The sequence below is a fragment of the Saccopteryx bilineata genome, chromosome 4, assembly GCF_036850765.1.
Source record: "Saccopteryx bilineata isolate mSacBil1 chromosome 4, mSacBil1_pri_phased_curated, whole genome shotgun sequence".
Classification (NCBI taxonomy): Eukaryota; Metazoa; Chordata; class Mammalia; order Chiroptera; family Emballonuridae; genus Saccopteryx; species Saccopteryx bilineata.
The window spans coordinates 149,347,785-149,491,963 of record NC_089493.1 but is presented as its reverse complement, the minus strand read 5'-3'; positions in this window follow the sequence as shown (position 1 = coordinate 149,491,963).

Here is a 144,179-nt window from a genome sequence, read left to right as displayed (position 1 = left end):
ATTGCTTAGCTATCCAGAACTTTTATTTTAAGACCCCACTACTATAAAATAATTTGCTTCTTGAAAAGCACCTAAAAAATAAAAATAAAAAGTTTATGTGATTGTGAGCATCAGCTCTCAAATTGAATAAATCATTACAACAAATATCCTTGAGCATATTTTTTTTTACCTTTCCGAGCCTCAGTTTTCTCATCTATAAAGTGGGCATAACTTCTACTTCAAAAGATTGTTTTGAGGATTGTATAAGGTAACATTGGTAAAACATTTACTGTAGTACTTTGATCACAGTAAACATCAACTAAATAACAACTGTTCTTATTTGTCTTGTCTAATTATAAGGATTTTACTTGGTTTAACCAACATATTTCAAATTCTGTAGTTCAATGCAAGATTTAAAAAATAGTAATTGATTGATGAGAAAAAATAAAAATGCTTTTGCTACAAGAAAACTTAAAGAACATCTAATGATTCCAACATCCTTAATTCAGATAAGAATATTGAGATGCCAGAGATCTGCCCAAGGTCATACCGCTAAATGGTGAAATACCCTGAACTAGAACCTAGGTTTCTACCTGTTAGTCCAAAGTTGTTTTTAACATTTTTGTATTTAATACAAGAAGATATCATTAATTTCTAGTACAAATTAAATAGAGAATGATTCATCAAGAAAAATTTCAGCCTTTTCATTAGAACCATTCTAATGTAATTTAGGGTTTTATATAAAAATTATCTCAAATCTTGAAATGCTGCATTATGAAAACTGCATAATGTGAAATACGCAAGGACTATATAAAATAGAGACTAGGACTTCCACTGCTAGGAAGATTATTGTACTTTCCCTATTCCCCCTGCTACTTACAACTAAAAACCATGAATATGACATATTAAATGAGTTTAAGAAGACTGATAAATGGAAAGAAGAAAGCAGACAGGCTAAGGATCTCAGAACCCAAAGAACAACCTGTCAGAGAGTTTCCTGGGTTTTCTTTTTACTTTTTTCTCTTTTTTGCACACTTCACAGACTGGGTGGTAGTGAAGCCAGCAACCCAGAAATACCAATAAATGTAGGCATAAAATTCCCTTCAAATTCTTGTCCTCTTTTACTATAAAAGCAGAAAATGAGCAGGCTAACAAGACAAAACTTCTAAGAAAATAATCTACTTCAGCAAAATACCACAGAAAACTAAGGCTTCTACCCTTCTCACCAGGCTGTAACAAGCACCATACCATCTCTTCTGGGGTGGTGTCAAAGAAGGCTAAATAGCGAATCACAATTCTCATCCCCACTGGGAAGTTAAGAGTCCGCCCCCTCCCTTAATGTCAGTGAAGACCATATGGGAGCAGTAACAAGACACTTCTACCTCTCCCAGCCAGGAAGCTATCATTGGAGGTCTAGTGGAGAGCACCACCACCCAGCAGTTATGACTCGGGTGTCAGTAGAGACAGAGCTAGGATACTGGACTTCTACCTGGCAATGCTGGGGAAGCACCTCTCCTTTTTTCTATTAGAACAGCAACAGAGAAAAAATTCAGCTAAACAAGTTTATCCACAGTCTCACAACACAATACTGCTCAAATTTCAATTGAAAATCACTTATCATAACAAGAACCCAGAAGATCTAAAGCTGAATGAAAAAAGACAATCAATAGACTGAGATGAGCAAAGGGTTAAATTATATAATAAAAATATCAAAAAAAAAACCACCAGGAAGACATGTTAGCAATTGTGAGCACTCAAAATGAATGAAAAAATAGAAAAAAAAAATTTCAGCAAAGAAACAAGAAAGAAAGAGGAACCAAAAAAAATTAGAATTGAAAAAATACAATAATCAAAATAAAAACTTAGTGAAAAGGCTTAACAGCAGAATGGAGAAGAAAGACAAAAAAATCAATGAACTTGAAGATAGAACAAGAAAATATTATACAATTTGAACATCCAGGACAAAATAAACTAAAAACAAAAAACAGAGCCTCAGGAACCTGTGGGACTATAAGATATAATACTTGTCTCATCAGAGGCCTGGAAGGAGAGAATAAAGAAAGTGCAGCTGAAAATGTGCTTGAAATAATGGCTAAAAATGTTTCAAATTTGGCAAAAGATATAAGCATACAGATTTAAGAGGCTGAAATAACCTAAAGAAGATAAGTCACAGAGAGCTATATCAAGCCACATCATCACCAAACTTCTGAAAACTAAAGAAAAAATATTTTAGAAGCAATGAGATAAAAATAACCACCTATAAGAGAAAAGTGACTGGAATTACAGTAAATTCCTCATCCGAAAACATGAAGGCCAAAAGGAAATGCCTCAACATTTTTCAAAAACTGAAAGAAAAAAAATTCTCAACCCAAATTCCTATATCCAGTAAAAAACATCCTTAAAGAATGAAGAGGGAAGATGACGTCAGAGTAATGGCGGGGTAGGAAGCAATACTGATAAATCTCCCCCAAAACTCAACAAGATCTTCAACCAGAAACAGAAAAACCTATACTTGGAGCCTCCAGATGCTTCGCAATACACCCGAAGGTATAATTGAGTGAAAAATTGGCTAAATATATAACCAAACCCCAAAGGAAATAGGGAGTAAGAAATGCTCCGCCTTCCTCACTAACCTAAACAGGGCGGCTTTCTCTGATAACTGTGAATATAGAAACTGAGGCGGGCAAAGGGAGTGAATAGATCCAGGCCACGGCACAAACGGCCGAACCAGGCTGTGGCACGGAGAACCAAGCCGAGGAAAAACTGATCCTGTGGCAACCCGGGCAATACAAGCTAACACTCGTGCCAAACCCAAACAAAGAAAGACAAGCGGGGCAGCCATTTTACCCGATCTCCTGGTCGGTGCGCAGTTAGTGGGCGAGAGATTTCTTCCTAAGCCCCGGGAGTGGGTGCCCTGGTTACCCCGCAGAGAGGCAGAGTCAGAGGCCTTTCTGTGAGCCGAAAGTAGAATCTCTGGGCAGCCCAAGTGCCCTGGGAAAGCTGCGCACGGGAGGGAGCGAGAACTAATTCCAACAGTGGAAATTTTCCATGCTGGTGGGGGTTTCACTCAGAGGGAAATGCGGCCGGCCTCATATCCTGGTCTGCGCGTGCAGATAGTGAGTGAGAGATTCCTCTGAGTGCCTTGGCAGTGCGTACCCGTGTTATGGCACAGAGGGGCAGAGTCAGGGGCCTTTGTGTTGGCCAAAGCGGAATCTTGGGCCGCCAAAGCACCTTGCAAAAGCCGCGCACGGGGACGGAGCAAGAGCCAATTCCAATGCTGCAACTTTTCCATGTGGTTGGGGGTTTCACTCAGAGCGTGAGACTGTTGGCCGGATATCCTGGTCTGCGCACGCAGATAGTGAGTGAGAGTTTCCTCCAAGCGCCCCGGAAGTGGGCGCCCGCCTGTGTTATCGGACAGAGTGGCAGAGCCAGAGGTCTTTGAGTGGGCAGAAAGCCCGCCTGATTATGCTAGCAGCTCTGACTGACTGAACCTTACCCAGAGCCCTGTGCTGAGTGGAAATAGAGTGGGGAGTTGCCAGCTCTTTGAGCCTCTTACTATCAAGGCAGAGGCAGCAGCAACTCCATAGCTGCATTATCAGGCTACTAATTGAGGAAGGAAAGACTAGGAGAAAGGCTCCAGGAACACGGGCTCTCTCACTGACGGAGCCTATAAATGCTAATGAGCCTCGACTGCCAACGAGACTAAAGCACAATACATGACATTGCCATAGAGACTTATCAACTGCAATCCTCTACCTGAGCGTGCCAAAGGGGCAGAACCCGGGGTACAGAGTCACCGAGCAGGAAGAGGGAGAGAAAAGAAAAAGCAAGAAGATAACCTCTCAAAATCAAGAATAATCTGCAGACTTTATAATCTATCCCATTTTATTATATTTGTTCATTTGTTTCTCTTATCTTCATTCTTGATACTTTTTTTCCTCCTCCAATTTGGCCGATTAACTCTCTGCCGGTCTTACTCTCTCCTCTCCTTGAACTACACTACCCATAAGTATTACATCTCCCATTATCTTTTCTTTCCTCTTCCTTTCTTTCTATGAGGGTTGCACTCCAAAACCTTTAACTCTCTCTCTCTATCTCTCTCTCTCTCTCTCCTTTCTTTTTTCTTCTTTTAGTGGTTCCCTCTTTTTTTCTCTCTCTTTCTTTCTTTTCTCCCTCTATATTAGTTTCTTCCTTTCTCCTTTACATCTCCTCTCATTCAAACCTCAATAACAAACAAATTATCTTATCTGGGACTCAAACTTATGTTTGCGGCATTTTGGGGGGTTTTTACTTCACCTTTTTAACTCACTAGCAGTGCTCCCATCCCTGGATCTCCATTTTATCTAGTTCTTGTTCCACTAAATACAAAAGTAATTTTTTAATTTGTCCCCCCATTTTTCTGTTTTCCTCTTATTCCTCTCATCATAACTCTTAGAAAACCAACACCTAAAAGCAAATCATTTTATTCTTGACCCAAATTTTTTCCTTATTTGCTTTTTGTGGGTCCATACCCCCTTTTTTTTTCTTTTTTCTTTTTTTTTGCCCCTTTATTACTTTTCCCCAATTCAGGCCCTCCATCACAGGCATTGTTTATTATAATTCACAGTTCACCACAAGATTTTCTCAAGAAAGAGGGAAGAGGAGAGAAGAGGAAAAAAGGAGGGGGGGAATAATTTCCTTTTTAAAAAAATTTTTATTTTATTTTATTTTTCTTTATTTCATTATTAATTTTTTAAAAAAAACTCTTTTCGATTTTTTATTTTTTTATTTTTTTAACTTTTTATTCTTTATTAAATCTCATTAATACTATCAACAAAACCACCCTCAGATGCCATTAAGGAAGAAAAAATCGAATATCATGGATACAAAAGAAAGAGAGGTAACACAGCTAGATGAGGAAAAATCTATGGAGAAAACAATTTAATATATTGGAAACCTTGGAGCTAAATGACAGAGAAGTCAAGATAGAAATCCTAAAAATCCTCCGAGATATACAAGAAAACACAGAAAGGCAATTTAGGGAGCTCAGAAAACAACTCAATGAACACAAAGAATATATGTCCAAGGAAATTGAAACTATAAAAACAAATCAAACAGAGATGAAAAACTCAATTCACGAGCTGAAAAATGAAGTAACAAGCTTAGCTAATAGAACAGGTCAGATAGAAGAGAGGATTAGTGAAATAGAAGACAAGCAACTTGAGGCACAACAGAGAGAAGAAGAAAGAGACTCAAAAATTTAAAAAAATGAGATAGCCCTACAAGAATTATCTGACTCCATCAAAAAGAATAACATAAGAATAATAGGTATATCAGAGGGAGAAGAGAGAGAAAACGGAATGGAGAACATACTCAAACAAATAATAGATGAGAACTTCCCAAGCCTGTGGAAAGAACTAAAGCCTCAAGTTCAAGAAGCAAACAGAACTCCCAGTTTTCTTAACCCCAACAAACCTACTCCAAGGCATATCATAATAAAATTGACACAAACCAACAGCAAAAAAAAAATTCTCAAGGCAGCCAGGGAAAAGAAGAATACAACATATAAAGGAAGGCCCATTAGATTATCATCAGATTTCTCAGCAGAAACTCTACAAGCTAGAAGAGAGTGGACCCCAATATTTAAAGTCCTGAAAGAGAGGAACTTTCAGCCACGAATACTATACCCATCAAAGCTATCCTTCAAATATGAAGGAGAAATAAAAACATTCACAGATACAAAAAAGATGAGGGAATTTATCATCAGAAAACACACACTCCAGGAATTACTAAAGGGGGTTCTCCAATCAGATACAAAGAACAAAAAAAAAAACCAGAGCCACAAGTAAAAGCTCCAAGAAGAACACAATAAAACCAAATTTAAACTGTGACAACAACAAAAAGAAAGAGGGGGAGAAGATGGAGATTAACAGTAGCAAAGGACAATGGAGTGCAAAAGTACTCACAAAATAGTTCGCTACAATGAACAGGGTAGGAACCCTTTTCATTACTCAAAGGTAACCACCACTGAAAAAACGACCACAGAAGCACATGAAATAAAAAAGATAGCAACAGAGGAAAGATGTATGGAATACAACCAAATAAAAACAAAAGATAGAAAAACGAAAGAGAAGGATCAAACAAGACACAAAACTAACCAAAAGCAAGATATAAAATGGCAATAGGGAACTCACAAGTATCAATAATTACACTAAATGTAAACGGATTAAACTCACCAATAAAAAGGCACAGAGTAGCAGAATGGATTAAAAAAGAAAATCCAACTGTATGCTGCCTACAGGAAACTCATCTAAATAACAAGGATAAAAACAAATTCAAAGTGAAAGGCTGGAAAACAATACTCCAAGCAAATAACATCCAAAAAAAAGCAGGTGTAGCAATACTCATATCGGATAATGCTGACTACAAGACAACAAAAGTACTCAGAGACAAAAATGGCCATTTTATAATGGCTAAGGGGACACTGAATCAAGAAGACATAACAATTCTTAATATATATGCACCAAACCAAGGAGCACCAAAATATATAAGACAGCTACTTATTGATCTTAAAACAAAAACTGACAAAAATACAATCATACTTGGAGACCTCAATACACCGCTAACGTCTCTAGATCAGTCTTCCAAACAGAGAATCAACAAAGACATAGTGGCCTTAAACAAAACACTAGAGCACCTGGATATGATAGACATCTACAGGACATTTCATCCCAAAGTGACTGAGTATACATTTTTCTCCAGTGTACATGGATCATTCTCAAGAATTGACCATATGTTGGGCCACAAAAACAACATCAGCATATTCAGAAAAATCAAAGTTGTACCAAGCATATTTTCTGATCATAAAGCCTTGAAACTAGAATTCAACTGCAAAAAAGAGGGAAAAAATTCCACAAAAATGTGGAAACTAAACAACATACTTCTAAAAAATGAATGGGTCAAAGAAGAAATAAGTGCAGAGATCAAAAGATATATACAGACTAATGAAAATGACAATACGACATATCAGAATCTATGGGATGCAGCAAAAGCAGTGACAAGAGGGAAGTTCATATCACTTCAGGCATATATGAACAAACAAGAGAGCCCAAGTGAACCACTTAACTTCACACCTTAAGGAACTAGAAAAATAAGAACAAAGACAACCCAAAACCAGCCAAAGAAAGGAGATAATAAAAATCAGAGCAGAAATAAATGAATTAGAGAACAGAAAAACTATAAAAAAAATTAATAGAACAAGGAGCTGGTTCTTTGAAAAGATCAACAAAATTGACAAACCCTTGGCAAGACTTACCAAGGAAAAAAGAGAAAGAACTCATATAAACAAAATCCAAAACAAAAGAGGAGAAATCACCATGGACACCATAGATATACAAAGAATTATTGTAGAATACTATGAAAAACTTTATGCCACTAAATTCAACAACCTAGAAGAAACGAATAAATTCCTAGAACAATACAACCTTCCTAGACTGAGTCATGAAGAAGCAGAAAGCCTAAACAGACCTATCAGTAGAAAAGAAATAGAAAAAACCATTAAAAACCTCCCCCAAAATAAAAGTCCAGGTCCTGACGGCTATACCAGTGAATTTTATCAAACATTCAAAGAAGACTTGGTTCCTATTCTACTCAAAGTCTTCCAAAAAATTGAAGAAGAAGCAATACTTCCAAACACATTTTATGAGGCCAACATAACCCTCATACCAAAACCAGGCAAGAATGGCACAAAAAAAGAAAACTACAGACCAATATCTTTAATGAATACAGATGCTAAAATACTAAACAAAATACTAGCAAATCGAATACAACAACATATTAAAAAAATAATACATCATGATCAAGTGGGATTCATCCCAGAATCTCAAGGATGGTTCAACATACATAAAACGGTTAACGTAATACACCATATCAACAAAACAAAGAACAAAAACCACATGATCTTATTAACAGACGCAGAAAAGGCTTTTGATAAAATACAACACAATTTTATGTTTAAGACTCTCAACAAAATGAGTATAGAAGGAAAATATCTCAACATGATAAAGGCCATATATGATAAACCATCAGCTAACATCATATTAAATGGCACAAAACTGAAGGCTTTCCCCCTTAAATCAGGAACAAGACAGGGTTGTCCACTCTCTCCACTCTTATTTAATGTGGTACTAGAGGTTCTAGCCAGAGCAATCAGACAAGACAAAGAAATAAAAGGCATCCATATCAGAAAAGAAGAAGTAAAGGTACCACTTTTTGCAAATGATATGATCCTATACATGGAAAACCCCAAAGAATCCACAAAAAGACTACTAGAAACAATAAGCCAATACAGTAAGGTCGCAGGATACAAAATTAACATACAGAAGTCAATAGCCTTTCTATATGCCAACAATGAAACAATTGAGAATGAACTCAAAAGAATAATCCCCTTCACGATTGCAACAAAAAAAAAATAAAATACTTAGGAATAAACATAACAAAGAATGTAAAGGACTTATATAATGAAAACTATAAACCATTGTTAAGGGAAATCGAAAAAGATATAATGAGATGGAAGAATATTCCTTGTTCTTGGCTATGTAGAATAAATAAAATCAAGATGGCTATATTACCCAAAGCAATATACAAATTTAATGCAATTCCCATCAAATTTCCAATGATGTTTTTTAAAGAAATAGAGCAAAAAATCATCAGATTTATATGGAACTATAAAAAACCACTAATAGCCAAAGCAATCCTAAAGAAAAAGAATGAAGCTGGGGGCATTACAATATCTGACTTCAAACTATATTATAGAGCCACGAAAACCAAAACAACATGGTATTGGCAGAAAAATAGACACTCAGACCAATGGAACAGAATAGAAAGTCCAGAAATAAAACCACATATACATAGTCAAATAATTTTTGATAAAGGGGCCAACAACACACAATGGAGAAAAGAAAGTCTCTTCAATAAATGGTGCTGGGAAAACCGGAAAGCCACATGCAAAAGAATGAAACTGGACTACAGTTTGTCCCCCTATACAAAAATTAACTCAAAATGGAGCAAAGATCTAAACATAAGACCTGAAACAATTAAGTACATAGAAGAAGACATAGGTACTCAACTCATGGACCTGGGTTTTAAAGAGCATTTTATGATTTTGACTCCACAGGCAAGAGAAGTGAAGGCAAAAATTAATGAATGGGACTACATGAGACTAAGAAGTTTTTGCTCAGCAAGGGAAACTGATAACAAAATAAACAGACAGCCAACTAAATGGGAAATGATATTTTCAAACAACAGCTCAGATAAGGGCCTAATATCCAAAATATACAAAGAACTCATAAAACTCAACAACAAACAAACAAACAATCCAATAAAAAAATGGGAAGAGGACATGAACAGACACTTCTCCCAGGAAGAAATACAAATGGCCAACAGATATATGAAAAGATGCTCATCTTCTTTAGCTATTAGAGAAATGCAAATCAAAACGGCAATGAGATACCACCTCACACCTGTTCGATTAGCTATTATTAGGAAGACAGGTAATAGCAAATGTTGGAGAGGCTTTGGAGAAAAAGGAACCCTCATACACTGTTGGTGGGAATGTAAAGTAGTACAACCATTATGGAGGAAAGTATGGTGGTTCCTCAAAAAACTGAAAATAGAACTACCTTATGACCCAGCAATCCCTCTACTGGGTATATACCTCAAAAACTCAGAAACACTGATAAGTAAAGATACATGCAGCCCCATGTTTATTGCAGCATTGTTCACAGTGGCCAGTGCATGGAAACAACCAAAAATCCCGTCAATAGATGACTGGATAAAGAAGATGTGGCACATATACACTATGGAATATTACTCAGCCATAAGAAATGATGACATCGGAACATTTACAGCAAAATGGTGGGATCTTGATAACATGATACGAAGCGAAATAAGTAAATCAGAAAAAACCAGGAACTGCATTATTCCATACGTAGGTGGGACATAAAAGTGAAACTAAGAGACATTGATAAGAGTGTGGTAGTCATGGGCGGGAGGGGGAAATGGGAGAAGGAAAGGGGTAGGGGGAGGGGCACAAAGAAAACTAGATAGAAGGTGACAGAGGACAATCTGACTTTGGGTGATGGGTATGCAACATAATTGAACGACAAGATAACCTGGACTTGTTATCTTTGAATATATGTATCCTGATTTATTGATGTCACCCCATGAAAAAAAAATAAAATTAGCCCTGGCCAGTTGGCTCAGTGGTAGAGCGTCGGCCTAGCGTGCGGAGGACCCGGGTTCAATTCTTGGCCAGGGCACACAGGAGAAGCGCCCATTTGCTTCTCCACCCTTCCGCCGTGCTTTCCTCTCTGTCTCTCTCTTCCCCTCCCACAGCCAAGGCTCCATTGGAGCAAGGATGGCCCGGGCGCTGGGGATGGCTCTGTGGCCTCTGCCTCAGGCGCTAGAGTGGCTCTGGTCGCAACATGGTGATGCCCAGGATGGGCAGAGCATCGCCCCCTGGTGGGCAGAGCATCACCCCATGTTGGGCGTTCCGGGTGGATCCCGGTCGGGCGCATGCGGGAGTCTGTCTGACTGTCTCTCCCTGTTTCCAGCTTCAGAAAAAAAAAATAAATAAATAAAATAAAATAAAATTATTATTAAAAAAAAGAATGAAGAGGAAATCAAGACATTCTCACATAAAAGAAAACTAAGAGCATTTGTTGCTGGCAGAACTACCCTAAAACAATGGCTAAAGGAAGTTCTCTAAACAAAGAAAAAACAAAGAAGAAATCTGGGAACATCAGGAAGGAAGAACACAGTAAGCAAAACTATGGATAATACGTTAGACTTTTCTTTTCCTATTGAGTTTTCTAAGTTATAGTTGATGGCTGTTATGGATTGAATGTTTACGGCTCCCCAAATTCATATGTTGAAACCCTAACTCCTAATGTAATTGTTTGGAAATAGGGACTGTGAGCAGGTGATAAAGATTAAATAAAGGTCATAAGAGTGATATCCTAATCTAATAGGGTTATAAAAAAAAGGAAAAGACATCAGAGTTCTTTCTCCTTTCACATGAGAACGGAGAGAGAAGGCAACTATCTGCAAGCCAGGCAGAGAATTTCTACCAGGACCTAAATCAGCTGGCACATTGATTTTATACTTCTCAGCTCTCAGAACGATGAGAAAATAAATTCCTGTTGTTGAAGCTATTTTGTCTATGGAGTTTTGTTATGGCAGCCAAGCAGACTAAATACAATGGTTGAAATAAAAATTATAACACTGTTTAATGTGGTTCTAAAGATATGTAAAAGAAATATTTAGAACACATATCTTAGAGGTTTCTGTACCTCACTAGAACTGGTAAAATCTGGGATAAGTTATGTATATATAGTAAAAACACTTAGAACAACCACTAAAAACCCTATAGAATGAGAATACTCAAAAACATTACAGATAAATCAAAACAGAATTCTAAAATATTATTTAAGTAACATATCAGAAGGCAGGAAAAAGTAAAGAAATAAAAAATAGGGAACAGAAAAAACAAAATCAAATGAAAGACTAAATCTACAACACAACATTGCATATTCGTACTTATTGATGAATGATTGATCAGATTAGGTATTGCTCAAATAGGAATGGACCAAGAAATTGACCAAACTTAAAGTTAGCCAGAACTGGATTAACCAAAATTCTTTGTTCCTCAAGTCTATTTAAAAGATTTTCCTTTCCTGGCCTGTGGTGGTGCAGTGGATAAAGTGTCAAGCTTGAATGCTAAGGTCACCAGTTCAAATCCTGGGTTTGCTTGGTCAAAGCACATATGAAAGTTGATGCTTCCTGCTTCTCTCCATCTTCTCTCTCTCTCTTTCTCTCTCTCTCTCTCTCCCCATCCCTAAAATGAATAAAGTCTAAATATATATATATAATATTTTCCTTATGTTTAATCAAAATCTACCTCCATTGTCCATTTCTTTTACCCATTGTCTGTCTTAGAGCTTCATAATATTTATCTTAAAAATTAAGTTTTAGATTGTCAAAATTCCAAAGGAATCAACTTCATACTGTTAATTCAAATTTAAAGCCAAATAAAAACCTTAAGTTGTTTCCCACATGAAATTCTCTAAAATTGTGTATGCCTTGCACTGTACTGTAGTTGGAAGATTTTACATTTATCCTTATTAAATTTCATTTTTTTAGTTTCAGTCCAACATTCCTACCTATTGTGATAGTTTGAATCTGGATTTTGTCGAGAATAATTTTTATTAATCATTTCAGTAAATTAAGCAAGCATCCTTCCACCTTAAAACAAGTCATCAACAGCACAACCAATTAACACAGACTCAATGACAAAGACTTGTGTCACTCTACTGGAGGCTTGTACATGCAGATACACGCCCACTTTTTGAGTATGGTTGGTTCATTAGCCTGAAGCCTGCCTTATATTATTATCATCAAGCTGACACATTCTTATCGAGGATGATATTATAAAAACTTTGTCACATCAAAATATACTCTCTGTAGGCCTTTCCCTAACCTACTGAACCTAATATCGCTATCAAATGTGAAAAGAAACCATCACATAATTTTTTATGAGTTTACATTGTTTGATCTCCATGGTAGACCCCACTTATTCCATCCTTTCCTTAATAATTTTAGAGCTCAGCTGCTATTCTATATAAAAATAATTAACCAGTTTGAGGCTATTAGTATGAGATTAGAAGAATATTAAAATATATGCCTAGTCTGAAGCAAAATTTCCTGCCAAACTTCACCATAATATATTCCTAGAATGTCTATTTATTCACTCATTTAAAATAATTTATTGAGAATCTACTATATACAAAGCTGAGTAAGGGGAATAAACAGTGAGTAGAACCATTATCAAGAACCTGCCACATACCTTTAATAGTAAGCTTCTTATTTCTACTGAAACAAATTACCACAAACTTGGTGGCTTAAAGTAACACAAATGTAATATCTTACAGTTTTGAAGGACTGCAGTTTGACATTGGACTTAGTGGGCTAAAATCAAGTTGTCAGGAGGACTATGTTTCTTTCTGAAGGGTCTATGGGTGAATCCATTTCTTTGCCTTTTACAACTTCTAAAACCACTCACTTTCCTTATCTTATGAACTCATTTTCCATCTTCAAAGGCAGAATGTTAAGTCTCTCCATCCATTCTTCAGTAGCCACATCTTTTAAATCTTCTTCCTTCTTGAACTTTAAAAGACCCTTGTGATTACACTGGACCCATCCAGACAACCCAGGTTAATCTTCCTATTTTAAAGTCAGCTGATTATCACCCTTAATTCTTCTTTTCCATGCTCCTTAACATCCTTGCATGTTCCAGGAATAACTGAATATCTCTGGGGTCCATTTTCCTGCCAACAGAATTATAGGTTTAACCAGTAATAATACAGGTTTAACATATACTGAATATTCGCATTCAGTGCCAGACCTTATTCTAACCAATATACATGGATCACTTCATTTAATCTTCACACAGTTTCATGAGGTAAATACTAGTCTATGATGAGCAGATTGGGACTATTCTTTCTCATTTGTGTTTCTTTGCTCATTTTCCCCATCTTCCTCTTTCAAAATTTTATCCATCCTTTGAGGCTCCTTACCAAAGCCATTTGATGCTCTCTGTGCTTTCTTCATTCTATAAAGATTATATTATTTTTCTTTTATCTGCTTAGTAACATGCTTCCCCACACCATCCATACTCTACCTTATGCTTACCCCCAGGAGAGCCACTGTTACTGAAAGAATGTACTACTATCTCTCAGTTGTATTGGGACTAAAGGAAGGTTATGAATTATCTAAATGATAAACTTTGCAGCAAAACATTAAAAGGGAGAAACATGAAAAGATGTGTCTTACTCATCTTTCAATTCATTATTTATTTGTAGGGTATATAGCAATAGTGTCCTAATATATTTCTCTGCATATAGTAATTTATACTTTAAAAAATAATTTATCTGATTTGATTCTCTAAAAACTATGTAAGGAAAACAAGAGAAAAATGTTATTATACTCACTTTATGGATGAGGAAACTGATGTGCAGTAAGGTTAACTTGTGCATTCAAGGTTAAAATGATAAAGCTTGATCCTGAACCAGAGTTTCTTTTTTTTTAAGGATAGTTTATTTTTATCTTTTATTTTAGATTTTATTTACTCATTTTTTAAAGAGAGGAGAAAGAGAGAGAGAGACAGAGACAGAGAGAGAGAAGGGGGGAGGAGTAGAAAGCATCAACTCCCATATGTACCTTCACCACACAAGCCCAGGGTTTTGAACCAGCAACCTCAGCGTTCCAGGTTTATGCTCTTACCCACTGCACCACCGCAGGTCAGGCCTAAACCCGAGATTATTTTTGGTACTGCTTCTTCTTGCTCACAGAAAAAAACATTCAACAATTATTTTGAAATGTCTTTTAGTGTTAAAGATTATGGAATCTTCCTAGGCTGTATTTATAACTTCATCCTTTCCATTCTCATTTTGTTCTAATTTTAGCCATGAGTAATATGAACAAACTAGATAGTCCATTAGGATACTATCAGACTCTAAAGTTCTTTGAACAAAAGGGATAGAAAATAAATTAACTTCTAAATGATGAAAAGACATAGAGAGTAAAACATTATGGACCAGTGGTTCTCAACCAGTTGGTAAACTAAGCCCACAAAGCTGATATAGTGCCCCAGGATCTGCGGCCAGCTCTTGTTCAGGTTGGAAGGTGACAGCCAAGCAAGTGCAGAATGCCCCACAACACAGCCTCCCCCACAGCAATGGCTTTTTTTTCAGGCCATGGTTGCCACATCCCAGCCAAGGCACACAATTGGTAGAATATTTGAGAATTCAAAGGGAATAAAATTTGGTGTTATTAGAAAAAAGGAAAGAGAAGTTAACTTAGATCCCAGTTTGTGTTCCTTTGTGAGAGCTACCAAACAACCTTAGAATATAAGCTCAAGTCTATGTTGCTTTGGGCATTGAGTGTTTGTCAGTCAGTGGTGAATTCCTCCTACCAAAAAGAGAAAAACCAACCACCCCTCTCTTGGCCTATTTCTTCCAAACCCTACCGCACACAAGAACTTGTCCCTACTTAGCCAAACTCACCTCCTCTAGTAGAAGAGCTACTTGTCAGTCAAGCACAAAGAGGGAGGTACATAGGTAAATTCACTAAGGGGCCTTTGTAATATCACCATTAAAGTCAGCATTTTATCTAGTTCAACCCAGCAAGGGTAGGTTGAAGGATGTGACACATTAACTTTCCTCTCTGGTTTATACGCTTCTAGAGTATGGAACCATGAAACTTCTGTAGCCCTCTTGCAACTATCAGGCAAAATGTAGGGGATGAAATTTAATCTGAGGATGACGAGGAAGGCTAGAAAGAATCTAGATCCTCAACGACATTGTTGAAGCATCAATTAAGACTTAAGATTGCTATTAATGGAATCTAGTTAAGAAATTAGAAAATGTCCTTACAACAGATTACTATTACTTGAAACTGAACACACCCTAACTGATATAGACCCCCAGGTAATTATGATTTGCAATCCATCCCTCCAAGGATGACCTTTACCCCATCTGCTCCCACTGACTTACTAATTTTTGAAATTTTTGCCAAAACTCATACATTTTATTTTATTTATTTTATTAATTTTAGTGGGGTGACATTAATCAATCAAGGTACATAGGTTCAGAGAAAACATCTCCAGGTTATTTTGACATTTGATTATGTTGCATACCCATCACCCAAAGTCATATAGTCTTCCATCACCTTCTATCTGGTTTTCTTTGTGCCCCTCCTCTCCCCCTACTCTCTCCTTTCCCCTCCCCACCCCCGGTAACCACCACACTCTTGTCTATGTCCCTGAGTCTCACTTTTATGTCCCACCTATGTATGGAATGATATAGTCCTTAGTTTTTTTTTATTTACTTATTTCACTCAGTATAATGTTATCAAGGTCCATCCATGTTGTTGTAAATGATCCGATGTCATCATTTCTTATGGCTGAGTAGTATTCCATAGTGTATATGTGCCACATCTTCTTTATCCAATCATCTATTGAAGGGCTTTTTGGTTGTTTCCATGTCTTGGCCACCGTGAACAATGCTGCAATGAACATGGGGCTACCTCTGTCTTTATGTACCAGTGTTTTTGAGTTATGAGGGTATATTCCCATTAGAGGGATTACTGGGTCATATGGTAGTTCTATTTTTAATTTTGTGAGGAACCACCATACTTTCTTCCATAGTGGTTGTACTACTTTACATTCCTGCCAACAGTGGATGAGGGTTCCTTTTTCTCCACAGCCTCTTCAACACTTCTTATTACCTGTCTTGTTGATAATAGCTAATCTAACAGGTGTGAGATGGTATCTCATTGTAGTTTTGATTAGCATTTCTCTAATAGCTAATGAAGATGAGCATCTTTTCATATATCTGTTGGCCATTTGTATTTCTTCCTGGGAGAAGTGTCTGTTCATGTCCTCTTCCCATTTTTTATTGGATTGTTTGCTTGTTTGTTGTTGAGTTTTATGAGTTCTTTGTATATTTTGGATATTAGGCCCTTATCTGTGCTATTGTTTGAAAATATCATCTCCCATTTAGTTGGCTGTTCGTTTATTTTGTTGTCAGTTTCTCTTGCTGAGCAAAAACTTCTTAGTCTGATGTAATCTCTTTTGTTTATCTTTGCCTTCACTTCCCTTGCCTTTGGAGTCAAATTTATAAAGTGCTCTTTGTAATCAACGTCCATAAGTTTAGTACTTGTTTTCTTCTATGTAATTTATTGTTTCAGGTCTTATATTTAGGTATTTGATTCATTTTGAATTAATGTTAGTACAAGGGGACAAACTGTAGTTGAGTTTCATTTGTTTGCATGTGGCTTTCCAGTTTTCCCAGCACCATTTGTTGAAGAGACTTTCTTTTCTCCATTGTGTGTTGTTGGCCCCTTTGTCAAAAATTACTTGACCATATACATGTGGTTTTATTTGTGGATTTTCTATTCTGTTCCATTGGTCTGAGTGTCTATTTTTCTGCCAATACCATGCTATTTTTATTATCATGGCTCTATAATATAATTTGAAGTCAGGTATTGTAATGACCTCAGCTTTGTTCTTTTTCCTTGGGATTGCTCTGGCCATTTGAGGGTTTTTTTATAGTTCCATATAAACCTGGTGATTTTTGTTCCATTTCCTTAAAAAATGACATTGGCAAGATGACGTCAGAGTAATGGCGGAGTAGGAAGCAATACCGATAAATCTCCCCCAAAACTCAACAAGATCTTCAACCAGAAACAGAAAAACCTATACTTGGAGCTTCCAGATTCTTCACAATACACCCAAAGGTATGATTGAGTGAAAAATTGGCTAAATATATAACCAAACCCCGAAGGAAATAGGGAGTAAGAAATGCTCCGCCTTCCTCACTAACCTAAACAGGGCGGCTTTCTCTGGTAACTGTGAATATAGAAACTGAGGCGGGCAAAGGGGGTGAATAGATCCAGGCCCCCGCAGCAAAAACGGCCGAACCAGGCTGTGGCTCAGAGATCCAAGCCGAGGAAAATCTGATCCTGTGGCAACCCGGGCAATACAAGCTAACACTCGCGCCAAACCCAAACAAAGAAAGACAAGCGGAGCGGCCATTTTACCCGGTCTCCTGGTCGGTGCGCAGTTAGTGGAAGAGAGATTTCTTCCTAAGCCGCGGAAGTGGGTGCCCGTGTTGCCCCACGGAGAGGCAGGGTCAGAGGCCTTTCTGTGGGCTGAGGGCAGAGTCTCTGGGCAGCCCCAGCGCCCTGGGAAAGCCACGCACGGGAGGGAGTGAGAACTAATCCCAACGGTGGAGATTTTCCGTGCTGGAGGCTGTTTCACTCAGAGGGAACCACGGCCGGCCTCATATCCTGGTTTGCGCGCGCAGATAAGGAGTGAGCGATTCCTCCGAGTGCCTCGGCAGTGCGCGCCCGTGTTATCGCACAGAGGGGCAGAGTCAGGGGCCTTTGTGTGGGCCAAAGCAGAATCCCGGGCTGCCCCAGCGCCTTGCAAAAGCCGCACACGGGGACGGAGCGAGACTCAATTCCAACGCTGCAACTTTTCCCTGCGGTTGGGGGTTTCACTCAGAGCGTGAGACTGCTGGCCGGATATCCTGGTTGCAGACAGTGAGTGAGAGTTTCCTCCAAGCGCCCCGGAAGTGGGCGCCCGCTTGTGTTACCGGATAGAGTGTCAGAGCCAGAGGTCTTCGAGTGGGCGGAAAGCCCGCCTGATTATGCTAGCAGCTCTGACTGACTGAGCCTTACCCAGAGCCCTGTGCTGAGTGGAAATAGAGTGGGGAGTTGCCAGCAATTTGAGCCTCTTACTATCCAGGCAGAGGCAGCAGCAACCCCATACCTGGACTATCAGGCTACTAATTGAGGAAGGAAAGACTAGGAGAAAGGCTCCAGGAACACGGACTCTCTCACTGTCGGAGCCTATAAATGCTAATGAGCCTCGACTCCCAACGAGAATAAAGCACAATACATGACATTGCCATAGAGACTTATCAACTGCAAACCTCTACCTGAGCGTGCCAAAGGGGCAGAACCCGGGGTACAGAGTCACCGACCAGGAAGAGGGAGAGAAAAGAAAAAGCAAGAAGATAACCTCTCAAAATCAAGAATAATCTGCAGACTTTATAACCTATCCCATTTTATTATATTTGTTCGTTTGTTTCTCTTATCTTCATTCTTGAGACTTTTTTTTCCTCCTCCAATTTGGCCGATTAACTCTCTGCCGGTCTTACTCTCTCCTCTCCTTGAACTACACTACCCATAAGTGTTACATCTCCCATTATCATTTCTCTTGTCTTCCTTTCTCTCTATGAGGGTTGCACTCCAAAACCCTTAACTCTCTCTCTCTCTCTCCTTTCTTTTTTCTTCTTTAAGTGGTTCCCTCTTTTTTTCTCTCTCTCTCTTTCTTTTCTCCCTCTATATTAGTTTCTTCCTTTCTCCTTTACATCTCCTCTCATTCAAACCTCAATAACAAACAAATTATCTTATCTGGGACTCAAACCTATGTTTGTGGCATTTTGGGGGGTTTTTACTTCACCTTTTTAACTCACTAGCAGTGCTCCCATCCCTGGCTCTCCATATTATCTAGTTCTTGTTCCACTAAATACAATAGTAAGTTTTTAATTTGTCCCCCCATTTTTCCATTTTCCTCTTATTCCTCTCATCATAACTCTTAGAAAACCAACACCTAAAAGCAAATCATTTTATTCTTGACCCAAATTTTTTCCTTACTTGCTTTTTGTGGGTCCATACGCTCTTTTTTTTTTCTCTTTTTTCTTTTATTTTTTTTCCTTTTTTTTTTTTTTCTTTCTCTCTTTTTTGCCCCTTTATTACTTTTCCCCAATTCAGGCCCTCCATCACAGACATTGTTTGTTATAACTCACAGTCCACCACAAGATTTTCTCAAGAAAGAGGGGAGAGGAGAGGAGAGGAAAAAAAGAGGGGGGGAATAATTGCCTTTTTTAAAAATTTTTATTTTATTTTATTTTTCTTTATTTCATTATTAATTTTTTTAAAAAACAACAACTCTTTTCGATTTGTTATTTTTTTATTTTTTTTAACTTTTTATTCTTTACTAAATCTCATTAATACTATCAACAATACCACCCTCAGATGCCATTAAGGAAGAGAAAATCGAATATCATGGATACAAAAGAAAGAGAGGTAACACAGCTAGATGAGGAAAAATCTATGGAGAAAAAATTTAATATATTGGAAACCTTGGAGCTAAATGACAGAGAATTCAAGATAGAAATCCTAAAAATCCTCCGAGATATACAAGAAAACACAGAAAGGCAATATAGGGAAATCAGAAAACAACTCCATGAACACAAAGAATATATGTCCAAGGAAATTGAAACTATAAAAACAAATCAAACAGAGATGAAAAACTCAATTCACGAGCTGAAAAACGAAGTAACAAGCTTAGCTAATAGAACAGGTCAGATAGAAGAGAGGATTAGTGAAATAGAAGACAAGCAACTTGAGGCACAACAGAGAGAAGAAGAAAGAGACTCAAAAATTAAAAAAAATGAGATAGCCCTACAAGAATTATCTGACTCCATCAAAAAGAATAACATAAGAATAATAGGTATATCAGAGGGAGAAGAGAGAGAAAATGGAATGGAGAACATACTTAAACAAATAATTGATGAGAACTTCCCAAGCCTGTGGAAAGAACTAAAGCCTCAAGTTCAAGAAGCAAACAGAACTCCAAGTTTTCTTAACCTCAACAAACCTACTCCAAGGCATATCATAATGAAATTGACACAAACCAACAGCAAAGAAAAAATTCTCAAGGCAGCCAGGGAAAAGAAGAATACAACATATAAAGGAAGGCCCATTAGATTATCATCAGATTTCTCAGCAGAAACTCTACAAGCTAGAAGAGAGTGGACCCCAATATTTAAAGTCCTGAAAGAGAGGAACTTTCAGCCACGAATACTATACCCATCAAAGCTATCCTTCAAATACGAAGGAGAAATAAAAACATTCACAGATACAGAAAAGATGAGGGAATTTATCATCAGAAAACCCCCACTCCAGGAATTACTAAAGGGGGTTCTCCAATCAGATACAAAGAATAAAAAAAAACAGAGCCACAAGTAAAAGCTCCAAGAAGAACACAATAAAACCAAATTTAAACTGTGACAACAACAAAAAGAAAGAGGGGGAGAAGATGGAGATTAACAGTAGCAAAGGACGATGGAGTGCAAAAGTACTCACAAAATAGTTCGCTACAATGAACAGGGTAGGGACCCTTTTCATTACTCAAAGGTAACTGCCATTGAAAAAACCACCACAGAAGCACATGAGATAAAAAAGATAGCAACAGAGGAAAGATGTATGGAATACAACCAAATAAAAACAAAAGATAGAAAAACGAAAGCGAAGGATCAAACAAGACACAAAACTAACAGAAAGCAAGATATAAAATGGCAATAGGGAACTCACAAGTATCAATAATTACACTAAATGTAAATGGATTAAACTCACCAATAAAAAGGCACAGAGTAGCAGAATGGATTAAAAAAGAAAATCCAACTGTATGCTGCCTACAGGAAACTCATCTAAGTAACAAGGATAAAAACAAATTCAAAGTGAAAGGCTGGAAAACAATACTCCAAGCAAATAACATCCAAAAAAAAGCAGGAGTAGCAATACTCATATCGGATAATGCTGACTACAAGACAGGAAAAGTACTTAGAGACAAAAATGGCCATTTCATAATGGCTAAGGGGACACTGAATCAAGAAGACATAACAATTCTTAATATATATGCACCAAACCAAGGAGCATCAAAATATATAAGACAGCTACTTATTGATCTTAAAACAAAAACTGACAAAAATGCAATCATACTTGGAGACCTCAATACACCGCTGACGGCTCTAGATCGGTCATCCAAACAGAGAATCAACAAAGACATAGTGGCCTTAAACAAAACACTAGAGCACCTGGATATGATAGACATCTACAGGACATTTCATCCCAAAGTGACTGAGTATACATTTTTCTCTAGTGTACATGGATCATTCTCAAGAATTGACCATATGTTGGGCCACAAAAACAATATCAGCAAATTCAGAAAAATTGAAGTTGTACCAAGCATATTTTCTGATCATAAAGCCTTGAAACTAGAATTCAACTGCAAAAAAGAGGAAAAAAATCCCACAAAAATGTGGAAACTAAACAACATACTTTTAAAAAATGAATGGGTCAAAGAAGAAATAAGTGCAGAGATCAAAAGATATATACAGACTAATGAAAATGACAATACGACATATCAGAATCTATGGGATGCAGCAAAAGCAGTGATAAGAGGGAAGTTCATATTGCTTCAGGCATATATGAACAAACAAGAGAGAGCCCAAGTGAACCACTTAACTTCCCACCTTAAGGAACTAGAAAAAGAAGAACAAAGACAACCCAAAAGCAGCCGAAGAAAGGAGATAATAAAAATCAGAGCAGAAATAAATGAATTAGAGAACAGAAAAACTATAGAAAAAATTAATAGAACAAGGAGCTGGTTCTTTGAAAAGATCAACAAAATTGACAAACCCTTGGCAAGACTTACCAAGGAAAAAAGAGAAAGAACTCATATAAACAAAATCCAAAATGAAAGAGGAGAAATCACCACGGACACCGTAGATATACAAAGAATTATTGTAGAATACTATGAAAAACTTTATGCCACTAAATTCAACAACCTAGAAGAAATGGATAAATTCCTAGAACAATACAACCTTCCTAGACTGAGTCAAGAAGAAGCAGAAAGCCTAAACAGACCTATCAGTAGAGAAGAAATAGAAAAAACCATTAAAAACCTCCCCAAAAATAAAAGTCCAGGCCCTGACGGCTATACCAGCGAATTTTATCAAACATTCAAAGAAGACTTGGTTCCTATTCTACTCAAAGTCTTCCAAAAAATTGAAGAAGAAGCAATACTTCCAAACACATTTTATGAGGCCAACATAACCCTCATACCAAAACCAGGCAAGGATGGCACAAAAAAAGAAAACTACAGACCAATATCTCTAATGAATACAGATGCTAAAATACTAAACAAAATACTAGCAAATCGAATACAACAACATATTAAAAAAATAATACATCATGATCAAGTGGGATTCATCCCAGAATCTCAAGGATGGTTCAACATACGTAAAACGGTTAATGTAATACACCATATCAACAAAACAAAGAACAAAAACCACATGATCTTATCAATAGACGCAGAAAAGGCTTTCGATAAAATACAACACAATTTTATGTTTAAGACTCTCAACAAAATGGGTATAGAAGGAAAATATCTCAACATGATAAAGGCCATATATGATAAACCATCAGCTAACATCATATTAAATGGCACTAAACTGAAGGCTTTCCCCCTTAAATCAGGAACAAGACAGGGTTGTCCACTTTCTCCACTCTTATTTAATGTGGTACTAGAGGTTCTAGCCAGAGCAATCAGACAAGACAAAGAAATAAAAGGCATCCACATCGGAAAAGAAGAAGTAAAGGTATCACTTTTTGCAGATGATATGATCCTATACATCGAAAACCCCAAAGAATCCACAAAAAGACTACTAGTAACAATAAGCCAATACAGTAAGGTCGCAGGATACAAAATTAACATACAGAAGTCAATAGCCTTTCTATATGCCAACAATGAAACAACTGAGAAGGAACTCATAAGAATAATCCCCTTCACGATTGCAACAAAAAAAATAAAATACTTAGGAATAAACATAACAAAGAATGTAAAGGACTTATATAATGAAAACTATAAACCATTGTTAAGGGAAATCGAAAAAGATATAATGAGATGGAAGAATATACCTTGTTCTTGGCTAGGAAGAATAAATATAATCAATATGGCTATATTACCCAAAGCAATATACAAATTTAATGCAATTCCCATCAAAATTCCAATGACATTTTTTAAAGAAATAGAGCAAAAAATCATCAGATTTATATGGAACTATAAAAAACCCCGAATAGCCAAAGCAATCCTAAAGAAAAAGAATGAAGCTGGGGGCATAACAATACCTGACTTCAAACTCTATTATAGGGCCACGACAATCAAAACAGCATGGTATTGGCAGAAAAATAGACACTCAGACCAATGGAACAGAATAGAAAGTCCAGAAATAAAACCACATATATATAGTCAAATAATTTTTGATAAAGGGGCCAACAACACACAATGGAGAAAAGAAAGCCTCTTCAATAAATGGTGCTGGGAAAACTGGAAAGCCACATGCAAAAGAATGAAACTGGACTACAGTCTCTCCCCCTGTACAAAAATTAACTCAAAATGGATCAAAGATCTAAACATAAGACCTGAAACAATTAAGTACATAGAAGAAGACATAGGTACTCAACTCATGGACCTGGGTTTTAAAGAGCATTTTATGAATTTGACTCCAATGGCAAGAGAAGTGAAGGCAAAAATTAATGAATGGGACTACATCAGACTAAGAAGTTTTTGCTCAGCAAGGGAAACTGATAACAAAATAAACAGAAAGCCAACTAAATGGGAAATGATATTTTCAAACAACAGCTCAGATAAGGGCCTAATATCCAAAATATACAAAGAACTCATAAAACTCAACAACAAACAAACAAACAATCCAATAAAAAAATGGGAAGAGGATATGAATAGACACTTCTCACAGGAAGAAATACAAATGGCCAACAGATATATGAAAAGATGCTCATCTTCTTTAGCTATTAGAGAAATGCAAATCAAAACGGCAATGAGATACCACCTCACACCTGTTCGATTAGCTGTTATTAGCAAGTCAGGTAATAGCAAATGTTGGAGAGGCTGTGGAGAAAAAGGAACCCGCATACACTGTTGGTGGGAATGTAAAGTAGTACAACCATTATGGAAGAAAGTATGGTGGTTCCTCAAAAAACTGAAAATAGAACTACCTTATGACCCAGCAATCCCTCTACTGGGTATATATCCCCAAAACTCAGAAACATTGATACGTAAAGACACATGCAGCCCCATGTTTATTGCAGCATTGTTCACAGTGGCCAGGACATGGAAACAACCAAAAAGCCCATCAATAGATGACTGGATAAAGAAGATGTGGCACATATACACTATGGAATACTACTCAGCCATAAGAAATGATGACATCGGAACATTTACAGCAAAATGGTGGGATCTTGATAACATGATACGAAGCGAAATAAGTAAATCAGAAAAAAACAGGAACTGTATTATTCCATACGTAGGTGGGACATAATAGTGAAACTAAGAGACATTGATAAGAGTGTGGTGGTTACGGGGGGGAGGGGGGAATGGGAGAGGGATAGGGGGTGGGGAGGGGCACAAAGAAAACAAGATAGAAGGTGACAGAGGACAATCTGACTTTGGGTGGTGGGTATGCAACATAATTGAACGACAAGATAACCTGGACTTGTTATCTTTGAATATATGTATCCTGATTTATTGATGTCACCCCATTAAAAAAATAAAATTATAAAAAAAAAAAAAAAAAAGAATATATCTTTTATACTTGCCAGATGGCTGAGAAAGTTTCAAATATCCTATAGTTATGCAACAAAATTCTTCCCGGTGTTGTTCATGTCTACCAGTCATTCTGTATTTCTGTCTGAATTATTTTGTTACCTTAAAGATCTCTTCTTAGTATATTTTTGAAACACATTATCTGCTGATGATAAATTGTATATAGTTTATAAAAAATTTTCTGCTTTAAAAAAAAAAAATGACATTGGAATTTTGATGAGAATTGCATTAAATTTGTATATTGCTTTGGGTAATATGGTCATTTTGACTATATTTATTCTTCCTATCCAAGAACAAGGAATATTTTTCCATTTCATTATATCTTTTTTGATTTCCCTTAACAATGCCTTATAATTTACATTATATAGGTCTTTTACATTCTTTGTCATGTTTATTCCTAGGTATTTTTTTTGTTATTGTTGCAACCATAAAGGGGATTATTTTTTTTAAGCTTGTTTTCTGATGTTTCATTGTTGGCATATAGGAAGACAATGGGCTTTTGTATATTAATTTTGTATTCTGCAAACTTATTGTATTGGTTTATTGTTTCTGGTAGTCTTTTTGTGGAATCTTTGGGGTTTTCGATGTATAGGATCATATCATCTGCAAAAAGTGAAACCTTTACTTCTTCTTTCCCAATATGAATACCTTTTATTTCTTTCTCTTGTCTGATTGCTTTGGCTAGAACTTCCAGCACTTTGTTGAATAAGAGTGAAGAGAGCAGACAACCTTGTCTTGTTCCTGATTTTAGGAGAAAAGTCCTCAGTTTTATGCCATTTAATATGATGTTAGCTGATGGTTTATCATAGATGGCCTTTATTATGTTGAGATATTTTCCTACTATACCCATTTTGTTAAGTGTTTTAAACATAAAATTCATCCCAGAATCACAAAGATGGTTCAACATATGTAAAACGGTTTATGTAATACACCATATCAACAAAACAAAAAACAAAACCCATATTATCTTATCAATAGATGCAAAAAAGGCATTCGATAAAAAACTCATAAATTTTAAATATGTTGAAATTACCCTCTTGGAAAATTCGCCCACATTCAGGTAGTGTCATAATGATCACTGTCTCAAGAAATACATGATTAATTTAGAAAATATGTTGGTGAAGAAAAGACCAAAAAAAACACGAGGTTATAGCATTTTTTAAATATGTGAATTTCACATTCTTAACTCTTATTTTTTAAGATTTATGACTAAATTTACTGGAAATGTTTTTCCCAAATTGTTCCCCAAAACATTCCACTATCAACTCTCTCCCACTTTTTGTCTAGTAACTAGACTGTAGCTGAATGACTCTTCCTTTCTGTACAGAAAAACATCAAGGATCCCCTCTCCCAAATCATTTTCTGGCTTTTATTGTGTTGCCCCCACCAATGATTCTTATAACTAATCAGACAGTAAGATGTATTTTATATGGTATAAATTTTAATATAAAATGCATTTATTGTGAAAACAATATCACAGTAACATTAATTTAAAATTTTTAAATAAATATTCACTTCACAATATCAATATTCAGATATCTATTTTCATGTTTCTATAGTTCTGTGCAATTTTACATTGTAATTTTTACCCTTAACATATAAATATTTCTCCATATTTTACATGTTCTTAATACTTAATACTTCTCATTCTTTATATAATATAATATTTCTTTCATCGAGATACTTAAATATAATATCTGCAGAACATTTAGGAGATAAAGACATTGTTTTCAGGATTATAGACAAAATTTTAGACTTCTTAAAACATACCAAGTTACAACACTTGCAGCAATATAATAGTATATGTTTCACCCCAAACTTTCCAGCATTAGGTGTTTTATATATTTTGAGCATTTTGCTTGTCTTTAATTATTACTATTTCAATTTGTATTTATTCTATTACTAGTGAGAATAAACATTTTATTTTACATTTTTTATCTTTATTGTTATTTTAATTATCCCTTCATGAACTCTCACAATTAATTATTTATTGTAGTCTCTTGGTGGTAAACATTTAAAAGAAAATATATTGGTTTACTATGCTTTTGAAATATTAACTCTTTTGTTAAATATTATTGTACATATATCATAAAAGTTAATAAAATTTTCACTGAAATTTAGCAGTTAGATCTATAGAGGCGATATTTTCTTTATAGGTTAGTTATTATTGCACTTAATAAGGCATATATCTTGCTTTAAATTATGGGTTTCTGTTTAGGTCATGAAAAGGCAATTTTCTATGCTCTGGTTTTTACCATTTTCAACATTTTGACCTGTGATTTAGATAAGATAACCACTGTTGGGCTTATCAAACTTATGAATTCTATAGAGCAATAATAGATAGGTAATAGCATCTTTTGAACTACCTAAAAATGTAAACCAATTCTAAAATATTAATTTCTTAGAAATAAGTATAAAGTCTAAACTTAGGTCTAACAACTGAACTATAGAAGTATAAAAGAACTATATATCTTTGTAAATGTAAAATGATGTTGAAACTTACTTAAAATAAGATAAATGCAAGTTAAAACTCTACAGAGATATCATTTCTTACTTCTCAGGTTGACTATAGTTAGAAAGATTGGCTGTAGACTCTGTTGCAAGATTGGGAGAAAGTAAGCACCATCGTACAATGCACATGGGAATACAAAATGATCCAACTCCTGGTGAAGAAAACTAGGCAGTATCTAACAACAACAATTATGTATTTGCCCAGGAAAACCACTCTAGGAAACTACCTTGAAAGTAAAGTGCCACAAATATAAAAGAATGCATGTACAATGCTTTTCATTACAAGTTTACTTATAATAACAATATAATGGGGTAATCCAAATAGCCACTAATAAATCAAATTGCAGTACAGCTACATGCAGTCATAACAAAAAATAAATAAAATATTTAATTAACCAATATAGAGTGATTTCTTAGATATATTATTAAGTGAAAACTAATGTTCATATGGTACATTACCATGTAAAAAAGGGGAACATAAGAATATGTGTGTGTTTGTATATGTGTGTGTGTGTGTGTGTGTGTGTGTGTGTATATATATATATATGCTTATTCCTTTTGCTTATTTTTTGCAAAGAAAGAATGCAGGAAGGATGACACAGAGACTAAAGAAAATACCTACTTATGGAGAAGGTGGGAACAGAGTGGAGGAAAGGAATGAGAGTGGCACTTCCTTGAATTACCCTTTTATATTGTTCTGACTTTTGAGCAAAGTAAAAGTAACCCATTAAAAATGTAAAATACTTGCCTGACCAGGCGTTGGCACAGTGAATAGAGCATTGGACTGGAATGTCGAGGACCCAGGTTTGAGACCCTGAGGTCGCCAGCGTGAGCACAGGCTCATCTGGTTTGAGCAAAAGCTCACCAACTTAGACCCAAGGTCACTGGATGGAGCAAGGGGTTACTCAGTCTGCTGAAGGCCCATGGTCAAGGCACATATGAGAATTCAATCAATGAATAACTAAGGTGTCACAATGTGCAACAAAAAACTAATGATTGATGCTTCTAATTTCTCCATTCCTGTCTCTCTGTCCCTGTCTATTCCTCTCTCTGACTCTCTCTCTGACTCTGAAAAAAAAAATTAAAAGCAGATCCTAAAATTGATAGTAAAAAGAAGAAAATAAATCTCTGTAGCAAATTATTATCAAGATTTCTTTGCAATTCCTTTTGACCTTAGAATATGTCTTATAAAGATTGTTTTCAAAGTTACTGTTCTGCACTAGAAACAGTAGCCTGAGTGCTCATCCTGGGTGTCCTTAAAGTCTAAAGAAAAAAACACACTGCAAAAATCTAAACTCTAGTTCATAGATTTATGATAGTAATATTAGAATTGTAATTCTAAAGCTGTTTCGTTTGTTAGTTTTTTGTACATTGTTGAGTAAAGCTAAAAAGTAAATATGTTAATGTTATTAGTGTTGTATTGGAACAGCGAGATAAGATGTCTTGCCACACAATCAATCAATTAGCCAAATTAAGAAATTAGAAGTCTTTAATTAGCTGGTTATGTGGACTGCCTGGAAACCTAAGTTGTTCAAAACAATGCGGCCCCGACTGCATTTTGGAGTTAGGTTTTATAGGGAAAATTACATACTGATTGAGGAATGGGGAGGGGAGAAAGCATAGCAGTAAAACAAAGCAGTGAAACAAGCTTTCTTACAATGTTTATCTATATATAGGGTTAATTCAGGGAGAAACATTCTGAGAACACCTGCTACTTCATAAAGCTAGTCCAAGACCACAGTCTGGGAAACCAGCCTCAAGGACAAGAATAGGGAATCTATTCAGAAAGAGTAAGTTCTGCTAAAAGTCTCTTTGTTTTAGAGAAATAAGTTGGCCAAAAATTATTAATGTTAAGGGTCTTTCTTTTCTACACTTCATTCCCTACTGGTTTTAATTAAATTTTAATCAAATCATTGATTTATTTTTGTTTTTGTTGCTATTCTCTTATATTGCTGTGTATTAATTTCTGATTACTATAAATTTGATAGTTTATCCTCTCTTGAACAAATCTTGTATTAAAATTAATTAAACATGATTCTACTATTAGACAAGTTAAAATCAAAGTAAGAGGACCAATTGCTGTAGTAGACAAAAGCTATGGTGACTAATTAAATATTATTTGGAACTAATTCTCTGACTGTTCAAATTCTTTTCTTCTCTTTTCTATGTTTTTTCTAACCAAAGATAGGCTTTCTTTAATTACACTAGAATTATTAGCATAGAAACAACAAGTTTCCCTTAATGCTGCACATAAGCTACCTTGTTGAAGAAAAGTAAATCTAAACCTCTTCTATTTTGTAAAACTATTTTCTTTATACAAATACATTTGTGGCATAACATCTGCTAGAATATAATAGAGGCTTATTCTGTTTCCTAAACCTCTTTTTTTTTTCTCTTTGTACAAATTGCTTACAACCTGCACAAACCTTCTGCAACTTACATAAACTCTTAGCTTTCATGAACTTTCTTATCTATTCAGAAATAACTAGCTTTCATAACAACTTACTTTTTCTCTTTTCTTTTCTTAAAAGTACATTTATACCTTATACCTTCTATTATCAAAACTATACAATCCCATTTTAATCAGACCTCTTAATTTTAAAGATCTTAACTTTCAATGACAACTTAAGTTAGTAATAAGTAATTTTCTTTTAAAATATGCTTCTTTTTTGGTGGTGTCCTCCCTTTAAGTAGCTTGTCAGACACATGATTAATATTTATAGATTACTTTACAGGGGTACCTATGAGTGTGTGTGTATGTGTGTGTGTATATATATATATGTATGTGTGTATATATATATATATATATATATATATATATATATATATATATGGTAGCTTTTTTTTCTTAGCAAAGGGACCTACACCACCCTTCTCTGTGACTCACAGCAGCACATGCATCAGATCTTAAGATGACTCGCTCTGGCCTTTCCCCGACCTAAGCTCCTCCCTCTTCCCAAAGTTTAATTATAAAGAAGTCTCCAGTGAGGTTCCTCAAGTTTCTGTCATGCGTAGACCAGCCAGCTTCCAGTTTGTGACTGGAGCAGAGCATGTTGTCTTCTCAGGGTCAACTTACAGGGGTTGGTGGGATCCATTTGCACCATCTCCAAGGAGGTCCTCAAGGGAGCCTAGGAGAAAAGGGCATCACCCTGCATAATACAATTCTATATATATGGGGTAAATTTTTCCCAGTAGGGGGTGTATTTAGCTCCTAGAAAAACTAGGGGGAGTAAGTCAGTCCAGTTTTTACCAGTTTCTAAAATGAATTTAATTAGGACTTCAAAGCTCAGGACAAGTTAAAAGAATGAATCAAACTCTGAGGCTAGTAAGCACAATGTAATCTAATTAATGTTGAGTGCCTTTCCTACTAGCTGTGAAACCTTAGATACAAATGTAGGCCCATTATTAGATGTAATATTAATGGGAAAGCTAAATCTGGGAATAATTTCATATAGCAGTTTCTTAATAACTGTTATTGTGGTCTCATTTCTAGTAGGAAAAGCCTTTACCTATCCTGAAAAGGTGTCAATAAAAACTAATAGATACTTATATCCTGTGCTGGTGGCTTTATCTCCTAATGTTTTCCTGGGAAAGCTCCTCTATCCCTATTTCTCTTTATGACTTTTCTATTTTGTTTAGCATTTACTTGGGTACAAATTAGACCTGTGATGGCGAACCTATGACAAGCATGTCAGCACTGACATGCGGCCGCATGCAGCTGCATGCAGCCTCATACCAGAGAAGTATGGGGCTGCATGCTGAGAAGGATGTTTCATCCTTGGCTCCTGCATGGCCAGGTGCAGTAGCCAAGGATAAAACATTTGCTGTAGTGTAGACAATCTGTGCTGGATGTCTGTAGGCCAAAACAACAGAATTCTGGCACAGAGCATCTAGTTCTGGGACTTCCGGTTAGGCCATTAGGGGATCTTTGACTTCACTTCCGGCTGGTGGAGCAGGGAGCAGTGGAATGCCACAGGAGACATGTCTCTGGGGACCCTGTGATCGCCATTACCAGCAACCACATAACCACAGCAATAATCATTCAATCTACTGTTCTAGGGTGTTGTGGATTTCTAATTGACTATCATTACTGAAATAAGTGAGGGGGAGGCTGGAAGAGGCGAGGGCCTATGCTATGGGTGCCATTTTTCACCATTAGAGATAGCAGCAGCCATCTTAATTTACATAAAATGCAACTTGCAGAATTTCAAGACAGCATCTGGGCTCAGGTGTTTGTCGACTTGAGGTCAAAGCTTGAGAATCTGGAAAGGTGCCACTTGGAGAATCAAGAGGAGTGCCACTACAAACAGAAAATTTGGAATGCCTGGAACAATAACGAGACACTTTTAGCACCCTGAAAAATATAGCAATGGCTTTACTCACAATTTTTCCCTCTACATACTTTTGTGAGACCTTATTCTCAGCATTAAATAATATCAAAACCAACAAAAGGAACAGATTGACAGATGAAGTTAGTAGCACTTGCTTGGGCTTGAAGTGTACAAAATATCAACTTTCAATTGAAGATTTAGCCAATGAAATTCAGCAACAAAAAAGTCACTAATAGGCAGGTTAGTTAAAAAATTCCCCCTCTCCCTCACTTACCTTAGTTCACAGAACCCCACATAAGTTAAATAATATTAAGACCATCAAAAGAAACCAACTGACAGGTTAACAAAGAAATCACGAGAGAGAAGATGGCAGCGGAGTAGGCGGATGCACAGACACCCAGCTCTCAACACCAAACTGGAATACCAATCAATTTAGAAAAAATCAGCATGAAAAACCAACACTGAACTGCAAGAACAGCTCTCAAAAACCAAGGAGCAAAGAGGAAGCCACAATAATCCTGGTAAGGAGTGCCTGAATCTCCTCTGCTTACAGGAAGGGAAGGAGGGGGGTGAGGCTGAGAGCCCAGAGAGGATTTCACAGAGGAAAAAGAGCAGAAACTACTGCTCACAGCCACTTACCTGGCGACCAGGGAGCAAGGTGGGTTGAAAAGACCAGCTTATCTCCCAAGTGGAAAAGACAGGGAGAGGGACAGACTGTGAGGGGCTAAGGTATGCAAGAAAAAAAATAAAAAAGCTGACTCATTCGTGCTGGAGGCGGCCATAGCTGGGGGAGGGACTGAACCTTTCACAAAACAGAGCTGAAGTGCTTCCAGATCAGAGATCTCCGGACATCTATCCAGCTCCAATCAGCACAACAAGACACAGCTGAAAACAAGAAGTGGGGAGGAGGGGCAGTAACTCAAGTCTCCATGGAGATCTGAGATACACCTCCCCCTACTGAAGCTGAGAGAAAAAACCCTGCCCCCAGTGAGGTTAGTTGGAGGAAGAGACCTTCAGCGTCTCAGGTTACACCCACAGCATTCCTGGATACAGTTTCAAGGAAGCCCCCTGCTGAGATCAGTTAACAAGACTATCACCTGTTAAGAAAACAAACAAATCAAGACTTCAAAGCTGCCAAATCTGAAAGTGGATTACAAATAATAGCTGATACCAACCCACAAAGACCTAAAAATAACACAACTGAAAACTGGAGGCAGACAACACCAAGCCTAGACTCAATCAACTCTACAAATAAATAAAAAAAGAAGAAGAAGATGAGAAAACAAAGGAGTGCAATCCAAATGAAACCACAAGAGACACTTTCGAGAGATGAACTGAGTGATATGGAAATAATCAAACTTCCAGATGCGGAGTTCAAAATAATGATTGTAAGGATGCTTAGGGATCTTAGAACAACAATGGAGGGGGAGTTTGAAAACCTAAATAAAGAAATAGCAAGTATAAAAAAGAATCAGTTGGAGACGACAAATACAATATCAGAAATAAAGACCACAATGGAAGGAATTAAAAACAGGATAGATAGAGCAGAGGATCGAATCAGCGAGTTAGAAGACAACTGGAATGAAGGCATGAAAGCAGAGAAGAAAAGAGAAAAAAGACTCAAAAAGTCAGAGGAAACTCTTAGAGAGCTCTGTGACAACATGAAGAGAAATAACATCCGCATCATAGGGGTTCCTGAAGAAGAAGAAAAAGAACAAGGGATAGAGACTTTGTTCAATCATATCATAGCTGAAAACTTCCCTAAATTAATGCAAGAGAAACTCTCACAAATCCAAGAAGCACAGAGGACTCCATTAAAGAGAAACCTAAAGAAACCTACACCAAGACACATCATAATTAAAATACCAAAGCTAAGCGATAAAGAGAAAATATTAAAAGCTGCAAGAGAAAAAAAAGTTATCACCTACAAAGGAGCCCCCATAAGGATGACATCTGACTTCTCAACAGAAACACTTGAGGCCAGAAGGGAATGGCAAGAAATATTCAAAGTAATGCAGAACAAGAACCTACAACCAAGACTACTTTATCCAGCAAGGCTATCGTTTAAAATTGAAGGAGAAATAAAAAGCTTCCCAGACAAAAAACAACTCAAGGAATTCATTACAACCAAACCAATGCTGCAGGAAATATTAAGGGGCCTGGTGTAAACAGATAAAGTGGGAAAAGAATACAGAAAAAAAAAAGAAAGAAAAAGAAATACACCTTTAAAGAAGAAAATGGCAATAAACAACTACATATCAATAATAACCTTAAATGTAAATGGATTAAATGATCCAATCAAAAGACATAGGGTAGCTGCGTGGATAAGAAAACAAGACCCATACATATGTTGTCTACAAGAGACACACCTTAGAACAAAAGACACACACAGATTGAAGGTAAAAGGATGGAAAAAAATGTTTCATGCAAACGGAAATGAAAAAAAAGCTGGGGTAGCAATACTTATATCAGACAAATTGGACTTTAAAACAAAGGATATAGTAAGAGATAAAGAAGGCCACTACATAATGATAAAGGGAGTAATCCAACAGGAAGATATAACTATTATAAATATCTATGCACCTAATATAGGAGCACCCAAATATATAAAACAGACTTTGATGGATTTAAAGGGCGAGATCAACAGCAATACTATAATAGTAGGGGATTTCAATACCCCACTAACATCACTAGATAGATCCTCAAGAAAGAAAATTAACAAAGAAACAGCAGACTTATTGGAAACAATAGATCAACTCGATTTAATAGATATCTTCAGAACCTTTCACCCTAAAGCAGCAGAATATACATTCTTTTCAAGTGCTCATGGTACATTCTCTAGGATAGACCACATGTTAGGGCACAAAAGTGCTCTCAACACATTTAAGAAGACTGAAATCATATCAAGCACTTTCTCCGATCACAACGGCATGAAACTAGAAATGAATCACAGCAGAAAGCTCAAACACATGGAAACTAAATAGCAGGGTGTTAAATAATGAATGGATTAAGAATGAGATCAAAGAAGAAATAAAGAAATTCCTAGAAACGAATGACAATGAGCATACAACAACTCAAAATTTATGGGACACAGCGAAAGCAGTGCTGAGAGGGAAGTTCATAGCACTACAGGCACACTTTCAGAAGCTAGAAAAAGCTCAAATAAACAACTTAACCCTGCATCTAAAAGAATTAGAAAAAGAACAGCAAGTAAAGCCCAAATGTAGTAGAAGGAAGGAAATAATAAAGATCAGAGCAGAAATAAATGACATAGAGGCTAAAGAAACAATACAGAGGATCAATGAAACTAGGAGCTGGTTCTTTGAAAAGGTAAACAAGATTGAAGCACCTTTAAGTAGACTCACCAAGAAAAAGAGAGAGAGGACTCAAATAAATAAAATTAGAAATGAGAGAGGAGAAATAACAACTGACACAACAGAAATACAAAATATTGTAAGAAAATACTATGAAGAACTGTATGCCAAAAAACTAGACAACCTAGATAAAATGGACAAATTCCTTGAAACGTACAATCTTCCAAAAATCAATCTGGAAGAATCAGAAAACTTAAACAGACCAATTACACCAAAGGAGATCGAAACAGTTATCAAAAAACTCCCAACAAAGAAAAGTCCGGGGCCCGATGGCTTCACAACGGAATTCTACCAAATATTCAAAGAAGAACTAACTCCTATCCTTCTCAAACTATTTCAAAAAATTCAAGAGGAAGGAAGACTTCCAAACTCCTTTTATGAGGCGAGCATAATTCTGATTCCAAAACCAGGCAAAGACAACACAAAGAAAGAAAATTATAGGCCAATATCTCTGATGAATATAGATGCTAAAATCCTCAACAAAATATTAGCAAACCGGATCCAACAATATATGGAAAAAATCATACACCATGATCAAGTGGGATTTATTCTGGGGAGGCAAGGCTGGTACAATATTCGTAAATCAATCAATGTGATTCATCACATAAACAAAAAGAAGGAGAAAAACCATATGATAATTTCAATAGATGCAGAAAAAGCATTTGATAAAATCCAGCACCCATTCATGATCAAAACTCTCAGCAAAGTGGGAATACAGGGAACATACCTCAACATGATAAAAGCCATCTATGAGAAACCCACAGCCAACATCATACTCAATGGGAAAAAATTAAAAGCAATACCCTTAAGATCAGGAACAAGGCAGGGGTGCCCCCTTTCACCACTCTTATTTAACATAGTCCTGGAAGTCCTAGCCACAGCAATCAGACAAGAAGAAGAAATAAAAGGCATTCAAGTTGGAAAAGAAGAAGTAAAACTATCATTATTTGCAGATGATATGATATTGTATATAGAAAACCCTAAAGTCTCAGTCAAAAAACTACTGGACCTGATAAATAAATTCAGCAAAGCGGCAGGATATAACATCAATACTCAGAAATCAGAAGCATTTTTATACACCAACAATGAACAGTCAGAAAGAGAAATTAAGGAAACAATCCCCTCACTATTACAACCAAAAAAATAAAGTACCTAGGAGTAAACTTAACCAAGGAGACTAAAGACTTGTACTCGGAAAATTACAAAACATTGATAAAAGAAATCAAGGAAGATACTAACAAGTGGAAGCATATACCGTGCTCATGATTAGGAAGAATAAACATTATTAAAATGTCTATATTACCCAAAGCAATTTATAAATTCAATGCAATACCAATTAAAATACCAATGACATACTTCAAAGATATAGAACACATATTCCAAAAATTTATATGGAACCAAAAAAGGACACGAATAGCCTCAGCAATCTTAAAAAAGAAGAATAAAGTGGGAGGTATCACACTTCCTGATATCAAGCTATACTACAAGGCCATTGTACTCAAAACAGCCTGGTACTGGCATAAGAACAGGCATATAGATCAATGGAATAGAACAGAGAACCCAGAAATAAACCCACAGCTCTATGGACAACTGATATTTGAAAAAGGAGGTAAGGAAATACAATGGAGTAAAGACAGCCTCTTTAACAAATGGTGTTGGGAAAATTGGACAGCTACCTGCAAAAAAATGAAACTAGATCTCCAGCTTACACCACTCACAAAAATAAACTCAAAATGGATAAAAGACTTGAATGTAGGCCGTGAAACCATAAGCATCTTAGAAGAAAACATAGGCAGTAAGCTCTCCGACATCTCTCGGAGCAATATATTTGCTGATTTATCTCCACGGGGAAGTGAAATAAAAGACAGGATAAACAAATGGGACTATATCAAACTAAAAAGCTTTTGCACAGCTAAAGACAACAAGAACAGAATAAAAAGACAAACTACACAATGGGAGAACATATTTGACAATACGTCTGATAAGGGGTTAATAACCAAAATTTATAAAGAACTTGTAAAACTCAACACCAGGAAGACAAACAACCCAATCCAAAAATGGGCAAAAGAGATGAATAGACACTTCTCCAAAGAGGACATACAGATGGCCAATAGGCATATGAAAAAATGCTCAACATCACTAATCATTAGAGAAATGCAAATTAAAACCACAATGAGATATCACCTTACACCAGTCAGAATGGCGCTTATCAACAAAACAACACAGAATAAGTGGTGGCGAGGATGTGGAGAAAAGGGGACCCTCCTGCACTGCTGGTGGGAATGCAGACTGGTGCAGCCACTGTGGAAAACAGTATGGAGATTCCTCAAAAAACTGAAAATCGAACCGCCTTTTGACCCAGCTATCCCACTTTTAGGAATATACCCCAAGGACACCATAGAACGGCTCGAAAAGGAGAAATGCACCCGCATGTTTGTGGCAGCATTGTTCACAATAGCGAAGATCTGGAAACAGCCCAAGTGTCCGTCAGAGGACGAGTGGATTAAAAAACTTTGGTACATATATACTATGGAATACTACTCAGCCATAAGAAATGATGACATCGGATCATTTACAATAACATGGATGGACCTTGATAACATTATACGGAGTGAAATAAGTAAATCAGAAAAAAAACTGAGATGAATCCATACATAGAAGGGACATAAAAATGAGACTCAGAGACATGAACAAGAATGTGATGGCAACAGGGGCGGTGGGGTTGGGGGAAGGGGGAGGGGGTGAAGAAGGAGAGAGGGGTTAGGGGAGGGGAGGGGCACAAAGAAAACCAGATAGAAGGTGACAGAAGACAATTTAACTTTGCGGGAGGGGTATACAGCACAAATATCAAAATAATCTAGAGATATTTTCTCTCAACATATGTACCCTGATTTATCAATGTCACTGCATTAAATTTAATAAAAAAATATTAATATTAAAAAAAATGAAAACTTTAAAAAAAAAAAAAGAAATCACTAAGCAGGTAAGTTAAATAATTAGTTTTTGGTTTATTAAATACAGTTATATATTAAAATTTATATTTTTGTTATTTAAACTATAAATATTGTGAAATTATGGGTTTTTTCTCGAAGTGAAACACCATCCAAGTTATGCTCGGTTTTTTGACACACCAAGCTCAAAAGATTGCCCATCACTTAATTAGACACTTGGACTCTATGCTTTCTGCAATAGCTATTAAACCTGGCAAGTAGTAATTTTTCTTACATAATTCTATAAGCTTAGTTTGGGCTAAATGAGTAGCTTGATGTAGCTGACTGATAACCTCTCTGCCTAGGGCTTCAGGTAAGAATTGTCTCTTGTCTGGCAATTCTAGCTACCCCTTCTGTATTTTTAGGTACTCTTTTTCTTATAGCAAAATCCTTCTCTAGTTGATTATAAAAAGGTGTCTCTGGTAATAGGTATTCTGGTAAAGTCACTAAGATTTCTAAAGGCCCTATTGGTTTTAAAGCGACTTCTTTGGCTGCCTTATCTGCTGCCTGATTTCCTTTTGCCTCCATTGAGTCCCCTTTCTGGTGTCCTGGGCAATGAATAAGTGCTACAGTCTCTGGCAACAAAATAGCTTCTAGTGAAGCTATAATTTTTTTTTGTTTTGTTTTTGTTGTTGTTTGTTTTTTTGTTTGTTTTTTGTTTCTTTTTGCATTTTTCCGAAGCTGGAAACGGGGAGGCAGTCAGACAGACTCTCGCATGCACCCAACCGGGATCCACCCGGCATGCCCACCAGGAGGCGATGCTCTGCCCCTCTGGGGCATCACTCTATTGCATCCAGAGCCATTCTAGCACCTGAGGCAGAGGCCACAGAGCCATCCTCAGCACCCGGACCATCTTTGCTCCAATGAAGCCTCCACTGCAGGAAGGGAAAAGAGAGACAGAGAGGAAGGAGAGGGGGGGGGGTGGAGAAGCAGATGGGCGCTTCTCCTTTGTGCCCTGGCCGGGAATTAAACCTGGGACTCCTGCATGCCAGGCTGACGCTCTACCACTGAGCCAACCAGCCAGGGCTTCTTTTTTGTTTTTAATGTCCTTACCAGCAGATGTCAAGTAACCTCTCTCCTTATAGATTGTTGCATGAACATGGGCAGTAAGAAAAGTATACCTACTGTCAGTGTAAATGTTGACTTTCTTTCGTTTGGCCCACCTCAATGCCTGGGTGAGAGCAATAAGTTCTGTCCGCTGAGCTGAGGTCCCATGGGGCAAAGCTTGGGCCCATATAGTCTCATCAGCAGTTACTACAGCCACTCCAGCATATCAAACCCTATCTAGGACAAAACTGCTGCCATCAGTGAATAGCTTACTTCTGAATTAAATAGAGGTACATCAGTAAGGTCTGGTCTTCTAGTTTGAACATAGTCTAACACTTCAGAGCAGTAGTGCAAGGGAATACTTGGTTCTTTATTAGGCATCAGGCTTGCTGGGTTGATAGCCTGCAACTGTTCAAAATTAATGTGAAGCTGATCTATGAGCAGGGCTTGATACTATGTTATCCTAGCATTAAATATCTACATAAGCAAAGTCTCTACTGCATGTGGGACTCTCAGCAACAGTTCTTGCCCCATGGTTACTTTATCTGCCTCCTTCACTAGTATGGCAGTGGCTTCTATGGCTTGGAGACAGTTTGGCCACCTAGATGCAACAGTGTTCAGCTGCTTAGAGAGATAAGCAATAGGCCTGCTCTATGGCCATGGCCCAAAAGTTTGAGTCAAAACCCCTTTTGCTATTCCATTGCTTTCATGAACAAAGAGCTGGAAAGGCTTTGTAATGTTAGGCAAAGCCAGAGCAGCAGGGGCCTCAGTGGGGAACTTTTTGAGGGTTTCAAAAGGTTCTTGTTCCTTATCTGTCTAAATTAACTCTTGGGTTTCTGCTGTATAGAAGTATAAAGGTTTGGCTCTCTCTGCAAACCTAGGGATCCACAACCTGTAGTATCCAATTGCCCCAAGAAATTCTTGAACTTGTCTTTTGCTAGTGGGGATTGGAATTTGAAGGATTGCCTCTATATGACTGGAGGAGAGAGTATGCTTCCCCGCCTCAGTATGGTAGCCTAGATAGGTCACCTTAGAGGTGCAGAGTTGTGCCTTCTTAGCTGACACCTGGTACCCCAGCGTCTGCAGTGTTTGTAAAAGTCCTACAGTGACTGTGCAAGTTTACCTCCATTTCCGCAGCTAGTAGCAAATCATCTACGTACTGTAGCAGTGTGCATTCTGGATATTCCTGGTGGAAGGCGAGCATGTCTTGATGTAATGCCTCATTAAAGAAGGTTGGTGAATTCTTGAAGCCCTGTGGCAATCTGGTCCATGTTAGTTGTCCTGTAGTGCCTGCCTCTTGGTCATTCTACTCGAAGGCAAAAATGGGCTGACTTGTAGAAGCCAGGAGAATACTGAAGAAAGTATTTTTTAAATCTAAGACTGTAAAATTTCAAGTCCGGTGACAACAGGCTTAAAAGTGTGTAGGGGTTAAGCACAGTTAGGTGTATTGTCTTAACCCATTTATTTACCTCTCGTAAGTTCTGGACTGTATGATAGCCTTGGTGCCTGGCTTCTGGACAGGCAGTAAAGGAGCATTCTATTGGGATTGACAAGGAACAAGAATACTAGCTTCTAACAGTATTTTAATATGAGTACTTGCTTCCCTGAGAGCAGTCCAAGGAGGGCAGTGAGGACAGAGTGAGAAAGCTCTAGTACTAGTGAGGAAGTCTACCAGGTAGCCTCCTACCTGTAAAGACTAACAGGTATGGGGCCCTGGCCCCATAAGTCATCCTTTAGATTAAGGATTCTTGGGGTCTACTGTAACTTTCTGTTCAACTTTGTCTTTCTTCCGATGTCCTTCTTCTTTACAATAAGTGCACTGATTTCTGCTTAACTTAGACTTCCTTTTCTTCTTATTCCTTTGTTGTTGTTTTTAGTCTGTTTCTCCTTAAGGGTGTCTCTGTTATTATTTTTTTTTTGTATTTTTATGAAGTTGGAAACGGGGAGGCAGTCAGACAGACTCCCGCATGCACCCGACTGGGATCCACCTGGCACGCCCACCAGGGGGCCATGCTCTGCCTATCTGGGTCATTGCTCTGTTGCAACCAGAATCATTCTAGCACCTGAGTCAGAGGCCATAGAGTCATCCCCAGTGCCCAGGCCAACTTTGCTCCAATGGAGCCTTGGCTACAAGAGGGGAAGAGAGAGTCAAAGAGGAAGGGGGAGAGGTGGAGAAGCAGATGGGCATTTCTCCTGTGTGCCTTGGCCAGGAATCAAACCCGGGACTCCTGCATACCAGGCTGACACTCTACCACTGAGCCAACCGGCCAGGGCCACGGGTGTCTCTGTTATTATAAGCTTTCTGAGCTATTTCTAACAATTGGGAAATCATTATTCCCAGGATGCCCTCTAATTTTTGTAACTTCCTCCTGATATCTGGAGTGGACTGTGACACAAAAGCTAAGTTAACTGCCCTAGCATTCTCTAATGCTTAAGGATCTAGTGGTGTGTAGACCCTGTAAGTTTCTTGCAGTCTGTCTAAGAAAGCTGAGGGAGTTTCCTGAAGGCTCTGGGTAACTTCTGACACCTTAGACAAATTCATGGGTTTCTTAGCAGCTTCCCTGATCCTGGCTAACAGAAACTGGTGAAAAGTGTTCAAAGCTTCTCAGCCTGCAGTAGAGTTATGATCCCATTTAGGCTGGACAATGGGTAACACCTTATCAAGGTGGTCTCGATTGTCCTCCTCAGAGCTATTTCTCCCCAGCATGACAGCTTTTCTAGCCTCTGATTTTATTTTTTTTCTCTCTTCAGTAGTAAACAAAGCAACTAAAAGCTGCTGGCACTCATCCCAGGTGGGGTAATATGTGTACAGCACAGATTACAACAGTTCTATTATAGCCAGAGGCTTCTCTGAGGTGGATGGAGCCAATGAAAGAGGAAGACATGGAGGGGGCAATCCTGAACCTTCCTGAACAGCTTGTAAAACAGGGACCTTCTTGTCTGATTTTTGGGCTGTTGCTAGCAAAACATTATGATCATCTCTGACAGCAAAGCTTTTCAGCCAGAGAGGGGGATTCTCTAGTATAGCCCTCCACTGATCTATATATGAAAACTGGTCTGAGTGGCCCAGTGGCTTAGCTATTACATTTCATATAGCTCTGACATCTCTAGGATCTAATGAGCCCTGTTTTGGCCACTTTACCACAAAGGATGGCCATTCTAGTTCACAAAGAGTTTGAAGTCTTTCCTTGCTTAGTTTTACACTATAATCATTAGAAAATACAATTTTGAAATTCTTATGCATACACTCAAGAGGGGTTTGTCTCTTACTTTGCCCTCCCCCTATTGTTACAAACTATATGAGTACAAATGAACTTCCCAAGATTACAAAAGGTTTGTGCCAGTTTCTAAAATGTCCCCCATTGAATCATATCCTGGAAGGACAAAGAACTTTCAGACAAAGGGGACGGGGGTACCTAAGGAGAGCCACACTCTGGAAACTCAGGCTCAGATACCTGAGCTCCTTATTCACAATTCACTCAGGGGTTTTCAACACAAAGACAGAATAACAAAACAAAAGCAAAGAACAAGATCTCAGCAGGAGTAAAATCAGAAAGGGACCCTTGAAACTAAAGGTCCTCTATCCAGAGAAGAATGCAGAAAGGATATCCCAAAGAGGGACCAAACCAGGAGATGTCTCTTAGGATATCCTGTAAAAATAAATGAAAGCAGCAAAACAGACAGAGGGCAGACATATGGAAGCAACTCCAAATGTGTCCTGGTAAGCTTGAGGTGAGACCTAGTCCCAGCAACTGTCCTCCTAAGAGCACACAGATCTGTCTTCCAGATAACTCTCTGCTAACATCTTGGCACTGGAGAGCCTAGTGTGTGAGTTGGATCACATCTGACCCCCAATCATAACAGTACAGATGGCTAGCCACAGACAGACAGACCACAAATTGAGCAGATTGCAAATCTGCTCTGCTTACTTCTGGAAGCTTTTATGATGATTCCAAATGGGTGGAGGAGCATGCTGATTATCTATGGCTAACTGTTGGTCAGACAGAAAAGACCAGTGGGGTCTTGGAACATCTCAGGTGGTGCCTCCCTTGCTAGGTTTCTGCTCTCAGCAGTTAGACTGAGGAAGTCAGTGCCCCACTTGGGTTGCAAAGACAAAAAGACAAATGAATTGAAAGGCTTTTATCTTGCTGGGGCCTCCATATGTTGTATTGGAACAGCGAGATAAGCCATCTTGCCACACGAAATCAATCAATTAGTCAAATTAAGAAATTAGAAGTCTTTAATTAGCTGGCTATGCAACTGCATGGAAACCTAAGTTATTCATGTCAATGCAGCCCCAACTGCATTTTGGAGTTTCTTTTTTTGTTTGTTTGTTTGTTTATCTTATTTTTATTAATTTTAATGTAATGACATTGATAAATCAAGGTACATATGTTCCGAGAAAACATCTCCAGATTATTTTGACCTGTGATTATGCTGCATACCCCTCACTCAAAGTCAAATCGTCCTCCATCACCTTCTATCTGGTTTTCTTTGTGCCCTTACCCTCCCCCCACTCCTTCCCTCTCCTTCCTCACCCCCTCCCCACCCCTCTACCCCACTCCCTGTTACCATCACATTCTTGTCCATGTCTCTGAGTCCATTTTTATGTCCCATCTATGCATGGGTTCATATAGTTCTTAGTTTTTTTCTGATTTACTTACTTGACTCCGTATAAGGTTATCAAGGTCCATCCATGTTATAGTAAATGATCCAATGTCATCATTTCTTATGGCTGAGTAGTATTCCATAGTATATATGTACCAAAGCCTTTTCTTTTTTTATTTTAATAATTTTATTTTTTTAATGGGGTGACATCAATAAATCAGGATACATATATTCAAAGATAACATGTCCAGGTTATCTTATCATTCAATTATGTTGCATACCCATCACCCAAAGTCAGATTGTCCTCTGTCATCTTCTATCGAGTTTTCTTTGTGCCCCTCCCCCACCCTTTTGCTCTCTCTCTCCCCCCTTCCCCCGTAACCACACACTCTTATCAATGTCTCTTAGTCTCACTTTTATGTCCCACCTACGTATGGAATAATGCAGTTCCTGATTTTTTCTGATTTACTTATTTCACTTCGTATAATGTTATCAAGATCCCACCATTTTGCTGTAAATGATCCGGTCATCATTTCTTATGGCTGAGTAGTATTCCATAGTGTATGAGTGCCACATCTTCTTTATCCAGTCATCTATTGAGGGGCTTTTTGGTTGTTTCCATGTCCTGGCCACTGTGAACAATGCTGCAATGAACATGGGGCTGCATGTGTCCTTATGTATGAATGTTTCTTAGTTTTGGGAGTATATACCCAGTAGAGGGATTGCTGGGTAATAAGGTAGTTCTATTTTCAGTTTTTTGAGGAACCACCATAATTTTTTCCATAATGGTTGTACTACTTTACATTCCCACCAACAGTGTATGAGGGTTCCTTTTTCTCCACAGCCTCTCCAATATTTGCTATTACCTGTCTTGCTAATAATAGCTAATCTAACAGGTGTGAGGTGGTATCTCATTGCAGTTTAGATTTGCATTTCTCTAATAACTAAAGAAGATGAGTATCTTTTCATATATCTGTTGTCCATTTGTATTTCTTCCTGGGAGAAGTGTCTGTTCATGTCCTCTTCCCATTTTTTTATTGGATTCTTTGTTTGTTTGTTTGTTTGTTTGTTGAGTTTTATGAGTTCTTTGTATATTTTGGATATTAGGCCCTTATCTGAGCTGTTGTTTGAAAATATCATTTCCCATTTAGTTGGCTTTCTGTTTATTTTGTTATCAGTTTCTCTTGCTGAGCAAAAACTTCTTAGTCTGATGTAGTCCCATTCATTAATTTTTGCCTTCACTTCTCCTGCCTTTGGAGTCAAATTCATAAAATGCTCTTTAAAACCCAGGTCCATGAGTTGAGTACCTATGTCTTTTTCTATGTACTTAATTGTTTCAGGTCTTATGTTTAGATCTTTGATCTATTGTGAGTTAATTTTAGTACAGGGGACAAACTGTAGTCCAGTTTTATTCTTTTGCATGTGGGTACCAAAGCTTTTTAATCCACTCATCCTCTGACGAACACTTGGGCCACTTCCAGATCTTTTGGAAAAATGCTGCTATAAACATGGGGGTGCATTTCTCCTTCTGGAACCGTTCTATGGTGTCCTTGGGGTATATTCCTAAAAGTGGGATGGCTGGGTCAAAAGGCAGTTCGATTTTCAATTTTTTGAGGAATCTCCATAGTGTTTTCCACAGAGGCTGCACCAGTCTGCATTCCCACCAGCAATGCTGGAGGGTTCCCTTTTTTCCACATCCTCACCAGCACTTATTCTGTGTTGTTTTGTTGATGAGCACCATTCTAACCGGTGTGAGGTGATATCTCATTGTGGTTTTAATTTGCATTTCTCTAATGATTAATGATGCTGAGCATTTTTTCATATGCCTATTGGCCATCTGTATATCCTCTTTGGAGAAGGGTATATTCATTTTTTTTGCCAATTTTTTGATTGGATTGTTTGTCTTTCTGGTGTTGAGTTTCACAAGTTCGTTATAAATTTTGGTTATTAACCCCTTATCAGACATAATGTCAAATATGTTCTTCCATTGTGTAGTTTGTCTTTTTATTCTGTTCTTATTGTCTTTGGCTGTGCAAAAGCTTTTTAGTTTGATATAGTCCAATTTGTTTATCCTGTCTTTATTTTCCTTGCCCGTGGAGATAAATTACCAAATATATCACTGCGAGAGATGTCGGAGAGCTTACTGCCTATGTTTTTTTCTAAGATGCGTATGGTTTCACAACTTACATTTAAGTCTTATATCCATTTTGAGTTTATTTTTGTGAATGGTGTAAGTTGGTGGTCTAGTTTCATTTTTTTTGCAGGTTGCTGTCCAATTTTCCCAACACCATTTGTTGAAGAGGCTGTCTTTACTTCATTGTATTTCCTTACCTCCTTTGTCAAATATCAGTTGTCCATAGAGCTGTGGGTTTATTTCTGGGTTCTCCATTCTGTTCCATTAATCTATGTGCCTGTTCTTATGCCAGTACCAGGCTGTTTTGAGTACAGTAGCCTTGTAGTATAGCTTGATATCAGGAAGTGTGATACGTCCCCCTTTATTCTTCTTTTTTAAGATTGCTGAGGCTATTCGTGTTCTCTTTTGGCTCCATATAAATTTTTGGAATATGTGATCTATATCTTTAAAGTATGTCATTGGTATTTTAATTGGTATTGCATTGAATTTATAAATTACTTTGGGTAATATAGACATTTTAATGATGTTTATTCTTCCTAACCATGAGCACGGTATATGCTTCCACTTGTTTATATCTTCCTTGATTTCCTTTATCAATGTTTTATAATTTTCCGAGTACAAGTCTTTAGTCTCCTTGGTTAATTGTACTCCTAGGTACTTTATTTTTTTGGTTGTAATAGTGAAGGGGATTGTTTTCTTAATTTCTCTTTCTGACTGTTCTATGTTGGTGCATAAAAATGCCTCTGATTTCTGAGTATTAATTTTATATCCTGCCACTATGCTAAATTCATTTATCAGGTCCAGTAGTTTTTTGACTGAGACTTTAGGGTTTTCTATATACAATATCTTATCATCTGCAAATAATGATAGCTTTACTTCTTCTTTTCCAACTTGAATGCCTTTTATTTCTTCTTCTTGTCTGATTGCTGTGGCTAGGACTTCCAGGACTATGTTGAATAAGAGTGGTGAAAGGGGGCACCCCTGCCTTGTTCCTGATCTTAAGGGGATTGCTTTTAATTTTTGCCCATTGAGTATGATTTTGGCTGTAGGTTTGTCATTGATGGCTTTTATCATGTTGAGATATGTTCCCTGTATTCCCACTTTGCTGAGAGTTTTGATCATGAATGGGTGCTGGACTTTATCAAATGCTTTTTCTGCATCTATTTAAATTATCATGTGGTTTTTCTCCTTCCTTTCATTTATGTGATGAATAACATTGATAGATTTGCAAATATTGTACCAGCCTTGCCTCCCCAGAATAAATCCCACTTGATCATGGTGTATGATTTTTTCCATATATTGTTGGATCCAGTTTTTTACTATTTTGTTGAGGATTTTAACAGCTATATTTATCAGGGATATTGGCCTATAATTTTTTTTCTTTGTGTTGTCTTTGCCTGGTTTTGGAATCAGAATTATGCTCGCCTCATAAAAGGAGCTTGGAAGTCTTCCTTCCTCTTGAATTTTTTTAAATAGCTTGAGAAGGATAGGAGTTAGTTCTTCTTTGAATAGTTGGTAGAATTCACTTGTGAAGCCATCTGGCTCAGAACTTTTCTTGGTTGGGAGTTTTTTGATAACTTTTTTATCTCATTTGTTGTAATCGGTCTGTTTAGGTTTTCTGATTCTTCCAGACTGATTTTTGGAAGATTGTATGTTTCAAAGAATTTGTCCATTTCATCTAGGTTGTCTAGTTTTTTGGCATACAGTTTTTCATAGTATTTTCTTACAATTCCTTGTATTTCTGTTGTGGCCGTTGTTATTTCTCCGCTCTCATTTCTAATTTTAGTTATTTGAGTCCTCTCTCTGTTTTTCTTGGTGAGACTAGTTAAAGGTTCCTCAATCTAATTTACCTTTTCAAAAAACCAGCTACTAGTTTTATTGATCCTCTGTTTTGTTTCTTTAGTCTCTATGTCATTTATTTCTGCTCTGATCTTTATTATTTTCTTCTTTCTACTACATTTAGGCTTTACTTGCTGTTCTTTTTCTAGTTCTTTTAGATGCAAGGTTAAGTTGTTTATTTGAGCTTTTTCTAGCTTCTGAAAGTGTGCCTGTAGTGCTATGAACTTCCCTCTCAGTACTGCTTTTGCTGTGTCCCATAAATTTTGAGTTGTTGTATGCTCATTATCATTTGTTTCTAAGAATTTTTTTTATTTCTTCTTTGATCTCATTCTAGATCCATTCATTATTTAACAACCTGCTATTTAGTTTCCATGTGTTTGAGAATTTTTGAGCTTTTCTGTTGTGGTTGATTTCTAGTTTCATGCCATTGTGATCAGAGAAAGTGTTTGATATGATTTCAATCTTCTTAAATTTGTTGAGACCATTTTTGTCCCCTAACATGTGGTCTATCCTAGAGAATGTACCATGAGCATTCTTGAAAAGAATGTATATTCTGCTGCTTTAGGGTGAAAGGTTCTGAAGATATCTATTAAATCGAGTTGATCTGGTGTTTCCAATAAGTCTGCTGTTTCTTTGTTAATTTTCTTTCTTGAGAATCTATCTAGTAATTTTAGTGGGGTATTAAAATCCCCTACTGTTATAGTGTTGCTGTTGATCTCACTCTTTATATCAATTAAAGTCTGCTTTATATATTTAGGTACTCCTATATTAGGTGCATAGATATTTATAATAGTTATATCTTCCTGTTGGATTTCTCCATTTATCATTATGTAGTGGCCTTCTTTATCTCTCAATATATCCTTTGTTTTAAAGTTCAATTTGTCTAATATAAGTATTGCTACCCCAGCTTTTTTTCATTTACATTTGCATGAAATGTTTTTTTCCATCCTTTTACCTTCAGTCTATGTGCATCTTTTGTTTTAAGGTGTGTCTCTTGTAGACAGCATATGTATGGGTCCTGTTTTCTTATCCATGTAGCTACCCTATGTCTTTTGATTGGATCATTTAATCCATTTACATTTAAGGTTATTGTTGATATGTAGTTGTTTATTGCCATTTTATTCTTTAAATTTTATTCTTCTTTTGCTATATTCTTTTAACTCTTTGATCTGTTTACACCATGCCCCTTAACATTTCCTGCAGCATTGGTTTGGTTGTAATGAATTCCTTGAGTTTTTTTTTTTTTCTTGTCTGGGAAACTTTTTATTTGTCCTTCAATTTTAAATGTTAGCCATGCTGGATAAAGTAGTCTTGGTTGTAGGTTCTTGTTCTGCATTACTTTGAATATTTCTTGCCATTCTCTTCTGGCCTCAAGTGTTTCTATTGAGAAGTCTGATGTCATCCTTATGGGGGCTCCTTTGTAGGTGTTAGCCTTTTTTCCTCTTACAGCTTTTAATATTTTCTCTTTATCACTTAGCTTTGGTATTTTAATTATGATGTGTCTTGGTGTAAGTTTCTTTGGGTTTCTTTTTAGTGGAGTTCTCTGTGCTTCTTAAATTTGTGAGAGTTTCTCCTGCATTAATTTAGGGAAGTTTTTAGCTCTGATATGATTGAATCAAGCCTCTATCCCTTGTTCTTTCTCTTCTTCTTCAGGAACCCCTATGATGCAGATGTTATTTCTCTTTATGTTGTCACAGAGCTCTCTAAGAGTTTCCTCAGACTTTTTGAGTCTTTTTTCTTTTTCCTTCTCTGCTTTCATGCCTTCATTCCAGTTGTCCTCCAACTCACTGATTCGATTCTCAGCTCCATCCATCCTGTTTTTAATTCCTTCCATTGTGGTCTTCATTTCAGATATTGTTTTTGTCATCTCTGACTGATTCTTTTTTAATATTTCAATATCCTTTTTTATACTTGCTGTTTCTTTATTTAGGTGTTCATAATGACCATCCATTGTTGTTCTAAGATCCCTAAGCATCCTTACAATCATTATTTTAAACTCCGCATCCAGAAGTTTGATTATTTCCATATCACTCAGTTTATCTCCTGAAGATCTCTCTTGTGGTTTCATTTGGATTGCACTTCTTTGTCTTCTCATTGTGCCTGAGTGTCTGGGTGTTTTCTTTGTAGAGCTGGTTGAGTCTAGTCTTCGTGTTGTCTGCCTCTAATTTTTGCTTGTGTTGTTTCTAAGTCTTCTTGGGTTGGCATCAGCTATTATTTGTTATCCACTTTAGGATTCAGGCCGCTTTGAAGTCTTGATTTGTTTGTTTTCTTAACAGGTGATTATCTTGTTTGCTGATCTCAGCAGGGGGCTTATTTGAAATGGTATCCAGGAATGCGGTGGATTTGACCTGAAGCTCTGAAGTCGTCTTCTGTTAATTTATCTCTCTGGGGGCGGGTTGCTTTCTCAGCTTCAGTAGGGGGAGGTGTATCTCAGATCTCCATGGAGTCCTGAGTACTGCCCCTCCTCCCCACTTCTTGTTTTCAGCTCTGTCTTGTCATGCTGATTGGAGCTGGAGAGATGTCTGTATCTCTGTGACCTGGAAGTACTTTTGTATTTTGCTTTGTGGAAGGATCAGCCCCTCCCCCAGTTATGGCTGCCTCCAGCACTGAATGAGTCAGCTTTTTATGTCATCACCTATATTCCTCTCCCCCTCACCATCTGTCTCTCTCTTTCTCCTTTCTTTTTGGAAGACAACTGGGCCCTTTCAACACACCTCGCTCCCTGGTCACCAGACAAGTGGCTGAGAGCAATATTTACGGCTCTTTTTCTTGGAATAACAGCCCAGCCTCACCTCCCCCTCCCCCATTCCTGTAAGCAGGGGAGATTCAGGCATTCCCTACCAGGTTTTTTGTGGCTTCTTCTTTGCTCTTTGAATGTTGAAAGCTGTTTTTGTAGTCCAGATTTGGTTTTTCATGCTGATTGTCCATAAATTAGTTTGTAATCCATTTTGGTGGTTTGAGCTGGGAGTCTGTGCATCTGCCTACTCCACTTTCATCTTCAGGTCTCTCTGGAGTTTGGTTTTATAGGGAGAATTACATACTGATTGAGGAATGGGGAGGGGAAAAAGCATAGCAGTAAAACAAAGCAGTGAAACAAGCTTTTATCTATGGGGTTAATTCAGGGAGAAACATTCTGAGAACACCTGCTACTTCGTAAAGCTAGTCCAAGGACACAGTCTGGGAAACTAGCCTCAAGGCCAAGAGCAGGGAGTCTATTCAGAAAGAGTAAGTTTTGCTAAAAATCTCTGTTTTAGAGAAAGTAAGTTGGCCAAAAGTTTTTCATGTTAAAAGCCTTTTTTTCTACACTTTGTTAGGAACCAAGATTTTTGATGTGGTCATGTACAATGTTCTTGGTCTTAGAAGACGCCTACTGAAAGTTTTCCAGTAAAATTTCAAGATGTATGCAACTTCCTTTTAAATGACTTAGAAAAAAAAAGCATGTAAGAAACAAGAAAAGGGAGCCAAATATGAACAATTGATAAATCTAGTTGAAGGATGAACAGTGTTCATTATATAATTCTAGTTCTTTTTCAATTTTTCTAAGTTCAAATTTTTCAAAATAGTAAAATATCTTATTTGGGATTTTATAAAACATTTTTTTCTATTCAACTCTAATCAGAATACATAATTTATATCAGTAAAAGGAATGTAGATTTTGCTTCAGTAAGAAGCAGCATCAAAATATCAAAGGCTTAAAAAATCAAAGTTTATTTCTTTGATAGTTCAAGGTATCTACCCATTTTAGTAAACACAGAGAGTTCATGCAAAAAAGAGAAAGAGAGCTGTGAAGATTCTCTCACATAATGAAGTGCTTGACTAGAAATGACACACACAAGTTAATAATCACATAATCCAACTTACCCCTAAGGAAAGTCAGGGATTGGGAAATATCTGATGAGCAGTATTAACAACCACCATTTTGTTTGTGTCTTATGCCACAGTAAAAATTGACAGATGTGGAAAATTAATATAATGTAGTGGCTAAGAGCACAGACTCTGCAGCCAGGTTATGAGCTCAATCACTTATCAACTAATTTGGGGCAAATTATTTAATTTCTTTGTGCCTCAGTTTTATCTGGTATAAAATTGGATCTAATAATACTACTTGGGGGAAATTAGGTGTTTTAATATAGTTAAAGCATTTGAAACAGTGGCTGGCATATTACTGTCATCAATAGAATTATTTTCTGGCATGAAATTTATTATAGTGCATTAAAAAAAATTTTCAACCCCCTCCCCAAATCAAACAGTACAATGATTTACAGTGAAAAGTAAGTTTCTTTTTTACATCTGAGCCTCATCAACCAGATTTTTACCCCAGATACAATTATTAGCAGTTGTGACATTTACAAATTTATTGCCCGTCAGCCCCAAGTACAGCCTTCATTTCTCAGTTTATGATAATGCAACATTTCCTTTGGCAGCCAGCACGATGTTAAACCTTGCCAGCAGGGTACGCTGGAGGGACTCTGAAGAAAAATGGGGTTCTCTTCCTGATTCTGGTTGGCCTTCTGTTCTTGCTTCTGTGCTGTTGGTGTGGGAGAGCCAATGAAGGAGCTCAGCCCAGCAAGTTCCATGGTTACCCCAGCTGGTTTTCCCAGGGCCGTGTCAGTGACACGCCTGTAAGCAGCTTCCTGGTAGCCCTCCAATAAATCTAATCTGTGGACCAGTAAGTTTCCCATCAAGTTCAACAGCACTCTCCACTAGTAGTTTTCCAGTGAATTTCATCAGCAGCCCCAGCAGGTGATTTCTTTCCACTAGCCTCACACTGCCAGTTTCTATGTAGAGGAATTTCCATATTGTCAGCCCTGGTGTATGACCCCCAGCTTGTCAACAGTGGACCAGCTTTGACCTGAGGTAATCCAGCAAACTATTATATCACTCAAGGGGCTACCCCCTTACAAGGAGATCCGGGTCTGACCTTGAAGAGCTCTGCCTCCCAATTTTATGCCTTCCTTGGGTACTCTTTCTCAGCTTTAAGGTATTCATTAGAGTTCTCTAATTCCCACTTAGTAAATAATTAATTATTGTTTATATTAAGTCTACACTATGCAAATTACTGTGTAAGTTCTGTTTCCTGATAGACCCTGACAGAACAGCTTCTTGTCTTAATCTTCTGGAGTTTCTCTATACATATGCAACATGTGTGTGTACACTTCTTTTGTCACATAACTAGTTGTATTCTGTACAGTGTTTTTTGAACTCAGCCATCAACGCATATCAGCACACATAGATTTAGTTCACTGTAAATAGTTACATAGTATTCCATATTATATAGACATGTCATATTTAACCAGTTTCCTTTTAATGGAGAGTTAAATTAGTTTCAGTCTTTTCTCTCTACAAATACTATAGTGGTATTATTGTTTTAGCATTTTCTTATTGAGATGACACTGTTTAACAAAATTATACAGGCTTCAGGCACACAATTTTACAACATGTCATCTGTACACTGTGTTGTAGGTTTACCACCCCCAAGTCAAGCCTCCATCCCTCCATCACCATTTATACCTCATACACTCCCCCCCTTTCCTCCCCCTGAAATTAATACATTGTTGTCCATGTCCGAGTTTTATCTATTTTTTTTCCTTTTTGCTCAATTCCTCCACCTCCTTACCTAGTCCCCCCAAAAGAACTATATCTTAATAGTAGTGCAAGTTATAAAAGCAAGAGGATTCAGATGGCAGCAAGCTTAATATGAGTCCATGGTAGACATCTTCTGACCAAGAACTTACATGATCCTACAACTGTATTAATAACCACTCTGCACTCCTTAGACCATTCCTGGAGCATTATGCAAAGTTCTGGAACACTGACCTATGGCTGAACCATGGTATTGGTACACTGAAGCCTATTCCCCAGGCACAGGGGAATGGTCAGAAAGATGAAGTGACTCAACACTAGCTTACAGAAAGAATGGACAAATAGCTTGGAATATTTTTCCTGGAATAGAAATCTCATGTAAGATGCTTTAATGACTTGCAAATATTTTAATATTTATATTTACATGTTCTCTAAGGTTTTAAACAGAGAAGCAACTAGTCATGTTGCTTCTTTTTATAACTAAAAAAAATAAAAGTTCTTCCACTGGGCAGATAAGTTAGAGAAAATTCCATTCTCTGAGCAAATATAAGATATGAGACTCCTTTGCATTGTCTGTGTCTACTTTTCCACTTCAGTGGCAGAGTCAGGCATAGCCCTTAATGCCTAACATACTGGCTGTTTCTTTACATAAAAAATTTACCAGCTCCTGCTCAATAATGCTGTTTCATTTTCTTCTGTTCACAAATACCAGAATTTGAGAAAAAATTAAGAATTTAAAGGATGAGTGCTTATTTTTAAGAAACAGATAGTAGAAAAAATCTTTTTGAAACTTCTATTATTCTACTGTTTGACTGCCCTTCAGTCATCCATCACTGTTAGAGTATGTATGTGTAAAACACTTCTGCTTGTTAAATAACCAAAACTCACTTAGTTTCCAGTAAGCAAGAAGAGAGTATTGGAATGGTGACTCTGTGTCTCTGAGAATCCAGTGGAGGAGGTGCCCCTGGGACTCTGAAAAGGACCAGAAGTAGGACTGAACCCTGTAAGGAACCAAGAAGTCCTTGATCTCCATTTCCCATCTCTGTTCTCTTTATTTTATTTCATTTTTAGTAAATTTTTAATCAAAAGGTACACCTATGTAGTTTTAAAACTCATTGTTATATGAAACAAGCAAAGAAATAGCAGTACCTACTCTCCATCCCTCACTCCTCAATTTTCATGTACCAGAAGCAACCATTCTCAACTCTCTAGCATTTCTTCTGTCTACATTTCTAAATAACATGCAAATACTGTTATTTCTTGATTCTTCAGTTTTAAATATTATGTATTTTTATGTTTTTAAATTTTTTTAATGTTTATCTTATTGATTTTAGAGAGTGAGGAAGGTAGAGAGAGAGGGGGAGAGAGAAAGAAAGGAATATTAACCTGTTTCTGTATGTGCCTGAGTTTTGAACCAGCAACCTCTGCACTTCAGGACGATGCTCTATCCAACTGAGCCATCTGGCCAGGGCACTTGTTTATGTATTTCTTACTATGAAAGATTAGAATTCTCTCTTTTTTTTTAATAATTTTATTTTTTTAATGGGGTGACATCAATAAATCAGGATACATATATTCAAAGATAACAAGTCCAGGTTATCTTGTCCTTCAATTATGTTGCATACTCATCACCCAAAGTCAGATTGTCCTCTGTTACCTTCTATCTTGTTTTCTTTGTGCCCCTCCCCTCCCCCTTTCCCTATCCCATTCCCCCCTCCCCTCCCCCGTAACCACCACACTCTTATCAATGTCTCTTAGTTTCACTTTTATGTCCCACCTACGTATGGAATAATGCAGTTCCTGGTTTTTTCTGATTTACTTATTTCGCTTCGTATCATGTTATCAAGATCCCACCATTTTGCTGTAAATGTTCCGATGTCATCATTTCTTATGGCTGAGTAGTATAGAATTCTCTTTTGCTCTGCCTCCTAATATATTTATATTGATAGAACATGTTTTTGCTAAATTTGCTTCTGCAATTTACATTGCTATGGTTATGTAAATAAAGCAAAGTTTTAAGCAATTAAAGCCTCCCAAAAATATCTTGGAAGATTAACAAGTTTCTAAAAATCATAAATATCTGAAAGGCAGATATTTGCTATCTATTTATTTTTAGCAAGGGACCATGGCATGGAACAAACAGGAACGGAGAGAGATAAGAAGCATTAACTCATAGTTACATCACCTTGATTGTTCATTGATTGCTTCTCATTTGTGCCTTGACCAGGGGTAGGGTGTGTGGGGGGGGGCTTCAGCTAAGCCAGTGATCCCTTACTCAAGCCAACAACCTTTAAGATCAAGCCAGCGACCTTGGGATCATAGCAATAAACCCACACTGAAGCCAGCAACCCCGTGCTCAAGCCGATGAGCCTATGCTCAAGCTGGATGAGCTCATGCTCAAGTCAACAACTTTAGTGTCTTGAACCTGGGATTTCAGCACCCCAGGTTGATGCTTTATGCACTGCACCACCTCTGGTCAGGTTGTTGTTATTTTTGATGACAGAGAGTAGCAAATGAGAGGAGGAGCTTCACAGCCTTTCTAGGACTTCCAACTTCCAAAGAGCATTTAGAAGTCCTGAACGTGTGTGGGTTTACTTCACTTGTTTCAGTGTGATGATAGGGTGGCTCAGTAATAAGAATTAAGATGAGGACTAATTTAGATATCTATACAAATGCATGAATTTTTGTTATAACAGAGGCTACTAATGTTCAGACAGAACTTGGAGCAGAGCAGGAAATGAGATTCTGTGTAGAACTAAATAAAATTTTTTGTAACTAAAAGGCATTTTAGAGTCAAACTAGAGCCTTTATTTAATGTTTGAGAGTATCATCTTGACCTCCAGCACTAATACCTTTCTGATAGCAATTATTATTTCACTTTAATTTAAATAATAATGACTTTCATTCACTTGAAACTATATTTAGTCTATCAATTACTCTCAGTATAAAATGGGGACATAGACAGGTTACTATCTCTTATTCAGCAGCATGCCTGCCTAAGTAGAATGTTTTACCACATTAATTTAAGTAATATACCATGAAAACATAACAAAACAAAATAACTTATTAGGAAAATTCTCTTAACTTTAAACTATAAGATTGATCTTCAGTTCAAGGACATAGGCTTTACCAAGATTGTCTATAAGACCAATTGCTATTTTGAAATAGGATGTATGGCCAGAAGCCGCCACCATCGTGGCCATGCACATGCAAGTTCACATTGGATTCAGGCAGGTGGTAAAGAAACTGTGGAGTCAAAAAAAATGGTGGGCCATTCCTTTATTGAAGTCTCACACCAGCCTAAGAGCAAACACACAGGGAAAACAGTTCCTTCCAGTTCCACAGCCAGGAGAATCTTCTCCAATTTTTCCTAGAATCAAAGGTCTCACCTGTCTCAGCAGAGCTTACAAAGCCCTTCATCTCTGCTTCCCTACCTGCATACCTTCTCTTTTCCTGCCAACATGGCTTCTTTCTCTGCAAAACTGGCTTCTTCTTCAGCATTCTGCATTCTCTCTCTCTCACTCTGCAAACATGGCTTCTTTCTGCCTCTTCTCCTTCTCTCTCTCTTTTCAAAACTTTCTGTTGTAAAAACCTTTCCTCCAGAAAACATTAGCAAAACACTGGCCCTTCCCAAGCAGAAAGGTAATTTGCAATTTCACAGACCACATATCCCTGGTGCTGCCCAGACCCAAAGCAAACTATAAGTGAGCAAACATAAAAATAATTTTTTACAAACTTATTTGACCAACATTCCACCCCTTTTGCTTGCTTTGGAATCCACACCACAGACATTCCTATGCAAGGAATGTGGTACATTATACAAACAAATTACAATAACAGTACAAGTCATACAATTTCAACAATCACAAAGATACCCTTCAGAGTATCTCTCTGAGCACTTTTGCCAAAGCACAAAATGTCCTTGGAGCTTCTCTCCAACTGGATGAAAAGCTTCTCATTGCAGGAGGGCCTTCCATTAGGGTCTCTCATATTATCCAAAAGCCACATGTCCATTCAACAGGGAGCTGGTGCCCACTCTGGTCACAGTCCAAGAGTCAGTCCATGCACATGGAGCCTCAGGTTGCCCCCCTTATCCCTGCCATTTTGGCAACTCTGAAGACGCCACCTCAAGGAGAAGCACATGGCAATGGTGGCCAATATTTTTACTTTTTCTCCAGAGAGTATGCTGCCATCCACCCCTATGCCCCACAACTGCAGAAAACCTACCAGGGGTTTAGTAGGTACTCTTTGCTGCTGGGCTTTTACCTTCTGGAGTCTGCAATAGCAGTTTCAGCCCCAGTCTCCTCTTCCTTAGAAGAGGAGCTAGAAGTGCTTGCTCACCCCAACTTAGAGTCACTCTGCTGGCACGGCTCCATCTTAGGTTCCAATGGCTGCCAGCTTTTGTGAGGCTGAACCCACAATTATTCCTCCAACTGCTTCTGCCAATGTTCAACTTCCAGGAAAAACCAAAACTCACAAACCCATGTAGCCTCCTTCTCCAGTGCTTTCTCCAGTTCCAGGATCTGCATCTCTTTCTCCCATGGCTATTCCAAATCCTTCCCTTGCAGCTGCTTGGTTTGTAGGCTTCAGGCAGACTCTTGCATAGTGCTCTCAGTTTCTTCTTGCAGGGCTGTGAAAAACAGCCAGCCTACAGTCCCCGAAAGGACAGCCATGGGGAACCACAACAACAACCAGTCCTCTACTTCACCCTTCAAGAGGGATGGCGGCTCCGTACAAATCTGATCCAAATCCTGCTGCAAACTAAGGCCAGATGTAGGTCCAGTAGTTGCAGCTGTCCTGGCCATGCACATGCAGGTTCACATTAATTCAGGCAAGTGGTAAAGAAGTCGTGGAGCCAAAAAAATGGTGGGCCATTCCTTTATTGAAGTCTCACACCAGCCTAAGAACAAACACACAGGGAAAACAGTTCCCTCTGGTTCCACAGCCAGGAGAATCTTCTCCAGTTCCTCCTAGAATCAAAGGCGTCACCAGTCTCAGCAGAGCTTGCGAAGCCCCTCATCTCTGCTTCCCTACCTGCACACTTTCTCTTTCCCTGCCAACATGGCTTCTTTCTCTGCAAAACTGGCTTCTTCTTTAGCATTCTATATTCTCTCTCTCTCTCTCTCACTCTGCAAACATGGCTTCTTTCTGCCTCTTCTCCTTCTCTCTCTCTTTTCAAAACTTTCTGTTGTAAAAACCTTTCCTCCAGAAAACATTAGCAAAACACTGGCCCTTCCCAAGCAGAAAGGTAATTTGCAATTTCACAGACCACATATCCCTGGTGCTGCCCAGTCCCAGTGTAAACTATAAGTGAGCAAACATAAAAATCATATTTTACAAACCTATTTGACCAACATAGGACTATAGCCCTGGTCAAGGGTTTCAAATTCATAGAAATGCTTCATTTGAACTTGCACAGAATTTTAGTGCTCATAAAATTTTAAAAGAACTGCAGACCTCTGGCTGTTCTGAAAAATTGTTACTTTGGTCATCGCTCAGTCTTCATTCAACATGGTCACAGGACAAGAGCTAAGCAAGTTTTTCAATCTGTGTGTCCTTGCTAACATGTTTGAATTAGCAATTCTTGGGCTCTGTGAAATCTCAAGGTTATCACATCAAAGATTATTGCCTTAATACTGATTGTGCAATTTAGCCTTACACTACTATTTATCAAGTCCTGGGTAGCTTCAGGAAATTTAAGTCACATACCAGTGATTTGAAGAATAAGGTATATAGTCAAAAATAATAATAAAGATTACTTTTACACTCTTCAGTAAAGAGCTGTCATAATAATGTCTAGCAATTCAATTTTTTAATTCTGTTCTGTTGAAACGTCTTCTATTTTTATTTGCTTGTTCACAATATTTTGGACTATATTTACCAGGCAAAAGACCCTATGGAGCCCTGGCCGGTTGGCTCAGCGGTAGAGCGTCGGCCTAGCGTGCGGAGGACCCGGGTTCAATTCCCGGCCAGGGCACACAGGAGAAGCGCCCATTTGCTTCTCCACCCCTCCGCCGCGCTTTCCTCTCTGTCTCTCTTTTCCCCTCCCGCAGCCAGGCTCCATTGGAGCAAAAATGGCCCGGGCGCTGGGGATGGCTCTGTGGCCTCTGCCTCAGGCGCTAGAATGGCTCTGGTCGCAACATGGCGACACCCAGGATGGGCAGAGCATCGCCCCCTGGTGGGCAGAGTGTCGCCCCTGGTGGGCGTGCCGGGTGGATCCCGGTCGGGCGCATGCGGGAGTCTGTCTGACTGTCTCTCCCTGTTTCCAGCTTCAGAAAAATGGAAAAAGAAAAAGAAAAAAAAAAAGACCCTATGGGCTGTCAATTCCATTAAAAAGGTAAGACAGACTGAAAGAAGAAAATATTCTTTAGATAGGCTGTCAATGAGAAATATATTAAGTAAATTATTAATTAATGTTTAAAAAAAGTGTATTACCACAGTTCAGGATTAAAATGATAGAAACTTTAGGGAATTAGGAAAATGGTGTCCTACCATTTTTCCTTAATTTTTAATTTATTATGTTAACATGAATTCAAGTGTCCCACTCAATATGATACCCTTACCACCCACCACTGTGTCCCTATATACACCTCTTTTCCCCCCCTACCTCTATCTCCCTCCTCCCTTCACTCTGGGATTTGCTGTCCTATTATCTGTATCTATGTGCTATGTATATATAATTTCACTAATCCCTTCACCTTCTCTGATCCCATTCCCTCATCTTTCATCTCTCTGACAGCTATCCCTCTGGTCCCTGTGACCTCACCTCTGCCTCTATTCCATTCTTCAGTTCACTTTGTTCATTAAATTCCACATATAATGAGATCATATGATATTTGTCTTTCTCTGCCTGGCTTATTTCACTTAGCATAATAATCTCCAGGTCAATCCATGCCATCACAAAAAATAAGATTTGTTTTATTTTTGCCACAATGTAGTATTTCATTGTGTATATATACCACAGCTTTTTAATCCACTCGTCCACTGACCAACACTTGAGCTGTTTCCAAATCTTGGCTATTGTAAACAATGCTGCAATAAACATGAAAGTGCATATCTTTTTTTGAATCAGTGATTTGGTATTCTTAGGATATATTCCTAATAGTGGGATAACTGGGTCAAAAAGCAGTTTCATTTTTAATTTTTTGAGAAAATTTCATACTGTTTTTCACAGTAGATACACAAGTCTGCATTTCCACCAGCAATGCAAGAGGGTTCCCTTTTCTCCACACCCTTGCCAGCACTTGTGTGTTGATTTGTAAATGAGCGCCATTCTGACAGGTGTGAAGTGGTATTTCATTGTGATTTTAATTTGCATTTCTCTAATGATTAGTGATGCTGAACATTTTTTCATATGCCTATTGGTCATCTGTATGTCCTCTTTGGAGAAGTGTATATTCATTTCTTTTTCCTATTTTTTAATTGGGTACTTTGTCTTCCTGGGGTTGAGTTTCAGAAGTTCTTTATAAATTTTGATTATTAACCCCTTATTAGACATATTGGCAAATATATTCTCCCATTGTGTGGGTTGTCGTTTTATTTTGTTCATGGTGTCTTTTGCTGTGCAAAACCTTTCTAGGTTAATATGGTCTCATTTGTTTATTTTGTCTTTTATTTCATTTGCCTGTGAATATATATCAGCAAAAATATTGCTATGAGAGATATCAGATAGTTTACTGCCTGTTTTCTTTCAAGATATTTATGGTTTCGTGACATACATTTAAGTCTTATATCCATTTTGAGTTTATTTTGTGAATGGTGTAAGTTGGTGGTCAAGCTTTATTTATTTATTTATTTATTTATTATTTATTTATTTATTTATTTATGGCATGTACCTGTTTAATTTGCCCAACACTATTTATTAAAGAGACTGTCCTTATTTTACGGTATGCCCTTATTTCCTTTGTCAAATATCAATTGACCATAAAGGTGTAGGTATATTTCTGGGTTCTCTGTTCTGTTCCATTGATCTGTATGCCTGTTCTTATGCCGATACCATGCTGTTTTGATTACAATGGCCTTGTTGTATAACTTGACATCAGGAAATATATCTCTCACTTTATTCTTCATTTTCAAGATTGCTGAGGTTATTCATGTTCTTTTTGGTTCCATATAAATTTTTGAAATATTTGTTCTATATTTTTGAAGTATGCCATTGCTTTTTTGATACAAATTGCATTAAATTTGTAGATTGCTTTGGGTAATATAGGCATTTTAATGATGTTTATTCTTCCTATACATGAATACGGTGTATGCTTCCACTTGTTTGTATTTTTCTTGATTTCTTTTATTAATGTTTTATAATTTTTTGAGTACTAATCTTTTACCTCTTTGGTTAAATTTACCCCTAAGTACTTATGTACTTACTTACTGTATTTATTTATTTATTATACTTACTTACTTTTGCAATAGTGAAGGAGATTGTTTCTTTTATTTCTCTTTCTTTTTTTCTTTTTCTTTTTTTTTTTTTTTTTTTTGCATTTTTCTGAAGCTGGAAACAAGGAGAGACAGTCAGACAGACTCCTGCATGCGCCCGACCGGGATCCACCCGGCACGCCCACCTTGGGGCAACGCTCTGCCCACCAGGGGGCGATGCTCTGCCCCTCCGGGGTGTCACTCTGTCGCAACCAGAGCCACTCTAGCGCCTGGGGTAGAGGCCAAGGAGCCATCCCCAGAGCCCGGGCCATCTCTGCTCCAATGGAGCCTCGCTGCAGGAGGGGAAGAGAGACAGACAGAGAGGAAGGAAAGGGGGAGGGGCAGAGAAGCAGATGGGTGCTTCTCCTGTGTGCCCTGGATGGGAATCGAATCCAGGACCCCTGCACGCCAGACCAACGCTCTACCACTGAGCCAACCCGCCAGGGCCACCACTGATTTCTGAATATTGATTTTATATCCTGTCACTGCCATTTTTTTCAGCAAATAATGGTAGTATTCTTCTTTTCCAACTTGGATGCCATTTATTTTTTCTTTTTGTCTGATTGCTGTAGCTAGATCTTCCAAAACTATTTTGAATTAGAGTGGTGAAAGAGGGCGCCCCTATCTTGTTCCTGATCTTAAGGGGATTGCTTTCCATTTTTGCCTCTTGAGAATGATGTTGACTGTTGGTTTATCTTAAATGACCTTTATTATGTTGAGGTACATTCCCTGTATTCCCACGTTGCTGAGAGTTTTGATCATAAATGAGTGCTGGATTTTATCAAATGCTTTTTCTGCATCAATTGGTATATTTATGTGATTTTTATCTTTTCTTTTATTTATGTGATGAATCACATTGTTTGATTTCTGAGTATTGTACCAGCTTTGCCTCCCCAAAACAAATCCCAATTGATCATGACATATAATTTTTTTCATGTATTGGTGGGTCTAGTTTGTTAATATTTTGTTGAGAATTTCATCATCTATGTTCATCAGGGATATTGGCCTATAGTTTTCTTTCTTTGTAGTGTCTTTACCTGGTTTTGAAATAAAGATTATGCTTGCCTCATAAAAGGAGCTTGGAAATCTTCTCTCCTCTTGAATCTTTTGGAATAGCTTGAGAAGGATAAGTGTTAGTTCTTCTTTGAATGTTTGGTAAAAATTCACCTTTGAAGCTTGTTCAGGATGTTTGTTTGTTGGGAGTTTTTTGATAACTGTTTAAATTTTATTTGTTGTAATTGGTCTGTTTAGGTTTTCTGATTCTTTCATATTAAGTCTTGGAAGATTGTATGTTTCTAGGAATTTATCTATTTGACCTAGGTTATCCAATATTTTGGCATATAGATCTTCATAGTATTTTCTTTTTTTTTTAACTTTATTTATTTATTTATATTTTACAGAGACAGTGAGTCAGAGAGAGGGATAGACAGGAATAGACAGACAGGAACGGAGAGAGATGAGAAGCATCAATCATTCATTTTTTTTTGTTGCAACATCTTAGTTGTTCATTGATCACTCTCTCACATGTGCCTTGACCGCCGGCCTTCAGCAGACCGAGTAACCTCTTGCTGGAGCCAGTGACCTTGGGTTCAAGCTGATGGGCCCTTGCTCAAACCAGATGAGGCTGCACTCAAGCTGGCGACCTCGGGGTCTCAAACCTGGGTCCTCTCCATCCCGGTCCAATGCTCTATCCACTGCACCACCACCTGGTCAGGCAACTTTTTTTTAAATCCTTTGTATTTCTGCAATGTCAGTTGTTACTTTTCCACTTTCATTTCTAATTTTATTTATTTGAGTCATTTCTCTTTTTTTCTTGATGAATTTGATTAATGGTTCATCAATCTTCTTTACCTTTTCAAAGAACCAGCTCTTGGTTTCACTGGTCTTCTGTATTGGGTTTTTTTGTTTATTTGTTTTGGGGATGTTGTGTTTTTTTTTGCATCTATGTCATTTATTTCTGCTCTGATCTTTATTATTCCTTTACTTCTTCTTCTTCTGGGCTTTATTTGTTGTTCTTTTTCTAGTTCTTTTAGATGCAGGATTAAGTTGTTTATTTAAACTTTTTCTTGCTTCTTAAGGTATTCCTGTAATGCTATCAACTTTCCTCTCAGGACTGCTTTTCCTGTGTTCCATAAATTTTGAGTTGTATGTTCATTTTTATTAGTTTCAAGAAAATTTTTTATCTTTTATTTTGTTGTTAACCCATTTGTTATTTAATAAAATGCTATTTAGCCTCCAAGTGTTTGAATTTTTTTTAGTTTTTCTATTGTAGTTGATTTATAGTTTCATGACATTGTGATCAGAGAAGATGCTTGATATTTTAATCTTTTAAAATGAATTGAAACTAGTTTTGTGTCTTAACATGTGGTCTATCTTAGAGAATGTACAATGGGCACTTGAAAAGAATGTATATTCTGCTGTTTTAGGGTGAAATGTTCTGAGGAGGTCAACTAAATCCACTTGATTTAGTGTGTCATTTAAGGCTCCTGTTTCTTTGTAAATTTTTAGTCTGGAGGATCTATCCATTGATGTTAGTGGGGTATTAAAATCCCCTACTATTATAGTATTGCTGTTAATCTCACCCTTTATGTCCATCAAAATCTGCTTTATATATTTAGGTGCTCTTATATTAGAAACATAAATATTTACAATGGTTATATCCTCCTGTTGGATTGCTCCCTTTATCATTATGTAGTGACCTTCTTTATCCCTTTGTTTTAAAGTCTGTTTTGTTATATATAAGTATTGTTACCCCAGCTTTTTTTTTGTTTCCATTTGCGTGAAATACTTTTTTCCATTCCTTCATTTTCAGTCTATGTGTATCTTTTTTTGGAGGGTAGGTTTTTTGTAGATAGCATATGTATGAATCCTATTTTCTTATCCATGCTTCTACACTATGTTTTTTATTTGACTATATAATCTATTTACATTTAAGGCTATTATTGACATATACTTATTGCCATTTTGTTTTTTAAATCTACATACCTCTTTTTATTGATTTCTTTTTTTTCTCTTTGCTCTTTTACAGCAGGTTTCTTAAATTTTCTTTCAGTACTTGTTTGTTTCTGGTAAATTTCTTGAGATTTGTTTTGCCTGGAAATTTTTTTATTTTTCCTTTAATTTTAAATTATAGCTTTGCTGGATAAGGTAGTTTTTGTTGTAGGTTCTTGTTTTGAATCACTTTAAATATTTCTTGACAATCCCTTCTGGCCTCAAGTGTTTCTGTTGAGAAGTTGGATGTCATCTTTATGGGGACTTCTCTGTACATAATTAACTGCGTTTCTCTTGCAGCTTTTAGTATTTGTTTTTTGTCTCTTAACTTGGCACTTTAATTATGATGTGTCTTGCTATAGGCCTCCTTGGGTTCCTCTTTAATGAGACTCTCTGTGCTTCTTGAACTTGTGGGATATTTTCCTTCATCAATTTAAGAACATTTTCAGCTATGATTTCTTTAAACAAGTTCTTTATTCCTTGTTCATTCTCTTCTCCTTCTGGAACCCCGATGACATGGATATTGTTTCTCTTCATGCTGTCACTGAGGTATCTTAGAGTTTCCTCAGCCTTTCTGATTCTTTTTTGTTTTTGCTGCTCTACTTTGTGCTTATGTTTATCTTTATCTTGTCTCTTTAATTTCTGACTCAATCCTCTGCTTCATCCAGCTTGCTGTTGATTTTTTCTAGTGCAGTCTGCATTTCTGATATTGTATTTTTCATTTCTGAATGGTTCTTTTTTATAATTTCAAAGTCTTTTTTGATGCTTGCTATTTCTTTAGGTTCTCATTATATTCATTCATTGTTGCTCTAAGACCCTTGAGCATCCTAGAAATCGTTATTTTAATCTCTGAATCTGGTAGTTTGTTTACTTCTATTTCATTTAGTTCTTTTGGGGGGTATTTTTCTTGCTGATTCATTTGTGTCACATTTCTTTGTCTACCTATTTTGTCTGTGTATACACTCCTCTTTTAAGTGTGTTGCTTGTGTAGCTAACTCAGTCTAGGGTTGGTGTTATTTGCCACCCACTACCAGTTGTGTTAGCTCTAGTTCTTCGGTTGGCATCAGCTGTTTTTTGTAACCCACTGTGAGCTACTTGTCTGCAGATACTACTCTTTTAGCTATTTGTGTCTGTGTTTTCTATACTTGAAGAGCGTGGGAAGGGCCAACTTGTGTATAAGGATCAGCTTCCTCTTGGTGAGAGATATCAGCTGCTTCATAAAAGCCCCAAGCTCTGTATGACTTGCCTCACTTATCAGCTGCTCTACCACCTCTTGCAGGTGGCTGATTTTCCCAGAGTCTTCTGTAAAAAAACCAGAAGTGTGGGCCCAGACTGGCCTCACCCAGCCAATCCCTCTACAGTTTGGAAGGTTGTTGGGTTAGGGCAGTTGAGGTTTGGAATACAACATTAGTGGAACAATCTACTTCATGGGTCTCTTGGGCAGTAGCTCAGTTCAGGGATTGTGACCGCAACTCCAGAGCCTAATCCCTCAGCCACTGATGGATACTCAAATTTTATTTTTCTGCAATGAGGTTTGTAGCAGGTTCAGATTGAGTGGGGCTGACAGTCCCCTCTGCAGAAGTCCTTACAGCTGATGAGACCCTAGTCTCAGAAAGAAAGACTGAGAAATTTCTCTCCTGGGGCTGAATGTGCCCCCACAAAAAGTGGCTAAGCCCCTTGACCAGATTAAACAATAAGCTCACAGTGATCCACACTTCAAATGTTTAAGCTCCAAGCATCTCTTCCTTTCCCCTTTGTAGTCTAGCTCAGCAGGGCAGAATATCCAGCACCCAGGCCAGTTGACTGTGAAGCTCCACTCTATCCAATGCACATAAGCTACTGTGTTGGTGTTGATCACAGAGAGCAGAACTTGTCTCAGCTAGGCCAAATGTGAGGAGCCCTTCCTTAAGATACCACTCTAGCAAGGGTTGTTAAGTCCTGAACCAATGCTCTCCACAGCTGACTACTGGGTATGCCAACCCTGGGCCTTCCTGGCAGGAATCCAGCACTGACCAGTGGGTAACACTGCCCATGACTGGCCCTCAGCAACCTTCTTGGAACTACAAGCAATCTAGAGTTTTGGGCTGCCTCTGCTGGGTCCAGGTGCACATGGAAATATCAGCTGCTAACTTAGGTTGGCTTTTACCCACTCTGGGCCTGAGGGAAGGTCTGCTTAAAAAGTCAATTTTTCCTGAATCCTGCTTCCTACAGTATCTGTCTGCTGGCTGCTTGTTGGGCTTGCACTTCGAAAAAAACCTCTGCTAGAGTCTGGATCCTATGACCATTCAGGAATTAGGAAAGGTGGTAGGTTTGGCTCTGTCCTTGGCTCCAGATGTCAGTCTGTCCAGACTTTTTTCACAGACTTCAGTAGAATACAGCCCCAGGAATCCAGTGGGTGTGGCCTCTGAGACCCAGAGGTGCCATCTGCCCACCCTCTGGATAGTTTCAACTGAGTCGCCCGTTAGGTAGAAGCACAAGTCTTAGAGTATAAAGCATGTGGGGGAAATCTTCTGTCTCAACACCAGAAAACTGAGTCATTAATGCTCCTTCTGCTTCCTGGCCTCTCAGAAATGGTCCATTGCCATGAAGACACTCCAGAAAGCAGAGCAGTTGCTTTTCCTCAGGCTAATGCCCCTCAAAGGGCATTACTCCACCCAAGAAAGATGGTGACTGCAGTATTTGAGAATGACTCAGCACAGAAATTCCAGTGGCTGTCCCCCATAGTGTCTCTCCCTGGGCCTCCAATTTTATACTCTTTTCATGCAACTCTACTCCTCTCAGCTCTCTTTCCACCAGAGCCCTGGGTAAGTGGCTGTGAATAAGATATTTTGCACTGGCCCTTTAAGATAAAACCTGCATCTCTGAGAGCTCTATCTCTCTCAAAGACAGAAACCCAGCTCTTTTCACCACATAATACTGTTTGGGTGCTTCTTCTAAGATCTGGGGCTCTACACTGGGGCTCTGGATCTGGGGCTGAGCACCCACATATCTCAGGGTGACCCTCCCCTGAGTGAGACTTGCTTTGAACCTTCAGGTGCTTGCTTCTAGGAGCAAAGCAGCTCTTTTTGTGTCTCTGCCCTTCCTACCAGTCTCAGTGTGGCTTATTCTGTGATTCTTGGTTATAGACTCTTCTTTGTTTAGTTCAAAGTTGGTTTTTCAAGATGATTGTTCTTAAATTAAGTTTTAATCCAGTTTGGTTTTTGGAGGTGGCAACTGAAATGTCCTCCTTTTTTTTTTTTTTTTTTTGCCATCTTGGAATCCCTCACAGAGAGTTTTAAACAAGATAAACCCAAAGATAACCAGATCAAGACACATGATAATAAAAATGCCAAAATTTAGAGACAAACACAGAATTCTACAAGCAGCAAAATAAAAGTAGTTATTTAAAAGGGAGCTCCCATAAGACTGTCAATTGATTTATATTTCTCAACAGAAACTTCACAGGCCAGAAGGGATTGGCACAAGATATTCAAAGTAATGAATAGCAAAAATCTACAACCAAGATTACTTTACCCAGGAAAGTTGTCATTCCATATCAAAGGAGAGAGAAAGAACTTCTCAGACAAGAAAGAACTAAAGGTCCTGGCTGGTTGGCTCAGTAGTACAGTATTGGCCTGGTATGTGGATACCCTCTGTTTAATTCCCAGTCAGGGCACACAGGAGAAATGACCACCTGCTTCTCTACCTTTTCCCCTCCCCTTCTCTCTCTCTCTCTCTGTTCTCATTCCACAGCCATGGCTAGATTGGTTTAAGCATATTACCCCAGGCACTGAGAATGGCTCCATGGAGCCTCCACTTCATGCACTAAAAATAGCTTAGTTGCAAAAATGTCCTCAGATGGGTAGAGCATCGGCCCCATACAGAGATTTCCAGGTTGATCCTGGTTGGGGCACACATAGAGTCTGTCTCTCTATCTCCCTTCTTCTCACTTGAAAGAAAAAAAAAGAAAGAAAAGTTAAAGGAGTTCATCACCACCAAACTAGTATTACAAGAAATAGTTAAGAAAAAAGAGAAGAAAAGTTAAAGAATATGAATAATAAAATGGCAATAACTACATATCTATCAACAATTACTTTAAATGCAAATTAACTAAACACTCCAATTAAAAAAGCATACAGTGGCTGAATGGATAACAAACAAGACTCTCTACACATGCTGCCTATGGTGACCCTCTTCAGTTAAAAAGATGCATACAAATTGCCTGACCAGGCAGTGGCACAGTGGATAGAGTGTCGAACTGAGATGTGGAGTACCCAGGTTCGAGACCCCGAGGTCACCAGCTTGAGTGCGGGCTCATCTGGTTTGAGCAAAGCTCACCAGCTTTGACCCAAGGTCACTGAATCGAGCAAGGGGTTACTCAGTCCACTAAAGGCCCACGGTCAAGGCACATATGAGAAAGCAATCAATGAACAACTAAGGTGTCACAACAAGAAACTGATGATTGATGCTTCTCATCTTTCTCTGTTCCTGTCTGTTCATCCCTATCTATCCCTCTCTCTGACTCTCTCTCTCTGTCTCTGAAAAAAAAAAAAAAAACAAAGATGCATATGAACTAAAAGTAAATGGATGGAAAAAAATATTTCATGAAAATGGAAACAAAATAAACAAACAAACAAAAGCTGGGGTGGTAATACTTTTATCAGACAAAAATAGACTTTTTAGAAAAGATTATAATGAGAGACAAAAAACAATCCAAGTCCTCTGCCCATTTTTAATGGATTTTTTGTTTGTTTGGTATTGAGTTGCATGAGTTCTTTATATGTATATTTCAGATATTAACCTCTTATCTGAGGTGTTGTTTGCAAATATCTACTCTTATTCTGTTAGTTGCTTTTTGTTTTGTTGGGGGTTTTTTCTGTGCAGAACTTTTTAATTTGATATAGTCCCACTCATTTATTTTAACCTATACATCCCTTGCCTTTGGGGTCAAGTTAATAAAATTCTCTCTAATACCAAGATCTATAAGATTTTCTTCTGTGTAATTTATTGTTTCAGATCTTATATTTAGGTTTTTGACCCATTTTAAGTTAATTTTTGTAGATAGAAACAAACTGTAGTCTAGTTTCATTCTTTTGCATGGGACATTCCAATTTTCCCAGCACCACTTATTGAAGAGGCTTTATTTTTTTTCTCCATTTGTTTTTTAACTCCATTGTCAAAAATTATTCACCCATATAAATTCTGTGTTACCAATTATGTTCCATTGATCTGTATGTTTGTTTTTCTGCCAGTACCATACTGTTTTTATTATCATCTCTTTGTAGCATAATTTGAAGTCAGGAAGTGTGATTCTTACAGCTTTTTATTTCAGGATTGCTTTGGTTATTTGGGGTCTTTTGTAGTTCCATAAAAACCTGATGGTTTTTGTTCTATTTCTTTAAAAAATATATGTCATTGGCAGCATGGATAGTCTTGAGTAGGAAATCACCCATCTAATCTTGGACCCTCTATAGCTTGGATTAGGAAACTTTAGTTAAAAAGCCCTGAGTGTGAATAGTGATCTGAATGTAATCCCCTGCTGCAAACACAGGGAATAGGTTTCTTGAATGCAAACACCAAGAAACTGTGTGAGTGAGTGGCCTTTGTACAAACACAAAGAAATGTATATGAACAGGCTTTAGGAAATTAGCCTAGAGGTTTATAGATTGCTCCCCCCTTTGTGCTTGTTAATTAGCAAAAGAGAGAAACTAGCCCTTTTCCATATCAAGAAATACATTAGTCATTCTTTTCTCTTATTAGCAGATCTCCTTCCCCTGTAATTCTGTTACCTTTGTTCTTGTAAAAAAGTTTCTGCTTCTAGTCAATAAAGGCTTTGGGAGAAGTAATCTTGGAAGGTTAGTCTTTTTTGACTGCCTCTCCCTCTTCTTTTGACAACAGTTTGTGTCTTGAGCAGTTTTTCCAGCGACAGTGGTAGTTCCCAGTGGGCTGGAGGATTACAGTCCTGGAGATCATTATGCTAAGTGAAATAAGACTGTCAGAGAAAGACAAATACCATATGATCTCACTTATATGTAGACTATATGAACAAAATAAACTGATTAACAAAATAGAAGCAGAGTTATGAACACATGGAAAAAACTAGCAGCTATTAAAAGGAGGACAGTGAAGAGACTGGATGAAAGAAGGTGAAGGGATTAGTCAAAAAGCATACATAAATAACACATAGACACAGGTAATAGTGTGGTGCTAGCCACAGGGAAAGAGGGGTGGGAGCAAGGGAGACATGCACAAAGGTGAGAGGAATGGGGACAGAAAGAGACTTTTCTTGGAGTGGAGGGCACACGATATGGTATACAGATGGTGTTTTATTGAGTTGTACACTTGAAACCTGTATGGTTTTGCAAACAAGTGTCTTCACTATAAATTCAATAAATAAATAAAGTTTAAAAAATAAAAAGTGTTATTGGGATTTTAATGGGAATTGTAGCACTATCTTTCCGTTACATTGTTTTCCTTTTCAATTTATCTTAATAGTGTTTTGTAGTTTTCATTATATAGGTCCTTCACATCTTTTGTTAAGTTTATTCTTAGGTATTTTATTTTTTTGTTGCAATTGCAAAAGAAGTTGTTTTTCCATTTCATTTTTTGAAGTGTTATTGTTAGTATACAAAAATGTAATAGATTTTTGCACACTAATTTTGTATCCTGCAACTTTACTGTATTTATTGTTTATAATAGTTTTTGATAGAGTCTTTAGGATATTCTATAAACAGAATTATGTCATCTACAAATAGTGACACTGTTACTTCTTCCTTCCCAATTTGGATGCCTTTTCTTTATTTCTCTTGCCTGATTTCTCGAGGTAGGATTTCTAGAACTATGTTGAATAAGTGTGGTGAGAATAGCCATTCTTCTCTTGGCCCTGATTTTAGAGGAAATGCTTTCAGTTTTACATCATTGAGTATGATATTGGCTGAAGGTTTGTCATACATGACCTATATTATGTTGAGTTACTTTCCTGCTATACCCATTATATTGAATGTTTAATCATAAATGGATACTGTATTTTATCAAATTCTTCTGCATCTATTGATAAGATCATACTATTTTATTCTTTGTTTTGTTAGTATGGTATATTACACTAATCAATTTGCATATGTTGAATCATTCTTGTGTCCCTGGAATAAACCCCACTTAATCATAATGTATTTTTAATGTGTTGTTGCATTTGATTTGTTAGCATTTTGTTTAGAGTTTTTGCATATGTATTCCTCAAAGATATTAGTCTGTAGTTTCCTTTTCTTGTGTTATTATTGCCAGGTTTGGTATAAGGGTTTATGCTGGTCTCATAAAGTGTGTTAGCAAGTATTGCCTCTTATTCAAACTTTTGGAAAAATTTGAGAAGGATAGGTATCAAATCTTCTTTCAATGTTTGGTAATATTTACTAGTGAAATCATCTGGTCCTAGACTTTTACTTTTGGGGAAGTTTTTGATGATTGTTTAAATTTCCTCACTGTTGATCTCTGTTTAAATTTTCCAGTTCTTTGTGATATTTTCAGGAATTTATTCATTTCTTCTAGGTTATTGAATTTGATGACATATGGTCTTTCATAGTATTCTTTCATGATCCTTTGTATTTTTGTGATGTCTGTGGTAACTACTCCTCTTTCACTTCTGATTTTTTTTAGTGTTTTTTCTTTTTTTCTTAGTGAGTCTAGCCAAGGTTTTGTTGACTTTATTAATCTTTTCAAAGAATCAGATATTTGTTGCATTAGTTTTTGGTATAGTCTTTTTGTTGTCTGGTCCATTCAATTCTGCTCTAATCTTTATTATTTTCTTCCTTCTGCTGACTTTTGGTTGTTCTTGGTCTCCATTTTCTAGTTCTTTAAGTTGTAATGTTTGGTTGTTTATTTGAGATTTTTCTTGTTTGTTGAGGCAGACCTGTAATGATATAAACATCCCTCTTATTACTGCTTGCAGTACATCCTCAAAATTTTAATATGTTTTATGTTCATTTTCATTGGACACTATATATCTTTTGATCTCACCTTTTATTTCTCTGACCCAGTCATTTTTCAGTAACATGTTCTTTAATCTCTACCATATTTTTGGGGTTTTTTACTTCCTTTTTTGCAGTTGATTTCTAATTTCAAAGCATTGTGGCCAGAGAATATGCTTGGTATCATTCCAATCTTAAATTTCTTAAGGCTATATATTTGTGTCCCAACATATGATCTACCCTTAAAAATGTTCCATGTACATTGAGAGAAGAATATATAATCTGGTGTTCTGAGATAAAAGGCTTTGTAAATGTCAATTATGTTCATTTTGCCTAATGTGTCATTTAAGGCCTATATTTCTTTATTAATTTTCTGTTTGGATGAGCAATCTATTAATGTCAATAGGATATTTAGATAACCTGGTATAATTATGTTTTTATCAGTTTCTTTCTTCAGTTCTGTTAGTAGTTGTTTTATGTATCTCAGTGCTCCCTGATTGAGAGCATATATATTAAGAATATGTTTTAACTAGTTTTAAAACTATTAGCACTATTTCTCATGTAATCTTTTATCCATATCTGAATTTTAACACTTATCACATTATTTTATAGCTGTTTACATATATCTCTTTTCTAAAAGTTTTGAAGACATGAATAGTCTAATTTCCTTTGACTCTCAGCTCTTAACAGAGAGCTTGGTGTTTAGGTGTTCAGTAAATATTTGTTAAATCAATGCACATATCAGTTCATTAATTATACAATAGGCAGCTTTGGGGGTAATTACTACTCAAATGTTCAAATTTTAAAACTTTTCTCTTAAAACCTTCTAAATAATTGGTCTCTTCCTTAATTTCAAGTGTGTGTATGGGTATGTGTACTTGTTTTTCCTACCATCTTCTTTTTATTGGAATTTCTCTAAAGATTTTTATATAGCTGGCATCATCCCACTAAAGATTTGGTCTTGGGCTTGACAAAATGCTCAGGTTGGTCCATGAAGCTTTCAGAAGTTACAGTTTTCTGCAGAATGCATGAAAGAACTATTCTTCACCAAGAACATCAGGAATTCAGTATAGTTTCTTGTTGTGGACCATAAATGGCAAAAAGCCATTTTAGATTTGAGGCTTAGCAAAAGGCTAAGTTCCCCCTCCCATATCTCCATATCAGCTATGATGCTGAGTATTTGCACCCACTTCACTTGCTTCCTTGGGTTGCTGGAAGCAATATACATGCCGTTCCTCTGACTCTTTGTTTGTTTTCAGATGTTGGTAGATTTCACTAATGCATCCTATTTTATGCCTTGGGAGAGTTCCTGTCTTAGCCTTGGATGTGCAACTTTGTATCAGGGTCCTTGGTTTGCATATGGCTATATAATAATGCAAACTGGGGCTATGCGGCACTTGGATACTGCCAGGCATTTTGAAGAGTCCTCCCGGTCCCATCATTTTTGTTTTGATAAGTGTGTTTCCTTAATTCCACACCATTATTAGGAGCTGCGCTGGTCCATTGCAACTGGCACCCGAACAGATGACTTGAGTATGAGTACAAGGAATCTAATAAACTGAGGAATGGAAGAGAGGCAGAGGCGGGGTATCAGGGAGCAGAGGGAGAGCTATCAGAGGGAAGAGGGATGAGGAAACAGGATCAGAGAAGGTAAAGGGATTAGTCAAATTATTCATAACACATAGATACAGATAACAGGACAACAAGTCCCAGAATGAAGTGGAGGAGGGAGGAAGGAAGAGAGGGGACAAAAGGAGCTTAATGGGGGGAACATTGTTGAGAATTGAGTTATATTAAGTGGGATACTTGAATTCATATTAACATGATAAATTAAAATTTTAATTAAAATAAAATAAAATTTTAAAAAGAAAAAATCAAGCTAAATTAGTAAATATTTATTAAACACTTTCTATATGCAAAAGATTGATGAAATTGTTTATATTACTGTAGGATCCAGAAAGGTATTCCATTCACTGATACATGGCCCAACCTGCAGGCATACCCCTAGAGAACTTGAAGGAGATTATCTGGTTGGATGTAAGATGGTCCCATTGAACTCTGCCCAACACCAAATCACTTCAAGAGTATGTTTAGATCATTTGGCCAAAGGATCAGTACTGAGTGAGAATCGAAAAGTTTCCTGTAAGGGGCAGGGTTCAAAATATCAAACAGTTGGACTAGATCAGTGATTTTCAAGTTTTAGGTTTAAAAAGTATCAATTATTTTGTCACAACCCAAAATATTCTTTAAATATATAGAATAGAATTGAGAAGAGAAGGGAAGAGTATCAGCATGTTACCAATGCCTAAGCATTGGTTCATGAAATATATATTAGATGTGTGAGAGGAAAGAGAAAATTAGTGTGTATGTGTACATGTGAGTCCTTGGTTGTTAGGTGAATATATTCTAATGGTGAGTAGTGGTACAAAAACTTTGAAAGCCACTGAGTAAATGAACTACTAACATCTTTTTCAACACTGAGATCTTACAATAGTACTTAAATTTTCTAGTTTCTGCATGACTAATTTGTAAATTACTTTGTACATTATATCTGTATATAGTTTTAAAACTCAAATAATTCTACAAATGTCTACAAAACAATCAAAATTCCAAATGCCACCTCTTTCTTTCCCTATTTTCATTTCCTAAGAAAAGTAATAAATGCTTACATTAATTTTGAGGTCAAAGATCATTTTCATTTATAGTTGTTATTCTAGTAGTTGGGTCCATATTTGTATATAGTATGGTTATACTGTTTCTTGACTTTTTTCTTGTTAAATGTCATTTATTGATTTTTTAATAAAAATGAGTATTTAGTTCTCTTACACCACACCTGCACACATGCACACTTTCTACTTCAATATCTAGTCCCATTAGTATCATAATTATGTTGTCAATTGTCACCATTTACATTATATGACTTATTTCAAGCTGAACATGTAGGGTAATATGATTATATATTATTGCTTACTGACATTTTCTTGTCCCTAGAAATATTAATAGCTTTCTTTTCATTTCTTTAGTTTCCGTTTTCATTTATCTCTTATTTATAATATAGACATTCAATAGATTTATAAATACTCTCTCAAAACTGTTAAAAACATTTAAAAATATATCAGTTTCATTACATCTTACAGACTTCTTGTCTGGCTTCCTCATCCCTCTTGTGCCAAAATAAATAAGTATTTCTTTTAACTTGCTTTTTTGATGTCATCCTGGATTCTCTCTTTACCACTAGCCTGGGAATTCCTTTCATCTCTCCCCTCCTGCTTGGACCTCTTTAGATATCTGGATTCTACATCATCATTTTTCTTGGTTTACTTCTTTGTTTAGAGGAACACCTCCTCCAATAGTCTCTTGAAAGAAAGGTAAACATGAGTTACATGTTTTTGAGAGCTTTGTACCTAAATCTCACAGTTAATTGAAAGTTTGACGAGAATAGAATTCTGGGTTGCTAATCACTTTCTCTCAACATTTTAAGGAAACTGTTGCATTTTCTCCTAGGTTTCCATTTTGCTGTAGAGCAGGGGTCTCAAACTCGCGGCCCGCGGGCCACATGTGGCCCGCCGAACAATTTTGTGCGGCCCGCAGACTAATCCACGAAGTTCAAAATATTTTGGATAAAATTAAGTAAGCCTAGGGGCCTACTTGTATTTTTCATTTCTCTAGCATCCTAGCTAGATATTAGCTTAGTTAACAGCAGTTGTGATGTGAACTACAGTTTCTGGTCATTTTGTGACACTGAGTAAACTGCATGTACGATTGTGCTTGTTGTACTAATTTTTTTTGTTGTTTTCAACTGCAGTGAGAAAAGTGTTGCGTAACAGTTGCCTTTTGTATACCTAGTGCGGCCCACCAAATGGCTGTGATCTTGCTCTGTGGCCCACATGCTGAGTTGAGTTTGAGACCCCTGCTGTAGAGAAACTTAATGTCATTCTTATACCTGAATCTTTTTATTTATTTCTTTCTTTTGGGAGCTATAGCATCTTCACTTTTTTCTCAGAGACCTGAAAATTATTATTGTTTTGCTGTGAGTGTTTCTATTTATTTGTTTAGTTGATTTTTCTAAAATTTATTTCCCTGGGTACTTAGTAATGGTACTCAAACCTTTCCATTCTGGGAATTTTTTGTACTGTTTTTGTTAATTTTCTCTATTTTGTTTTTCTATCCCTTGATTTCTGGAACTCTTTTCCTTTGGCTAATTGCCTTCTTTATTTTCTCTTTTATACAATAGCTCTATTATTTTTTCTGAATGCTGAAAGATTCCCTCATCTTTATCTCCTAACCCTTCTGTTACATTTTTTTTACTTCTGCTCTCATAAACATAATTTCTAAAAGTTTTGTTGTTGTTATTCTCTGAATATTTCTTTTCATGCATCATTATCTTCCTTTGCCTCTCAAATGTTAATGATAATTTTTTAGTGTCTTCTGATCCCTACCTTGTTCATGTATCCTCCAAGTTTCTTTTTAATTTTTTTTCTTTAGTTCTGTGCACTTTATTTCATGTTAAAGAGTTTCCTCAATTGTCTGGTGTCTCTTGGCTCTTTGATCATATTTAAATATGAAGCACTGAATAGGTCCTTTATACTTCAATGACTGAACAAAGACACAGCCATTTACTGGTCAGATTTTCTTGTGGGTTGGTCAGTTCTCTGAAGAATAAACCTTAAAATTCCTCTCTGAGTTGTATGAGTCTCTCTGTCAACATTTTCTTGGAGCTGTGTAGGGAAAACAGGCTATGGGTAGAAAAGAGTCCATATATTTTATGCACAGAATTACCCTGTTTTCAGAGTAATTCTCTGCCAGAGAATATGCCTACTTTAAAGAATCACCTCTGTCTTCAGCCAGGTTGAGAGAGAAATAATTGCCTGGAATCTAACTGATTCTCATTTAGAGTTTCAATCCAATTCACTTTCAGATTCAATTTCTGGATCTTTCTGAGGTTCTGCAGCAAAATTTTATCTGCCCCTGGCCATCCTTTACTGTTAAATTAATATTTATTTTTCTCTAATCTCATTGTATGCTTTGTGTTCTCAAGATTTTATTACAATGATCTTTGTTTCCATTTTCCTTGTCTTTTTAATGTTTATATCTTTAAAAAAATTTTTCTTGTATTTTGGTGTAATTTCTAGAGGTTAATAGATGCCATGGGTTTTTTTAGCTTTTCGAAACATTACATGTAATGCCATGTTTTATATGTGATTTTCACATCTAAATTATCAAACATTTTGGGTAGGTAGAAGCTTAAATTAGCAGGATGTTTTACACAGGTGGTGTTTTTTTATGTTTATGGGTTTATTAAAACTGTGACAAAGGATATAGATGAACAGCCAGATGAAGAGATGCATAGGGAAAGATCTAGGAATGTCCTGAATGCAAGAGTTTCTATCCCCATGGAGTTAGAGTGTGTCGACCTCCTAATAATTGGATGTGTTAACCAATATGAAAACTCTCTGAATCTCATACTATTGGAATTATATGGAGGCTTCATCATGTAAGTATGGTCAATTTTTCTTTATATATAATATATATATATTCTTATTTTTAATTAAATTCATTAGGGTGACAGTGATTAATAAAATTATATAGGTTTCAGGTGTTAAATTCTATGATACATCATCTATATATTGCATGTTGTGACCACCAGCTAAAGTAAAATTTTTAATTCATTTTAGTATTAGATTATCAATATAGCACATATCTAATTTATTAAATATATAATTAGTTTAATTGAATTAAACTAATTATTCTGTTTGATTCTCAACAGTGGAAAGCAGGTTATACAAAATGTTATATTTTTCCTCTTTACTCCATCTTCATGGCATTGAGCCAAAAATATATTACACAGACATATTGCAGTCCAAGCATAGCTTGGGATTCAGAAACTGCAGAAGAATGCAGATGACAGCAAAGTAGAAAATAAGTTGTCTAATGCATTTACTTAGTAGTGCCTGCTCTGCAGTCAACCTGTACATACTTCTCATATCAGGAGAGAGTTTGTGGTTGCTTTACTGCTTTCTTTCGCCACTGTAGTTATATTTAAGAGGTGAAAAAACAACCTTCTAGCTGCCAGGTGCATGGTGCTATGCAAGAAAAATGAGGAAGCAGGTATAAAAAGCTTTGGAAAAAAAAAGATGATAATGACATTAAATTGAAAAAAATAAAGAGACAAAAGGCTAAAGAGTAACTGAAGCACCAACAGAAAAACCAACAGAGAAGTGTAAGAAAAGAATATGTTGTAAACTATATCAATTTCTTTTAAATATTCAAGAAACATAAGGTCAGAAAATAGTCTGTTGTATTTGTCAACTAGGACAGCAGTAATGTCTTTTTTTTTGAGAGAGAGAGAGAGAGAGAGAGAGAGGTCCACTTGAGTGTTGGAGGCAAGAGTATGAAGATCTGATATCTGAAGAAAATACAGGGAACTGAAAAAAGAAATTTAAGATTACATTTTCAAGACATTTTGGGTGTGACTAAAAAAAATAGATAAATTCACTAAGCCTGTCTATCATATCTGCTAGGCCTATGGTCTCCATGGGTGACTAGTGCACCACTGATCTTATCTTTGTTATTAAACTAAAGTGGGCACTAGTCAAGGGAAGTGACTCGATGGGCACAAAGATCAAACAAGATGAAACACTTAGAATAGAATAAAACAAATAGGCTTTCTCTTCATGAAACCTCTTTCTAGAGGAAATTAAAAGCCTACTAATGGTACAATTACAGATGAATAGTGACACTATTGAAAGAGATTCTTCTGTTTTTGAAAAAAAAACTCTTTTTTTCCTTGAAGATTAATTGATCTCCATAGTAATTAGCTGTCAAAATAATGTTCACAGACATAGTATCTGTTAGATTGCCTTTCAGAGATCATAGTCTTTCTTTTTCCATATTTCCCATTATATTGACCCATGAATAGGAAAGCAAAGGGCCATTATGGAACTTATAGATGAAACACTTTCCATTTACACAGTAATAATCTCAGAATAAGTAATCAAAACCAAAAAAAAAAAAAAAAAGCCAAATAAGTTGACAATCATTGATGAAGTCTAACTTGTTTTAGTTCTGTAAGCATGGGTACTTACAATTATATCCTTAAACCTAATGAGGATTTTCAAAGCTCAACTATAACCATGAGCTGTGTCTTTTAGTAGTCACAGCCTCCGGAAGTGTTGATTCAGCTGAGCAGTAAGCAGTGAATATTTACTCTGACTTAGTTCATAGTCACATATAGGGGAAGTGTGTGGAACTAGATAGAAAATTAAAAGAGATAAGTTTTTTTTTTTAGATTATACTCAAAAGAAACACTTTTTACTATGATTAAGAATGTAGCATTTGTTTTTGTTATGCTGTAATTTGTTCAGCTTATTAATAGATTATAAAGTTTGCCACATTCTCTTAATGATATCAGAGCAGAGTAAGAGCAGCAGAGAGGAGATTGTCAGACATAACTATGGGAGATTAGTGACAAATACTTTTATGCCATTTAAAAATATATAACACCCTCTACTTTTGTTGTGCAAAGGTTAATTGCTATTTTATTACCATTTTTTAAAACACTACAGCTCAAGCAGTCAAGCTGTCATGTTTAGTCTACTAGAATTTTTTTTAATCAGCACTATTGAACAATCTCAAACAAGGTAATGTTCATCAATTTAGAGAAAGCCTTACATTCTGAATAGTTAAGAAGTCTTTAAAATTTTTACCACATACAAGCAAAAGCCAAAGCTAACTTGAAATAAAAACTTAAGTTTTAAGAATACTTTGGATATAGATAAACATAATTATTCTGAAGGAAAGAGTCTTTTTTCATATCCCACTTCTACCCACTCTCACTCACTCCACAACCTAATACCTGATACAAATTTATTGAAGAAATATCTATTGAGCACCTAGAGACAGGGAAATAGATAAAAATATCTACTTTCTTTTAGAAGAGTGTAAATACTAATTCAAAAAATGTTAACATTACTTCACACATAGGTGAAATATAAAACTGAGACTCATGGACATAAATTAAAGTGAAGTAGTCATAAAGGAGAGGGAGATGTGAGAGAGGAGGTGGAGGAGGAGAATAAAGTATATGGTGATAGAGAGTATTTGACTTTCGGTGATGAAAACACCACACAAATGCTATAGAGATGTTTGCCTGAAACCTATATACTCTTATGATCAATGTCACTCCATTAAATTTAATTTTCTAAATAAATTTAAAATGTTAACAGTTTAAATATGTGTTTTATGCACTAACATTCAGGTTTTAAAGATGTTGCATCAGGAATTGATAAAGGATATTGAGTACCACCTTGCTCAAAAAAGGTCCAATTGGATCTGAAAAAAACTTTATAAGATAGGTGTCATCAGCTGTATTTGGTTGGAAGATTTATCACTGAGGAAAGTAGTCAGATCAAGAGAAGAGACATCTAGATAGTCAGATACTTGGAAGTCTCACAGTAAAACTGTCCAGGACCTGCCAAATGACCCTATAGTAAAGCCCCTATCAAAAAGCTAGGATCCACACACAAGACCTCAAAACAGCTTTTAGTTCCTGCTCATGAACATGGGCAGGCAATGAAGGATCACTACATATTTGATAAATGTCTCCAATGTAAAGAACAGAATAAAAAAAAACTACCCAAAAGCAAATTGGGAAGAAACACAATTAAAGAAGAAACCAGAGACATTTTAAGATATACAAGGTCTCAAAACATTGACTTCTCCAACATCCTTTGTGAGATTGCTACTGGATTGCTCCACCAAAACAAAGAAGCAAGCCAAGGAAAAACACGTGTGTCACATGAAACAGAAATTATGAGATCTAATGAAAGAGAGCTGAGAGGAAATCACATGATTATAGCAAATGAAAACCTCAACATAACAGTTAATATAAGCCCAGAGAACACCCTGTGCAGATCAAAAGTTGAGAACAAAAGAAATCACACTCAAAGAAACATTCACCTCAAAATAGAATTAATAGAATAGCACTTAACCTGTGGTGGTGCAGTGGAAAAAACATCGACCTAGAACACTGAGGTCTTTGGATAGAAAGCTAGGGCTTGTCTAGTCAAGGCACATATGGGAGTGGATACTTCCTATTCCTACCCCACCACACCTATCTCCACTCTAAAATAAATAAATAAAATTCTTATTAAAAAGTAATAAAATAGGAGGACCTGAAAATGGCAGCGGAGTAGGCAGAAAAACAGACTCCAAGCTCACACCACCAAACTGGACTGCAACCTAATTTATGAACAATCAGCATGAAAAACCAAATCTGGACTACAAGAACAACTCTCAAAATCCAAGGAGCAAAGGCCTGGTGTGCGGGAGTCCAGAGTTTGATTCTAGGCCAGGGAACACAGGAGAAGTGCCTATCTGCTTCTCCCCCCCCTCCCCCTTTCCTTCCTCTCTGTCTCTCCCTTTCCCTCCCGCAGCCAAGGCTCCATGGGAGCAAAGTTGGCCTGGGCGATGAGGATGGCTCTGTGGCCTCTGCATCAGGTGCTGGAATGGCCCTGGTTGCAGCAGAGTGATGCCCCAGATGGGCAGAGTATTGCCCCCTGGTGGGCATGCTGGGTGGATCCCGGTCAGGCAAATGCGGGAGTCTGTCTGGCTGCCTCCCTGATTCTGGCTTCAAAAAAGAAAAAAAAAAACCAAGGAGCAAAGAAGAAGCCAAAAGAAACCTGGTATGGAGTGCCTAAATCTCCCCTGCGTACATGAACGAAGGGGGGGGGTGAAGCTGAGAGCCCAGGAGGCATCTCACTCCAAAGAAAAGAGCAGTAAATACTGCTCACAGCCACTTGCCTGGCAACCAGGGAACAAGGTGTGTTGAAGGGGCTGACTTGTCTTCCAGAAAGAAAGGGGAGAGAAAGAGAAAGATGATGAGGGGCAGAGGAATGCAGGGGATGACCTAAAAAGGTGACTCATTCAGTGCTGGAGGAGACCATAGCTAGGGGAGGGGCTGATCCTTCTACAAAAACAAAACACAAAGTGCTTCCAGGTCAAATATCTCGAGACATCTCTCCAGCTCCAATCAGCACAACAAGACACAGCTGAAAACAAGAAGTGAGAAGGAGGGGTAGTAACTCAGGTCTCCATGGAGATCTGAGATACACCTCCCCCTACAGAAGCTGAGAAAGCAACCCGCACCCAGAGAGATTAACTGGCAGAAGAGGACTTCAGAGTCTAAGGTTACACCCACTGCATTCCTGGATACAGTTTCAAATAAGCCCCCTGCTGAGATCAGCAAACAAGAAACTCACCTGTTTAGAAAACAAACAAATCAAGACTTCAAAATAGCCCACATCCAAAAGTGTATTACAAATAATAGCAGATGCCAAACCAAGAAGACCTAGAATAACACAATTGAAAACTTGAGGCAGACAACACCAAGCCTAGACTCAACCAGCTCTACAAACAAAACACCCAAACAAACAGATAAAATGAGAAGACAGAGAAGTGCAACCCAAATAAAACAACAAGAGAAACACCCACTAAATGAACTGAATGATATGGACAAAACCAAACTTTCAGATGCAGAGTTCAAAATAATGATTATAAGGATGCTTAGGGATCTAAGAACAACAATGGATGGTCATTATGAACACCTAAATAAAGAAATAGCAAGTATAAAAAAGGATACTGAAATATTAAAAAAGAATCAAAGATGAAAAATACATTATTAGAAATGAAGACCACAATGGAAGAAATTAGAAACAGGATGGATGAAGCTGAGGACTGACAAGTTGGAGGACAACTGGATTGAAAGCAAAAAAGCAGAGAAGAAAAAAGAAGAGACTCAAAAAGTCTGAGGAAACTCTTAGAGAGCTCTGTGACAACATAAAGAGAAATAACATCCACATCATAGGGGTTCCTGAAGAAGAAGAGAAAGAAAAAGGGATAGAGAGTTTGTCCAATCATATCACAGCTGAAAACTTCCATAAATTAATGCAGAAGAAACTCTCAGAAGTTCTAGAAGCACAGAGAACTTCATTAAAGAAAAACCCAAAAAAACCTACAAGACACATACTAACTAAAATACCAAAGCTAAGTAAAAAAGAGAAAATATTAAAAGCTGCTAGAGAAAAAAAGGCTATCACCTACAAAGGAGCCTTCATAAGGATGACATCAGACTTCCTTGAAACAGAAACACTTGAAGCCAGAAGGGAATGGCAAGAAATATTCAAAGTAATGCAGAACAAGAACCTGCAACCAAGACTACTTTATCCAGCAAGGCTATCATTTAAAATTGAAGAAGAAATAAAAAGCTTCCCAGACAAAAAAAAAATCTCAAGGAAATCATTACAACCAAACCAATGCTGCAAGAAATGTTAAGGGGCCTGTTGTTAACAGATCAAAGTGAAAAAAGAATATCGCAAAAGAGGAATACAGCTTTAAAAAATAAAATGGCAATAAACAACTACATATCAATAATAAGCTTAAATGTAAATGGATTAAATGATCCCATACATATGCTGTCTACAAGAAACACTCCTTAAAAAAAAAAGATGCACGTAGACTGAAGGTAAAAGAATGAAAAAAATATTTCATGCAAATGGAAATTTTTAAAAAGCTGGAATAGCAATACTTATATCAGACAAAATGAACTTTAAAACAAAAAATATATTAAGAGATAAAGAAGGCTACTATATAATGATAAAGGGAGAAATCCAACAGGAAGATATAACTATTATAAATATCTACGAACCTAATATAGGAGCACCTAAATATATAAAGCAGACTGTGATGGATATAAAGAGCGAGATCAACAGGAATACTATAAAAGTAGGGGATTTTAATACCCCACTAACATCACTAGCTAGATCCTCAAGAAAGAAAATTAACAAAAAAACAGCAGACTTAAAGGACACACTAGATAAACTGAATTTAGTAGATATCTTCAGAACCTTTCACACTAAAGCAGCAGAATATACATTCTTTTCAAGTGTCCATGGTACATTGTATAGGATAGACCACATGTTAGGGCACAAATGTGGTCTTAACAAATTTAAGAATATTTAAATCATATCAAGCACTTTCTCTAATCACAATGCCATAAAACTAGAAACCAACCACAACAGAAAAGCTCAAAAATTCTTAAGCACATGGAAATTCAATAGCAGGTTGTTAATGAATGGATTAAGAATGAGATCAAAGAAGAAATTAAAAATTTCTAAAAACAAATGATAATGAGCATACAACAACTCAAATTTTATGGAACACGGGAAAAGCAGTACTGAGAGGGAAGTTCATAGCACAACAGGCGCACTTTAAGAAGCTAGAAAAAACTCAAATAAACAACTTAACCCTGCATCTAAAAGAACTAGAAAAAGAACAGCAAGTAAAGCCCAAATGTAGTAAAAGAAAGAAAACAATAAAGATTAGAACAGAAATAAATGACAGTGGCTAAAGAAACAAAACAGAGGATCAATGAATCTAGGAGCTGTTTATTTGAAAAGGAAAACAAGATTGATGAACCTTTAACTAAAATCACCAAGAAAAAGAGAGAGAGGACTCAAATAAATAAAGTTAGAAATGAGGGTGGAGAAATAACAACTGACACAACAGAAATACAAACTATTGTAAGAAAATACTATAAAGAACTGTATGCTAAAAAACTAGACAACCTAGATGAAATGGACAAATTCCTTGAAACATATTATCTTACAAAAATTAATCTGGAAGAATCAGAAAACTTAACAGAACAATTACAACAAATGAGATTGAAACAGTTATCAAAAATCTCCCTCCAAAAAAGCATCCTGGGCCTGATAACTTCACAAGTGAATTCTACCAAAGAATGATCTCCTATCCTTCTCAAGTTATTTCAAAAAATTCAAGAGGAAGAAAGACTTCCAAGTTCCTTTTATGAGGCATGTATAATTCTGATTACAAAACCAGGCAAAAAAAAAAACAAAGAAAAAAATTATAGGCCAATATCCCTGATGAATTTAGATGCTTAAATCCTCAACAAAATATTAGCAAACGAGTCCAGCAATATATGAAAAAAATCATACAGCATGATCAAGTGGGATTTATTCTCGGGAGGCAAGGCTGGTACAATATTCGCAAATCAATCAATGTGATTCATGACATAAACAAAGGAAGAAGAAAAACCACATGATAATTTCAATAGATGCAGAAAAAGCATTTGATACAATCCAGCACATATTTATGATCTAAACTCTCAACAAAGTGGGAATTCAGGGAACATACCTCAACATAATAAAAGCCATCTATGAGAAACCCACAGCCAACATCATACTCAATGGGCAAAAATTAAAAGCAATTTCCTTAAGATCAGGAACAAGGCAGGGGTGCCCCCTTTCACCAGTCTTATTCAACATAGTACTGGAAATCCTAGCCACAGCTATCAGACAAGAAGAAATAAAAGGAATTCAAGTGGGAAAAGAAGAAGTAAAATTATCATTATTTGCAGATGATATGATATTGTATATAGAAAATCCTAAAGTCTCAGTCAAAAAACTACTGGGCCTGATAAATGAATTCAGCATAGTGGCAGGATATAAAATTAATACTCAGAGGCCCTGGCCATTTGGCTCAGTGGTAGAGTGTCGGCCTGGCATGTGGGAGTCCCGGGTTCAATTCCCGGCCAGGGCAAACAGGAGAAGTGCCCATCTGCTTCTCCACCCCTCCCCTTCTTCTTCCTCTCTGTCTCTCTCTTCCTCTCCTGCAGCCAAGGCTCCATTGGAGCAAAGTTTGCCCGGGAGCTTAGAATGGCTCTGTGGCCTTTGCCTCAGGTGCTAGAATGGCTCTGATTGCGGCAGAGCAACATCCTAGATGGGCAGAGCATCACCCCTGGTTGGCATGTCGGGTGGATTCTGGTTGGGCGCATGCGGGAGTCTGTCTGACTGCCTCCCCATTTCCAACTTTGAAAAAATACAAAAATAATACTATGAAATCAGAGGCATTTTTATATGCCAACAATGAACAGTCAAAAAGAAAAATTAAGGAAACAATCCTTTTTACTATTACAATAAAAAAATAAAGTACCTAGGAGTACATTTAACCAAGGAGACTAAAGACTTGTACTCAAAAATTATAAAACATTGATACAAAAATTCAAGGAAGATACAAACAAGTGGAAGCATATACTGTGCTCATGGTTAAGAAGAAAAAAACATCATTAAAATATTTACATTACCCAAAGCAATTTATAAATTCAATGCAATACCAATTAAAATACCAATGACATACTTTAAAGATATAGATCACATATTCCAAAAATTTATATGGAACCAAAAGAGAACACAAATAGCCTCAGCAATCTTAAAAAAGAAGCATAAAGGGTGAGGTATCACACTTTCTGATATCAAGTTATACTACAAGGCCATTGTACTCAAAAGAGCCTGGTACTGGCATAAGACCAGGCTGATAAATCAATGCAACAGATTAGGGAACTCAGAAATAAACCCACAGCTCTATGGACAACTGATATTTGACAAAGGAGATAAGGACATACAATGGAGTAAAGATAGCCTTTTTAATAAATGGTGTTGGGAAAATTGGACAGCTACCTGCAAAAAAAATGAAACTAGACCACCAACTTACACCATTCACAAAAATAAACTCAAAATGGATAAAAGATTAAGTGTAAACTGTGAAACCATAAGCATCTTAGAGGAAAACATAGATAGTAAGCTCTCTGACATCTCTTGCAGCAATATATTTGCAGATTTATGTCCCAGGCAAGTGAAATAGAAGACAGAAAAAACAAATGGGACTATATCCAACTAAAAAGCTTTTGCACAGCTAAAGACAATAAGAAGAGAATAAAAAAAAAAAAAAAAAAAAAAAAGAAGAGAATAAAAAGACAAACTACACAATGGGAGAACATATTTGACAGTATGTCTGATAAGGGGTTAATTACCAAAATTTATAAAGAACTTGTAAATCTCAACACCAGAAAGACAAGCAATCCAATCAAAAAATGGGCAAAAAATGAATAGACACTTCTCCAAGGAGGACATACAGATGGCCAAGAGGCATATGAAAAAATGCTCAACATCACTAATCATTAGAGAAATGCAAATTAAAACCACAATGAGATATCACCTCATACTGGACAGAATGATGCTCATCAACAACCAACACAGAATAGGTGCTGGCAAGGATGTGGAGAAAAGGGAACCCTCCTCCACTGCTGGTGGGAATGCAGACTGGTGCAGCCTCTGTGGAAAACACTATGGAGATTCCTTAAAAATTGAAAATCAAACTGCCTTATGACCCAGCTATTCCACTTTTAGGAATATACCCCAAGAACACCATAGAACTGTTCCAGAAGTAGAAATGCACCCCCATGTTAATGGCAGCAATGTTAACAATAGCGAAGATCTGGAAACAGCCCAAGTGTCCATCAGAGGACAAGTGGATTAAAAAGCTTTGGTACATATATACTATGGAATACTACTCAGCCATAAGAAATGATGACATCAGATCATTTACAATAACATGATGGACCTTGATAACGTTATACGGAGTGAAATAAGTAAATCAGAAAAAACTAAGAACTATATAAACCCATGCATAGATGGGACATAAAAATGAGACTCAGAGACATGGACAAGAATATGATGGCAACAATGGGTGTGGTGGGGTTGGGGAGGGGGCGAGGAAGAAGAGAGAGGGGTGGGGGAGGGGCGGTGCACAAAGAAAACCAGATAGAAGGTGACAGAAGACAATTTGACTTTGGGTGAGGGGTATGCAGCATAATCAAAGGTCAAAATAATCTGGAGATGTTTTCTCGGAGCATATGTAACCTGAGTTATCAATGTCACTGCATTAAAATTAATAAAAATAAGGTTAAAAAGTAATAGAATATCTGAGTATTTGAATATATTGAGAAAAAGTACAGATTTTCTATATAGTTTAAAAATGAAATAGTGAGAAAAACAGAAAACTAAACTAATATGTGAGAGAAATTATTAATAGAGTGAAAACAAAAAATTGTACAAGAAAAAATAAATTAATAGTATACCTCATAACTCAGGTGGGAATGCTTTTAATACAGTCATAATATTGTAAATGGTGAATACTAATCTAACTAAATGTTACAATGTAAACTTTGGGAGGAGAAGGAAAGTAAGGAAGATGAATATGATGTCTTTTTAAATTTTATTTGGAAAACTAAATTTAAAAGGGTGACATTGATCAATAAGAGTACATAGATTTCAATCCCTGCACACTGTGGAGGTTAGAGCCAGTTCTGGGCATTTCTTGACCCCTGATGACCTAGTTCTGTTTCTGTGTCCATCTCCTCAAGAGAGTGAGGTATAAGATTTTCCTCTCTGGCTCTTCAGGGGATGGGGAACATGAGACAATAAGAATGATCTGACAGTGGGAGGCAGAAGATGGTGACAGAGTAGGCAGATGTTCCAATTCCCACCTTGCATAACCAAAGTTAATTACAACTTAATTTGGGAACAATCATCTTGAAAAACCAACTTTGGAATAAACTAAGAGAAATCTGTAACCAAGGATCACCAAAGAAACCACACTGAGACTCTAGGAAGGGCGGAGATGTAGAAAGAGCTGCCACACTCCCAAGAGTGAGCAGCAGCCTGTAGGGACTCTCACAGTGGGGTGGGTTTCCCAGAGAGTTGTGAGTGCTTGGTCCCAGGACTGGAGCCCCAGCCTAGAGCCCCAGAGACTAGAAGAGGCATATGGACAGTATTTACCTGAGAGAAGAGCTGGGTTACTGTTTTGTGAGAGGGAGACAGAACTCTCAAACCCAGGCTGCTTGTTAAAGGGACCATGCAAAAAACCTTGTTCACAGCCTCTTACCTAGGGCTCCGGGAGCAGGGAGTGCTGAGAGGACTGGAGTTGCACAAGGAGAGTGTAATCTTGGAAGCACAGGGAGAAATACTATGAGGGACAGCCACCCTAACCCCTGTTCTGTGTCACTTCCCAAATCTTAAATGGACATTTTTCCGGGGAGCAGCAACACCAGCAAAGGGAAGCAATTACCCTGCCCACTGGAGGTTCTCTTACTCCAGTCAGAGCAGAGTCATTAGAAGCAGGGACACAGGTTTGGAGTGCTGAGGTCTGGGCTTCACCGTCCCCCCATGCTGATGAGTACTCCAAAAATGGTAGGAGCACTTGTGCACTCACAGCAGTGGCAGCAGCTGCAGTTCAGTGCCACTGGTGCCCATGCTGGAACACTTCAAGATGTGGTGGCAGTTTTGGTGATGGTTGGCCAGGGGATAGACCACACTTCAAGAACACAGAGGCCACACCCACTGGTCAAAAGTAGATAAGCCAGCCTAGGAGTGCTGCTGCTGATATTTACAATGGCACCTGAGCCCAGCAGAGGCAGTCACACATTCTGGATGACCTGTAGCTCCAAGAAGGTTGATAAGGGCCACTCATAGGCAGTGACCCCCACTGGTCTGAGCCAGGTTTTGGCCAAAGAGTTCCAGGGCTGGTACATCCAGCATCCAGATATGGAAAGAGTCAGCTCAGGACCTTACAACCCTTGTTATAGTGGTATCTTAAGAAAGGGCTCTTCACACCTGACCCAGCTAAGGCTTAGAAAATGCCAACAAAAATAGCAAAAAGAGCAGTAGCAGCAGACAAGTAGCCCACAGCAGATAAAAAACAACGCTGATGCCAATCAAAGAAGACCTAGAAAAAACACAACTGGAAGCTGGAAGCAGACAACCAACCCTATACTCAGCTACACAAACAACACACCTCAAGAAGTCTATACACAAAGTGGGAAGAGAGAGAAATGCAATCCAAATGAACCAACAAGAGAAATCCACCAAAAAGGAACTGAATGAGATGGAAATAACCAAGATACCAGATGCACAGTTTAAAATAATGATTGTTCAAATTCTCAAGGATTGTAGAGCAACAATCAATGGACATAATGAGCACCTAAATAAAGAGATAGCAAGCATCAAAAAGGACATTGAAATCATAAAAAAGAATCAGTCAGAAATGACAAATACAATGTCAGAAATGAAGACTACACTAAAAGGAATTAACAGCAGGCTGGATGAAGCAGAGGATCAAATCAGCAATTTAGAGGACAAGATAAACAAAAGCACAGAAGCAGAACAGCAAAAAGAAAAGAGGCTCAAAACATCTGAGGAAATTCTAATAGAACTCTCTGACAACATGAAAAGAAACAACATCTGCATCATAAGGGTTCCTGAAGTACGAGAGAAAAAATAAGGGTTAGAGAACCTGATTGAAGAAATTATAACTGAAAACTTTCATAAATTGATGAAGGAAAAAGTCACACAAGTTCAAGAAGCACAGAGAGTCCCATTAAAGAGGAACCCAAAGAGACATACACCAAGACATATCATAATTAAAATACCAAAGTTAAGAGATAAAAAAATACAAATAGCTGCAAAAGAAAAGCAATCAATCACCTATAAAGGAGCCCCCATAATGATGACATCTGACTTTTCAACAGAAACACATGAATAAGGCCAGAAGGGAATGGCAGGAAATATTCATAATAATGCAAAACAAGAGCCTACAACCAAGACTTCTTTATCCAGCAAGACTATTGTTTAAAATTGAAGAAATAAAAAGCTTCCCAGACAAAGAAAAATTCAAGGAGTTTATTACAACCAAACCAATGCTGCAAGAAATGTTAAGGGGGCTGTTGTAAACAGAAGAAAGGGGAAAAATACTTAGGAAAGGGGGAATGTAGATTTAAAGAATAAAATGGCAATATGGCAATAAACAACTACATATCAATAATAACCTTAAATGTAAATGGATTAAATGATCCAATCAAAAGACATAGGGTAGCTGCATAGATAAGAAAATGGGACCTTTACATATGCTGTTTATAAGAGACCCACCTCAAAAGAAAAGATACACATCGAATGAAAGTGAAGGGATAAAAAAAATGTTTCATGCAAATGAAAAAAAAAGCTGAGGTAGCCAATATTTATATCTGACAAAATGGACTTTAAAACAAAGACTATATAGTAAGGGATAAAGAGGGTCACTACATAATATTAAAGGGAGCAATCCAACAGGAAGATATAACCATTATAAATATCTATGCACCTAATATAGGAGCACCTAAGCATATAAAGCACCTTTTATGGACATAAAGGGTGAGATCAATAGAAATGCTATAATAGTAAAGGATGTCAATACCCCACTAACATCAATGGATAGATCCTCAAAAAAGAAAATTAAAGAAACAGCAGCCTTGAAGGACACACTAGATCATCTGTATTTAATAGATACCTTCAGAACCTTTCACCTTAAAGCAGCAGAATATACATTCCTTTCAAGTGCTCATGGTACATTCTCTAGGAGAGATTACAGGATAGGACACAAAATGAGTCTCAATAAATTTAGGAAGATTAAAATCATATCAAGCATCTTCTCTGATCACAATGGCATGAAACCAGAAGTCAACTATATATAAAAGAAAAACTAAGAAACATTTAAACACTTGGAGGCTAAATAACATGTTATTAAATAACGAATGGGTTAACAATGAGATCAAGGAAGAAATCAAAATTTTCCTTGAAACAAATGAAAATAAACATATTACAACTCAAAATTTATGGGACACAGCAAAAGCAGTCCTGAGAGGAAAGTTCATAGCATTGCAGACATACCTTAAGGCTCAAATGAAAAACTTAACTCTGCATCTAAAAGAACTAGGAAAAGAACAACAAATAAAGCCCAGAGGAAGTAGAAGTAAGGAAATAATAAATATCAGAGCAAAAATAAATTACATAGAGGCTAAAAAACAAATTCAGAAGATCAATGAAACCAAGAGCTGGTTCTTCGAAAAGATAAACAAGATTGATGAACCTTTAACCAGACTCACCAAGAAAAATAGAGAGAGGACTCAAATAAAAAAATTAGAAATGAAAATGGAGTGCCGCACCTCATGTAACAAGTCTATTCCAGGATCTTGAGCTGGAAATGGTACAATATTGAATGAGAGATAGAGACTTAAAGATATATAGAAGTTGGGTTCAGGCAGATGGCACAGCTTCTTGCCAACAGGCACTACTGTTCGAGCTGAAAAAACATGGCCACCCCCAGAAAAACATTCGTCTTTATTTTCTGGGTAAGGTTAACCATTACCAATTCAATGACATTTCCAAGGAACCCAAGAAAATCACCAGGTGCAAAAAAAAACCTCCCACTATCTTAACTTTAAACAAAAAAGTAACTAGCTTCCAGTCCTTCTGGGAAACATGGGTGGGCAGAATGAGTACTGAAGCACAGCCTTTTGTTAACTTAATTAGGGAGGTGCAGTGAGAGGTTGGGCCCAACACCTCTGTTCCCAAAGTTCAGACTGCAAAATACCCTATTTATTTTTTGGTCCCCAACAGATTCCCCTTTTATGTTTTTTAAACTTCAACTTGTGTGCTTTGATTCATGCTCATCTGATTTCCCAAGTTCCCACTTGGAGGCAGACTGGAAAAATATAAAATAAACAACAAAATTAAAATAGCCAAAACTAACAAATACCAAAATAAGTGTCTTAATACAATGAAGTGATTAAAGCCTATTAGATTATCAAGCAAATTCTTAACTAATACAGCACAATCTAAAATAAAATCTTTGCAGTTTTGAATGTCCTTAAACCCAACCCCATTTCAGTCTGAGAACTGTCTCAAGTAGCAGGAGTCACACACATTCAGGAAAAGACCAAAAGGCACTGGAGTTGTGGTCACATTTCCACATTTTGCAACTAGAGTCCAAGTTCCAATGACCACTGCTTCTAACTGGCAACAATAATTCAGGTAGACTGGAAGACCCATCTGCAGCATGTATGGAGATGGAGCTTCTGTTTTCTTTTAACTGGAGAAATGAACCCAAGAGAAGCCTTTCCCTGAAGCTTTGCAGACATGGGGTGGTGAGGAGAACCTTGGGATACCCTATGCTGGGTGGCAACAGTAAATTTGTAACAGAAGTTGGCAAAAAGGAGAAAGTTCTAAATTAGGAGTAGATCCCAGCCTAAAATAGGCATGGGGCATTGAGACAGGAGGAATAAAGGAGACACTATATATTAAACATAGCATCAGAAAATAAGACTATCAACACCCACAACAGAGATCTCTGAGGGAGGGGCAGAACCCAAATATTTAGGCAAGGCAGAGTAAGTGGCTCTCGTGTATATGAGAAATGAGATCAGCTTACCTGTTACTTGGAAGAAATACCCTAGGCTCATCCACAGTGACATGAGATGGGGCCAACAGCCATGGGCACCTTTGGCCTTCAGTGGCAAGTTGCAGCAGGGTGGGCAAGGTTAGGTCACAGGTGGCTAGAATAAGGCTGGAAGAAACTGAATCCTCCCTTAGAGAAAAGAGGGGGAAGCCTACCTTCCAGTGTCCATTTTTCCTACAGAAAAGGCACAGCCCTGGCAGGAGATAAGAAGCCAGACAGGCTTTGACATTCCTTTCTACTCTTGAAGCAAGGCCCTGATGGAGGCTTATGAGACCCCTTAGGGGTGTTGGAGCCTTTAAGGACATATGGCAAGAGCTGGTATTTTGCCTGATCTCTTTTTAGGCTCTGTCTGCCTTTTTCAGCTCCTCTCTTGGTCATTATAGATCTTAAAAGTCATGCTCAGAAGATCTCGCTCAGGAGGTTGAGGGTCCTTATCTGCCTATATAAACTTTTTCCATATATCTGGAGCTATTTGGAAAAAGAAACAGAACAGTGTTATTAGCTGGATCAAATGAAGGAAGGTAGAAATTTGCAGGAGGAAAAGGTCTGGCTTCTTTTTTAAGATTCCAGAGTCTCATGACTGCTGAATAATTCTGTACATCAGCATTCAAAAGAAATTTTTTAAAGTAAAAAACATGATAAAGAAGATTTGCAGAAGTTCCAGATATAACTCCCCTTCTTTTATATATTATTTACAATTGACTTTTAAGCATTTGGTGGGTACAATTTATAATACCTTGACTTTAGAGATTGTAAGAAATAACTGTCTTTATGGTAACTTCTAAGAAAATACAGTAAATGCTTTTTCAAGTAACATTCCCATACTTATCAAAACATTTTACCCCTTTAATTAACAAGTAATTTAAAGACTACATTAAGGCTCAAAAAATCCAGTATGACTTTCATTATTTCCTATAGCAAAAAGAAATTTACACTTTTGTTAAACAAATCTACCCTGCTTCAAGCTTCCCAGCAGTTTGCAGCCTGGAAGAGTCTGGCCAAATTAGCAAGTCTTTAAGATTCACATTTCATTATATTTAAATTTAAATGAGTGCTCTGTACAACTTCCAATTAAAATTTAAAAATTTTTAGAGATAAAATCATTTTATGTTTTCAATATTAGACCTGGAATTTCCAAATCTTATATGCAAGAATTTAATTTAGGCCTTAAAAAATCACATTTAGACAACATTAAACAAAGACTAGATAAAAACAAGAATCAGACAAGTCAGACAAATCAGAGTGAAACCTGGCATTTCAAAGCACAATTATATTAGAAAGTTGCCTGCTTGATTTTACTTAGGGCTATATTTTAAGGGGGAACTTAAGAAGGATAAGACCAAACAGAATTCTCTCTCAAAAAATCTTGAGGTGGTCGCATGAGATTCTGTTTAGCTATACCCAAAAAGGCGCCCCCTGCCCTCTCTTTCCAGGCATGGAATAGAAAAGAAACAGTTCAGGGAAAGTCAGAATAACGGGGAAAAGCTGTAATTTTTCCAAACTTTTGTCTTTTATTTACTCCTAATTTTTAACAGCCATTGCATTTGGCAGCCTAGATCCCTGGTTGGCAAAGTGTGGCTCGTGAGCCACATGTGGCTCTTTGGCCCATAGAGTGTGGCTCTTTGGCCCATAGAGGGTGGCTGTTCCACAAAATACCAAGTGCTGGCACTACCTCAATAAGGAATGTACCTACCTATATAGTTTAAGGGTTTTTTTGTTTTTTGTGGGGGTTTTTTTGTATTTTTCTGAAGCTGGAAATGGGGAGAGACAGTCAGACAGACTCTCGCATGCGCCCGACCAGGATCCACCTGGCACGCCCACCAGGGGCGGCACTCTGCCCACCAGGGGGCGATGCTCTGCCCCTCCGGGTGTTGCTCTGCCATGACCAGAGCCACACTAGCGCCTGGGGCAGAGGCCAAGGAGCCATCCCCAGCGCCCGGGCCATCTTTGCTCCAATGGAGCCTTGGCTGCTGGAGGGGAAGAGAGAGACAGAGAGGAAGGGGGGGTGGAGAAGCAAATGGGCGCTTCTCTTGTGTGCCCTGGCCGGGAATTGAACCTGGGTCCCCCGCACGCCAGGCCGATGCTCTACCGCTGAGCCAACCAGCCAGGGACAGTTTAAGTTTTAAAAGAGTTGGCTTTCAAAAGAAATTTTAATTGTTGTACTGTTGATATTGGACTCTGCTGACTAATGAGTTTGCTGACCACTGGCCTAAATTAATCAAACTGAGACTTTTTTATCTCAACCTTAGCTGAGCTATTTGTCCATCTCCCTGGTTTTGTCCCATGGCACCTTCCAGAGCTAGGCTGCATGGCTACAGCTGTGGCCGCCCACATGAAAGTCAGCCCACCCTAAGGCTGTGGCCACCCTGGGCCTGCCACACTCATCACAGCCCAGAGCTGCCAAGAGGCCCTGCGCTGGTGCTTTGTTCCACATCCCTACTGATATGGCTTGCACTTTTAAGCAGGGACCATGGCCAGCCGGCACTGGCGGTGGCTCAGGCACAAGGTGGCAGCAGCTGCTGCAGCTCCTCCCACTCGTGTGCCTGGGAACTTGGCAGCATCTGGAGCCTTGTATTTTGGGCGTGCCTTCCCCACTACACACCTTTTGTATATGGGTCCTGAACACTGGCCAGAGCTTTTCTGGCCGCATTTGTGACTTCTGCATCCCATGCCATATCGCCACATGCCCCACTAACCTGGGAAGCCACCTCTACCACCGCTGCCAACTGCCCAGACTGACAACACTTAGGGCTGGTGCGACATTGTGGGCCTGCTCTTATCGCCACCATGTTGGAAATAAGATTCACTGGCAGAAGCATTTCCCTGACCTTCCTCCCTCGGTTTGTCCTGCTTTTTATCAAAAAATCCTAAAAGCCTCTCTCCAAGCACTGTGACAAAAGGCTTAATATCCGCACATATTCCAATAGTCTTCTGTATCTTGAGCCTGATCCAAAGCTCCTCAGAGCAGGGATCTCCAAGAGTCTGAGACAAAAACTTTGGGAGCAAAGGGCTGCGGAACAGCAAAGATTACAATGGCCATAGCTGTAATATTCTCATTTCCTGAGTTATTCTCAGACTCCAAGTTCTTCTCATATTCACATCCCTTCATTTTTGGCCCACCCTGATACTTTTCAGACAACAATTTGTCCTCATATGGAAACATTTCTACAAAAAGCCCTATTTTTTATCTGAATGGTCCCATTATTTATTACTCTTAAATTATACTATTATACTTTCCCCTCAAACTGTTTTCAAGCTTTCTTTCTCAAAAGCTTTACTTACTTTGTGCGCATATGTCTGGGGAGAGTTTTGTTACCATCGTTTTTCCCTTTCTCAAACCCCACATTGGGCACCAAATGCCATGACCTGCATGACGAGTCTATTCCAGGGTCTCAAGCAGGAAATAGTATGAAAGTGAATAAAAATAGAAAAAGACTTAAAGATATATACAGGATGGGCTCAGGAGCTCCTTGCCAACAATCACTACTGTCTGGGTCACAAAAACATGGCCACCCCCAGAAAGACATCTGTCTTTATTTTCTGGGTGAGGTGGGCCAATACCAATTCCATGACATTTCCAAGGAACCCAAGAAAACCATCAGGTGCAGAAAAAACCTCCATCTTAACTTTAAACAAAGAAGTAACTAGCTTCCTGTTCTTCCAGGGAACATGGGAGGGCAAAATGAGTACTGAAGCACAGTAATTAGCTAACTTAATTAGGCAGGTGAGGTGGGGGGGGTTGGGCCCAACACTTCTGTCCCCAAAATACAGACTGCAAAATACCCTGTTTACTTTTTGTTCCCATCAGTGGAGAAGTAACAACTGACACAGCAGAAATCAAAAGATTGCAAAAAAATACAATGAAGAATTGTATGCCAAAAAATTAGACAACCTAGGTGAAGTGGAAAAGTTCCTTGAAACATATAATTTTCCAAAAATCAATCTGGAAGAATCAGAAAACCTAAACAGACCAATTACAACAAATAAGATTGAAAGAGTTATCAAAAAAACTCCTCCCCCCCAAAAAAAAGTCCTGGGCCAGATGACTTTACAGGCTAATTTTACTAAATATTCAAAGAAGAACTAATTCCTATTCTTCTCAAGCTACTTCAAAAAATTCAAGAGGAGGGAAGACTTCCAAGTTCTTTTTATGAGGTGAGAATAATTCTCATTCCAAACCCAGGCAAAGACACTACAAAGATAGAACACTATAGGCCAATATTCCTGATGAATTTACATGCTAAAATTCTAAACAAAATAGTAGCAAACCAGATTCAGCAACACATAAAAAAAATCATACATCTTGATCAAGTCAAATTTATTCTGGGGAAGCAAGGCTGGTAAAATATTTTCTAATCAATCAATGTGATCCATCACATAGACCAAAAAAATGAAAAGAATCACATGATAATATGATTAAATGCAGAAAAAGCATTTGATAAAATCCAGCACCCATTTATGATCAAAACTCTCAGAAAAATGGGAATACAGGCAACAAACCTCAACATCTATGACAAACCCACAGCCAACATCATAATCAATGGGCAAACATTAAAAGTAATACACTCAAGATCAGGAGCAAAGCTGGAGTGTGCCCTTTTACCACTCTTATTCAACAGAGTTCTGGAAGTCCTAGCCATAGCAACCAGACAAGAAGAAGAAATAAAAGGCACCCAAATTGGAAAAGAAAAAGTAACACTAACATTATTTGCTGATGACATGGTACTGTACATAGAAAACCCTAAAGTCTCAGTCAAAAAACTATTGGACTTGATAAATGAATTCAGCAAGGAGGCAGGATATAAAATCAATATTCAGTAATCAGAGACATTTTTATACACCAACAATGAACTGTCTGAAAGAGAAATTAAAAAAACAATCCCCTTCACTATTGCTACAAAAAAAAATAAAATAAAGTACCTAGAAGTAAATTTTACCTAGAAGTAAAAGACTTGTTGTACTCGGGAAATTATAAAACATTGATAAAAGAAATCAAGGAAGATACAAACAAGTGGATGCATATACCTTGTTTATGGATAGGAAGAATAAACATCATTAAAATGTCTATATTACTCAAAGCAATCTATAAGTTTAATGCAATTTCTGTTAAAATACCAATGGCATACTTCAAAGATATGGAACAAATATTACAAAAATTTATATGGAACCAAAAAAAATATGAATAACCTTAGCAATTTTGAAAAAGAAGAATAAGGTGGGTGGTATCACATTTTCTGATACAAAGTTATACTACAAGACTATTGTACTCAAAACAGCTCAGTACTGGCATAAGAACAGGCATATAGATCAATATAACAGCACAGAGAACCCAGAAATAAACCTACACCTTTATGTTCAATTGATATTTGACAAAGGAAGTAAGAGCATAGAATGGAGTAAAGACTGTCTCTTGCAACAAATGGTGTTGGAAAAATTGGACAGGTACTTGCAAAAAAAAATGAATTTAGACCACCAACTTACACCATTCACAAAAATAAACTTAAAGTGGATAAAAGACTTAAATGTAAGTCATGAAACCATAATCATCTTGAATAAAAACATAGGCAGTAAGCTCTCAGACATCTCTCACAGCAATATATTTGCTGATTTATCTCCACGGACAGGATGAACAAATGTGACTATATCAAACTAAAAAGCTTTTGCACAGCTAAAGACAATATGAACCAAATAAAAAGACAAACCAGACAGTTACGTCACAGAAATGGCGCCGAGAGCAGCGCGTCCGACAGCTCTCCCCTGAATCACAACAAATTTATCAACTAGAAACAGAAAAATTTATCCTCGGAGCATTCCGGAGTTCCACACAAACTGATAGCGAAAGGACTGTTATCACTTGAATCTGAGAGACGAGGGTGTGGAGGAATCTACCACAGGGACGTTATTTCAAACCGCAAGGAAGTGCGCCTGTGGTGAGTCAGTACATATACTTGGGAACCGCGAGCCGCCGCGAGCGGCCGACGCGAGCCGCCACCGCGAACCGCCACCGGGAGCAGCCGCGCGCACGCCCGGTCCGGTTGAGCACCGCTGACGTTCCCAGCGGCCCGCACACTGCGAGTGGGGGTCGCCGGCCACCGGTGCCCGGAGTGCCCCATTCGCGCACGTGCTTTGGGCATTCCACGCGCCCAGGGCGCCCTGATGGCCCGCACACCCAGGAGGCTCCATTATCCTGCGCCTGGTGCGGTCCAGCCGCAAGCGGCGGGGCGAGCGGGAGAGGCTTGGGAGATTCTCTCCGTGGGCGGGGCACCTCACCCAGCCATTCAAGCTAACAATCAAGCGTTGGGGGAGGGGTGCGCGCAGGCAGCCTAAAATACCTTCGGAAGCACAGCTGCGTTCCAATCACTGAAATTAGCTTAACCCATGAAATCTGAATCTGCGCACCCTCAGTTGTATTTGATAAGATCTCTCTCAGTTCAGCGATCCAAGACAAGAGGCGTGATATTTTTTAGTGCCTCTTGCTAAAGGGGCGGGGGCAACTTCTGATTGATAGAGCCTCCATATTCAGGGATAAACGCTAACAAGAAGGACTTGGCAGATAATAAGGTCTATACTACACTAGTCGTAAGCAGAGACTAGTGCCTCTTCTTCCCTGCAAAAACAGGCTACAAAGTGTGGAAAGCCTGGGTTGAGAGGTCCAACTAAATGATAGGCGCTGAACAGTCACCTTGACAACAATTGACTCCCACCTCCGCCTGATTACACTGGAGGCCCTGACTGTCAGAGCCTTTCCCAAAGCCTTGCACTGAGTGGGGATAGAGTGGGGATTTCCCAGCTCTTTGAGCCTCTTACTCCCCAGGCAGAAGCAGTTGCAGCCTTATAGCTGGATCACCAGGCTGCTAATTCAGAAAGGGGGACTAGGAGAGAGAATCCAGGAAAGCAAACTCTCTCATCGTTGGACCCTGAAAACGCCAACAAGCCTTGACTACCAGCAAGACTAAAGCCAATTATATGACATTGCCATAGAATCCCATCAACTGCAAATCCCTACCTAAGAGTGACACAGGGGCAGAGCCTGGGGTACAGAGCCACCGACCAGGAAGAGGGAGAGAAAAGAAAAAGGAAGAAGTTAACCTCTCAAAATCAAGAAAAACCCACAGACTTTACAACTTGATCCACTAATTTTTTGTTGTTGTTGTTGTTTGTTTCTTCTATCTTTTTGCCTTTATATCCTCCACCTCGGTCCTTCTATTCTCTGCCCATCTCATGCTTCCCCTTTCTTGAACTACACTACCCATGAGTGTTGCATTTTATTTTTCTTCTTCATCCTCACCCTCCTTTAAGGTTATACTCCAAAACACTTAACTCTCACTCTCTCCTCTTTTGTTTTTTTTTTTGTCTTGCTTTATTTTGTTTTTTTCTCTTCCTATTTTATTTCTTCCTTCGTTGTTCTCTTTTTCTTACTTTTTCCTTTCTATTCGTTTTTTCTTTTCTCATTTTACTTTCATCCCATATAATCCTCAATCACGAACAAATAAGTTAATTTGGGACTCAAGGCTTTTTTTTGGCTTTATTTCTCTTTTTTGCTTTTGTTTTTATTTTTTTTTATTTTTTCTTGTTTGTTTATTTTTGTGGCATTTTGGGTCCTCCCAACCCAAGGTCTCCATTGTATTTAGTCTTCACTCCACTTAATACAACAGATTTTTACTTATTATTTTTATTTTTTCTTCTTTATTATTCTTTTTTAGTCCTTTTTTCTGGTTCCCTCTTATCCCTCTCATTATATCTCTTAGTTGACTATCACTTACAAGCAAATCATTTTATGATTGTCTAAGATTTTCTTCCTTTTTTTTTTTTTGCATTTAGTAGGCCCCTACTTCCTTTTTTTTGCCCCTTGAACTCTTCACCCCAAATAAGGCCCTCCATTATAGGCACGATATTTCCCTGAGGAGGGGAGAGGAGGGAAAGAGAAGAGAGAAAAAAAGGGGGAAATAATAAATTATTACTGGTTTTTTTTTTGTGGGGTGTTTTACCTTTTTTTATTATTTTTTTTTAACTTTTTACTCTTTATTAATTCTAATTAGTGCTATCAATAAGACCACCCTCAGATGCCGATAAGAAAGAGGAAATCGAATATTATGGATACAAAAGAAAGAGAGGTAACACAAATAGATGTGGAAAAATCTATGGAGAAAAGACTTAACATATTGGAAGCCTTGGAGCTAAATGACAGAGAATTTAAAATTGAAATCTTAAAAATACTCAGAGAGATACAAGAAAACACAGAAAGGCAATATAGGGAGATCAGAAAACAACTCAATGAACACAAAGAATATATTACCAAGGAAATTGAAACTATAAAAACAAATCAAACAGAAATGAAAAACTCAATTCACGAGCTGAAAAACGAAGTAACAAGCTTAGCTAACAGAACAGCCCAGATTGAAGATAGGATTAGTGAAATAGAAGACAAACAACTTGAGCACAACAGAGAGAAGAAGAAAGAGACTCAAAAATAATAAAAAACGAGAAAGCCCTACAGGAATTGTCTGACTCCATCAGAAAGAATAACATAAGAATAATAGGTATATCAGAGGGAGAAGAGAAAGAAAATGGAATGGAGAATATACTCAAACAAATAATAGACGAGAACTTCCCAAGCCTGTGGAAGGAACTAAAGCCTCAAATTCAAGAAGCAAACAGAACACCAAGTTTTCTTAACCCCAACAAACCCACTCCAAGGCACATCATAATAAAGATGACACAAACCAATGACAAAGAAAAAATTCTCAAGGCAGCCAGGGAAAAGAAGAGTACAACATATAAAGGAAGGCCTATTAGATTATCATCAGATTTCTCAGCAGAAACTCTACAAGCTAGAAGAGAGTGGACCCCAATATTTAAAGCCCTGAAAGAGAGGAACTTTCAGCCAAGAATACTATACCCATCAAAGCTATCCTTCAAGTATGAAGGAGATATAAAAACATTCACAAATACAGAAAAGATGAGAGAATTTATCAACAGAAAGCCCCCACTCCAGGAAATACTAAAGGGGGTTTTCCAACCAGATTCAAAGAACAAAAGAAAACAACACCACAAGTAACAGCTCCACCAAGAACGCAATAAAACCAAACTTAAACTGTGACAACAAAGGAAAAAAAGGGGGGAGAGGATGGAGATTAACAGTAGCAAAGGACGATGAAGTGCAGAAATACTTATAAGATAGGGTACTACAATGAATATGGTAGGTACCCTTTTCATTACTTAATGGTAACCACCCTTAAAAAAACCACCACAAAAACACTTGACTTAAAAAAGATAGCAACAGAGGAAAGAAGTATGGAACACAAACAAACAAAAACAAATGATAGAAAAACAAAAGAGAAGAATCAAACTAGATACAAAACTAACAGAAAGCAATTTATAAAATGGCAGTAGGGAACCCACAAGTGTCAATAATTACACTAAATGTAAATGGATTAAACTTACCAATAAAAAGACACAGAGTAGCAGAATGGATTAAAAAAGAAAATCCAACTATATGCTGCCTACAAGAAACACATCTAAGCAACAAGGATAAAAACAAATTCAAAGTGAAAGGCTGGAAAACAATACTCCAAGCAAACAACACCCAAAAAAAAGCAGGCGTAGCAATACTCATATCTAATAATGCTGACTACAAGACAGAAAAAGTACTCAGAGACAAAAATGGTCATTTCATAATGATTAAGGGGAAGTTGAATCAAGAAGACATAACAATCCTTAATATATATGCACCAAACCAAGGAGCACCAAAATATATAAGACAGCTACTTATTGACCTTAAAACAAAAACTAACAAAAATACAATCATACTTGGAGACCTCAATACACCGCTGACGGCTCTAGATCGGTCATCCAAACAGAGAATCAATAAAGATATAGTGGCCTTAAACGAAATACTAGAACACCTGGATATGGTAGACATCTACAGGACACTTCATCCCAAAGCGACAGAGTATACATTTTTCTCTAGTGTACATGGAACATTCTCAAGATTTGACCATGTGTTGGGCCACAAAAACAATATCAGCAAATTCAGAAAAATTGAAGTTGTACCAAGCATATTTTCTGATCATAAAGCGTTGAAACTAGAATTCAACTGCAAAAAAGAGGGGGGAAAACCCACAAAAATGTGGAAACTAAACAACATACTTCTAAAAAAATGAATGGGTCAAAGAAGAAATAAGCGCAGAAATCAAAAGATATATACAGACAAATGAAAATTACAATACGACATATCAGAATCTCTGGGATGCAGCAAAAGCAGTAGTAAGAGGAAAGTTCATATCACTTCAGGCCTATATGAACAAACAAGAGAGAGCCGAAGTAAACCACTTAACTTCACACCTTAAGGAACTAGAAAAAGAAGAACAAAGACAACCCAAAACCAGCCGAAGAAAGGAGATAATAAAAATCAGAGCAGAAATAAATGAAATAGAGAACAGAAAAACTAGAAAAAATCAATAAAACAAGGAGCTGGTTCTTTGAAAAGATCAACAAAATTGACAAACCCTTGGCAAGACTCACCAAGGAAAAAAGACACAGGACTCAAATAAATAAAATCCAAAATGAAAGAGGAGAGATCACCACAGACATCATAGATATACAAAGAATTATTGTAGAATACTATGAAAAATTATATGCCACCAAATACAACAATCTAGAAGAAATGGATAAATTCCTCGAACAATACAACCTTCGTAGACTGAGTCATGAAGAAGCAGAAAGCCTAAACAGACCAATCAGCAGGGAGGAAATAGAAAAAACTATTAAAAATCTCCCCAAAAATAAAAGTCCAGGCCCAGACGGTTATACTAGTGAATTCTATCAAACATTCAAAGAAGACTTGGTTCCTATTCTACTCAAAGTCTTCCAAAAAATTCAAGAAGAAGCAATACTTCCAACCACATTTTATGAGGCCAACATAACCCTCATACCAAAACCTGGCAAGGATGGCACAAAGAAAGAAAGCTACAGACCAATATCTCTAATGAATACAGATGCTAAAATACTAAACAAAATACTGGCAAACCGAATACAACAACATATTAAAAAAATAATACATCATGATCAAGTGGGATTCATCCCAGAATCTCAAGGATGGTTCAACATACGCAAAACGGTTAACGTAATACACCATATCAACAAAACAAAGAACAAAAACCACATGATCTTATCAATAGATGCAGAAAAGGCTTTTGATAAAATACAACACAATTTTATGTTTCAGACTCTCAAAAAAATGGGTATAGAAGGAAAATATCTCAACATGATAAAGGCCATATATGATAAACCATCAGCCAACATCATATTAAACGGCATAAAACTGAGGACTTTCTACCTTAAATCAGGAACAAGACAGGGTTGTCCACTCTCTCCACTCTTATTCAACGTGGTGCTAGAAGTTCTGGCCAGAGCAATCAGACAAGACAAAGAAATAAAAGGCATCCATATCGGAAAAGAAGAAGTAAAGCTATCACTTTTTGCTGATGATATGATCCTATACATCGAAAACCCGAAGGACTCCACAAAAAGATTATTAGAAACAATAAACCAATACAGTAAGGTCGCAGGATACAAAATTAACATACAAAAGTCCATAGCCTTTCTATATGCCAACAATGAAATATTAGAAAACGAACTCAAAAAAAATAATCCCCTTCACGATTGCAACAAAAAAAATAAAATACCTAGGAATAAACATAACAAAGAACGTAAAGGACCTATATAATGAAAATTACAAAGCATTGTTAAGGGAAATCGAAAAAGATACAATGAGATGGAAAAATATTCCTTGTTCTTGGATAGGAAGAATAAATATAATCAAAATGGCCATATTACCCAAAGCAATATACAAATTTAATGCAATTCCCATCAAAATCCCTATGAGATTTTTTAAAGAAATGGAACAAAAAATCATCAGATTTATATGGAACTATAAAAAACCCCGAATAGCCAAAACAATCCTAAGGAAAAAGAATGAAGCTGGGGGCATTACAATACCTGACTTTAAACTATATTATAGGGCCACGATAATCAAAACAGCATGGTATTGGCAGAAAAATAGACACTCAGACCAATGGAACAGAATAGAAAGCCCAGAAATAAAACCACATATATATGGTCAAATAATCTTTGATAAAGGGGCCAACAACACACAATGGAGAAAAGAAAGCCTCTTCAACAAATGGTGTTGGGAAAACTGGAAAGCCACATGCAAAAGAATGAAACTCGACTACAGCCTGTCCCCGTGTACTAAAATTAATTCAAAATGGATCAAAGACCTAAATATAAGACCTGAAACAATAAAGTACATAGAAGAAGACATAGGTACTAAAATCATGGACCTGGGTTTTAAAGAACATTTTATGAACTTGACTCCAATGGCAAGAGAAGTGAAGGCAAAGATAAATGAATGGGACTACATCAGAATTAAAAGTTTTTGCTCAGCAAGAGAAACTGATATCAAAATAAACAGACAGCCAACTATATGGGAACTGATATTTTCAAACGACAGCTCAGATAAGGGCCTAATATCCAAAATTTACAAAGAACTCATAAAACTCAACAACAAACAAACAAACAATCCAATAAAAAAAATGGGAAGAGGACATGAACAGACACTCTCCCAGGAAGAGATACAAATGGCCAACAGATATATGAAAAGATGCTCAGCTTCATTAGTTATTAGAGAAATGCAAATCAAAACTACAATGAGATACCACCTCACTCCTGTTAGATTAGCTATTATCAACAAGACGGGTAATAGCAAATGTTGGAGAGGCTGTGGAGAAAAAGGAACCCTCATCCACTGTTGGTGGGACTGTAAAGTAGTACAACCATTATGGAGGAAAGTATGGTGGTTCCTCAAAAAACTGCAAATAGAACTACCTTATGTCCCAGCAATCCCTCTACTGGGTATATACCCCAAAACCTCAGAAACATTGATACGTGAAGACACATGTAGCCCCATGTTCATTGCAGCACTTTTCACAGTGGCCAAGACATGGAAACAACCAAAAAGCCCTTCAATAGAAGACTGGATAAAGAAGATGTGGCACATATACACTATGGAATACTACTCAGCCATAAGAAATGATGACATCGGATCATTTACAGCAAAATGGTGGGATCTTGATAACATTATAAGGAGTGAAATAAGTAAATCAGAAAAAAACAAGAACTACATGATTCCATACATTGGTGGAACATAAAAATGAGACTAAGAGACATGGACAAGAGTGTGGTGGTTACCAAGGGTGGGGGGGGAGGGAGGACATGGGAGGGAGGGAGGGAGAGAGTTAGGGGGAGGGGGAGGGGCACAGAGAACTAGATAGAGGGTGGCGGAGGACAATCTGACTTTGGGCGAGGGGTTTGCAACATAATTTGATGACAAAATAACCTAGACATGTTTTCTTTGAATATATGTACCCTGATTTATTAATGTCATCCCATTACCATTAATAAAAATTTATTTAAAAAAAAAATAAGACAAACCACACAATGGGAGAACATATTTGATAATATGTCTGATAAGAGGTTAATAACCAAAATTTATAAAGAACTTGTAAATGAATAAACACTTCTCCAAAGAGGACATACAGATCTCCAATTGGCATATGAAAAAATGTTCAACATCACTAATCATTAGAGAAATGCATATTAAAACCACAATGAGATACCACCTCACACCTGTCAGAATGTTGCTCATTAACAAAACAACACATAATAAGTGCTGACGAGAGTGTGGAGAAAAGGGAACCCTCATGCACTGCTGGTGGGAATGCAGACTGGTGCAGGCACTATGAAAAACAGTATGGTGTTTTCTCAAAAAATTAAAAATGGAACTGCCTTTTGACCCAGCTATTCCACTTTTAGGAATATATTCTAAGAATACCAAATCACTGATTCAAAAGAAGAAATGCACCCATGTTTATGGCAGCATTGTTTACAATAGCCAAGATCTGGAAACAACCCAAGTTTCCATCAGTGGACAAGTGGATTAAAAAGCAGTGTACATATACACAGTGGAATATGATGTGGCCATGAAAAATAAGGAAATCTTACCTTTTGTGACAACATTGATGGACCTGGAGACTATTATGCTAAGTGAAACAAGCCAGGCAGAGAAAGAAAAATATTATATGACCTCACTCATTTGAGGAATCTAATAAACAATGTGAACTGAGAATCAGAATAGAGGCAGAAGTGGTATCAAAAGGACCAGAGGGAAAGCTTTCAGAGGGAAAGAGGATGAAAGGATGAGATCAGAGAATGGAAAGAGATTAGTGAAATCATATGTACATAACACAGCATTATAGAGAGCAGGAAAGCAAATCCTGGAGGGGGGAAGGAATTGGGGGATGAGACAAGGGGAATGTTGAGGAGAACACTGGTGTGGGGGGAGATATATTTGGTGGGACACTTGAATCTATGTAAAAAATAAATTAAAATCAATAAAAATTTTTACAAAAGAAGTACATGGGTTTCAGGTAAACATTTATATAACATTTGAACTGTTGACTATGTTGTATACACATCATCCAAAGTCAAATCATTTTCTGTCACTGTATATTTGTCCCTCTTTACTCCCTTCCTTTACATCCTCTTCCCCACTTCACTTTTACCTATGTCCATGAATCTCAGATTTATATCCCACCTAATTGTGAGATCATATATTTCTTAGCTTTTTCTGATTTACTTATTTCATTTAGTATAATATTCTCAAGGTCCATCCATGTTGTCATAAATGTCAATATGTCATTTGTTATGGCTAAGTAGTATCTATGTCTCACCTCTTTTTAACTAATCCTCTATCAAAGGACATTTTGATGTTTCCATGTCTTGGCCACTGTGAATAATGCAGCAATGAACATGGAGATGCATGTGTCTTTATATACCAATGTTTTTGAGTTTTTAGGGTATATACTCAGTAGAGGGATTGCTGGGTCATATGTTAGCTCTATTTTTTATTTTTAGGAACCACCATACTTTTTTTCATAATGACTGTACTAGTTTGCATTTCCACCAGCAGTGAATGAGAGTTTCTTTTTCTCCACAGCCTCTTGCACTACCTGTCTTGTTAATAATAGCCAATCTAACAGGTATGAGGTGGTATCTCATTGTAGTTTTGATTTGCATTTCTTGAATAGCTAGTGAAGATGAGCATCTTTTCATGTATCTGTTGGCCATTTGTATGTCCTCTTGGGAGAAGTGTCTTTTCAGAGCTTCTCCCTATTTTTTAATTGTTTGTTGCTGAGCTTTGTTAGTTCTTTATATATTTTGGATATTAACCCCTTATCAAAGCTGTTGTTTACAAATATCATTGTTTATAATATGTTTGTGGGGTTTTCTAGATACAGACTATGTCGTCTGCAAAAAGTGATACCTTTACTTCTTTTTACCCAATATGGATGCCTTCTATTTCTTTCTCTTGCCTGATTGTTCTGGCTAAAGCTTCCAAAACTATGTTGAATAAGAGTGGAGAGAGTAGGCAGCCTTGTCTCATTCCTGATTTTAGAGAAAAAAAACCTTCATTTTTTTTTTACCATTTTGTGTATGATATTAGCTGATGGCTTGTAATATATGGTCTTTATTATGTTGAATTACTTCTATTTTTTATTTTATTGAATGTTTTAAACATAAAGGGATGTTGTATCTAACCGAATGCCTCTGCATCTATTCATAGAATCATATGATTTTTTCTTTGTTTTGTTGATGCAGTGTATTACTTTGAATAATTTACATATGTTGAACCATCCCTGTGCTCCTGGAATAAATACCACTTGATGATGATGTATTTTTTTTCTTTTTTTTTTTTTATATATTTTTCTGAAGCTGGAAACAGGGAGAGACAGTCAGACAGACTCCCGCATGCGCCTGACCGGGATCCACCCAGCACGCCCACCAGGAGCAACGCTCTGCCCACCAGGGGGCAATGCTCTGCCCCTCCGGGGCGTCACTCTGTCGTGACCAGAGCCACTCTAGCACCTGGGGCAGAGGCCAAGGAGCCATCCCCAGCGCCCGGGCCATCTTTGCTCCAAGGGAGCCTTGGCTGTGGGAGGGGAAGAGAGAGACAGAGAGGAAGGAGAGGGGGATGGGCGCTTCTCCTGTGTGCCCTGGCCAGGAATCGAACCCAGGACTCGATCATGATGTATTTTTTAATGTTTTGTTGTATTCAATTTATTATTTTGTTTAGAATTTTGGTATCTGTATTCATTAGAGATATTGAATAGTTTTCTATAGTCTGTAGTTTCCTTTCTTTTTTTTTTCTGATTGTCTGCCAGGTTTTGGTCTGAGGGGTAGGTATGTTAGCCTCCTAAAATGTGTTCAGTAGTATTGCTTCTTCTATTTTTTGGAAGACTTTGAGAAGAATAGGAACAAAATCTTCTTTGAACATTGGGTACAACTCACTAATATAACCATCTGCTCCTGGACTTTTGGTTTTGGGGAGGTTTTGATAGATGTTTCTATTTCCTCCCTGCTTATCAATCTATTGAGGTTTTCAACTTCTTCATGACTCAGTCTAGTAAGATTGTATAGTTCTAGGAATTTATATATTTCCTCTAGGTTGTTGAATTAGGTGGCATATAATCTTTCATATTTTAAAATGATCTTTTCTATAGCTATGATGTCTATAGTAATTTCTCCTCTTTCATTTCAGATTTTGTTTATCTGAGTCCTACCTCTTTTTTTCTTAATGAGTCTAGCCAGTAGGTTGTTGATTTTATTGATCTTTTCAAACAACAGTCTCTTTGTTATATGAATTTTTTCTATAGGCTTTTTGTTTCCTATTTTATTTAGTTCTGCCCTAATTTTTACTATTTCCTTTCTTCTGCTGACTTTGGGTTGCCTTTATTCTTCCTTAAGGTGTGATGTTTGGTTGTTTACTTGGGATCACTCTTGGGTTTTTTTGTTTGTTTGTTTGTTTGTTTTGTTTTGTTTTTTCTGAAGTGAGGGTTGGGAAAAGCATACAGACAGACTCCTGCATGTGCCTGACCAAGATCCACCCAGCATGCCTACCAGGGGGCTATGCTCGACACCTTTGGGGCTTTGCTTTGCTGAGATAACTGGCCAGGGCCACTCTCGTTTCCTGATATAAACCTATCATAATATAAACTTCCCTCTTATTACCGATTTTGCTAAATCCCAGAAATTTTGATATGTTGTGTTGTCATTTTCATTTGTCTGTATATATCTTTGGATTTCTGCTTTTATTTCTCTTTTGACTCAGTTTTTAGAATTATATTGTCTAATTTTCACATTTTGGGGGGTTTTACTTTCTTTTTACAGTTGAATTCTAGTTTCAAAGCCTTACAATCAGAATATATGCTTGGTATAATTTCAATCTTCCTAAAGTTGTTGATGTTAATTTTGCGGTCCAGCATATGGTCTATTCTTGAGAATATTCCATGCATACTGGAGAAGAATGTATAATATGATGTTTTGGGATGAAATGTCCTATATATGTCTATTATGTTTCTTTTGGTCCAGAATGTCATTTAAGGTCAATATTTCTTTATTGATTTTCTTTTTGGGTGATCTATCTAAAACCATTAATGTATGTTGAAATCTCCAAGTATGATTATGTTTTTGTTTGCTTCTATTTTTAGACCAGTTATTAGATGTCATATATTTTGGTGCATATAATAAGAAGTGTTATGTTTTTTGGTACAATGTCCCTGTATTGTCATGAAATATCCATTTTTGTCTCTAGTTACTATTGTTGTCTTGAAGTCAGCATTGTCAGATATTAGTAATATCTGATGATGGCTATACTCACTTTTCTTAGGATATTATTTGCTTGAAGAATTATTATCCAACCTTTCATGTTGAATTAACTTTTGTCCTTGCAGCTTAGATGTGTCTCTTGAAGGCAGCATATGTTTGGGTTTTGCTTTTTGATCAAATTTGCTACTTTGTGCCTCCTTATTGGTGAGTTGAGTCCATTTACATTTAGGGTAATTATTGATACTGGAGGATTTTGTATAGTCATTTTATGTTTTGTTTTTTGGTAGCTCTGTGCCTTGTTTGATTCTTCTCTTTTTTGTTTGTCAGTTGTTTTTGTTTGGTGATATTTCATACTTCTTTTCCCTGTTTTTTTTTAAGCTATGTGTTTTAGTAGTGGCTTTTTCTTGTGTGGTTATCATTATGTTAATAAAAAAATGTTTATATGTACAATGTTTATATGTCCTTTGTTATAGAAGTGCTTTGCACTTTATTCTACTTTGCTACTGCAGATCTTTATCCTCTCTTCCTTTATGATATTGTTATCACAGATCATTCTTGTTTTTATTGTGACCTTGTTGGTGCTTTTACTAGTAGTTTTTATTTGTTTTGTTCTTTGTGTCTGGTCAAATAACCCCTTTCAATATTTAGTACAGTAGAAGTTTTCTGGTGATAAATTTCCTCAGCTTCTGTATGTCTGCAAAAGTTTTTATTTGTTTTTCATATTTGAAAAATAACTTTGATGAATATACTATTCTTAGCTGGCAATTCCTCTCTTTCACTATCTTGAATGTTTGGGTCTACTTGCTTCTGGCTTGTAGAGTTTTTGCTGACAAGTCTGATGATAACCTAGTGGGCTCTTTTTTATATGTTAAGTTCTGCTTTTCCCTAGCTTCCTTGAGGATTTGTTTTTTGTCATTGATTTTTGACAATTTTGGTATGATGTGCCCTGGAGTAAGTCTGTTTAGGTTGAGGTAAGTTAGTGTTGTGTTTGCTTCCTGTATTCAAAGTTTTAATTCTTTCCATAGGTTTAAATTTCTAATCAACTATTTGTTTGAATAGGCTTTCCATTTCTTTCTCTCTCTCTCTCTCTCTCTCTCTCTTTCTTCTCCTAATATATCCATTATTCTTATGTAGCTCTTTCTGATGTAATCAGACAATTATTGTAGAGCTCTATCATTTTTCTTTTTTTTTTTCCACAGGGACAGAGAAAGAGTCAGAGAAAGGGATAGATAGGAACAAACAGAAAGGAACTGAGAAAGATGAGAAGCATGAATCATCAGTTTTTTGTTGCGACACCTTAGTTGTTCATTGATTGCTTTCTCATATGTGCCTTGACTGCGGGCCTTCCGCAGACCGAGTAACCCCTTGCTTGAGCCAGCAACCTTGGGTCCAAGCTGGTGAGCTTTTTGCTCAAGCCAGATGAGCCCACACTCAAGCTGGTGACCTCGGGGTCTCAAACCTGGGTCCTTTCTCATCCCAGTCTGATGCTCTATCCACTGCACCACCGCCTGGTCAGGCTATATCACTTTTCTTAACGTGAGCCTCTCTAGTTGCCTGAATTCGATGTCACTTATTCTCTTCTCTCTCCGGCCTATTCTATTTGCTAAACTTGCTACCTCATTTTTAAATTCATCTATTGAGTTCTTCATCTCTGTTTGGTTCTTTTTTAAAATTTCAATCTCCTTGGTGAAGTACTCATTTTGTTCATTAATTTTTTTGAAATCATTAAGTTGCCAATCAGTGTTTTCTCCCATCTTATTGAGTAATTTCATAACTTCAATTTTGAATTCTCTATCATTTAACTCCAAAGTTTTCATGTGGTGGAGATTGCTTTTTAGAGATTTTAAATTTTTTCTGAACATCTTGTCTGTCTTGTGTAGCCATGGCATTAACTTCTACCTTGATGGCATCCAAAAGTGGTATTTTTTTTAAACTCTAACAAAAAAAAACCCTAAAAATTTAAAAATAAAAATTGGAAAAATACAATGAAAAATATTTTTTAAAAATTAAGTATAATGACAAGTAATAAAACCACAGAAAACAGGAGTGAAAACCAAAAACACCAAAACAAATAAAGCCATAAAAAATAAGAAAGAAATATTAAAATAAAATGAAATTCAAAATAGAAAAAGAAATAAAGGAATAAATATTTAAGTCTTGAGAAGTTACTGTTTTCTTTTAGTAGGTATTGCTGTATTACAAGTTTTATCTCTGTGAAATTCCTGAGTGTCCTCAGCTGAGATGTTGCTGTCACAATGATGTAAGTGGGGCTGCAGTCCCATTGGTGGGTGAGGCATGTTGTAAGGGCTTTACAGCTTTACAGCTCTACAGCATTAGCGATGGCAATCTCAAGCCTCTAGGCACTCCTCCCAGCTTCTGGACAGACCTGGGGACCAGATGTGGAGCACCTCTGTTATTCAGAGATAGAGCATGCCTCTGAAGAGTTAGCTGTGGGGTCTGTCTCTGCCACTCTCCATACCTGCTAGGTGAGGGAGGCATGATCTGAGAGGCTGAGGAGCCACACTTTGGTTTTCTCTATCTCTTCCCACTGTGGGCTGCAAGAAGACTGAAGGAACACTGGCTTTAACCTCACATTCTTCCACTGCTTTGGTTTAGTATTCCCCCCTCTGCCCCTCAATCTCCCTGCTCCTCCTGGGAGTAGGAGACCTAGTCACTCTAGGCTTCTGTCTTCATATCCCAGCAGACAAAACCCAGACAGCCCAAGCTTTTCTCATCCCTGTAGTCCCAGCAGAGAAAAAAACCCAAAACAGTCACTCTGGGCTTCTCTCTGGAGCTGAGTGCTGGTGCATTTTATCTTCTGCCCTCTTTTTTAAACCTTCCAACCTTTAGTCAGTTAGGTGCACAGATCTTTCAGGCACACCTGCAAGCCCAGCTAGGGTTTCTTTGCTGGGTTATAGTTATTCAATTTGTTAAAATTTCAAGAGGGAAAAGCATGAAGACATTACTCTGACATCATCTGAAAATGATGTCTTGAGGTGTGAAAGGTGGTAAGAGAACATAAAGTAATTATATTCTGTAATGAGAATTCAATAGACAGGTCTATCTTGAAAAGAATCTGAAGAAAGCAATATATGTTCACTGCTTAAAGAGAAAGAAGCAAACATCATAAAAAATATTTATGAGATTTGAAAGCCATTGTCTCCAAAAAGAAAAATATGTATATACCTAAAAGAAATCTAAATTTTATTTTTTAAAAAGTCAAAAACTTAGATAATTATCATACTTCACTAAATCTCAATGTACTAAGACAGACTGTTTTTTTATGCACCACTAAGAAAAAAAATGCTCTTCTAAAGCTAAGAACTTTTTGTACTGATTGTAAAAACTATTTTAGGTTTATGTAGATATTTTTATTAAATCTCATTTCTCTACATATATATAAAAATGTAAATAAAATAAATAATTCATAACACGTCTACAATTTTCTCACAAAGTCCAACCCTCTGAGTTCTTTTGGACTAAATGTAGTTCATCTTCATATTTCATTTTGTTTCTTTTTCATTTTTATTAATTTTAATTTATTGTGTTAAAATAGATTCAAGTGTCCCACTCAATGTAACTCCCCCACCCCCTTTGTCCTTCATTATACCACCTTTGCACCCTCCACCTAATATCCTCCCCTTTCTATTTGAGATTTCCTATTCTTTTATCTGTATGTATGTATTACATATACATAATTTTACTAATCTCTTTAGCCTTCTCTGATCCTGTCCCCTCATTCCAATTCCCTCTGACAGCTATCCCTCTGCTCCCTGTGACCTACCTATTCCTCTACTCCATTCCTCAATTTACTTTGTTCATTATATTCCACATATAAGTGAAATCACATGATATTTTTCTTTCTCTGCCTGACTTATTTCATTTAACATAATCATCTTCAGGTTCATCCATGCCACTGAAAAAGGTAAGATTTCCTTTTTCATGGCAGTATAGTATGGCAGTGTTTACATGTGTCACTGCTTTTCCACTGAGACACTTGGGCTGCTTCCAGATCTTGACTATTGTAAACAATACTGCAATAAACATAGGGGTGCATATCTTCTTTTGAATCAGTGATTTGGTATTCTTAAAATATATTTCTAAAAGTAGGATACCTGGTACAAAGAGCAGTTCCATTTTTAATTTTTTGAGGCAACACCATACTGGTTTCCACAGTGGCTGCAAAAGTCTGAATTTCTACCAGCAGTGCAGAAGAATTTTCTTTTCTCCACACCCTTGACAGCACTTTCTGTGTATTGGTTTGTTAATGAAAGCCATTCTGACAGGTGTGAGATGGTATCTCATTGTGGTTTTAATTTGCATTTCTCTGATAAATTAGTGAAATTGAACATTTTTCATATGCCTGTTAGCCATTTGTATGTCCTTTTTGGAGAAGTGTCTATTCACTTCTTTTGCCCATTTTTCAATTAGATTATTTACCTTCCTAATGTTGATTTTTAGAAGTTCTTTATATATTTTGGTAATTAATACCTTATCAGACATATTGGCAAATATGTTCTCCCATTCTGTGGGTTGTCTTTCTATTTTGTTCCTTGTGTTTTTTGCTCTGCAAAAGCTTTTCAGTTTGATATAGTCACATTTGTTTATTTTGTCTTTTTTGTCACTTACCTATGGAGATATATCGGCAAAATAATTGCTACAAGAGATATCAGAGATTTTACTGCCTATATTTTCTTCCAAGATGATTATGGTTTCACATCTTACATTTAAGTCTTTTATCCATTTTGAGTTTATTTTTGTGAATGGTGTAAGTTGGTAATTCAGTTTCTTTTTTTTAGAGGTACCTGTCAACTTTCCCAACACAATTTGTAAAAGAGAATATCTTTACTTCATTGTATGCTCTTACCTTCTTTGTCAAATATCAATTGAACATAAAAGTGTGGTTTTATTTTTGAGTTCTCTGTTCTGTTCCATTGATCTGTATGCCTGTTCTTATGCCAGTACCAAGCTGTTTTGAGTACAATGGCCTTGTAGTATATATTTGATATCAGAAACTGTGAGACCTCCCACTTTATTCTTCATTTTCAAGATTTCTGAGGCTATTCATGTTCTTTTTTGGTTCCATATAAATTTTTGAAATTTTGTTCTATAACTTTGAACTATGCCACTGGTATTTTGATAGAAATTGCATTAAATTTATAGATTGCTTTGGGAAATATAAACATTTTAACGATGTTTATTCTTTCTATCCATGAACACAGTATATGCTTCCATTTGTTTGTATCTTCCTTAATTTCTTTTATCAATGTTTTATAATTTTTCAAGTACAAGACTTTGACCTCATTGGTTAAATTTACTCCTAGGGATATGACATCAGAGTAATGGTGGGGTAGGAAGCGATACTGATAAATTCCCAAAACTCAACAAGATCTTCAACCAGAAAAAGAAAAAGCTATCCTTGGAGCCTCCAGATGTTTCGCAATATACCCAAAGGTATGATCGAGTGAAAAATTGGCTAAATATATAACCAAACCCCGAAGGACATAGGGAGTAAGAAATGCTCCACCTTCCTCACTAACCTAAACAGGCCAGCTTTCACTGGAAACTGAGAATATAGAAACTAAGGCAGGCAAAGGCGGTGAATAGATCCAGGCCATGGCACAAATGGCTGAACCAGGATGTGGCACGGAGATCCAAGCCGAGGAAAAACTGTTCCTGTGGTAACCCGGGCAATACAGCTAACACTCGTGTCAAACCTAGACAAAGAAAGACAAGCGGGGCAGCCATTTTACCTGATCTCCTGGTCGGTGCGTGCAGATAGTGGGCAATAGATTCCTTCTAAAGCCCCGGGAGGGTGCGCCCGTGTTACCCCACAGAGAGGCAGAGTCAGAGGCCTTTGTGTGGGCCGAAAACCTCTGGGCCACCCCAGCGCCCTAGGAGAGCTGCACACGGGGAGGGAGTGAGAACTAATTCCATAGCTGGAACTTTTCTGTACGGGCGGGGTTTTCACTCTGAGGGTGAGGCTGCTGGTCTGATATCCTGGTCTGCGCATGCAGATAGTGAGCGAGAAATTCCTCCGAGTGCCTCAGAAGTGCCTGCCCATGTTATCAAAACAGAAGGGCAGAGTCGGGGTCCTTTGTGTGGGCCAAAATGCAGAATCTCGGTCCACCCCAGCGACCTGAGGGAGCCACACATGGGAAGGGAGCAAAAGCTAATTCCAATGCTGGAACTTTTCAGTGCAGGCAGGGGATTTCACTCAGAGGGCAAGACTTCTGGCCTGACATCCTGGTCTGAACGCACAGAGAGAGGACAGGAGACTCCTCCCAGCACCTCGGGAGTGGGAGCCCATGTTATCCCACAGACGGGCAGAGTAGGGGGCCTTTGTGTGGGCCGCCCCAGCACCTTGAAAAAGCTGCACACGGGGATGGAGCGAGAACCAATTCCAACGCTTGAACTTTTCAGTGCGGGCGGGCAGTTTCACTCAGAGGGCGAGAATTCTGGCCTGATATTCTGGTCTGCGCGTGCAGATAGTGAGCGAGAGTTTCCTCCAAGTGCCCCAGAAGTGGGTGCCCACCCATGTTACCGGGCAGAGTGGCAGAGCCAGAGGTCTTTGAGTGGGCGGAAGCCCCGCCTGATTATGCTAGTGGCTCTGACTGACTGAGACTTACCCAGAGCCCTGAACTGAGTGGGAATAGAGTGAGGAGTTGCCAGCTCTTTGAGCCTCTTACTATCCAGGCAGAGGCAGCAGCAACCCCATAGCTGGATTATCAGGCTACTAATTGAGGAAGGAAAGACTAGGAGAGAGGCTCCAGAAACATGGACTCTCTCACTGTCAGAGCCTATAAATGCTAATGAGCCTCGACTGCCAATAAGACTGAAGCACAATACATGACATCGCCATAGAGACTTATCAACTGCAAACCTCTACCTGACGGTGCCAAAGGGGCAGAACCCAGGGTACAGAGTCACCGAGCAGGAAGAGGGAGAGAAAAGAAAAAGCAAGAAGATAACCTCTCAAAATCAAGAATAATCTGCAGACTTTATAACCTATCCCATTTTATTACATTTGTTCGTTTGTTTCTCTTATCTTAATCCTTGATTTTTTTTTCTCCTCCAATTTGGTCGTTTAACTCTCTGCCGGTCTTACTCTCTCCTCTCCTTGAACTACACTACCCATAAGGGTTACATCTCCCATTATCTTTTCTTTCCTCTTCCTTTCTCTCTATGAGGGTTGCACTCCAAAACCTGTAACTCTCTCTCTCCTCTTTTTTCTTTTTTCTTCTTTTAGTAGTTCTCTCTTTTGTTCTCCCTCTCACTCTCTCTTTATTTCTCCCTCTATATTAGTTTCTTCCTTTCTGCTTTATGCCTCCTCTCATTCAAACCTCAATAATGAACGAATTATCTTATCTGGGACTCAAACTTATGTTTGTGGCATTTTGGGGGGTTTTTACTTCACCTTTTTAAATCACTAGCAGTGCTCCCATCCCTGGCTCTCCATTTTATCAAGCTCTTGTTCCACTAAATACAACAGTAATTTTTTAACTTGTTCCCCCATTTTCCTGTTTCCCTCTTATTCCTCTCACCATAACTCTTAGTCAACCAATACCTAAACGCAAATCATTTTATTCTTGATCCAAATTTTTTGATTTTTTGCTTTTTGTGGGTCCATACCCCCCTTTTTTATTTTATTCTATTATTTTTATTTTTTTTCTTGCCCCTTTATTACTTTTCCCCAATTCAGGCCCTCCATTACAGGCATTGTTTCTTCTAGTAAATACAATATAATTCACAGTTCACCACAAGATTTCCTTAAGAAAGAGGGGAGAGGATAGGAGAGGAAAAAAGGAGGGGGGGAATAATATCCTTTTTTTAATTTTAATTTTCTTTATTTTATTATTAATTTTAAAAAAACAACTTTTTATTTTTTTAACTTTTTATTCTTTATTAAATTTCATTAATACTATTAACAAAACCAACTTCAGATGCCATTAAGGAAGAGAAAATCGAATATCATGGATACAAAAGAAAGAGAGGTAACACAGGTAGATGAGGAAAAAACTATGGAGAAAAAATTTAATATATTGGAAACCTTGGAGCTAAATGACAGAGAATTCAAGATAGAAATCCTAAAAATCCTCCGAGATATACAAGAAAACACAGAAAGGCAATTTAGGGAGCTCAGAAAACAACTCAATGAACACAAAGAATATATGTCCAAGGAAACTGAAACTATAAAAACAAATCAAACAGAGATGAAAAACTCAATTCACAAGCTGAAAAATGAGGTAACAAGCTTAACAAACAGAACAGGCCAGATAGAAGAGAGGATTAGTGAAATAGAAGACAAGCAACTTGAGGCACAACAGAGAAAAAGAAAGACTCAAAAATTTAAAAAAATAAGATAGCCCTACAAGAATTATCTGACTCCATCAAAAAGAATAACATAAGAATAATAGGTATATCAGAGGGAGAAGAGAGAGAAAATGGAATGGAAAACATACTCAAACAAATAATAGATGAGAACTTCCCAAGCCTGTGGAAAGAACTAAAGCCTCAAATTCATGAAGCAAGCAAAACTCAGAGTTTTCTTAACCCAAACAAACCTACTCCAAGGCATATCATAATGAAATTGGCACAAACCAATGGCAAAGAAAAAATTCTCAAGGCAGCCAGGGAAAAGAAGAATACAACATATAAAGAAAGGCCCATTAGATTATCATCACATTTCTCAGCAGAAACTCTACAAGCTAGAAGAGAGTGGACCCCAATATTTAAATTCCTGAAAGGAACTTTCAGCCACAAATACTATACCCATCAAAGCTATCCTTCAAATATGAAGGAGAAATAAAAACATTCACAGATACAGAAAAGATGAGGGAATTTATCATCAGAAAAACCCCACACCAGGAATTACTAAAGGGGGTTCTCCAATCGATACAAAGCACAAAAAAAATAAAGCCACAAGTAAAAGCTTCAAGAAGAACACAATAAAACCAAATTTAAACTGTGACAACAACAAAAAGAAATGGGGGAGAGGATGGAGATTAACAGTAGCAAAGGACGATGGAGTGCAAAAGTACTCACAAAATAGTGTGCTACAATGAACAGGGTACGAACCCTTTTCATTACTTAAAGGTAACCACCTTTAAGTGGTTACCTTTTTCAAAGGCAACCATTGAAAAAACAACCACAGAAGCACATGAGATAAAAAAGATAGCAACAGTGGAAAGATGTATGGAATACAACCAAATAAAAACTAAAGATAAAAAAACAAAAGAGAAGGATCAAACAAGACACAAAACTAACAGAAAGCAATTTATAAAATGGCAATAGGGAACTCACAAGTGTCAATAATTACACTAAATGTAAACGGATTAAACTCACCAATAAAAAGGCACAGAGTAGCAGAATGGATTAAAAAAGAAAATCCAACTGTATGCTGCCTACAGGAAACTCATCTAAGTAACAAGGATAAAAACAAATTCAAAGTGAAAGGCTGGAAAACAATACTCCAAGCAAATAACATCCAAAAAAAGCAGGCATAGCAATACTCATATCTGATAATGCTGACTACAAGACAGCAAAAGTACTCAGAGACAGAAATGGCCATTTCATAATGGCTAAGGGGACACTGAATCAAGAAGACATAACAATTTTTAATATATATGCACCAAACCAAGGAGCACCAAAATATATAAGACAGCTACTTATTGACCTTAAAACAAAAACTGACAAAAATACAATCATACTTGGAGACCTCAATACACCGCTGACGGCTCTAGATCGGTCATCCAAACAGAGAATCAACAAAGATATAGTGGCCTTAAACAAAACACTAGAGCACCTGGATATGATAGACATCTACAGGACATTTCATCCCAAAGTGACTGAGTATACATTTTTCTCCAGTGTACATGGATCATTCTCAAGAATTGACCATATGTTGGGCCACAAAAACAACATCAGCATATTCAGAAAAATCAAAGTTGTACCAAGCATATTTTCTGATCATAAAGCCTTGAAACTAGAATTCAACGGCAAAAAGGAGTAAAAAATATCCCACAAAAATGTGGAAACTAAACAACATACTTTTAAAAAATGAATGGGTCAAAGAAGAAATAAGTGCAGAGATCAAAAGATATATACAGACTAATGAAAATGACAATACGACATATCAGAATCTATGGGATCTAGCAAAAGCAGTGATAAGAGGGAAGTTCATATCACTTCAGGCATTTATGAACAAACAAGAGAGAGCCCAAGTAAACCACTTAACTTCACACCTTAAGGAACTAGAAAAAGAAGAACAAAGACAACCCAAAACCAGCTGAAGAAAGGAGATAATAAAAATCAGAGCAGAAATAAATGAATTAGAGAACAGAAAAACTATAGAAAAAATTAATAGGACAAGGAGCTGGTTCTTTGAAAAGATCAACAAAATTGACAAACTCTTGGCAAGACTTACCAAGGAAAAAAGAGAAAGAACTCATATAAACAAAATCCAAAACGAAAGAGGAGAAATCACCACGGACACTGTAGATATACAAAGAATTATTGTAGAATACTATGAAAAACTTTATGCCACTAAATTCAACAATCTAGAAGAAATGGATAAATTCCTAGAACAATACAACCTTCCTAGACTGAGTCAAGAAGAAGCAGAAAGCCTAAACAGACCTATCAGTAGAGAAGAAATAGAAAAAAAACATTAAAAACCTCCCCAAAAATAGAAGTCCGAGCCTTGACGGCTATACCAGCGAATTTTATCAAACATTCAAGGAAGACTTGGTTCCTATTCTACTCAAAGTCTTCCAAAAAATTGAAGAAGAAGCAATACTTCCAAACACATTTTATGAGGCCAACATAACCCTCATCCCAAAACCAGGCAAGGATGGCACAAAAAAAGAAAACTACAGACCAATATCTCTAATGAATACAAATGCTAAAATACTAAACAAAATACTAGCAAATCGAATACAACAACATATTAAAAAAATAATACATCATGATCAAATGGGATTCATCCCATAATCTCAAGGATGGTTCAACATAAGTAAAACAGTTAACGTAATATACCATATCAACACAACAAAGAACAAAAACCACATGATCTTATCAATAGATGCAGAACAGGCTTTTGATAAAATACAACACAATTTTATGTTTAAGACTTCCAACCAAATGCGTATAGAAGGAAAATATCTCAACATGATAAAGGCCATATATGATAAATCATCAGCTAACATCATATTAAATGGCACTAAACTGAAGGCTTTCCCCCTTAAATCAGGAACAAGACAGGGTTGTCCACTCTCTCCCCTCTTATTTAATGTGGTACTAGAGGTTCTAGCCAGAGCAATCAGACAAGACAAAGAAATAAAAGGCATCCATATCGGAAAAGAAGAAGTAAAGGTATCACTTTTTGCAGATGATATGATCCTATACATCGAAAACCCCAAAGAATCCAAAAAAAGACTATAAGAAACAATAAGCCAATACAGTAAGGTCACAGGATACAAAATTGACATACAGAAGTCAATAGCCTTTCTATATGCCAACAATGAAACAACTGAGAACAAACTCAATAGAATAATCCCCTTCACAATTGCAACAAAAAAAATAAAATACTTAGGAATAAACATAACAAAGAATGTAAAGGACTTATATAATGAAAACAATAAACCATTGTTAAAAGAAATCAAGAAAGATATAATGAGATGGAAGAATATTCCTTGTTCTTCTTAGTTAGGAAGAATAAATATAATCAAGATGGCTATATTACCCAAAGCAATATACAAATTTAATGCAATTCCCATAAAAATTCCAATGATATTTTTTAAAGAAATAGAGCAAAAAATCATCATATTTTTATGGAACTGCAAAAAACCCCGAATACCCAAAGCAATCCTAAAGAAAAAGAATGAAGCTGGGGGCATTACAATACCTGACTTCAAACTATATTATAGGGCCACAACAATCAAAACAGCATGGTATTGGCAGAAAAATAGACAGACCAATGGAACAGAATAGAAAGTCCAGAAATAAAACCACATATATATAGTCAAATAATTTTTTATAAAGGGGCCAAGAACACACAATGGAGAAAAGAAAGCCTCTTCAATAAATGGTGCTGGGAAAACTGGAAAGCCACATGCAAAAGAATGAAACTGGACTACAGTTTTTCCCCTGTACTAAAATTAACTCAACATGGATCAAAGATCTAAACATAAGACCTGAAACAATAAAGTACATAGAAGAAGACATAGGTACTAAACTCATGGACCTGGGTTTTAAAGAGCATTTTATGAATTTGACTTTAATGGCAGGAGAAGTGAAAGCAAAAATTAATGAATTGGACTACATCAGACTAAGAAGTTTTTGCTCAGCAAGAGAAACTGATAACAAAATAAACAAAAAGCCAACTAAATGGGAAATGATATTTTCAAACAACAGCTCAGATAAGGGCCTAATATCCAAAATATACAAAGAACTCATAAAACTCAACAACAAACAAACAAACAATCCAATAAAAAAAATGAGAAGAGGACATGAACAGACACTTCTCCCAGGAGGAAGTACAAATGGCCAACAGATATATGAAAAGATGCTCATCTTCTTTAGTTATTAGAGAAATGCAAATCAAAACTGCAATGAGATACCACCTCACAGCTGTTAGATTAGCTATTATTAACAAGGCAGGTAATAGCAAATGTTGGAGAGGTTGTGGAGAAAAAGGAACCCTCATACACTGTTGGTGGGAATGTAAAGTAGTACAACCATTATGGAAGAAAGTATGGTGGTTCCTCAAAAAACTGAAAATAGAACTACCTTATGACCCAGCAATCCCTCTACTGGGTATATACCCCAAAAACTCAGAAACATTGATACGTAAAGACACATGCAGCCCCATGTTCATTGCAGCATTGTTCACAGTGGCCAGGACATGGAAACAACCAAAAGCCCGTCAATAGATGACTGGATAAAGAAGATGTGGCACATATACACTATGGCATACTACTCAGCCATAAGAAATGATGACATCGGATCATTTACAGCAAAATGGTGGGATCTTGATAACATTATACGAAGTGAAATAAGTAAATCAGAGAAAACCAGGAACTGCATTTTTCCATACGTAGGTGGGACATAAAAGTGAAACTAATAGACATTGATAAGAGTGTGGTGGTTACAGGGGGAGGGGGGAAAGGGAGAGGGAAAGGGGAAGGGGGAGGGGCACAAAGAAAACTTGATAGAAGGTGACAGATGACAATCTGACTTTGGGTGATGAGTATGCAAAATAATTGAAAGACAAGATAACCTGGACTTGTTGATCTTTGAATATATGTATCCTGATTTATTGATTGTCGCACCATTAAAAAAATAAAATTATAATAAAAAAAATTTACTCCTAGGTACTTTATTTTTTTTGTTGTAATATTGAAGGGGACTGTTTCCTTAATTTCTCTTTCAGACTGTTTATTGTTGGTGTATAAAAATGCCACTGATTTCTGAGTATTAATTTTATATTCTTCCACCTTGCTGAATTCATTTATCAGGTCTAGTAGTTTTTTCACTGAGACCTTAGGGTTTTTTATGTACAGTACCATGTCATCAGCAAATAATGGTAGTATTCTTCTTTTTTAATTTGGATGTCTTTTATTTCCTCTTTTTGTCTAATTGCTGTGCCTACATCTTCCAGAACTATGTTGAACAATAGTGATGAAAGGGGCACCATTGCCTTCTTCCTGATCTAAGGGGATTGCTTTTAATTTTTACTCCTTGAGGATGATGTTGGCTGTCTGTTTGTTATAAATGGCTTTTATTATGTTGAAGTCTGTTCCTTGTATTTTCACTTTGCTGAGAATTTTGAGCATAAATGGGTGCTGAATTTTATCAAATGCTTTTTATGCGTTTATTGATATAATCATGTGACTTTTATACTTCCTATATTTCATGTGAAGAATCACATTAATTGATTTCTGAATATTTTACTAGCCTTTCCTTTCCAGAATAAATTCAACTGATTATGAATTGTAACTTTTTCATATATTGCTGGTTATAGTTTGCTAATATTTTGTTGAGAATTTTACCATCTAAGGTCATCAGGAATATTGGCCTATAGTTTTGATTCTTTGTAGTGTCTATACCTGGTTTTGGATTCAGAATACTTGCCTCATAAAAAGAGCTTGGAAGTCTTCCTTCCTCTTGAATTTTTTTAAAGGGCATGAGAAGCATAGGTGTTAGTTCTTCTTTGATTATTTGGTAAAATTCACCTGTGAAACCATTCAGTCCAGGACTTTTGTTTGCTGAGAGATTTTGGATAACTGTTTCAATTTCATTTGTTCTAATCTGTCAGTTAAGGTTTTCTGATTCTTCCAGATTGAGGATTGAAAGATTGTATGTTTCTAAAAATTTATCCATTTCAGGTATGCTGTTCAGTTTTTTGGCATATAAATCTCCATAGTATTTTCTTTTTTTGTTATTGTTGTTTGTTTGTTTTGTGTGTGTGTGTGTTTTTGTATTTTTCTGAAGCTGGAAACGGGGAGAGACAGTCAGACAGACTCCCGCATGCACCCGACCGGGATCCACCCGGCACGCCCACCAGGGGCGACGCTCTGCCCACCAGGGGGCGATGCTCTGCCCCTCTGGGGCATTGCTCTGCCATGACCAGAGCCACTCTAGCACCTGGGGCAGAGGCCAAGGAGCCATCCCCAGTGCCCAGGCCATCTTTGCTCCAATGAAGCCTTGACTGCGGGAGGGGAAGAGAGAGACAGAGAGGAAGGAGGGGGGGTGGAGAAGCAAATGGGCACTTCTCCTATGTGCCCTGGCCAGAAATCGAACCTGGGTCCCCTGCACGCCAGGCCGACGCTCTACCACTGAGCCAACCGGCCAGGGCCCAAATCTCCATAGTATTTTCTTACAATCCTTTGTATATCTGTAGTGTCAATTGTTAGTTTCCAATTCATTTCTAATTCTATTTATCTGAGTTCTCTTGCTTTTTTTCTTGTGGAGTCTGGTTAAAGTTTCGTCAATCTTATTTACTTTTCAAAGAACTAGTTCTTCGTTTCATTGATCTTTTGTACTATATTTTTAGCCTCTATGTCATTTATTTCTGCTCTAATCTTTATTATTTCTATTCTTCTACTTCATCTGGGCTTTGTTGTTCTTTTTCTAGTTCTTTTACATGCAGTTTAAGTTGTTTATTTGAGCTTTCTCTTGCTTCTTAATGTTTGCCTGTAATGTTATAGACTTCTCTCTCAGAATTGCTATTGCTATGTCCCATAAATTGTGAGTTGTTCTATGTCTATTTTATTTTGTTTCAAAAAATTTTTTTCATCCTTTATCTCACAGTTAACCCATTGGTTAACAACATACTATTTGTACTCCAAGTGTTTCCATATTTCTCAGTTGTTTATTTTTAACAAGTTATTTTTTTATTAATTTTAATGCAGTGACATTGATAAATCAGGGCACACATGTTCAGAGAAAACATCTCCAGATCATTTTGACATTTAATTATGTTGCATACCCTTCACCCAAAGTCAAATTGTCTTCCGTAACCTTCTATCTGGTTTTCTTAGTGCCCCTCCCCTCCCACCACTGCTTTCCCCTCCTTCCTTCCCTCCTTTCCTGCCCCGTTACCATCACATTCTTGGCCATGTCTCTGAGTCTCATTTTTATGTCCCATCTATGTATGGATTCATATAGTTCTTAATTTTTTCTGATTTAATTATTTCACTCAATATAATGTTATCAAGGTTCATCGATGTTATTGTAAATGATCTGATGTCATCATTTCTTATGGCTGAGTAGTATTTCATAGTATATATGGACCAAAGCTTTATAATCTACTTGTCCACTGATGGACACTTGGGCTGTTTCAAAATCTTCGCTATTGTGAACAATACTGCCATAAATATGGAGGTGAATTTCTCCTTTTGGAACAGTGCTATGGTGTTCTTAGGGTATATTCCCAAAAGTGGGATAGCTGGGTCAAAAGGAAGTTTGATTTTTAATTTTTTGAGGAATCTCCATACTGTATTCCACAGAGGCTGCACCAGTCTTCATTCCAACCAGCAGTGCAGAAGGGTTCCCTTTTCTCCACATCCTCGCCAGCACTTATTCTATGTTGATTTCTTGATGAGTGCCATTCTGACTGCTGTGAGGTGATATCTCATTGTGGTTTTAATTTGCATTTCTCTAATTATTAGTGATGTTGAGCATTTATTCATATGCCTATTGGCCATATTTATGTCCTCTTTGGAGAAGTGTCTATTCATTTCTTTCACCCATTTTTTTTTCTTATTTTATTTCTTTTCTGAAGCTGGAAATGGGGAGAGACAGTCAGACAGACTCCCGCATGTGCCCGACTGGCCACCCATTTTTTGATTGGATTTTTTTGTCTTCCTGATGTTGAGTTTTACAAGTTCTTCATAAATTTTGGTTATTAACCCCTTATCAGATGTATTGTCGAATATGTTCTCCCATTGTATAATTTGTCTTTTTATTCTGTTCTTATTGTCTTTAGCTGAGCAAAAGCTTTTTAGTTTGACATAGTTCATTTGTTTATCCTGTCTTTTATTTCACTTGCCCGTGGAGATAAATCAGTAAATATATTGCTGCGAGAGATGTCAAAGAGCTTACTGCCTATGTTTTCTTCTATGATACTTATGGTTTCATGGCTTACATTTAAGTCTTTTATCCATTTTGAGTTTATTTTTGCAAATGGTGTAAGTTGGTGGTTTCGTTTCATTTTTTTGCAGGTAGATGTCCAATTTTTTCAACACCATTTAATAAAGAGGCTGTCTTTATTATATTACCTCCTTTGTCAAATAACAGTTGTCCATAAAAGTGTAAGTTTATTTCTGGGTTCTCTGTTCTGTTTGATAGATCTTATGCCTGTTCTTATGCCAGTACCAGGCTGTTTTGAGTACAATGGCCTTGTAGTATAACTTGATATTAGGAAATGTAATACCTCCCACTTTATTCTTCCTTTTCAAGATTGCTGAGGCTATTTGTGTTCTTTTTTTGTTTCTATATAAATTTTTGGAATATATGTTCTATATCTTTGAAGTATGTCATTGGTATTTTAACTAGTATTGCATTGAATTTATAAATTGCTTTGGGTAATTAGACATTTTAATGATGTTTATTCTTCCTAACCATGAGCACAGTATATGCTTCTTCTTGTTTGTATCTTCCCTGATTTTTTTTATCAATGTTTTATAATTTTCTGAGTACAAGTCTTTAATCTCCTTGGTTAAATTTACTCCTAGGTATTTTATTTTCTTGGTTGCAATAGTGAAGGGGATTGTCTTCTTAATTCTCTTTCTGACTGTTCTTTGTTAGTGTATAAAAATGCCTCTGATTTCTAAGTATTAATTTTATATCCTGCCACCTTGTTGAATTCATTTATCAGGTCCAGTAATTTTTTGACTGAGACTTTATGGTTGTCTATATATAGTATCATATCATCTGCAAATCTGCAAATAATGATAGTTTTACTTCTTTTCCAATTTGGATGCCTTTTATTTCTTCTTCTTTCCTGATTGCTGTGGCTAGGAATTTCAGGACTATGTTGAATAAGAGTGGTGAAAGGGGCACCCCTGCCTTGTTCCTGATCTTAAGAGGATTGCTTTGAATTTTTGCCATTGAGTATGATGTTGGCTGTGGGTTTGTCATAGATGGCCTTTATCATATTGAGTTATGTTCCCTGTATTCCCACTTTGCTGAGACTTTTGATCATGAATGGGTGCTGGATTTTATCAAATGGTTTTTCTGCATCTATTGAAATTATCATGTGGTTTTTGTGGGTGAAGTTCAGAGTGCATTCCTAGCAGCTGTGGCTAATGCAATGCTGTGAGAATACTCCAGCTCCAGAAGCCTCCTGGACATACCCATGAAGGAAGCTCGCCCACTATAAGGAAGTGACTTAGTGTAAAACATGCAGCTCCCTTATCTTTTCAGCTATTGGCTATAAAGGACACTTTCTAACATCCTATTGGCTGAACCCATGTATATTAGCTAGCTTACTTCCAGAATAAGGTGGATCTGCATCACTGAACCTGGTTTCTGGAGTTGGGTCTTTGCATCTCTGTCATCCTCACCCCCAGTAGGCCTTGTCTACAATTGGCACCCAACGTTGGGCAGGGACCTAGCCAGCATCCAAGGGATGGGTGAGTGACCCTCTGCAATGGGAAACTTTCCCCTGCACTCTCGAGCCCCATAGGCTAGAGCCCTCGCAAAGTAGGTGAGTTAAAGTTAGTGAAAAGGATCTTTGTACTTACTGGGAGATCCTCTCTGGTCTCAATCCCTAGGTTGAGGATGTGCCCCTGTGGGATCCGGATACTTGGGCCCGAGCTCTCAGATGCGTTTGTTTGACCAAGGTTCATGAAGGACGAACCTTTCCTCCCGGCCTCATTCCTGCCCTGCTAGTAATATTTGCCTGCCTGACCACTGCTCCTCCTGGGGACCCTCCGCCAGTGCCAAAGATATTGCAGGCTGCCTCTTTCTCTGAGGATCCCCTACTTCCCTATTTTCCCCCCTCCACTGAGGAGGAAAGTAGTTTAGCCTCCGTGTTTGCGGCTGAGTGCACAGAAACAAAACCAACTGAATTGCTAACTGCACCATCTGCTCTGCCACCAGAAAAAGGAATCACTACTTTTGCATTCCCTGCCAGGGCTCAATGCCCCACCCTAGCCTCTCAGATGCTATTTTTCCAACACGTGTTTCTGCTGCAGACCCATGGGCCAGCCTATATGCCCCCATGTGTCTTTTATCTTCCTGTCTGTCTGTCTTGTCTATTTTTCTGTATCTCCTGCTATCTCTCCCCCACCCTTCTCTCTGAAATGATGCTGGAAGGACCCAGCCATGGCACAGTAGTGGGGATCACACCCTCTTCTAATCCAAGGGAGAGGTTATACTTGTGTTTTTCAGCCAATTGAGATCCCAGGAACCCCCCAACCTGCTTGACAGGGTTTCTTGGGCACCCACTGAATGGTTCAGTCTTCACCGAACCAAAGCCACAGCCCTGGCTTTCTCTACACCAACTACGCCTGAGAGGAAGAGGCCCTCAGTGCTCCAGAAGAAGACCTCGCTGCCTGCATACACACCCCATTACCTGGGGAGGGATGTGGAGGCCTTGGTGGGGCAGGCCCAGAGAATTGCCTCTGATGGGCCCCCAGGTCCTAGTGCTCTGTTCTTGCTTATGTGTGCTATAGTAACCACTGACTCCCAGATGCAGGTGGTGGCAGCCTGGGGCTTGAGCCTGGCAGCGCAAGCTGATCTTTTCAGTTCCTCTTTGGAGGGTGAGAAGAATCAGGCTGGAGTTGCGATCCACAGTCTCCAGAAGGTGAGAGCCCAGCAGCAAGAAATACTTACTATGTTCCTGGTAGGTCTGTGATTTTCGGACATAGGGGTGAATGCCATCGTGCTCTCCAGAGCAGAAATGGAAATGCTGACTGCCACTGTCACCTGCTCCTCTTTGGGACAATGTAAGACCTGCCAGGATGGCAGGGATGAGGGGGGTGGCTGAGGCCTCATGTGCATGGACTGATTTCCTGGACAATGACTGGAGTGAGCATTTGCTCCTTTGTTGGATGGACTTACAGATATTGGACAATGTGAAATACCCTGATGGGGGTGCAGGGGGTGGCTTTGCTGGATGCCCTTCCCCTGCCCTGGGAAGCTTTTCCTATGGCTAGAAAAAAGGCTGAGGACATTTTTCGTTTTTAGCAAAGTGCTCAGACTGATAAAGTGTACCTCTGTACTTGTTAAAATTGTATGATTTGCTATGTTGTTGTAATTTGTGTAATGTGCCTTGCAACCATATGCAGTACGCAGCCCACGGCAAGCCATCGTTTTGTGTTTGGACACTGGGACCTTTGTGGGAAGGGGGCATGCATGGACCTACATCCATTTTTTACTATCAAAATGGAACTGTATTTTATGGCATCTAAAAGGTCTCTAACACAATGGGAAGGAAATGACATCCTGACCCCTAGGAGGAATCCCCATTTTAAGACCCCCATTCTATTACCTAACTAGTTAAACATTACAGAAGCTTGCCTCATTGTTTAATCCAGCTAATCTATTAGCATATAGTGTAATAGGTATTATAGTTGTTTTAGTTCTACTAGGATTCCATTGCATAATGCGTAGCACTCAGAAGCTACAACAGCAAGCTGTCATTCATTGAGTTCAGTTGGCCTTCATTAAAAGATAAGGGGTTGGCATGACCTGTGGTGGCACAGTGGATAAAGCATCGACCTGGAAATGCTGAGATCACCGGTTTGAAACCCTGGGCTTGCCTGGTCAAGGCACATATGGGAGTTGATGCTTCCAGCTCCTCCCCCCTTCTCTCTCTCTCTCTCTCTCTCTCTGACTCTCTCTCCTCTCTCTCCCTCTCTCTGTCCTCTCTAAAAATGAATAAATAAAATAAAATAAAATAAAAGATAAGGGGGAGATGTGGGTGGAGCACAGAGTGCATTCCTAGAAGCTGTGGCTGATGCAATGCTGTGAGAATACTCCAGCTCCCAGAAGCCTCCTGGGCATACCCAGGAAGGAAACTCTCATGCTATAAGGAAATTTCTTAGCATCAACAATGCAGCTACCTTAACTTTTCAGCCATTGGCTATGAAGGACACATTGTAACATCCTATTGGCTGAACCCATGTATATATGCTAGCTTACTTCAGAAATAAAGTGCATCTGCATCACTGAACGTGGACTACGGAGTCAAGTCTTTGCATCTCCGACGTCTTTACCCCCGGCAGGACTTTTTCAGTGTTATTCTCTTTTATTTCGTTTATGTGATGAATCACATTGATTGATTTGCAAATATTGTAGCAGCCTGGACTCCCCAGAATAAATCTTGCTTGATCATGGTGTATGATTTTTTTCATATATTGCTGGATCTGGTTTGTTAATATTTTGTTGAAGATTTTAGCATCTATATTCATCTGAAATATTGGCCTATATTTTTCTTTCTTTGTGTTGTCTTTGCCTGGTTTTGGAATCAGAATTATACTTGCCTCATAAAAGAAGCTTGGAAGTCTTCCTGTCTCTTGAATTTTTTAAAATAGCTTGAGAAAGATAGGAGTTAATTCTTCTTTGAATATTTGGTAGAATGCACTTGTGAAGCCATCGGGCCCAGGACTTCTCTTTTTTGGGAGTTTTTTGATAACTGTTTTGATCTCATTTGTTGTAATCAGTCTCTTTAGGTTTCTGATTCTTCCAGATTGATTTTTGGATGATGATATGTTTCAAGGAATTTGTCCATTTCATCTAGGTTGTCTAGTTTTTTGGCATACAGTTCTTCATACTATTTTCTTACAGTATTTTGTTTTTCTGTTGTGTCAGTTGTAATTTATTCATTCTAATTTCTAATTTATTTATTTGAGTCCTCTACTTTTTTTTTTGGTGAGTCTAGTTAAAGGTTCATTGATCTTGTTTATTTTTTCAAAAAACCAGCTCCTTGTTTCATTGATCCTCTATATTGTTTCTTTAGCCTCTATGTCATTTATTTTCACTCTGATCTTTATTATTTTCTTCCTTCTACTACATTTAGGCTTTACTTGCTGTTCTTTTTCTAGTTTTTTTAGATGCAGGGTTAAGTTGTTTATTTGAGCTTTTTAGAGTTTCTAAAAGTATGCCTGTAGTGCTATGAACTTCCCTCTCAGGACTGCTTTTGCTGTGTCCCATAAATTCTGAGTTGTTGTATGCTCATTATCATTCATTTCTAGAAATTTTTTTATTTCTTCTTTGATCTTATCTTAATCCATTTGTTATTTAACAACTTGTTATTTAGTTTCCATGTGTTTGAGAATTTTTGAGTTTTTCTGTTTCAGTTGATTTCTAGTTTCATGCCATTATGATCAGAGAAAGGGCTTGATATGATTTTAATCTTCTTAAATTTGTTGAGACCACTTTTGTGCCCTAACATGTGGTCTATCCTAGAGAATGTACCATGAGCACTTGAAACAAATATATATTCTGCTGCTTTACAGTGAAAGGTTCTAAAGATATGTATTAAATCCAGTTGATCTAGTGTGTCCTTTAAGTCTGTTGTTTCTTTGTTAATTTTCTGTCTTGAGGATCTATCTAGTGATTTTAATGGGGTATTGAAATCCCCTACTATTATAGTATTGCTGTTGATCTCGCCCTTTATATCCATCAAAGTCTGCTTCATATATTTAGGAGCTCTTATATTAGGTGCATAGATATTTATAATAATTATATCTTTCTGTTGGATTGCTCCCTTTATCATTATGTAGTGGCCTTCTTTATCTCTTATTATATTCTTTGTTTTAAAGTCCATTTTGTCTGATATAAGTATTGCTACCCCAGCTTTTTTTTTTCATTTCCATTTGCATGAAATATTTTTTTCCCATCCTTTTATCTTTAGTCTATGTGCATCTTTTGTTTTAACGTGTGACTCTTGTAGACAGACAGCATATGTACGGGTCCTGTTTTCTTATCCATGCAGCTATTCTATACCTTTTGATTGGATCACTTAATTCATTTACATCTAAGGTTATTATTGATATGTAGTTGTTTATTGCCATTTTATTCTTAAATCTACATTTCTGTTTACTATATGCTTTCCCCCTTTGATCTGTTTAAAACAAGCCTCTTATCATTTCCTGCAGCATTGGTTTGGTTGTAATAAATTTCTTGAGTTTTTGTTGTTTTTTTTTTTGTCTGGGAAGCTTTTTATTTCTCCTTCAATTTTAAATGATAGCCTTGCTGGATAAAGTAGTCTTGGTTGTAGGTTCTTGTTCTGCATTACTTTGAATGTTTCTTGCCATTCCCTTCTGGCCTCAAGTGTTTCTGTTGAGAAGTTGGATGTCATTCTTATGGGGGTTCCTTTGTAGGTGATAGCTTTTTTTCTCTTGCAGCTTTAATATTTTCTCTTTATCATTTAGCATTGGTATTTTAATTATGATGTGTCTTGGTGTAGATTTCTTTGGGTTTCTCTGTAATGGAGTTCTCTGTGCTTCTTGAACTTGTTAGACTTTCTTCTGCATTAAGTTAGGAAAGTTTTCAGCTATGATATGCTTGAACAAAGTCTCTATCCCTTGTTCTTTCTCTTCTTCTTCAGGAAACCCTATGATGCGGATATTATTTCTCTTCATGTTGTCACAGCACTCTCTAAGAGTTTCCTCAGACTTTTTGAGTCTCTTTTCTTTTTTCTGCCCTGATTCCATGCCTTTGTTCAACTTATCTTCCAAGTCGCTGGTTCGATCCTCAGCTTCATCCATCCTGTTTTTAATTCCTTCCATTGTGATCTTTATTTCTGTTATTGTATTTGTCACCTCTGACTGATCTTTTTTTAATATTTAACTGTTCTTTTTTATACTTGGTATTTCTTTATTTAGGTGTTCATAATGACCATCCATTGTTTCCTAAGATCCCTAAGCATTCTTACAATCATTATTTTAAACTCTGCATCTGGAAGTTTGGTTATTTCCATATCACTCAGCTCATTTCCTGGAGGTTTCTCTTGTGGTTTCATTTGGATTGCACTTCTCTGTCTTCTCATTATGTCTGTGTGTTTGAGTGTATTGTTTGTAGAGGTGGTTGAGTCTAGGCTTTGTGTTGTCTGCCTCTAGTTTTCAGTTGTTATTTCTAGGTCTTCTTGGGTTGGCATCAGCTGTTATTTGTAATCCACTTTCAGATTTGGCTTTTCTAGTATAGCCGCTTTGAAGTTTTGATTTGTTTCTTTTCTTCTCAGTTTTCTTAATACATAGTAGACTTGTTTACCAATTTCAGCGGGAAGCTTATTTGAAACTGTATCCAGGAATGAGGTGGGTGTAACCTGAGACTCTGAAGGCCTCTTCTGCCAGTTTGTCTCTTTGGGGGCAGGGTGTTTTCTCAGCTTCAGTAGGGAGAGGTGTATCTCAGATTTCTATGGAGACCTGAGTTACTGCCCCTCCTCCTCACTTCTTGTTTTCAGCTGTGTCTTGTTGCACTGATTGGAGCTGGAGAGATGTTGGAGATGGGTGACCTGAAACCACTTTATTCTTGTGTTATGAGGAAGAATCAACCCCTACCCCAGTTATGGCCACCTCCAGCACTGGATGAGTCAGCTTCTCAGATCATTTCATGTGTTCCTCTGCCCCTCACCATCTGTCTCTCTCTTTCCCCCTTTATTTTTGGAAGACAATCCAGCCCTTTCAACACACCTCATTCCCATGTCCCAGGCATGTGGCTGTGAGTGTTATTTTTCTGCTCTTTTCCTTGGAGTAAGTGCCTTTCTGGGCTCTCAGCCTCACCTCCCCTCTTCATTCCTGTAAGCAGGGGAGACTCATTGCTCCTTGGTGCTCCCTGCCAGGCTTGATCTGGCTTCTTTTTTACTCCTTAGTTTTTGAGAACTGTTCTTGTAGTCCAGAGTTGGTTTTTCATGCTGATTGTTCATAAATTAATTTGTAATCCAGTTTAGTGGTGTGAGCTGGGAGTCTGTGCATCTGCCTTCTCCACTGCCATCTTCCCACCTCCCAATTTTTCTATTGTAATTGATTTCTAGTTTCATGGCATTGTGATCAGAGAAGATGCTTGATATGATTTCAATCATTTTAAATTTATTCAGATTTGTTTTGTATCCTAACATGTGGTCTATCCTTGAGGAGGTACCATGTGCACTTGAAAAGAATGTATATTCTGCTGCTTCAGAGTGAAAGGTTTTGAAGATGTCAATTAAATCCAGTTGACCTAGTGTGTCATTTCAGGCTGCTGTTTCTCTGTTAATTTTCTTTCTAGAGAATATATTCATTGATGTTAGTGTTGTATTAAAATCCCGTAGTAATATAGTGTTGCTGTTGATTTCGTCCTTTATGTCCATCACAATCTGCTTTATATATTTAGGTGCTCCTATATTAGGCGCATAATTATTTACAATGGTTATATCCTCCTATTGGATTGCTTCCTTTATTATTATGTACTGATCCTTACTATAGCCTTCATTTTAAAGTCTATTTTGTCAGATATAAGTATTGCTACCCCAGATTTTTTATTTCCATTTGCATGAAATACTTTTTTCCATCCCTTCACTTTCAGTCTATGTGTATCTTTGTTTCTGAGGTGAGTCTCTGATACACAGCATATGTACAGGTCCTGTTCTCTTATTCATGCAACTACCCTACTTCATTTGATTGGAACATTTAATCCATTTACATTTAAGGTTATTATTGACATTTACTTATTTATTGCCATTTTATTCTTTAAATATACAATTCTCTTTCCCTTATTTTCTTTTATGTTTTTTCTTTGTGCTTTTTACAACATGCCTTTAACATTTCCTGTAGTACTTTTTTGGTTGTAATAAATTCCTTGAGTTTTTTGGGAGGGGTTCTTTGTTTGCTTATTTTTTTGTCTTGGAATCTCTTTATTTCTCCTTTAATTTTAAATGATAGTCTTGCTATATAAAATAGACTTGGTTGTAGGTTTTTGTTTTGCATAACTTTAAATATTTCTTACCCATCCTTATGGCCTCAAGTGTTTCTGTTGAAAAGTATGATGTTATCCTTATGGGGACACCTCTGCAGGTAATTAATTGCTTTTTTCTTGCAGCTTTTAGTATTCTTTCTTTGTCTCTTAACTTTGGCATTTTAATTATGATGTGTCTTGGTATAAGCTTCCTTGGGTTCCTCTTTAATGGGACTCTCTGTGCTTCTTGAACTTGTGTGACTTTTTTCTTCATCAATTTAGGAACAATTTAAGCTATTATTTCTTCAAACAGGTTCTCTATCCCTTGTTCATTCTCATCTTTTTCAGGTACCCCTAAGATGTGGTTGTTGTTTCTGTTCATGTTGTCCCAGAGGTTTCTTAGAGTCCCTTCAGTCTTATTGATCCTCTTTTTATTTTTTCTGCTCTGTTTTTATGCTTTTGTTTATCTTGTCTTCTAAATTGTTGATCTGATCCTCTGCTTCTTACAGCCTGCTGTTGATTTCTTCTAGTGCAGTCTTCATTTCTGATTTGCATTTGTTATTTCTGACTGGTTCTTTTTTTATGATTTCAATGTCCTTTTTGACACATGCTACCTCTTTATGTAAGTGCTCATTATGACCATTCATTGTTGCTATAGAATTCTTAAGTATCCTAAAAATTGGTTTTCTTGAACTCTGCATCTGGTAGTTTGGTTACTTTTATTTACTTTTTTTTCTAGGGTTTCTCTTGTTGATTCCTTTGGATTGGTTTCTGGGGGTTTTGTTTTTGTTTTTGGGTTTTGGTGCACATTTTATCTCTGTGTTCAGTATGGCTGTCTGACTTTGAAACTTTTGTGGAGTATTTATGAGAAAGTTGAATTTGGTCATACTAATTTCCAGCATACCTGTTTTTCTTGAGCTATGAATGCTTCTTAAGGGTACTATTTTTTCTCCTGATGTATGTAAGTATTAAATGCAGTTGGTCTTTTATGGATACAGTTATCCCTTCAGGCTGGCTGGCTCTAAGGTTCAACTTTGATCATGTGTATTGAACAGTGTGCAGTGTCTGTCATGTTGGGCATATTTATTCTCCACAGTATCTGGTGTTTGCTAGACTTTTCATTTGGGAATGCTGCTTGTGTAGCTAGCTGAGTCTAGGGTTGGTGCTGTCTTCCACTCACTACCAGTTATGCTGGTTCTTGATCTTCCTGGGTTGTTGTCAGTCCTTGTTTGTAACCTGCTGTGGGCTACCTGTCTGCAGGTACTGCTCTTTTTGCTGTTTGTGTCAGCTTTTTCAGTGCCTGGGGAGTGTGGAAAGGGCCAACCTATGTATAAGGGTCAGGTTCATCCTGCTTAGAGATGATAGCAGCTCCATAAAAGCCCCAAGCTTCATAAGATTTTCCTCCATTTTTCAGCTGCTCCAATTCTTCTTGCAGCTGCCTGGTGTTCCAACTGAATCTTCTATAGAAAGACTGTAGTATGGGCTTAGACTGGCCTCTACAGTTTGTAAGCTTGTTGGTTTATTGCAGCTGAGGTTGGGAATACAATGTTAGTGGGATTCCTTACTTTACAGGTTTCTTGGTCAGTATAGGGAATGTGGCCCTTACTTCAGAGCCTAATCCCTCAGCCACTGCTGGATACTCAAATTTTATTTCTCCCCAACAAGGTGAGCAGCAGGTTCAGATTGAGTGATGCTGACAGTCTCCTCTACAGAAGTTCTTAACAGCAGGTGAGACCCTGGTCTCATAGAGAAAGACTGAGAGTGTCCTGTGTTGGGGCTCAGTGTGCCCTCCAAGAAAGTGGATAATCACTTCTAACAGACTGATCAATAGGCTTACAGGAACCCACACTTTAAATGTCAATGCTCCAAGTCTCTCTCCCTTCCCCTTGTGTAATCTAGCCTAGCAGGGCAGTTTATGCAGCACCCAGGCTGGCTGGCTGTAAAGCTCCACCATATCCAATGCACTCTGAGCTGCTGTGCCAGTGCTGATCACAGAAAGTAAAACTCACCTCATCTGGGCCATATGTGAAGAGCCCTTTTTTGAATACCAGTCCAGCAAGGGTTGTTAGGTCATGAACGAATCCTCTTTGCAGCTGGCCACTAGATATGCCAACCCTGGGTCTCCCTGACAGAAACTTGGTACAGACCAATGTGTGACTTTGCCCATGTCAGGCCCTTAACTACCTTCTTGGAACTACAAGCAATCCAGTGTTTGTGTCTGCCTCTGCTATTCCAGATGCACATGGAAATACCAAGCTGCCCACCTAAGCTGGCTTTTAACCACACTGAGCCTGGAGGGAGGTACCTTTCAAAGACCAATTTTCTCTGAGTCCTGCCTCCTGCAGCTTCTGTCTGCTGGTTTCTTGTTGGGCTCAGCCAATGAAAAAAACCTCTGATAGAGTCTAGAGCAGGGGTCCCCAAACTTTTTACACAGGGGCCAGTTTACTGTCCCTCAGACTGTTGGAGGGCCGCCACATACAGTGCTCCTCTCACTGACCACCAATAAAAGAGGTGCCCCTTCTGGAAGTGCAGCAGGGGCTGGATAAATGGCCTCAGGGGTCCGCATGTGGCCCGTGGGCCATAACTTGGGGACACCTGGTCTAGAGCCTGCATCAATTCAAGGATTAGAAAGGTTGGTGGGTGTGGCTCTGCCCCTTGGCCCCAGGTGACATTCTTTCCAGACTTTTTTCACAAACCTCAGTAGAGTGTAGCCCCAGAAGTCTACTGGTTGTGGCCTCTGAGACCCACAGTGTGGTCTCCCTTCAGTTCCGACAGTTTCTACTGAGTCTCCTGTGAAACAGAAGCACCAGTCTTAGACTTGGAAGCATGTGGGGGAAAGCTCTGGCCTCAACATCAGGAAACTGAGTTACTGATGTGCTTCCTGTTTCCTGTCCTTTCATAATGATGCAATCTCCATGACTGGGGCAGGAGAGACTCCCAAGGCTGGAGCAGCTGCTTATCTTCAGGCTGATGCCCCTCAGAGTAGACTGCTATACCCAAGAAAGATGGTGACTGCAGTATTAAACAATGACTCAGCACAGGGGTTCTGGTAGCCATCCTTCACAATGTCTCTCCCTGTGCCTCCAACTTTGCAGTGTCCTCACAGAACTCTAGTCTTCTCAGCTCTCCCTCCAATGGAGCCCCTGGTAAGTAGCTGTGAACAAGATTTTTTGTGCTGGCCCTTTAAGATGAAGCCTGCATCTCTAAGAGCTTTGTCTCTTTCTCAGACAGAAACTCAGCTCTTTTTGCCATCAAATGTTGTCTAGGAGCCTCTTGTAGGCTCTGTGTCTCTAGGCTTGGGCTACTGGACTGGGGCTTAGGACCAACAACTCTCAAGGTGACTTTCCCCACAGGAAGCATTCCTCCAAACCCTCAGCTGCTGCTTGCTCCTGGGAGCAGGGCAGCCCTTTCCACGACTTCACCCTTTTTACCAGTCTCAATGTGGCTTCTTCTGTGATCCTTGGTTCTAGACTCCTCTTCATTTAGTCCAAAGTTGTTTTTCCAAGATGATTGTTCTTAATTAAGTTGTAATCCAATTTGGCCCTACAAGGTGGCAGTTGGAACGTCTGCTGACTCTATAACCATCTTGGACTCATCTCCATATTTTTTTCCAGAGATTATTTATCTCCATGCCATCTAGAGTATTAGAGATATACAACATCTATTAAAAGTGTGCTTACTTAGCTTTCCTAGTTAAGTCACTTAAGGTTTTAATATTATCTGGTGGTCTTCTCCCAAGCTGCTGACACCTGTTCTGCAGCTTTTAATACTGTCATTACTTAATTTTCAAGAAGGCATCAATAAAAGTTTATTATTTAACAACCAGGACTCATGTTTCTCCCTCCTTCAAGTAATCTTTCAATAATTATTGAATAAAACATCAGGGAATTGCAGTTTTTCAGTCATATCACTCTGAATAAAAATCAAGCTTGTGCATACAGATAATGATTCTGATGTTAGAACCACTTCCTGACTAATGGCAAGTGGAAACACCATCAATTATAAAATGTATCCCAATTTCAGACATGTTAAAACATAAAACACACACATACACGCACACCCACACACACACATACAATACAGATTGGGGGATAACCTAGGGGGATAGAGGGAGAAAATGAAGAAAAGGGGAAGAGGAAGGTTTTAATAACCCAGACAAGAACTGAGGCATGAGCAGTGGGATAGAGAGAACAGGATGGGCACAAGGCACAGTTAGAAATTAGAATCCACAGGGCTTGGAACTGATGGAAATTTGAGGATGAAGACAACAAAAAAAATAGAGGATGACTCAGGTTTCTAGATTATATATCTGGATAGGGAACAGGAAATAATTAAGGGGTAATTTAGTTCAACTTTAAATACACTGAATTTTAGGTTTTATTTGATATTGAGATAGAGATGTCCAGTAAACAGTTGAACAAACAAATCTGTAGCCTAATAGAATTGCTTAGTCTGCAGATATAAAATTATTAGAAGTAAATCAATGATACTGGGTGATACTGCCTAGTAAATTTTTTAATGAAAAAAAAAAAGCCATTAGATTATTGGTCAGTGTTTACAAGGTATATACAAAGAAGAGAATCCACTGGAACTAGTTTAAGAGGAAGGGGATATAAGACAGACTATTAAGTGGCTTCTTAAAAACACTAATGAAAAAGGTTCTATCTTAAAGCCACACTGCAGAACTGAGCAGCTGAGGAAGCTACTGCCTTTAAAATGAGCAGAGATCTGTAAAATCAGAAAACTATTGGCCATATCAGAAACTATTGTTATAGCTACTTATACTAAAACTGCATCACACTCATTAAAGTCTATTCCAGTCCCCACCTTACCCCCAAAAATGTCCCCATGCCTTTATTCTATGCTTTCAAATCAACTCTTAATTTGAAATTTAAATCTAAGTCTAACACAAAGATTTTTTTGATAGAACTTAAATTATATCCAGAACTATAAGTCATGTAGAAAATGTTTTGCTTTCTTTTGTTTTGTTTTGTTTGTGTTTTTGTTTTGTTTTGTTTTGTTTTGTTGGAACAGAGGAGGTGGGGTGAGAAATTAAAGAAGATCTAAATATGTGTAAAGGCAACTCATGTTCATGGATTGAAAGACTTAATATTGTCAAGATAATAAAATTCTTAATTGTAGAAATTGACAATCAGATCCTAAAATTTATATTGGAATGCAAAGAATATGGACTAGCCAAATTAATCTGAAAAGTGAAGAACAAAGTTGAAGGACTCAGACATCCCAATTTCAAAACTAACTACTAAAGTTAACAAGTACAGTGTAATACTGGCAACAGGTTAGACATATAGCTTAGTTAAATAGACTTAAGAATATAGGAACAAAGCCTCACATTTACAATTATTTTCAAGAAGGAGCCAAGATAATTTAATAGAAGAAATAATTATTTACAACAAACAGTGCTATTATGGCTACAGAAGAAGAAGAAAAGAAAAAAGAGAAAGAAGAAAAAGAAGGCAGAAAAGTAGGAATTGGACCCTATGTCACACTATATACAAAAATGAAATGAAGTCGGTTCAAAAACCTAAAGTTACAAAATTCTTAGAAGAAAACAAAGGGTTAAATATTCATGACCTTGGATAACGCAATAATTTAACACCAAAAGCACAGGCAACAAAAGTAAAAAAATAAATAAATTGAATATTATAAAATGAAATAAAAACTTTTGTGCTTCAAAGGACAAATCAAGAAAGTAAAAGGACAAGAATTGAATGGGAGAATATTTTTGCAAATCATATATCTGATAAAGGACCTATATCTAGAAGAAATGAAGAATTCGACAACTCAAAAATAAAAAGACAGTCTATTTTTAAAAGAGATTTAAATAGACATTTCTCAGAAGAAGATATAAAATAGCTGATATGCACATCAAGAAATGCTAAACACTCTCAAAAAACTAAAAATAGAATTATGATATAGCCCAACAGTTTCACTTCTGGTAAAATGATATGTGCACCCCTATGTTCATTGCAGCATTATTCACAATAGAAGCAACAACCTAGGTGTCATCAGTAGATGACTAGATGGTTACTGGGTTTATCAGATGATCACTTCATAAAGTATATAACTGTTGAATAATTGAGTTGTACACCTAAAACTCATATAATGTTGTAAGTCAACTATAATTTTTAAAAGTGAAAAAAAATCTTGACAAATACCCCATCTTCTCCACAAACACCCACACAAAGGCTACTCCCTGAGGTTCCTCTCTCCTGCCAGAAACCAAAATTTATGTTTCACTTCCTATCTTAGTGGAGACTATAAGAGTCTGTTCTCTCACATTGGTTTGCAAAAATAACTCCCAGAACAATGCAAAACTGACCATCCAGGCAAGTGACTAGCTTCACAATAATCGGAATGGTGAGCAATCATTAGGCTGACAATGGCACTGAGTTTATGAACCATATGGTTCACAACCATGGCTGTGCTGCAGGCTTCAGAAAGGAAGGTCAGGAAGTTACCACTGCCTTACCATGACTGCTTCTCAACACCCGCAAACAAACAACTAATTCTACTACTGTCTTGCCTTTCATCATAATTATCCTCCACTGCTGGCCCTAATTCAGATCACTCCAATCTTCTGCTTTTACCCACACTTTCTTCTTCCCCCCCCCATACTTTCTTCTTAATATTGCTCATTTTTCCAGGGATAAACTGCCTTTGACTTCATCAGAATAATTTTTCCTCATCCTATTATAGTCTTTTCAGCACCTTCTCTTCTTTGCCAGGGATGCATCTTCCCTTTTATTGTCCCCACTATAAAAGTAAACAAATAAAAGATAACAGAGATTGCAAATTGGCAGCTTACAGTCCAATTCTGGCTAGAAGCTGTATTTTACTTGGCTGGAAGAAGGGTTTTGTTTTTAAAAAAAAAAAAACTTTATCCAAAAGAATTCAAAGCCAGATCTCTAAGAGATATTTGCATATTTATGTTTGCTGCAGCATTATTCACAATACAAAAGAGGTGGAAGGTGGAAGCAACCCAAATTTACATCAACATTTGAATAAATAAAGAAAATGCAGTATACAATGGAATGTGGTAGGT